General features: G+C 37.0%; 1 protein-coding gene across 1 annotated transcript; it reads right to left on the reverse strand.

The window, feature by feature from the left end:
• Nucleotides 1-10,838: 10,838 nt before the first annotated feature.
• On the reverse strand, nt 10,839-75,646 carry LOC149216289 (peroxidase 25-like). The gene is made up of 6 exons (XM_089389896.1): nt 75,633-75,646; nt 44,807-44,951; nt 12,859-13,059; nt 12,495-12,674; nt 12,234-12,396; nt 10,839-11,897 (listed from the first exon to the last, which is right to left on the reverse strand). Exons 1-6 carry the CDS (start codon nt 75,644-75,646, stop codon nt 11,563-11,565), a joined length of 1,038 nt encoding a protein of 345 aa, XP_089246022.1. The 3' UTR covers nt 10,839-11,562.
• Between the last annotated feature and the right edge of the window lie 68,533 nt (nt 75,647-144,179).

Here is a 144,179-nt window from a genome sequence, read left to right on the forward strand (position 1 = left end):
GTGAGTCTTTATATCTTTTTCAATATATGTATAATTCTTTTCAATATGCATGAATTTTATATCTAATTTGTTGTAAATGTTTTATATATAGTTATTGGTGTGCATATGGTCCGAAGTGCAACAACAGAATTATGAGTGCATCCTCAGATCAAAACAAAAAACACAATCAACATGGAAGTATTAAAGTTGGTTGCCAATGTCACTTCATTGTGCGGCGACTTCAACTTATACCAGATGATGCTGTAATAATATATACTGCATGTAGGCATATTGATAAATCCAATGTTGTTTGTCATGGAAAAGATGCAATCGGTAGGCCTATGAGATTCAGTCATGCACCACATTTAACAAGGGATATGCGATCTATTGTCCAACATTTAATCCAAAGAGGTTTTAATGTTACAATGATATGGGATAAGTTCATCTCTGATGTGAAGGATGGATTTGGTGAGTTATACACAGGGACATATTGAGATACATACAAGACAAGACAAGATATATTAAACATTTACAATGATACCATAAGGCTAGAGTATGTTAAAGATCAAAGTGATCCAATCAGTGTAGAATGTTGGTATAAGGAACACGCTGAGAGCTTCTTCTTCTACCAGAAACAAGATCTTGCTGAAAACATCCCTTTTATCATAGGCATACAGACAAAGTGGATGCGTTCAATGATGCTAAAATATTCTCACAACAATATAATCTCAATGGATTCAACATTTGGTACAAATAAGTACGGGGTGAGTACAAAATTACCCTAAATCTAATTCATTTATTCAACACCATTTTAATGCTTGTATCTTATATAAATATAATTATGTACTTTGTTTGTAATGTAGTATCAACTTTACACTTTAATGGTCTTCGACAAACATCACAATGGGGTTCCAGTAGCTTGGGTGATATCATCACGCAATACTATAGTTAATATTTGTAAATGGATGTCAACTCTCTTTGCCATTGGGAAGAAAGAGCAACTAGATTGGCATGTTAAAGCCTTCATTACAGATGATGCTACTGCTGAAATTGAAGCATTAAGGCGATGTGTTTATTCTTTTTATAAGAGACATAAAAATATTCTTAATGTATATTCTCTCTAAAATTATGTTATTCCAGGTCTTCAATCAACTGTACAATATTATTATGTGTGTGGCATGTTCGTTGTGCATGGTTGAAGAATGTTGGAAATAAAGTCCAAGGAAGGGAAAACCAAATCCGAATTTTCCGTGCTTTAGGAGAAATCATGCACACATGTGCAGATGATGAATCTGTAAAAAAGGCAGTTGAAAATTTATTTGAAGGATTCAGTGACCATACAAAGTTTTTGGAATATTTTAAAGCAACTTGGTTAGCCAACAACAAAATATGTAAGTTTCTTATAAGTGGCTTTAATGACTCTTTTTTGCATGTGATATGTATAGTTATTAATTCATAACCAATAAATTTCTTTCTACAGATATGTGGGCAAAAGCGTACAGAAATTTTCCACATTCCAATCAAAATACAAATAATGCAATTGAGTCTTACCATTGGTATATCAAGCAGAGGTACCTAAGTGAGAAAAACAATTCATGCCATAGGCGGGTTGATTGGTTGATTTATGTGTTGTTGACAAAGGTTGTATTATATTACAATCATATGCAACTTTTAAAAGAAGCTGGTTTTGTACGACCCAGAAAAATTGAGGAACAGTTGAATTCATCTAGGTGTAGAGCTAACCAAATCCCAAATGAAGATTGTGTGCCTAATGAAAAGAGTAACAACGATTATTGGGTTCGTAGCCAAAATAACAATACTCGTGATATTTGGTACAATGTCATATATAAAGATTCCACTCTACACTTTTGTAATTGCAAGTGGGCCTTAAATGGAAACATCTGTAAACATGTATTGAAAGTTGAGATGTTGGCAAGTAACATTAGCTTGGGTGAAAATGTATTCCCTAATGTCACTAATCCTACTACAGAAATTCCTAGAATTTTATTTGATTTGAATGAGTCACCTATATTGGGCCCAAAAATCCAAACAGAGCTTCTACCATGCTTTGATTCTCCTCCCATTCTAAATTATCATAATGAAACAAGCAATGATGATTTAGATAATTTCTCATATAATGTTGAAACGACCAATGTACGACCAGATAGTGCATTATTTGAAGATGATGAGATGAAACGTGTTAACTCATCAACTCATGAGAAATTGAGATCCATAATACCTACAAATTTGGAACAGGCATATGCATTAAACAACTTGGTAGACAAAGTATGTCAAGAATACAAAAAAATGTTTTTCAATACTATAACTCCATCCAAGATCACTACCAAGAGAAAACATAGTTTCTTGAGCCCAGTCAATAAGAAAAGGTGTTGTGGTCACAAGTCAAATGCAGGGAAAGATAAACTACAATTTGAAAGGGTTAGACGAGTTCGTGCAAAAAAAAAGAGCATGAATGAACAGCTGGAGTTGTCTTCTCAACGACAAAGAACTGTGGACCACATGCCTGAGTTAGTGCAACATTCTATTATACACAAAAATGGTAAATCTGATGTTATGCATTTTTTCATGTGAAATATGATATACTATCATTTGCAATGCATAGGCATAACTATATGAACTTTTTTTGTTGTTACAGTTGACGGGCCAACTTGTCGACTCCAATTATTTGATGAGCATGTCGATGAAAGAAACTATAGCATTGGGAGCACTTCTCCAATCAGTACTATCCCAATTCCCTCCCCGAGGGTGCTTCCCCCTATTGTACAACCAATGGGGATGTATTGTCGGCCACACCCACCACCTTTTTCCTTCATAAATTCTCCCATGCCTATAATTGACTCCCCAAACCCTTCCCAATTCCCACCCCTCCCCTTTAACCATCCGCCCTTCTCATTGTTCCAATCATCCACCCTTAACATTCCAATTTCCCCCCCTAGGGTGATCGCTCGCCCTAGGGTTATTCCCACTATCGTACAACCAATGGGGATGTATCATCGCCCAAACCCACTACATTTTTCCAATTTTTCTCCCACCATGCCTTTATCCATCACCCCTGAACCATGCCTATATCCATCACCAAGTGCTCCACCATCTACCCAGGAAGGGAAATCTTCTCCATTGCCTTAGATCTTCATGGTGAGAATGAGTAGTTGATCAAAAACTTATCATTAATTAACGAAATTGATTATATGCATTTTGGATTTTACAACTAATTGGTTATTGAATTTTTGCAGCAATATCACTTTGGAAATGCACTTGGGAGTGCCAAGAGTGGCGATGGTGACTTATACACCCAATTTCTAAATCAGTCGTGAGGCGGCATTTCCATAATGTCATTCATGGGCATGAACTTCCATTATCTATGTTGGGAATGAAGTTCCATTTTGTAGAAAAGAAAAATGTATAACTAGACAAATTTGGAATACAAATACATGAATTTGAACTTGTGTGTATGACAATGTCTTCATTGACTTTTAAATTCATGATGTGGATTTGATGTTATATTCTATCAATGTTACATTAGTTTTGAGGAATGTAGTTAGAATGGATTTATTTGTTTCATGTACAAGTTATCAAGTTTGCAAGTTAAGTTACTTTTATATTTATATCTTACTCAATGTTGCACGCATGAAAAAACATATCATTACCAAGGAACTTTGCTTAGTTATAATAATAGATGTATCATGTACATGAAGAGAGCATATATATGGATTTAGATTTATTTTAATTTTTTTTTTTTATGAAAAAGAAAACTAAAGTTGAATTTATGAAAAAGAAAAGTACACTATACATGCCATATAAGAAAATCTGCAAAAATAGATAATGATTTGAGCCTTTACCACTTAACTACTAACATTTAGAGATGAAAACTTTATTGATAAGTGGTGTAGTATTATTTAAGTTTTATTATATATATATATATATATATATATATATATATAGATATTAACAATTCCTTTATTTATCTTTGGAGCCCTGTAACATAATGTACACAACTCAATGCAACATAATGTCTTACGTAAATTCCATTAGGTAGATCAAAAGAATATTCTTGGCCAGACATTGCCTTTGAGTTTAAGTATGAGTGAAGCGTCTAGCAGATCCATTGAATCATGGTGCCTTAGTGTATGAAAATGACAGTTTGTGTGTAGGATCCTCCTAGCCAAGAGGCTTGTATAAAATATTCTTGAAAATGATAAGGATACTCAAATCTAACAATAAACCCTTTTGGAATTGTCTATGGGATATGGTTAATCTAAATATTGTAATTAAATATATGATTAATCTTACCAAACTTTGATCCATAATAATTTTTTTGGAGAGATTGGAATTTCACATATAATCTGAAAAGGCCTACTACTTTACATGGAACCATTTAACAATATAATTTGTCATATCATGCAAGGGTGAATGTCATGAAATCTCATTGTCTTTCTCACTGCTTCTGATTTATCTCCCTATTATTTTGTGGTAATTTTCTTCCACTCGACAACTTTGGTACTTTTTGGGAATTGGAATATCTAAGAGTTGCAGTGGAAGACTAGAGGAATATGAGGAATTGAGGAAATTCATTTTTGGAATTGCATGGGGAGGGATTTCAAAATTTGGAATAAGATTTCTGAACTTGAGTGCAGATTTTTATTTTGTTGTCAGTATTATTTTTATGTCATTATGCCTCATATGCTATTGCGAATTGGTTGCTTTTTATTATGTACTCTAATGACATGATAACTAAAACAACAGATTCAAATTTCCTACTGGGAAATAAAACAGTCTAGCAGATACCAAAAACAAGTCTTTACCAGATGGTGCATCAGTTGAACTTTATGCTGCTAGTAAGTAGGGCGAGGGTGTGAAATTTTGGCAAGTAAAAAAAAGAGACCTTTAGATCCCATTTCAAAAAAGTTGCATTGGGAATTGACTCTTTTCAATAACCACTTCTACTTATCAAAGTTGATAAGGAGGGGTGTTACAACATCAACTCTGTTGAAATATGCAAATTTTTTTTGTTTAAAATTCATCGTGTAGCTGCAATTTTTTTTAAATCAATGGCTATAAATGTAATTGTAACGATTGCCATAACTCTTCACATAATTCTTTAAAGTGTGCTAGCTCAATGGAAGAGCGTCTGCCTTACAAGCAAGAGGTTGGTGGTTCGATTGCATTGTATGCTAACATGAATTAATCAACGATTTTGTAGTTTATTTTTAATTAAATATTTTTTATATCAATTTATTTTAATGGTGAGATATTTCTAGATTCATTGTTTTATATTGTCTCTAAAGAGACAAATGTGATCTTTAAATAAAAAATTTATCATCTCTAGAGAGACAATAGCTAGTATTAAAGACATATTGTCTCTAATCCAAGTGTTGTCTTTAGAGAGACAAAAATAAAATTTTCTCCAAAGAGACAAAAAAGAAATTGTCTCCTAAGAGACGATAATTCTTGTGTTATATATTGTCTTTATAGAGACAATATTTTTTAAGACAATAATCTTTATGACAATATTTTTTAAGACAATAATCTTTAAGACACTAGCTTAAAGACAATATTTAAGGCAATACACAAGTTTTATTTTGTCTTAAGTTAAGACAATTTACCCAAAAAGTGTCTCAAATATTTTCTTAAAACCCTCCTTTATGTAGTATTGAACTATGGGACAAAGGAATGATGGTATGTAAATTTGATGGAGGATAATAAACTATGCGAAAAAGGAGTGATGGTATGTATACATTCAAATAACAATAGGGGTAAATATTAAGCCCCCCTCAATTTTTTATATATGTGGAACTTGAGAGGAGATAGATAACAACAATTCCATGGAGGATAATAAACTATGGGACAAAGGAGTGATGATATGTAAACATCAAGATAAGAATAGGGGTAAATATTAAGCATCAGGTAGTAAGCCAATCATTAGCTTATTTTCTTTTCATATAGATATGATGCAATCCTTAGTATTCTTGAACTTGAGGAGGTAAGATTTGGTTACTAGAGGAATGCTTGAAAAATTAATTGTGAGGGTTTTCAAAGATTGAGAGAGTAGGGAATAGTGACATTAAGTAGGATGGGAAATAATAAGTGGGAAGAAAAGCAAGTATGAATGGAGGAAACATGTAGGAAGAAAGGAAAGATGGGAGAAGAAGAGGATGGAAGTATACATGGTTGACTATGCCTACTCCTGTGGGTGATAAAGAGTAGTAAGGATATAAACTATTGTTACCAAGATACAACTAAAAATAATAGCAATAATTAAATTATATCACTAATGTTTTATTAGAACAAGCAAAGGAAAAGTTGACAAAATTTAAAATTAAATTAGAAATAAAATGCAACTATTCACACTTGAGGAGATGACGCCTCACCTTATGAGATAAATATTAGATATAAGGAGATGAAGAAGTAGTGAAACAAAATGATAACAAAGTTATATTATAACAAAATCAACATAAATTACAGTGTTGATATTTTGGAAAAAAAGTATTACCATAAAAAAATAATAAATTAAATGGATGGAAAGTATAAAATACTAAACAACATAATTGGGAAGCAATTAATTAAAAAGTGAAAATAAAGAAAAAGAAAAATAGACACAACCTATACAAAATGACTTGATATAAAGACATAATTATTATGTTATCTATGTGCTATTAACCAATTTAATATATGATTGGAAAAAAATCAATAAAAATGGAGAAAAATAACTTAACAAATTAAAATGAATGTGAAATACAAAACATAGTTATTAAATAAATTGACAATGTTAACCAAGAAAAAGATATGCCACATGTATACATCACTATTAGTGCATACACTAATTTTATAATGAACAAACCATATTTCAAATTAAATTATTAAATAAGATTTTTTTATTTTTATTATAAGAGTAATATTGTTAAAATCTCAAATCATATTTGGTGATTATCATTCTCATTTCTTTTAAAATATGCATTTAATATATTATTAAATTTTATCATATTTATTATATTCTTAATTTTAGTCTTAAAATTTATGCATTCAATTTTATATATATTTTAATTATGATATTTATAAAATTTAAATTGTATTTATTTCTTAATAAATTTTTAAAATAATAATTTAAATTGATTTAAAAAATGAATTTATTGTATAAATTACGATAACAATTAGATATACATAGAGAGAGAAATGATCATCAAATTTTAGAAGAAAAATAAAAATAAATTATTTCATTTTTATCTAAATATTGATATTTTATATTAATTAGCTTAGTCATATAAATTAAATGATAGATGAATTCCAATCCGCTTAAGATATTAATGCAACCAAAGAAAAAAGTTGTGGAAATAAGGTTGGCAAGGACCAAAATCTTAGGATTGGACGTTAATCAACTACGTGGAAAAAAAACTAACCTTTTAATAAGTAAATCATTAGAGATCCTAATTTATAAAACACAAGTAATTTAATAAAGTTAATCAGATACTTTCATTAAATTGTAAGGATAAAGATAATTATTTTTAATTAAATCTTAAATATACACTTAATATTTATATATATAAAAAAAAAAATCTCACACCCTTATTCAATATAAATACACTTATATCTAACAACTTTTTTTTCAATATTAATATACTTATAGACATAAATAAAATTATTAAAAATAAACTTACAACATTAAATGTAATCTAAAAATAGAAAACAAAACTCCACAATATTACCAATTATAATATTTTATTCCAATTATAATTTTACAATAATTACCTACCATATTTTTAAATTTTTATTTATTTTTCTTTTATAATAATCACAGTTTTTTCTTTTTAATTTTGATACTTTATTTAATATTTTAAAAAATTGTTTTAATTATTTTATGCAAATTGCAATATTACCCTAAACTTAAAATTTCATGTTCATATTAACATTTTCATTCATTTTATAATATTTATGGACATTATTTATATGTAAATCAAAATACTATACATATGTAAATCAAAATACTATACAGTATCGTTTTTTAGTACGAAAAAAACCAACCTTATATATTAGTAACTCAGAAATATGAATATAAATTTATTAAATATTTGTTTCAAAATAGGTATAATTTTTTTATAAGGTTAAATTTTATAAATAAAAATTTTTGGGAATTTTTTTTTATTATAAATTAATGAAAATATAAAGTAAATGTAAATATATAATCAATTTTTAGTTTCATATGGGAGATCGTGAAAACTTACCTAAAAAATTATAATGCTATCACACATGTATCCCATATTTATAAAACCAACCAAAAGATCTCATATTTATGAAACCAACCAAATTGTCAACTCCCTTATATAAATATATATTATTAAATAAAAAAATTCTAAAATCAATATCTTCTTGATATTTCCACCGGCAAAGAATCATGTCAAACCTATATTTATATGATGTCTTTTAACTTATTTATACAATCCCTTTTAACACATTATTATTAATTAAAAAAATCAATATTTTTTTATTTATTTTTTTTAGCCCGAATGTAATATTAAAAAAAATTGATTAGAATGTAAACAAATTATTATTAACCAATTTTTTTACAAGCGGAAAAGAAACTATATTTTTCTCTCAGGAGTATTTATATGAGAATATTTGATTACGGTCAAGTTTAGGTTATCGTAATAAAGATATTCTAAATAATTTTTATTACTTTTAAAGCAATAAAATAACTCATGTTCATTTACAAAACCTAGCGAAGCACCTTTTCAATTCGAAGAGATTTATCCGTGAAGTAAGTTGCTTGTTGGCCAAGATCGGCCTACTTGTAATTCGCGAATGCTTGCTAAATGATAGCTACGTTGCCAGTTCCATACCAACCCATGGCACGAAACCACTGATGTGCAGATGCCCTAACCATGGCATGAAATGGCTATGCTCATACATAAAAGGGCCTACTATAAGGCATTAAAATCCTTATAGCATGGGATTTATGGCTTGCCGGCTCTGGACAGGGATTCCGAATTCCAATTTGACGACGAATTCCTAGAAAACGTGAGGGAGGGTAACGGAGCGCCACAGTCTGATGCGAGCATGTACCAAGACAGTTCCACCCAGGCCTGTGATGCGAGCATGTACCAAGACAGTTCCACCCAGGCCTGGAATTTGACGTCCCACGGGACGTATTTTTTATTTCAAAACGTATTTGACGACGGGAAAAAATCTTCCACTTCAGGATAGAAGTGTGTACACCTTTCCAACCCGTCGTTTTGACGTCTAATTTCATAGAGAAAACGTAAAAAACTATAATATCTTATTTCATAAGTCACGACTTGAATCCTGTACATAACACACTTTAAAATTAAAAGTGTAATCTGAGTTCTGGACATGCTACTTTGTCCTCCTTGACGGATTGAAGATTTCTGATTGGAACTTGCGAGCAAACCTGGATTTGAGTCATCGACTCCTTTAAAGTAATCTGGTACTTTCCACATACACTTGTTTGATTTCTTCACAACACAGATACTTTCAACCCTGCTCTTCATCTTTGACGTAAACTGGAAACCACATTTTTTCTTTATCTTTGACAACATGCGCGTTTATGACTCTTATTTAAATTTTTATTTTTTCATGTAAAGTTCGCCGAATAAATCTTTGTCATGACTTGCATATTTTGACCAGACTTAATACTCATGAGTAACTCATGAAGAAACATACGGCTATCGAAACTCAGTCTTGGGATTGGATGTGAATTGAAAAATTTTAGATCGTGAATAAGAATTCTAAATAAAATTCCATGAGCATGTGAGGTGAGCATGGAAAGACATTTTCATGTAACTGAAATATGCAGATGAGTGTGGCATAGATTTCGTTTTTGTTTGGTGAGAATTTGCCAAAAAAATTAAGAAGAAAGAAGAGTTTGCAGTGGTGTGGCCTTGGCAAGGGGTGGGTTTTTTTTGGTTGTTAGTGTCTAGTCTTTCTAGATGGTCATGTGACCTGGAATATGGAATATGGAATACTTGATGGAATATTAGATGGTTGTAGTGGTTGTATTAGAGCGTTTGAATACACAGGTAAATATTTCAAAACACTAGATGAATTGATTGAGGCTGCCCCAATGCTTGGTGACTTGGGATTGTCTTTAAACCATGTACGGGGCATTCTGGCATATGGCACACCTCTGTCTTTAGTGATATTTGTAATTTTTGCGAGGTGAAAAGTTTAGATGCGATTGAGATAAATGCTTTGAAAAAGGCGGTAAAATAGAGGGGTAACATTAAGTAATGAGAAGGAAGAACTTTAAATGTAAGGGAGGGAATCTAATGAAGGGGGATTAAAATTCTAATTTGCCAAGGGATTGGTGAAAGGGTAGTGGTTAAATTGAAGTGTAGTGGCTTTTTCGTGGTATTTTCACCCCTGGTACTATCAGAATTCAAATAAAGAAATGTTTTGAATGAGTGTGGAACTGTGATGCGGTCCATGTTGGCTTACTTTGAGGAACTGTGATGCAGTCAAGCCATTGGATGCTTCGACTAGTATTAAGTAACAATGTTAGGAAACAAAACAACATGGTTCGACTAGTATTAAGTAACAATGTTAGGAAACAAAACAACAGTCTTCCATTATCGCTTATTCCACACGACTCTTCTTTAACTCTAACCAACTCTCAGCCTGCCACTTTGTATAACAAGATAATATGACGAAGGAAATCATCAATCTAGAGAAGTATGACTTTTTTTTAGACTTTTGTATTTTTGTAAATAGAAGATATATGACTTTTTTTCTTTTAAGATTTTTGTAAATAGAAGATTAAAAAAAGACATAATATTCTATATGAGCCATCACCACAAAGATCATTTGAATGTAATTATGGGATTTTTATTGAATTGAAAAATAATTGATTATAAAATATTATTACCGCCAACTCTATAACAAGTTCATAGCAACTCAAGATTTAAACAATTTTAATATACCAGAATGTTCTTGCAGTGGTTTTTGTGTACATCTCAAGCCGTTCAAACTGCAAACATGGCAAAGCACCCAATATGCTACACCCAACGCCATTCCTGCAAAGATCGGAACTAGTAGCTCCCAATTTTCCACCATATAGTTTCGCTGCAAATGATCCGTATCCATATGCCCCAACTGCAATAATAACACCAAACAAAGTAATTACGCCATGGAAAGGATAGTTTTATTACCATTGTTGGCTGTTGAGTAAGTGTAACAGGCGAGTTTATATTGAGGGATGCAACTGCATCCACTTAACACTGGGCTCAGGACAGAAATGATGAGAATGAAACACAAACTGCTAAAAAATAAGAAATTTGGTGTTCTGGTAGCCATGAGACACACTGTAAAACAAGAAGAAATTTGGTGTTCTGGTGGCCATGATGGAAGATTTCTTCACAAGTAGAATGTCAAACATCTGACAGCAAGAACTTGTGCTAATTTTTTAATATGTAACACACAAAAAACCAGTCATAAATTTACTGAAAACGTAAATTGATGGGCATGGAAAATAAACAACCGTCTCCAAAGTTTCATTTGACAGTAAAAAAATATTTGAAATTCCAGACCTGGTTCCACCCGCGGATACATCGACTCTTATTTTGGGCTCCCCGGTGGCCCCAGAAGGCCACCGAGGAGCCCAAAATAGGAGTCGATGTATCCGCGGGTGGAACTGTCTTGGTACATGCTCGCATCAGACGGTAGCGCTCCGTTGCCCTCCCTCACGTTTTCTAGGAATTCGTCGTCAAATTGGAATTCGGAACCCCTGTCCAGAGCCACCCTCGCATTAACATCACCGCCCTGCGGGCAAATTGATCTCAGTTCCGTCAAGTATCCGGGATTCATAGAGGGGTCTGCGTCGCCAACGCCTGCGAAGTTGTACAGACGGTCCTCGATGAAGAAACATGCAGTTGTTCCGATTGTGTGTGCTCCTGCCAGGAATAAAACACTACAGTCTGTTCATATTTGTAATCCGTTAGCCGGTTAAGATTCCGGTAAAATAATAAGAAACCTTCATATTTGTAATCCATTAGCCGGTTAAGATTCCGGTAAAATAATAATAAACCTTCATATTTGTAATCCATTAGCCGGTTAAGGTTTCGGTAAAATAATAATAAACCTTCAGAGCACGTAGATTTTTTTTTTTTTTTTACTGTATAAGCGATTATGCTAACAATCTAAAGCACATTTTAGGAAATGTATAACAGATCTGGCGGCTGTTTAGCCATTAATCTATTTAGCTGAATGGCATGATGATATCGACCTACCATTGAGAACAACAAGATCTGATGCAGATAAACCCTTTGCAGCAAATTTGCGTTTGAGTACATCGACTGAATCCGTAGGGTCTGTCATGTTCGAAGCATCCCCTGCAGAGGATCTCATTCCATCTCTTCGTCCAGTGGGTACATCATAATTGGGTCCATTACTCTAACAATTTTTTCACCAGATAATTACTCAGTGTTAAATGCAATGTGCCTGCCAAAGGTACAGAAATATGATGAGAGAGATTCAGGGCTTTAAAGTACCAGTGCCACGGCATCTCTGGCTGCCAATGCAACGATGTCAGCACAGGAAACGACTCTGGGACAGATTCTTTCGAGCTGTTTCTTGGCATTTTCTATGACATCAAAGCCCCGCAATCCGGAATGGCCTGGCGCCGTCTGTTCAGCGTTAGGCCCGGTAATAAGGATTGATCCATCGCAACCCTGAAATGTCCAAATAAAACACCCAAACACATTAAGCCCAGTAGTACCATTTAAGGCATAAATTGTCACAATAGGTAGCGTGATCGATTCCGGGGAAGTGCGATTTTTTTTTGGGAAATGCCCCAAAATGTTGTCTTTCACAAGACAAGTATAAGTATATATAATTAACAGCAAATGGGGATACCTGGACGAAACAGTCATGATAGTGTAAACGCAGAAGCCCTGCTGCAAGCGTTGGATCGGCTTGGACGCTCTGTTGCACGGTCGAGCGCACCACGGACTCTGCTGTGGGACAACTCGAAGAGTAAAATCCCGTTTGTAAGTTACTATCACTGAGATTCGAACCCAAGACCAAGCCAATACTAATCACTCTATAATCCCAAAACTACTTGTTCCCATTGCGCTTCCTTATATCAAACAAACTATAATATCTTCCGATAAACCCACTCTCTAGTTAAATAGCGCGCATTGGCCGAAGCTCTGCCTTCTGATTACAAAAAGCAATAAAATCCGTGCATCGACAGTGAGTGAGTCAGGGCTTATTTGATTTCTTTATTTAGTCATTTTTTGAGTAAGTTTACAATGACCGTTATCAGTTTATCAATAATTTTGTCACTGAATGAATTATATTAAGGCTATATCAGTTCCTCAATAATTTTTTCACTGAACGAATTATATTAAGAGCTAGCTCTTAGAGTATTAAAGTAATTATTCTCTTAAAAGTTTTATATTCTATAATTTTTTCACTAAGAGTTAGTTCTGAAATTATTTTTTAAAAATTTTATTCTCTAAAATGAATTTTAGAAATGTTTATCTGTCTTCATTGTTCGGATAAACAATATAATTATTTTTCTCAAATTTTTCTCATTTTCCTATTCATATTTTACAAAGAAAGAAAGAAAAAAACAAAGTGGATAAAAATTAATCCTTAGCTCAGATAAAGAAATGTAGTTGGAAGATAATAAAGACAGAAAGTAAGGATATATGCTGGTGCATTGCATCCATGTTTTGGACAGAACACTGCATAAAGAAATGTAGTTGGAAGATAATAAAGACAGAAAGTAAGGATATATGCTGGTGCATTGCATCCATGTTTTGGACAGAACACTGCATAAAGAAATGTAGTTGGAAGATAATAAAGACAGAAAGTAAGGATATATGCTGGTGCATTGCATCCATGTTTTGGACAGAACACTGCATAAAGAAATGTAGTTGGAAGATAATAAAGACAGAAAGTAAGGATATATGCTGGTGCATTGCATCCATGTTTTGGACAGAACACTGCATAAAGAAATGTAGTTGGAAGATAATAAAGACAGAAAGTAAGGATATATGCTGGTGCATTGCATCCATGTTTTGGACAGAACACTGCATAAAGAAATGTAGTTGGAAGATAATAAAGACAGAAAGTAAGGATATATGCTGGTGCATTGCATCCATGTTTTGGACAGAACACTGCATAAAGAAATGTAGTTGGAAGATAATAAAGACAGAAAGTAAGGATATATGCTGGTGCATTGCATCCATGTTTTGGACAGAACACTGCATCCAATTTTGCACTTGTGTAAGTGCTGGAGGTGGGTCAACCGTCACCATTTGAGTTCGAATCTGATCCTTCGAAAGCTCCGTTTCAGTAAAGTCAGTACGCGTAATTTTGATCGCCCACGAGGAGAGCACCAAATCTAGAAGTATTATGCAATACAATTTGATCTCTTCTTTAATGAGACCGCGGACAAATTGAGATACAGCCCGTGTGAGGACCCGCAGCTGTGTACTCGTCACCGCAGACAAACTGAGATAACACAACGTGCGAGGCGGGATAGTTTATTTCATGTTTATTAGGATTTCTATGAGACGGCGCTGTGCAGTACCTCAAATCATTACGAAATCATTACGAGAAGAGATAAATATTAAATTCTATAGTAAATTAATTATTGATTTATTGGTTTTAATACGATAGGAAAAGAGAAGGTGACGAACAGAGCTATTAATTAATTAATTAAAATATGATATTTAATATTTATATTATTATAATTATTATTTTATATGTTTAAAGTTTGTAGAGATTTTTTAGAATCATAATTTTGAGTTGTGAATTCTTCATAATGTAAAGGTTTTTCGAAGTGTTAAATCTATACATACACTTAAAAACACATTTTAAATAACAAAAAAATCATAATCTGACCAAAAATTACTTAGCTTTATTCCCTTTATTCCCTTTAAGACATGTCTATGTTAGAATAGGTTTTCATAATTTTAATTTAATTATTAATAATTATTAGGTATGACAGATATTTATCGTCCATAAAATATTCTATAATATTTTTAATAGTATACACAAATCAAAGGTTGAGATTTATCTCTAAAGTAGTTATGCTTTTTTTGTTTTTTTAATTAGATTGATTAATTAAAAAAAAATTCATATGAATATAAGTGCTACATGAAGTGACTTAACATTCTTTATGCGTGTGGTATTGATGTGCATACAAATTGAGATAACACAACATGCCAGGTGTGATAGTTTATTTCATGTTTATTAGGGTTTCTATGTGACGACACTGTGCAGTCGGTAAAATCATTAGGAGAAGAGATAAATATTAAACTTTGTAGTAACTTAATTATTGATTTATTGGTTTCAAATAATATGATATTTAATACTAAATGAAAAGAGAAGATGAAGACAAGAGCCAATAATTAATTTAAGCATGATATTTATTATTCCAATTCTTCGGAGTAATAGAATTTATTTAAAATTTAATCTTGATAGGTTAGAATATTAAGTTTGAGTTGTGAATTTTTCATTATGTAAAGGCTTTTCAGGGTATTGAAATCCATATACATAGTCAAAAATATATTTTAAAGAACAAAAAAACCATAATTTGACCAAAAATTGTTTCGCTCTATTCTTTTTAAGACATGTCCATGTTAGAATAAGTTTTCATAATTTTAATTTAATTATTAATAATTATTATATTTAAGGTCCATAAAATATTTTATAATATTTTTAATAATATACACAAATCGAAGGTTGAAATTTATCTTCAAAATAGTTATGCTTTTTTTTGTTTTTTTAATTAGATTGATTAATTAAAAAAAATATCATATGAACATAAGTGCCAGATGAAGTGACTTATGATTTTTTATGTATGTGGTATTGATAAGCCCATGGTATTGGCTCATGGTATTGTAACAAACCCTATTTAAGATTAATAATCTCCATGATAAAGTAAGTGTGAATCTTCATGGTTAAGAATCTTGCCAGTGTTTTTTAAATGTATAAATAATTTTAATTTACATATTAATTTGTTATAATTAATAATAATAAGAATAATACTTTAAATAAAGTTATAAATTAGTTAATTTTTATGATTTTTCAAATTTTAGCAATTTGAGATGTATTATAGTGTTTTGATACTCAATTCAATTGATCTCTATCAATGTTTATCAACCATTTAATTTACATGGACACACAGGCATATATATATATATATATATATATATATATATATATATATATATATATATATATATATATATATATATATATATATATATAGATATATAATACCAAACTTGTTTTAAAAAATTCATTCAACATAGATACATTTTTTTTTGGATAATAGTTAATGGTTAAAGAGTATCATTCCTTGATGGATCATAGATATTTGTGTCATCTACATTTGGATAATGATTCTTTTATTTATTTATTAATGTGGTGATAATGATTTTTTGATATTGATAATGGGGTGATATTGCAAATTTGTCTTATTTAAATTATATTTTAGAATGTAAAAATGGTTTAATGTCTTGTAAAATTTATGGCTATTTAAATGATTTAAATTCAACAATTTAAAATTAAGATTTTCCTAAATTTTAATTAATTTTTTAATGAAATTATAAGATCATAAAGAAAATTACATGGAAAATGAGTATTTACATCAAATTTGGACCATCAATTATTAAAAAATATATACAAACATTACATTATTTACCTTCAACTTTAGTCATTTTATTTTTATTTTCTTGGGCCTAGAGGTGTTCTATAGCTCAGTATGGGGAAGATGTTGTCAAGTAATGATACATTTTAAAATAATAAAGTGATACTTACCTTAACAAATTAGATAATGGTAACAAAAAAAATAGTAATGTCAGATATAAATAAAATACTTCAATTTTCACCTTAATTTTACATCAACTTTATATAGAGAGATAAAGTAAAAACAAATTATAAGCTTGGTAGGACTACATCTTTATCATGTCCAATATATCACCACAATCGTACCGGTGACTTCACATCAAGGAGTGCCTTAACAAGGCACCTGATCACCCTCTATCCAAGACCCATGGATAGAGAAATAAATAAATAAATAACTTTTTAGTATAAGGGAGATATGTTATTTCTTCACCACTTAATATGGAGTTGACAGATAACATGTAAAAATAATATTAATGATATTATATGATGTGTAATTCATTATATGTTCAGTTGATATGTATTTTTTTTAAATGTATTAATAACACAATAGTGCAACCATATAAAATCCATAATAAGTATCAAAACATTTACAACACTTACTTCATCATATGTCTAAGGTGGCTAAAATTTAAAAAAATAATAAAAATTAACTAAATTATAACTTTTTAAAATTATTATTATTATTATTATTAATTATAACAAGAATTAATATAAGTTAAACATATAAAAAACATAGAACAAGATTCTTAACCATGATGATTTAACCCTACTTTACTGGAGATTTTTTATTTGTAAATAAGCTTTGTTACAATACCATGGGCCAAAATCATGACTTCTCAATATTACATGCCCAAAAAACCATAGATTATTTCAATGACACTTCATATGATTTTTTTTAATTACTCAATTTAATTAAAAAGAAAAAAATAGCATAACTACTTTGGCGATAAATATCAACCTTTGATTTGTGTACAATACTATGAATATTCTAGAATATTTCATGGAGGTTAAATCCCTACTATTCACTTCATAGTTATTGATAACTAAATTAAAATTAAATAAGCCCTATTCCAAACTTAGAAATATTTTAGTCTTAGTTGTAAATAAAATATTTATCCATATTAATTAACATAATTTTATATCAAAATAAAATAATTTAAAAATAAAAAATAAAAAATTGTTACATTTTTGCTTTCCATTGGTAAAGAAATGTGTAATTTATTACATTCTTAATCTTATCTCTTGATTTATTAAAAGCGGTCAAGAATCATATATTTCGACGTAGGTGTAAACTTTTTCTCAAATTTACACTCAACCAAAAGTTTACATATTAAGAGATTTGATTACTCTTAATACTTAATAGATCAAAAATTAAAATATATCTATATTAACCATAAAAATTTATTAATATAATTTATACCTTCCACTTCAATGGGTTTTAAAATTATTTTATTATAATTCATTTTAACTTTTAGAAATTATAATTTTATATTACTTAAATTGTATTTTTATATAAAAATAGTTTATATTTAATGTAGAACGTATTTTACAAAACTTATGACTAATTAAACTTAACCATTTAAAATTAAAAGTTTTCCAATTTCTAGCCCATTATAACAAAATTACACTAAAATTCTAATAAGAAAAAAACACAAATAAAAAACTAACTAAGCCTTGGCATCATAATTTGAACCCCCCGTCATTAAAAATAAAATACAAGCCTAAAATTCTTTACCCTTCAACCGGGCAAAGCGGAAATGAACACCTTTACTTTTCCAATTTCTAGCCAATTATAACAAAATTACATTAAAATCCTAATAAGAAAAAACACAAATAAAAAACTAAGCCGTTGGGATCATAATTTGAACCCCAAGTCATTAAAAAAGAATACAAGCCTGAAATTCTTTACCCTTCAGCCGGCCAAAGCGGAAATGAACACCTTTACCTTCAACCGAGCACAGGCGGAAATGAACACCTTTGCTTGACCCAAAAGATGAGGCTTTTCTCAGTAATTCACAAAAAACTAAGCACCATGTACCGTGATACTATGTACCTTGGAAATGATCATAAAACCTAGGCATAGAACACGGGGCAAAGGTAATAATAAACCTGACCATTGAAAAACTATGACAAATCAGTGTTGAAAATAAAATAATTTTCTAATAAAATATTTCTTTTATATTGATTTTTTTCATATATTTAAAAAAAAATTAATATAAAAATTGATAGAGATATAATCGGAGGGAGTATTATATTTTAAAATATATTATTTTATGATAAATATATATATATATATATATATATATATTTATATTTATATATTTATATACGTTTATATTTATATTTATATTTATATATTTATTCAAAAGTACCCTTTAATAATTTTAATGGTATTAGGTGAATTTTAATAGTTCATTTAGAATTTTGTATTCTTATATATTTCTTCCAAATAAGTGAAATAAGTGTATATGAGGGGTTTACATTACTATAAATATATTTGTTTTTAGTTAATTATAATTATTTTTAATTTTATAATTGCATATAAGTTTTTTAATGTTTTAATTTTTATATCTATTAATATTAAATATCAAAATTTAGTAATCTTGACATTATATCTAGTCATATTAAGAATTTTCATATCTTACTTTAGGTAGATATCATATTATTTAGTTTTGTGGGAGTTTTTTTTTTTAAATACTTTTATTAGCTTTCATGTCATTTGGTTTGATAAAGGTTTTTAAGTTTATTTTTTAAAGTTAAGTATTTGGAGTAATCAATGCATTTGCTCATTTTGGTATGAGAATTACCTTACTCTTGGTGCTTTTCTTCAACATAACACCACATCCACTTATTAGGTACTTTCTTAGCTTTCTTCGCTAACTCTCTCATTATTGTAGGATCCTTATACAATTTGCACTAGTAAGAAACAATTAATGCATCATAACATTTGGCATGACCATTACGGTCAAAAGGGTCATAGAACTTTTACAACCTTTCTATGTCATTGTAGGGTGGGTCAAAGGCACGCTTCTTGTAAGAACAAGGGGTAGTGCCTCTTATCCTTAACAATGCTAAGACCATGTTTACTACTTAATTTTCTTCCTCTTCCCAAAAGATTCCCTATATAATTTGAAAGTAAAAATATCATAAACATGTCATTGTTTGTTGTTATACCCAATCCAAAAGGGTTCCAAGATGTGGTGGATGAGAGAGATCAACACAAGATTTAAACAATAATAATTACATGGAGCATATGAACTAAGTGATACAAGTGATGGTGAGAACCTTTTAAAAGGTTCTCTGAAAAAATTATCTTTAAGAAAACCAAATACTATTGATTTTTTCTAGCTAGGAGCCATGGTATTTATCCTAAAGTTTTATGGTAGTTGCAATGGTGAGAAGCTTCACTTGTGGTTCCTGTTAGCTCTGCTACATACTCCAACGTTTGGAGGACCAAATACCAGCTTAGCCGTGTGTTTACTCTCAGAAGGGCAGATCGCAACAGTCTTTTCCTCCCTTCTCCTTCATTTTCCTTATACTCCATAGCCCCGCTATCTCTATTTTTTCCTCCTAAAACCTCTCCGTTCCCCGTTTGAACCCTCTGAAACCCAACAAAGCCCCTATTTTAGCCCCCAGTCCTTAAGCACGAAGCACAAGCCTTCCATAATACCCTACCATATAACCTCGACGCTTTCATTCCTCATCATCATTGGAGCTTTCAGCGGGTCTTTTATAATCCATGTCTTTGACAATCGCCGATGGCTGATTGCCGATTGCCCCTCGGTTGCGATATTGCGATAATTCATTTTACAGTGGTGTATCGGGTCCGAGCCTTAAATCGCTATCGGCGATCGGATACGTATAAGGGCTCTTCTCCCCTGACTTTTGCCGATGCGATATCGTGATCGCTCCTCCACCGTTGGATCAGTTCCTCCAAGATCCAACGGCCCACACCCAATTCACTCTCATATCCCAACGCAAACAGATCTCCGTCATCCATCCATTCAATCCAACGGTGATCGCTCCTTCCACTCTCGCAAGCCGCCCGCGCGATAACTTGCAATAAAGCGGTTTTCCCCTGTCACGTCCGCCACGTGTCATCACCTAAATGGAATCGTTGGCCATTGTATGTTTACCACTCTCCTCCCAAAAGCGATGCGATCAACTCCGCTTACCACTTCTGCCCGATTTCTCCCGCCAAGAGATATCTTCCATCCGTTCACTTGATCCAACGGCTGATGTGTAATCCCTGGCCTGCTCATGCGTCCGCCATACAGTCCTTATGCCTTTGACCTGTATCATACACCCGAAGGCGGAGCAATCAGTTACGAATTGCGACATGTGACAACGACCCAAGGGCGGACCCGATGGAGGAATTAACCATTTTTCAGGACTGTTAAAGCCCGAAAGAACAGAGAAGGGCGGGATTTCTCATGGCCGCATCATTTCTCTGTTATATCATAAAACAATTCCCGTATTGAATTTAAAGGATAACAGAGGCCTGAAAGATCCATTCTATCACATAATCAAAGGCCAGGAAATAACTGCCGGGAGACAAAGGACGAGAAGCAATCATGGAGATCGACAGCACAGCCCAACAAACAAACAGAATGATTGTGGGGCGTTTCTGGCATGGTAGAGCTCCTAGATAGCACAGCCACTACCCAAAATATTTGGATGCAGTTATTCCCTTGTTAGAAGAGGAAAACCACCAAGCCATGCTTGCCGGTAGGGGGAATCAAATAGTTACAGAACATATTAGGAAGACTAAGACTCAGAGCCTTCTAGAGAGCTCAGGAGCATTGTAGACATGCTATAAATGGCTGTTAGTAAGATGTAATAAGGGTTCAACTTCTGGAGACTCATGAGACTTTGCTACTCAAGCTTCTCATCTTCATTTTTAGTCATACAAGCTTCTTTTGTTGTTACATGTTTAATGTCCATTTCTCTCTTGTTATATGCTTGCACTTGAACAATTTGTTCAGGTTTTCTGTGTGTTTAAGGCCAGATAACTATCATCTTATCTCTGCTTTGATACATTAGATTTGCAAGCTTCTATGTTGCCTATGGCTAGCCATTTATATGTGTGATTATATATGCATCTGCCAATATAGTCAGTAAGTTCATTTGCTGCCTGTAGTTAGCCATTCATATAGGTTCATGTATGCAATCTGCTGGCATAGTCAATGTTCTCCATCTATCCATTAAATCTGCAAACTATTGAGCATTAGCAGTCTAAAGCCTTGTGTTATTGGGGGTGTTCATGCATGTCTTGGGTAAAAACATAGTTGAAATGGTTATCTGGCTTGATCCATACCATCATTTATTCCAATAGTTCAGAGAACAATATTAAAGATCATATGTTACCAGGCATCTCTGATTTACAACCTAGGAGAGTTTCCTGGAGTGATAACATAATTGGCACCATTGCCGGGGACTGGAAACTGAAGCTCAGCTTCCCTGGGAAACGACATAGACCCAAATTTGATGATAGACAAAGTCTGGGCACATTTTTGGTTGTAATCATCTATCTGGCGACTCTACTGGAGATCGAACCTCTTGGCGACTCCACTTCATAACTCCGGCTCAGTTTGTGAGGCATACTCGGAGAAATCCTCAGAAATCGCAAGCTAACCTAGTACCTGACCCGGAAAATACCATCAAGGAGAAGAAAATATCGCAGAAAGGAGCATCGGCTTCAGGTAAACCTAAACAATATTCTATATCTGTTATGAAACCAGCTCAAGAAAAGATAGAAAAGATATATCAATGCCTTAGAATTCAGCCTCTTCGAGGGGGCAACCTCCTTTACATTACATAAATGAACAATTCTTGGATGATACAAATGAAAAGACCTCCTTTCTATATATAGGAGTCTAAGGGGTCATAACATAATCAGAGCCGACATAACAATAATAATGTAAGGGCACAATAATAACAATAATGGGCTTCTATGGGGCACAATAGTAACAATATGGGCACTACATGGGTACATCAATATAATAAGTGGGTTGTACTAATAACAATAAGGGGTTACATTAGTAGTATAGGGGCCTAACAATATCTCTTCAAGAAGATCCTTCAATAGAAAAAATACATGTTGAGAGTATAGATTCTAATACTAGCAGTGAAGAAAAGCCCTCAGAAATTCATAAAGCTCCTTATTCTTTAGTTTCTCCTTTAGTTGTTAGCCCAAAGGGAACCTCGCCTCCTATTCACCATACTCGTTTGGTCTCGTCAATCACTCCTTCGCCTTCTGTCATTCAGACTTCTAGTACTCTTTTAGTCACCACAGTTATGGCAGGTCCACAAGCACCCACCAAACTGGAAAGAATCATAGCCGCTAGGTATGGACCTCTAATACTACCCACTCCTTTAAATACTATGCCCACTAGAGAATATCAGAAGTATATGCCTAAGTTCACTGGGACTGAAGGTGTCACTGCTGAAGAACACCTTGAGTCATTTTATAGCTATGCTGATAATCTGGATATTAGTGAAGATGATGTGTGGATGAGAGTCTTTGTCCAAAGCCTAGATGGGGAGGCTAGGAAATGGTTCAGAGAACAAGCCCCAAGATCTATAGCGGATATTGAAGCTTTAGATGATACATTCCTAAAACATTGGGGAGATAAAAAGAACCTGCTATACTATCATACGGAGTTTGGGAACCTGAAGAGGGAAAATGGGGAATCCTTGCCCGATTTTAATAAAAGATTCAATCATATGTATAGTAAGATACCAGCTGAGGTAAAGCCTACCCCCACCTCTGCCAAACTTGCCTACGCCAATGCCTTTGACTCTGATTTCTGTTTGCTGCTGAGAGAAAGAAGATGCGCTACCCTAGCTGAAATGCAGGATGCAGGACTAGAGGTAGAATCTAACATTATGGCTACAGAAAAGCTCAAAAGTCACGCTGATAGAAGGAGGCAGAGAGGTGAGGCTTCTTCTACCTCTGCTTCATCTTCAGATACCAAAATTGATAAAATGACTAGAATGATTGAGTCATTGGCTGCTAAAATATCTAAGCTGGAGGTTGAGCAGAACTCTGGGAAGGCGAGGCTCCCAAATACATTTGCACTAAGAAATTCAAATCAATTCATAAGAACAAATGAGCAAATGCAGATCATTCAGAAGGGTAAAGAAAATAACGAGGATCAAAGAGTTAAAGCTCCTTTCCAAAATGTAGTCATGGAGGAGGAACAGATTGAAGATGAGGATGAAATTCACTATATGGAAGGTAAAGGCAGTGATGCCTTTTTGACATTGGCTGCATACGAAGAGTTTTTGCTGCAGGAGCAAGACAGTCAAAGGTGGGATAGAGAGGCTATTCTACAAACTGAGGAGCAACAAAGATATAATTTGAGGTCAAATGCAAATAATGTCAAGGAGAATCCTGCCCAAAAAGCTGCCGTCCAAACAGAGACCCAGAATAGCAGACAGAGAAGACCAGCAGCTGATCCAGTCATCCTCAAAGCACCAGTTCAAGAGGTAAGAGGTTCTGACAAGTTACCTCTCTCGTTCAGCTTTGACTTAGAAGTTCATAAGTTAAAAATATCAGTGCCTCTGATAGAACTGGTGAAGAGTGAAGTGTTTAGAAAGCCTATCATTGAAGCTCTTGAGCTGAAAACCACACAAACCTCCACTGACTTTGTCAATTTGTAAGACAATAGGCCCGTAGTTGTGCTAAGCCCAATGACTGAACCTGCCAATGATAATTCTCCATCTTTTTATGTCTCCTTGACCATTCATGACAAAATTCTCCACAACTGCCTGCTAGCTACAGGTGCCAGTCACAATTTGATGCCTAAAACTGTCATGGAAGAGTTAGGCCTTGACATCACCAGACCATATCATGACCTATTTTTATTTGATTCAAGAAAGGTGAAATGTCTGGGATTGATTAAATATTTAGCCATTACCCTAACCCAGCTGCCCATGAAGAGCATAATCATGGATATTGTGGTGGCAGATGTCCCTCCTAAGTTTGGCATGCTGTTGTCGAGAGGGTGGATTAAGAGACTAGGTGGGACATTGCAGAATGACCTATCTTATGCCACTGTCCCAGTTTTTGGAGGAGAAAGCAGGAGATTGTATAGAGAAGCACAACTGGCATATATCATTAGTGATGAACAGAATCCTTCTAATCATCCCATTTATGTGGTGGACACTGATTTTGGAGCATGTATCCTCCAAATTGAAAAATCTCATAAGGCCTCGTTGCAGCTCAAGTAACCAATTGTTCAGGCTGAGGGGGAGCAAGCAAATCAGGTTTGGGAGATGTTCTTTGATGGAGCATGTTCCAGGGAGACTGTAGGAGCAGGGGTGGTGCTGATATCTCCAAAACAAGAAAGCACACAGCTATCTTTTAAGCTGGCCTTCCAATTCACCAATAATATAGCAGAGTATGAAGCTCTGATACTGGGCCATAATGTAGCAAAAGACAGAGGAATCCAGAATCTGAAGGTATTTGGGGATGCTGATTTGATCATTCAGCAAGTAAATAAAACATTTCAAGCAAAGCACCCAAGGCTGAAAGCATACAGAGATGAGGTATGGAGGATCAGAGATTCTTTTGATTATTTCTGTATTTCATATATTCCTAGAGCCAAAAATCAGCTTGCTGATTCCCTTGCTGTGTCTGCTAGTCTATTTATCCCTCCCATGCCTCCCAGACTAGTTTATGAAGTCCAAATGAAATACAGACCATCCTTGCCTGATAATGTCTAGCATTGGAAAGTTTAAGATGATGATGATGAGATAAATAGGTTTCTGCAAGTCATTGATGAATTTTCCGAAATGAAAATTGACCAAGAAAATGAAGCCTTGCAAGAGACCCCCCAATCCCAGCTTAGAAACAAAATTGGCAAAGATAGCATTGTCCAACTTCCCAACAATCATATTCCTAAGGGTCTAATTCCTCTAGAAAGACTGTTTGACCAAAATGATGTACCTTATAAGGCTGCCCCAAAAGAAGATCCATCTGCAGTTTGTCAGCGTGATATAGGGAGTCCAGGTCAGCCTAGGTACATAAATCTGTCTTCTCATCTATCTGTTGACCAAAGTTCTGAATACTGCAAATTAATGAAGCAATTTGCTGATGTCTTCGCTTGGGAATATAGTGACTTGAAAACATATGATAAGAATATCATCCAGCATAAAATCCCTTTAGAGAAAGACACCATACATTTCAAACAGAAGTTGAGATCAATAAATCCTATGCTCCTCCCTCTGATTGAAAAAGAAATAAAAAAGTTGTTGGCTTCCAAAATCATAATCCCTCTCAGATATTCCAAGTGGGTAGCCAACCTAGTAGTGGTGAGGAAGAAAAGTGGAGAAATCAGACTTTGTGTTGATTTCAGAAACTTAAATAAATGCTCCAAGAAAGACAATTATCCTCTACCCAAGATGGAGCACTTGCTGTAGAAGGTCTCAGGAGCCAAAGTGATGTCTTTCCTGGATGGATTTTTAGGGTATAATAAGGTTGCTATGCATCCAGATGATCAAGAGAAGATTGTATTTACCACTCCTTGGGGCACCTTTATGTATTCCAAGATGCCTTTTGGGTTGATGAATGTTGGAGCCACATTTCAGAGAGCTATGGATATAGCATTTGTGGGAGAGAAGGATAAATTTGTCCTTAACTACCTTGACGATATAACAGTATACTCCAGCAGCCATCAAGACCAAGTGAAACATTTGAAGAAAGTGTTTTTGAAGTGCAGAAGGTTTGGGATTTCAGTAAATCCTAAGAAGTCACAGTTTGCTTTAGAAGAAGGCAAGTTGTTGGGACATATTGTTTCTATTACAGGTGTCCGAATTGACCCAGAAAGAGTAAAAGCGATACAGACCTTGTTTGTCCTGAGATCGAAGAAGGACATCCAATCCTTTCTGGGCAAGATTAATTTTGTAAGGAGGTTTATCCCAAATTTTGCAGAACTTGTGAAGCATATTACCTCTATGTTGAAGAAGGGGTCAGAGATCAAATGGATTGGTGTAGCAAGAAAATCATTTGAGTCCATTAAAAAGGAAATTATGGAGGCTCCCACTTTAATCAGTCTAGATTACAGCAAGGAGTTCCACATATTTTCTTTTGCCTCTGACGACACCCTTGCAACAGTCTTATTGCAAGCAGATGAAGAAGGCTTAGAGCATCCACTGGCATTTTTCAGTAAAACCTTAAGGGATGTTGCGCTGAGGTATGATATTATTGAGAAACAAGCATACGCTATTATCAGGTCTTTAAAAGCTTTCAGAGTTTATATTCTGCATTCCAAAATAGTTGCATATGTAACCTCTGCTGCAATAAAAGATGTCTTAACACAACCTGATGCTGATGGAAGAATGGCTAAATGGATCGTGAAGTTAATTGAATTTAATATTGAACTGAAGCCCACTAAGCTTGTCAGAGGTCAGAGTCTTGCCAGACTATTAGCTGAAGAAAATTGCAGAACATTGGACATGAACCTCATGTGTTCAAATTCAGAGAATGATCAAACAGAAGAAGAGGAAGCAACTGAGCTAGGAGAAAAGTAGTCATTGACAGAGAATCTAGCTTCTTGTGATTGGTATTCCACAATAGCTAATTTCTTGCTGAAGCTAGAAATCCCTCCAGGCCTTACTTAAAGTCAGGCAAGAACTGTTAAACTCAGGGCACCAAAATATTGCATCCATGAAAATATGCTCTATTGGAGGGACCCATTTGGAATGCTTTTGAGGTGTCTGGACAAAGAACAGTCAATGGAAGTTATGCAGCAGTTTCATTCCAGCATGTGTGGAGGACATCATTACTGGAAAACTACAGCCCACAAGATCCTCAGAGCTAGGTACTATTGGCCCACCTTAATTTCTAATGTCTTTTCATTTGTTAAATCTTGTGACAGGTGCCAAAGATTCGAAGGGAAACAACAATTGAAGTCCCTGCCCTTAAAACCAGTACATGCAAAAGGACCTTTTCAGCAGTGGGGCTTGGATTTCATCGGAGAAATCAATCCACATTCCAGTGGCCAACACAGATGGATATTAGTAGCCACTGATTATTTTACTGTGGATTGAAGAAATCCCTACTAGAAAGGCTGATCATAATGTGGTCATGAAGTTTTTGATTGAGCATATCTTCACCAGATTTGGTTGTCCACATAAATTAGTCACAGATAATGCAACAGCCTTCAGAGCAAAAGAATGGGTGGAAATGTGTAACTCAGTGGGCATTAAACTCGTTCATTCCACCTCATACTACCCTCAAGGCAATAGTCTAGCAGAATCTTCCAACAAAAGTCTGATAAGGATAATTAAGAAGCTATTGGAGGACAACAAAAAGAATTGGGATTCTAAGCTCAAATATGCACTTTGGGCTGACAGAGTGACCATTAAAAGATCCATAGGAAATTCTCCATTCAAGCTGGTGTATGGCACCGAAGTCGTGTTCCCAATTCAGTTAACTCTCCCTGTGGCAAAGTTCCTGCAACAAGAACAAGATGAGGAAGAAGGTATGGCAAAAAGAATCACTGATTTAGCAGAGGTACATTAGATTAGATAGAAGCTAGTTGAAAAGTCTGCAGCACATCAGAAAAAGATCAAGGAAGCCTTTGACAAAGGGAAAAAACAGATAATGTTCAAGTTGGAGACATGGTCCTTAAATGGGATGCACTAAAAGAAAAGAAAGGAAACCATGGGAAGTTTGATGCTTTCTGGACATGGCCTTTTATCATTTCTCAGGTCCAAGGGAACAATACCTTCATGCTGAAGAGCATGGAAGGGGAAGCAGTTTTTGATGGCCCAGTCAATGGGCGTTTTCTGAAAATTTATGTGATTTAAGGTCTTTGGGCCTTAAAACTGTAAATATTTTATTTTATCAGTTTAGTATAAGCAAAGTAGACTCCATGCCCAATGGAACACTAGGAAATTTTGGCTAATTTGTTTTCTACAGGAAAGGCATTGCTCTGTAAGTTCTTGAGACCTCACAGGGAGGCTCTCATCCCCAGAAGGAGCCAGTGTTAGCTCTGCTACATACTCCAGCGTTTGGAGGACCAAATACCAGCTTGGCCATGTGTTTACGCTCAGAAGGGCAGATCGCAACAGTCTTTTCCTCCCTTCTCCTTCATTTTCATTATACTCCATAGCCTTGCTATCTCTGTTTTTTCCTCCTAAAACATCTCCGTTCCCCGTTTGAACCCTCCGAAACCCAACAAAGCCCCTGTTTTAGCCCCCAGTCCTTAAGCACGAAGCGCAAGCCTTCCATAAGACCCTACCATATAACCTCGGTGCTTTCATTCCTCATCGCCATCGGAGCTTTCAGCGGGTATTTTATAATCCATGTCTTTGACAATCGCCGGTGGTAGATTACTGATTGCCCCTCGGATGCGATATTGCGATAATTCATTTTACAGTGGTGTATCGGGTCCGGGCCTTAAATCGCTATCGACGATCGGATACGTATAAGGGCTCTTCTCCCCTGACTTCCGCTGATGCGATATCGCGATCACTCCTCCACCGTTAGATCAGTTCCGCCAAGATCCAACGACCCACGCCCATTTCGCTCTCACATCCCACCGCAAACAGAACTCCGCCATCCATCCATTCAATCCAACGGTGATTGCTCCTCCCACTCTCACAAGCCGCCCGCGCGATAACTTGCGATAAAGCGGTTTTCCCCTGTCCCGTCCGCCACGTGTCATCACCTAAATGGAATCGCTGGCCATTGTGTGTTTACCGCTCTCCTCCCAAAAGCAGTGCGATCAACTCCGCTTACCACTTCTGCCCGATTTCTCCTACCAAGAGATCTCTGTCATCCGTTCACTTGATCCAACGGTTGATGTGTAATCCCCGACCTACTCATCCATCTGCCATACAGTCCTTATGCCTTTGACCTGTATCATACACTCGAAGGGCGGAGCAATCAGTTACTAATTGCAGCATGTGACAACGACCCAAGGGCAGACCCGATGGAGGAATTAACCATTTTTCAGGACTGTTAAAGCTCGAAAGAACAGAGAAGGGCGGGATTTATCACGGTCGCATCATTTCTCTGTTATACCAGAAAAAAGTTCCTGTATTGCATTTAAAGGATAACAGAGGCCCGAAAGACCCAGTCTATCACATAATCAAAGGCCGGGAAATAACTGTCGGGAGACAAAGGCATAGAAGCAATCATGGAGACTGATAGCATAGCCCAACAAACAAACATAATGATTGTGGGGCGTTGCTGGCATGGTAGAGCCCCAAGACAATGCAACCACTACCCAAAATATCTGGATGCAGTTATTCCCTTGTCAGAAGAGGAAAACCACCGAGTCATGCTTGCCGGTAGGGGGAATCAAATAGTTAGAGAACAGATCAGGAAGACTAAGACTTTGAGACTTCTAGAGAGCTCAGGAGAATTGTAGACAGGCTATAAATGGCTGTCAGTAAGATGTAATAAGGGTTAAACTTCTGGAGACTCATGAGACTTTGCTACTCAAGCTTCTCATCTTCATTTTTAGTAATACAAGCTTCTTTTGTTGTTACATGTTTAATGTCCATTTCTCTCCTGTTCTATGCTTGCACTTTAACAATTTGTTCAGGTTTTTTGTGTTTAAGGCCAGATAACTGTCATCTTATCTCTGCTTTGATACATTAGAGTTGCAAGCTTCTTTGCTGCCTATGGCTAGCCATTTATATGTGTGATTATATATGCATATGCTAGTATAGTCAGTAAGTTCATTTGCTGCATGTAGCTAGCCATTCATATAGGTTCATGTATGCAATCTGTTGGCATAGTCAGTGTTCTCCATCTATCCATTAAATCTACAAACTATTGAGCATTAGAAGTCTAAATCCTTGTGTTATTGGGGGTGTTCATGCATGTCTTGGGTAAAAGCATAGTTGAAATGGTTATCTGGCTTGATCCAAACCATCATTTATTCCAATAGTTCAAAGAACAATATTAAAGATCATATGTTACTAGGCATCTCCGATTTACAACCTCGGAGAGTTTCTTGGAGTGATAACAATTCCATAATCCAAAAAGAGCATACTTTAAGACTCGGCCTAAGATTATTGATGTAAAATCAAAATCCAAACTATTAATATCCATATCATAAATATTGTCGTAGATAAGTGGCGATATCATTTGTTGGTTATATAAGAAAGATGGATCTTTCACTAAGATAATTTTAAATATGTCATGCAAAGAAGGTTATATGCTCATGGGTATCGTGTGAACCTAGACTTAAACTTAATAAATGTCTAAGCCAATCAATACAATAATACACCGTGTTCTTCAACAGGGAATTTTAGATTCATAAAATTTATTCATGATCTAGATTATTTTAGGCTCACTTCCTCATCTTAGAACTAAATTAGCTATGTTTGAGGTAGATTATTTGGTTGAACCATATAAAATAGCCATTTTTTTGTTAAAACCAAGATTGGATTCATGCAAAAACCAACCTCCATGGCATTATCGACTCCAATTTATGTCTTGGTTTCTTTCAATCAAATGCAATTACTACTTTTGTCCTCTGAATCATCAACATGTTGGTGCTCAAATCCTTGGCTTTGGCAATAATTTGTAATCAAAATCATGCACTATGCTCAAGGCTAATCATGCTGAGAATTGTTGAAGTTATTCTTTTATACATCAACTGCTCCTCACTAGTCTCCATCAAAGCACTCATACTTGGCCTCTTCATGGACATTTCTCTGCTTCTAGTAACAAATCTTTGTTCGACTCTATTTTTTATCCATATTTTTTCACTCATGTTTTCTCATTTGTGGGTTTATTGGTTTCTAGGTTCATATTTCTTTCTTGGGCTTTATGGCAAGGATCCATCTCTAGTGCCCTACCTTGTTCTATTGACCCTCACTCTTTTCCAATACATGCTTTCTTCATGTGATCTTTGTTCTTTTCTTCATTCATTGTCTCTCCCTCTCCACCTCAGATTATCTTTCCATCTAGTATACCATTATCAGATTATCAGATTGTCTCTCCCCTTTTCGCATTGCCAATTTACTCTCCTACTGACTCTTCCACCACCTCTCCCTGTTTGTCCCTATCCTACCTTAGCCCCTCTCCCTCCTGGCCATCTTTTCTTGCCACCCTTGACTCTTGTTCTCCATTCCATCATCCTCCTACCTTCACCTGGTCCCTTCGCACAACCATGCCTCATGGTAGACCATCCACTGGAAACATAGTGGGTAGGTGGGGGAACTCCTCCATCTCTACCCATATGGATTGTCACGTTGCCTCTACCTCCTAGCTCCGCACTCAAGCCTAAGCTTGTGATTCAATGAATGGATATTAGGAAATCATTCCTGAATTGGTATGACAGGAAATTGAACGAGTGCAAACTAAATTGTACCATGAATGATATTTTATTCTTAACCCCCATGTTGATGTAACTAATCATGACTAGATCTGTAATATAGGGACTGCTACTCGATCATGATTTTCCTAATACATGCAAGCAGGCAATGTCTACCAACACACTAATATTCTTAAGGGATGAGTACTCATTGAATGTGTAAACACTCAACAAGAGAATTCTATCAAATTGGTAGAGCTGGAGGAAAAAATTGATAGTATAGATCCCAAGCTAACCATTCTTGCTAGGAGATCAACCAACATTTCCTTCTCCTCAGATGAGGATGATGGTCATCCAACACGAATGCCTAGAGGTTCTACCCACTAGCTCTTATGATTCACTACTCTTTTGTTTACAGTTCCAGTTATCCTTTTTGTTTATCCATGTTGATGTATGTCAAGTTCTGGCACAACCAACCTATTTATATGACTATTCATTTACAAAATGCTTTAGTAGATGAGGTCTTAACAATATCAAACCTTTGAACTTATTCTACTGTTTTTTTCCCATCACGCAGACTAGTAGTAGAAAAATATGGTTTATGTAATCCTCTTTTGACGTAATGTAAAGGGCCTAATTAAAAAAAAAAATTAAAAAATCGAGTCAAAGTTTGCAAAAATAAATAAATCTAGGAATACCAATACTCTTTCCTCAACCCCTCCAACTTCCAAGGCATTTTCCAACCCTAATGGAGGGTTTATGCCAACCCTTTTCATTTGTTGGTAAAGGGAAGCATTATACCTATCTTAAGAGGATTGGTCATTCCACCTATGAATGCAAAGATATTTAATTCAAATGGTAATCTAAGACTTTCCTCACTAGTAGAAAAGCCAAAATTAGTGACTACAAAACTACTAAAAATAACATATAAATGACTATGTTTGGTCACATGACCATCAGTGGCTAATTTATAGTATCATATCTTTGCAACCAAATTAGTCGTATTTAACTTAGTCGTTAATTGGATGTCTCAATTTTATCGTCTAGTAGTATATTTAATCATGAATTTCGTCATTGAATTAGTCACTGATTTAGTCATGAATTGCCACATTTAATTACCAAATATACTACAATGTGATCACGAGGGGAAACCAATTAATGACCAAAATGTTAGTCGCGATATAAGATATTGTAAATCGACCACTAATAGTCGTTTATATGCAAAATTTAGTCGTCATTCGTAGTCACAAATTTGTCATTTCCAATAGTCATTTATCTATTTTTTGTAGTTTCATATTCATTATATAAATGAGTAATTTAGTAGTGTATATTCATTTAATTTACTTTCATTAATAATCATTATAAATGACTAATTTAGTCATTTTATATTCATTTTATTTGTGTTCATTATTAATTAATATAAACTATTAATTTAGTAGTTTTATATTCATTTTATTTTTGTTCGTTATTAATCAACCTAAATGAATTAGTATGATTTTGTTGGAATTATGACACAGGTGTTGTCCTTGATGGAAACTCTCTCAGATGACAGATCACAATACAGTAGGTTAACAACTCAAAGTTACAGATCAGACTTCACAGAATGAAGAGAGGTATATGCAGGTTCACCATTGGCCAAGCTGCGTATACATGCAGGTTCACTATATACAAGTCGCGTATACGTACACACGCACTTTCACAAAAGTAAAAGCACATATACCTTGGAAAACTAAGTTTTTGGTCCGAAGTATTTGGTCCATGGTATTTTGATCCATGGTATTGGTCCAAGGTATCAGGTCCGAGGTATTAACCCTAGGTATTTGATCCAAGGTATTGGTCCTAAGTGGTTTTGGTCCATGGTATTGAGAAAGGCCTAAAACCATAAAAGGAGGAGAAGATCATTAGGCCAAGGTACTCAAGAATTGAATATCTGATGAAGAGTGAGACCTAGTATGCAGGTTATTGGGTTATGGTGCATTGCTGGATCTGAACCAAGGACGAACCTTGGTGGTTGATGGACGATAAGATCTAATGATGGATTGGGATTTTAAGGCGTAAAGTGAAGTATCATTATGTGTTTTTGCTCATGAATATTCAAGATCTGAATACCGACGCATATATTATTCTGTAAATGATATGATCTGGGTATAACTAAAGTTTGGTATAGCTGTAGAATTATGAATTAATATTTGCAGATGTATACGCTAGTTGGCTTTGAGGAAAGCGTGTATACACACAGGTTCAGCACAAGAAAGTAGTGTATATTAATCTATGTTTTAGTTGCTATTGTTTGTTGTTGTAGTATTCTGGGTTTTGGCTTGGGTTCTGGTTACTGTATTCTGGTGACAACATTCAGAATGATCAGATTGATGGAGTGATTGATTGATTCGATTATGGTTGGCTCAAAAGGAGATTGGTTGATGCAGATGATTGAATGATGTTGTTGATGGAACCAGTCTGAAAATTTATGAAATGTGGTCCCTGGAAGAAAAGAGAAGGTTGTAGCTTTCTGTAGGTCGGCACTTGCGTACTAGTAAACATATTAGCTAGTACGAGAGCTAGGGGGTTGTAGCTCCCTTCCAGTAGAAGCTGGAGAATTAGAGAAGGTTGTAGCCTTCTATAGGTAGAAGCCTACGTACTGGTATAAGACTGCACCAGTACAAAAATTGTAAACAGAATTCTCTTATTATTAAAAGATGACAGAGACAATTGCAGCAGATGGTTTTCACCCACATTGGGTTTCCACCTTATATCTTGGTGTTCATGTGTGTTTAATGTGTGATGATCTGTTATGTTTTTATTGCACTTGGTCACTGTTTATATATGGTTTTGATGCACTAATTAAAGATCAATATATGATGAATTAACTGAATCATAAGTTTGCTAGATATACGCTAGTTGCTCTAAACATAGTTGCATGTACACGCGAGTTCCCTTAACTGAAGTAGCATATATGAATCTGATTATGGAAATGAAAATTTATTAGTTTGATAATACTGATTCACCCCCCCTCTCAGTATTATTTCCAACAATTGGTATCAGAGCAGGTCCTTCAGAAGAAGCTTGATCGCTTGAAGGAAGATCCATCATCATGAGTAATCAAGAAAGCGGGGGATTCATCAAACCGCCAATCTTTGATGGGAGCAACTTTGTTTATTGGAAGGTAAGAACCACAACCTATCTTCAATACCTTGGAACAGATGTTTGGGAAATCGTGGAAGGAGGATATACATTTCCATCAACAATTCCTACAGATGCAGCAGGTAAAAATCAATATGAAACCAATGCCAAGGCTGTCAATACAGTATTGGGAAGTCCGTCACAATAATAGTTTGTCAAAGTTATGCAGCTCAAATTATCCAAAGAAATATGGGACAAAATCGTTTTAAGCTACGAAGGAGACACGTAAAACAAACTCTCAAAATTCAATATGAAACTCTCAAGATGCACAATGATGAAAGTGTAGCTAGTTACTTCTTAAGTATGGATGAGATTGTTAATTGCATGAAAAATTTGGGTGAAGAGATAAAGTAAGTTACCGTAGTTGAAAAAGTTTTAAGATCCTTATCTGCTAAATTTGAATCAAAAGTATCTGCCATAGAAGAAAAGCAGGATCTACAGACTATTACTATGACACAGCTTCACAGAATCTTAACTGCCTTGGAGATGAGAAAAGGAGGTCCTTCAGATATGAGAGAAGCTGTATTTTAAGCTTCAACAAAAGGAAAAGAAGAACTCAATGAATCAGGACATATTTCAGAAGAAGAAGAGGAAGCAAACTTTGTCAAGAATCTTCAACGGGGTTCCGGTAGATTCGGAGGTAAACTACCTTTAAAATGTTTTGCCTGTGGTAGATTCGGTCATTATGCTGCCAAATGTCCTCATAAAGATAAATATGATAAAGGGAAGGAAACTGCAAAATGGAATAGAAAACAAAGTGTAAGTAAAAAGAGCTATTATACTCATGAAGATAGTGATGGTTTATCAAATAGTGATGAAGATGAAAATAGTAATGACTATAGACTTCTGATGGCTTATGAAGATGATGATTTTTTGGATGTTGTAGATGAAGATGATATTTATGAAGAAATCTCTAAACTCAAAATCTGTTTAGAAGAAAAGAATATGATTATAGATACCTTGACATACCAACTGGCTGAAAGAGAAAAACACAATGAAAAGCTAGAATGTGAAATTGTGGGTCTAAGAAAGGATCTTGAGAAAACAAAAGCTCTCAATCTTAGATTTGCTAAAGGATCAGAAACATTAAATGAAATTATCAAAGTGCAGTGCTCTCCTATGATAAAGACAGGTCTTGGATATACTAAAGAAACATCTCAATCACAGAAGTTGTCAACCTCCACTAAAAGCTATCGAGATGCAACAAAGAACAGTGAACAGTTCGACAATCATCAGCAAAGGCATAAAGAAGATCACTAGGTGAATCAGGCTCAATTTACTTCAAGGATGAACAGAAGCCACAATCAACCTCAGGTAAATTGTACTCAATTTTCTTCAAATAATATCAATCAATAGGTCAGTAGGAGGAACTTCAACTACAATCAATAGGTCATTAGATTTGATAATTGCAGGGACTTCTTTAATGGTCAATGTTTCTCATGTCATAATTTTGGACACAAAGCTACTCAATGTGTTTCTTACAAAACTATCATGACTAGAGAATTATGAAATCAAAGGAATGTGACAGGGATCAAGAAAAGTTACTATAATAACTTTTCTCTTCTTGAAAATGAAATAGAATGCTCAATCTGTAACAACTTTGGCCATGAAGAATCTAAATGCAGGAGTAATTTCGGCAAATAGCTCAAAAAGAGCAAACTCTATTAAACCCAAAATATGAAGAAAGAAAGAACCGCAAACAGAAAGATGTGGTATAGCCTTGTATGCAGAAGGACAAGAAAACCAGTGGTACATTGATAGTGGATGCTCAAAACACATGACATGTGACAAAGAAAAACTACACTCATATAATGCCTTAGAAAAGGAAAAGAGTGTCTCATTTGGAAATGACACTCCTACTGTCATAAAACGTAAAGGCTCTGTTTTCTTGAAAGAAAAAGTTAAAGCTGGGAATGTTATGTATGTTGATGGTTTAAAGCATAATCTGTTGAGTGTGAATCAAATGTGTGATCAAGGAAATGAAGTAGTGTTTTGATCAAATGGAGTTGTTGTTCGTGAGCTTGATGCAAGAGAAACCATGATTAAAGGGACAAGAACTCAAAACAACCTATACATAGTCAAGGGAGGACAAAAACAGTGCTATCTAAGAAAAAATGATGAAAACTGGTTGTGGCACAGAAGATTGGGACATCTAAGCTTTTCTCAAATAAGAAAAGCATGCAAATTTTAGACTATTCGTGATCTTCCAAATATCAACATTCCTGAAAATACTATATGCAAATCATGTCAATTCGGTAAGAAAACCATATCTCAATTCATCGAAAAGGAAGGGTAAGCCAGTAAGCCTCTTGAACTTGTTCATACTAATTTATGTGGTCCATAAAGGAAAAAGTCACCTCGTGGAGAAGAATACTTTATATTGTTCATTGATGGTTTTTCCAGAATGTGTTGGATAGGTCTTCTAAAGAATAAAGATGAAGCATTTGAGAAGTTCAAAACCTTCAAAGCTTTGGTTGAAAATGAATCAGATCGCAAAATCAAATGCCTCATATCTGATCGAGGAGGGGAATTTACCTCAGATGAATTCTTTGACTTCTGTGAACAACATGGAATAAAAAGGCAGTTCTCCACCACAAGGACTCCTCAACAAAATGGAGCGGTAGAAAGGATGAACAAAATTGTTCAACAAATGGCTCATGCTATGCTAGATGAATCTAGAACACCTGCAACCTTCTAGGGTGAAGCTGCATTCGCCGTCATCACTATTCTCAACCAGCAAATGTTCGGGTAAACAACACTCAAACTCCTCATGAACTTTGGTATGGTAAGACTCCTACTGTAAAATGCTTCAAAGTTTTTGGAAGCAAATGTTAAATCAAAAGGACTGATGAAAAACTTGGTAAGTTTGAACCCAGAGCAGATGAAGGTATTCTACTTGGCTACTCTTCCCAAAGTAAAGGATATAAATGTTACAATAAAAGGCTTGGGAAAATTATTGAAAGTATTGATGTTGTGGTTGATGAAGCATGCAAAAATCCAAAACAGATACAAACTGAAGATTATGAAGAAGATGAGGATCATTTTCCCACATCAAATCACACTAATTCTGAAGAAGAAACCAATGAAGCACCATAAGAAGAGATAACGATAGAAGAAAAAACTCCGTCCAGGTATGTTTAGAAAAATCATCTAGAAACTCAAATTTTAGGAGAAAAAGGAGCAGGTGTGCAGAAGAGAAGAACCATTGCCGAAGCTTCAAGATATCTAGTATTACTATCTTCCAATGAACCTCAAAATGTAAATGAAGCATGCAGAGATGAATATTGGGTCAAGGACATGAATGAATAACTTGAGCAAATTTAAAAGAATAATACTTGGGAATTAGTTCCTAGACCTCATGATAAGAATATCATAGGAACTAAATGGATATTCAAAAACAAGTTGAAAGAACATGGAGAAGTTATTAGAAACAAGGCCATACTTGTTTGTAAAGTATATGCTCAACAAGAAGGTATAGATTTTGAAGAAACTTTTGCCCCAGTTGCTAGACTTGAAGCCATCAGAATGTTTCTTTCTCTTTCTAGTTTTTAGAAATTCAAAGTATACCAAATGGATGTAAAATCTAACTTTCTTAATGGGGACTTAGAAGAAGAAGTCTATATTGAACAACCAGAAGGATTCATTCTTAGAAATGATGCAAAACTTGTATGAAAACTCAAAAAAGCTCTCTATGGTTTAAAATAGGCTCTAAGGGCATGGTATTACCGTCTTGACAAATATCTCCATCAACAAGGTTTTTCAAAGGGGTCAGCAGATAGAAATCTATATACAAAGATGGACACTGATAAATTGATAATAATTGTTGTGTACGTTGATGATGTCATTTTTGGTAGCAATGAAGAATCCATGAGTCATAATTTTGCTTCAGTAATGCAACAAGAATTTGAAATGTCCTTGCTTGGTGAGATTACCTACTTTCTTGGTCTACAAGTGCAACAGAATAAAGATGGTATTTTTCTCTCACAAACCAAATATCTCAAACAGATCCTAAAAAAGTATGTCATGGAAGATTCTAAACCAGTATGTACTCCAATGGTAACAGGATGTAGTCTCAGCTCCAATGATGAATCAGCAGCAGTACATCAACCAACTTACATATCCATGATTGGCAGTCTACTTTATCTAACAGGTACCTAGCCGGACATCGTGCATGCAGTGGGAATAGTTGGAAGATTCCAAGCAAATCCAAAGGAATCACATCTTCAGGTAGTCAAAAGAATTTTCAAATATCTTCAAGGAACACAGAACTTTGGCTTATGGTATCCTAGAGATACAGATCTTACACTTCATGCATATACAGATGCAGATTGGGTAGGAAGTGTTGATGACAGGAAAAGCACTAGTGATGGTGCATTATATATGGGTTCCAGGTTAGTGTCTTGGTTCAACAAGAAACAAAGTTCAATTGCATTATCTACAACTGAAGTAGAATACGTGGCTGTTGCATCTTGCTGCACACAACTACTTTGGATGATGCAAACCTTGCAATACATTCATCTCACATATACTCCACCCATCCCCATTCTATGTGATAATACAAGTGCCATAAGTGTTTCAAAGAATCTATTCATGCACTCCAAGACCAAGCACATACCCATCAAATATCATTTTCTATGTGAACAAGTGCTTGAACAAAAGGTCAAATTGGAGTATGTTCCCTCCAAAGAACAGGTTGCTGATATATTCACTAAACCACTGCCCAGAGAGACATTTGAATATCTCAGACAAAAGCTGGGAGTAGTTGCTATATCATCTTGTTGTTAAATCCTCTCTTCTTCAAAGAAAGGTGGTTATACACAAGTTTCATGAAGCGTAGTCATATATATACGTTGGTTTCTGTGGGTTCAGTTGCGTATATGTTGGTTTGAGGAAAAGCAGTGGGCCAGACTCAGGAGAAAGGGGTTTGATATGGTTCAATGAATTATCTACTCGGCTTGATGATGGTTACAATCTGTTGATGACATGTGGAAATATGTTGGTTCTCATAAGTTGTGATTGATGATGATGCCTTGATAACTCTTCTGATATATGAAATGATCAAATTTGACAGTGAAAATTTGACACAGGTTCAGGGGGAGGATATGCTTCGAATAATGCATTGTTGGCATTATCTTAGAAGATCTCGGTGCAGATTTTGTTTCAGGTGGAACAGGTTCAGGGGGAGAACATGATTGCTGGTCTGGATGCGGATAGATAGATGTTGCTGATGATAGTTGTTGATGACTATCATGGTCTTGTTTAAAATATTTGGTCTCCGTTATACATGTCATATATATCCTTTAATGTAATGGTCATGAAAAAGACCTAATCTGTAACCCCAATATGCATGGGATGGATGATGTAATGTTTCTTGTTTTGACATGTATAAACATTTGATTGGGTGGATGAGTCAAAGTTGGTATATCCCCACTTGGTTGGGAGAAGGATGTATGTATGAGTCATTGGTGATAGGAAGGTCATTTGTGATACATGTATAGAGTCATGTCCTTCTTTTAGAACATCTTTTTGTAGACCCTACTTGTGCTCAGGGGGAGCATGGACTCGATCATGGGAGCTCAATCAACACACTTTAGCATATCAGAGAATTCAACATGCACTCAGGGGGAGCATGACCCTTTGTCCTTGATGTCAAAGGGGGAGAGTGACTTGGTGTGGTTGTTGCCATTAAGTCCAAAGGGGGAGATTGTTGGCATTATGACGCAAGTGTTGTCCTTGATGGCAACTCTCTCATATGACAGATCACAATACAACAGGTTAACAACTTAGAGTTACAGATTAGACTTCACAGAATGAGGAGAGGTATACACAGGGTCACCATTGGCCAAGCCGCGTATACACGCGGGTTCACTATATACAAGTTTTGTATATGTACACATGCACTTTCACAAAAGGAAAAGCGCGTATACCTTGGAAAACTAAGTTTTTGGTCCGAAGTATTTGGTCCATGGTATCAGGTCCGAGGTATTGACCCTAGGTATTTGATCCAAGGTATTGGTCCTAAGTGGTTTTTGTCCATGGTATTGAGAAAGGCCTAAAACTGTAAAACAAGGAGAAGATTATTAGGCCAAGGTACTCAAAAATTGAATATCTAATGAAGAGTGAGATCTAGTATGCAGGTTATTGGGTTATGGTGTATTGCTAGATCTGAACCAAGGAGGAACCTTAGCGGTTGATGGAGGATAATATCTAATGATGGATCCGGATCTTAAGGCATAAGTGACCTATCATTATGTGTTTTTTCTCATGAATATTCTAGATCTGAATACTGACGCATATATTATTCTGTAAATGATATGATCTGGGATAACTGAAGTCTGGTATAGTTGTAGAATTATGAATTAATATTTGCATATGTATACACTGGTTGGCTTTGAGGAAAGCGTGTATACACGCAGGTTCGGCACAAGAAAGTAGCGTATACCTTATAATCTATGTTTTAGTTGTTGTTGTAGTATTTTGGGTTCTGGCTTGGGTTCTGGTTACTGTATTCTAGTGAAAGCATTGAGAATGATCAGATTAATGGAGTGATTGATTGATTCGGTTATGGTTGGCTCAAAAGGAGATTAGTTGATGCAGATGATTGAATGATGTTGTTGATGGATCTAGTCTGAAAATTTATGAAACGTGGTCCCTGGAAGAAAAGAGAAGGTTGTAGCCTTCTGTAGGTCGGCACTTGCGTACTAGTAAACATATTAGCTAGTACAAGAGCTAGGGGGTTGTAGATCCCTTCCAGTAGAAGTTGGAGAATGAGAGAAGGTTGTAGCCTTCTGCAGGTAGAAGCCTGCGTACTGGTATAAGACTGCACTAGTACAAAAATTGTAAACATAATTCTCTTATTATTAAAGGAAGTCATAAACGATTGTAGCAGGTGGTTTTCACCCACATTGGGTTTCGACCTTATATCTTGGTGTTCATGTGTGTTTTATGTGTGATGATCTGTTCTATTTTTACCGCACTTGGTCACTGTTTATATATGCTTCTGATGCACCGACTAAAGATCAATATATGATGAATTAACTGAATCATAAGTTTGTTGGATATATGCTAGTTGCTCTAAACACTGTTACGTGTTCACGCAAGTTCCCTTAACTGAAGTAGCGTATATGAATTTGATTATGGAAATGAAAAATTATTAGTTTGATAATACTAATTCACCCCCCCTCTCAGTATTATTGCCAACATATTTTGCAACCATATTAAAAAATATCATACAATATTCATGCTCATCTAATATGAAAACACATGCAAATCATGCAATGTCTCATAAGTTGATTACAACACTAAAAAATATCAAGTGTAATCATAAACAATTTCAACCAAAACATTTGTTATATGAAATGTCAAGTATGATAATATGAGTTTACAATTGAATATTGACTAGGCTACAATTTTCACACGAAATAATGTTTAATCACTTCAAAACATTTCCACCATGTTGCCAATGCATTGCACATATGTCTCTCCACCTTTCAAATCATTCAATGGTTTTCCTCTAAAAACTATATAACTGATTGCATCCACTATTCAAGAGTGATGAGGACTAGAAGCTCCATTGTTTGGATAGTCCAAGGTTGGAAGATGAATCCAAGCCCTTCGATTTGAAACCAATAGATATTCATTTCACTATTAATAATGTAATCTCATCTTCTTTTTTAATTAAAATACCTACTAAAACTATTATCACTATTTGCAATATAATGAGACTATAGAACTTCCTTTACAACACATGGAAAATTCCACAAGAACACTGAATACAAACAAAGCATGCATACCCAAGTAGGTCACGTTCCACAAGACCTTTTGGCACAAAAATCTCTTCACAAACTAACAAGAAGATAAAATCAACCATTTCAGCACAAAATGTCTCCTTTAATAATTAATACATTGAAACAATACAAGCCATTTAAAAGAAAAAAAAAGAGGTTTCTTAAAGCAACTTCCACGAGAAAAAAATTCCTATTAGCTAAGGCACTAAACCATAAGGCCACATCATGTGAAAACAAAGTAGCGATGAGGCAAGTACCATCTATTATAGAAATAATGAAATAGAAAGGCCAATTGGTCTACACAAACAAAGAAGAATTTCAAGCCATAGTCAGGGTCATAACAGAACCCAGTAGTGAGTATCTTCATATTTGAGACTTGGCAACATAAAGAAAAAAAAGATCATTATCTTGTAGAAAGTTACCATAAACAAACAAATTGACTTCCTACAATATAATCAATCCATCAAATTGCAATAACATTAGGCACAATGGCTAAAACAATTCACAATACATGTTCCTGTTGGGTGGGTTGTTGTTGATAGTATGAAGTATTATGAGGATATTGTAGAAAGTCAAAAGATAAATATAATCATGGCCCTTTTCAGTAGTTTAATGTTCATATACCACATAATCTTTTATTCAGACAAATATCTTTTTAAAATAATAAAATGGGGCTTAACTTGGCCCTATTGTGGTTGTTGTTGAGATTGTACATAATTTTGTGTTGGCTATGCATAATATTGTCCATATGGTTGTTGAGAATGTTTTCCAACCACATATTTGATTAAAAGAACTAGACACTATTCCATATGCCTGCATGTGATCTTTAATTCATAAATTGTTCAAGATACAACCATAAATTAGGGCGCTTCATATTACTTTGGATCTCAACCTTTAGGCATTTCTTAGAGCATTGATAATACACCAATATATATGTTACCAGTAAAATATCTTAATAAATAAGTCTACAAAATAATTTTAGGGTGAAAAGAAGACCAAGTGCTTAATCAACAAATGCCCATACACCAAAATTGTGTTCATTCAAGATATAATAATGCAGTTAAGTCTTCAGTAGGATTTCTAGAGTGATTATCCTATCATAAAGTAGGTAAGGTTAAACTAACTAATCAAATTAAATATACGTTGCTCAACAAAAATAGTTTTTGTCTCCAACTCAGATATGTTCAAAATTTTCCAGACATCCTTCCGAGGGAGGAAGAAACGAGATCAACCCCTTTTTGAGATCAACCCCTTTTTGAAATGGCCAAACCACATTTATGATGACACTACAATCATGTCAGTTGCAACCAAACCCGTCATCGATGAAAGTGGGCCCACTATAAATGAATCATCAACAAAATCTAATCAGTGAATAGATGTAATGAGTAGCAAGGATGAAATGAAAAACCACGAAGCAAGGAAAGTATATACATAGAGGTTAACAATTGGTTCAATCATAGGTTAGCACAATTAACACTTACTATATGTAGACGTATCTATTTGTGCCAGGAGAACCTTTATGTCAACTTCAAAACATTCATGAACCTCAAAAATAATGAAATATATATTTCATGTTAACTTTAGAGAAAATTCCGAATCTATGAAAAACATGATATGAATGATGCATAATAACAAAAGGTGTCATTAGTTCACTATTCAGTGCAATGAAAAGAATTAATAGCTCTTGAATAAACCATTCAATAAGGCACATGACTGGTTGAGCACATCGAGTCAAAAGTAGTGGAAACAAACGTAATTGAAAGACCCTTCATACCAAATCTGTCAGCCCTTCCAACTTGCATCAAAACAAAACTCTTAGTTCTATATCTTAAAATTAGAATAAAATATTATAAATATTTGAATATGAAGTACAAACATTTGTTGACGCAATATGTGTAGGCATACCATGTGCAAGAAAGTATCCGTAGAATTTGGCATGTTATATTTAACAACAATATTTACACTCTTAATGTTTATTCCTCTTCCAACCAAATAAATTGCAACTAATATCCTCTTATGACCCTCCTTGAAACCTTTGTATCTTGTCAATCTGCACACAAAGAGTTATCATGAATTACTGATCACTTAATATATCACAACAAATTAATGAGTAATAATTATAATCAACAACCTAAAAAAGAGGAAACTTTATCAAAAGCAAGAAATAAGATAGGTTCAGCCAAAAGGATGAAAGCTCAAATTTTCAATTCTCGGATATCAAAATATGGTGTAGCAAATTAATGATTTCTTAATATAATAAACCTAATGTATCAATAGGGATAGCTACTAAATAGATGATTGTTATAATGACATTCAAATGCTTTGTTAATTAAGTCTAGCTTTGTTGGTTAATAGAAGTTGATTTCCCCCCATCCAAGTTCAATTCACACTTGTGACATGTTTGGAAAACTGGGCACTGACAGGGTACCTGCAACATGTTGGGGAGAATAACATGGATCTTCCTAAATACCAAAAGGTAAAAGGGAAACTAGAGGTAGAGAGTAATACAAGGCAATACTACAAAGAAAAGCACTTCTCATCACAAAAGTAGAGGTAGTGGTTTAGATGTAGTGTAGCCAAGCTAACCCTGCCATTGTCAATCCTTGTGTACCAATTCAAAAACTATGATTTTGAAATGGTAGGCTACGTTGGAATTGAAATTATTTACAACAATTCCACAGTTTCCAGTATGGAATAATAACTTAAAGAAGCCCAACACAAGCTACTCTAGAGCAATGTAGATACAAACAAGAGTTTGATATGCTATTAGTCGAAGTTTTGAGAATAAAACAATTTAAAAACATACTAAAGAATTTAAGGAAATGCAAAATCAACACACCTTAGTATAACCATATATAGTAATAGTTTACAAATAATGAGCATCATAAAACATAATTAACAATCATCAAACCCAAACAAATTGCTTTGGTTGGTTTGACCCTTCTAGGCTTAATCATAATGTCCAGGGAAGTAACAGGATCCATTTCCATTGAGTCCTACAGAGCTAACATCCACATTGTGGCCTTCAGTTAACACCATCAGACATCCAGAAATCATGGATGAGGAGTGAATATGGCACTAGCTAAGAAACAAGCTTCCTTGCTCTAAAGACTCAAATGCATGAAATAAAGTGGTGTTGAACCAAAATAAAATGGTAACTATTATGAAAATACGTGAAAATATACACACCTTTATTCCTGTGTCATCCTAGAATGAACGAATATGGAAGGAAAGTTACACTCCAAAAGTAGTGTGTTTAGCTCTGCAACTCAGGAGAAATAACCCCTGGAATCTATGGAGCCCCAAAAATCCATAAGAATGGTGTTCCTTTAAGACCCATAGTGAACACTATTGGCTCTCCAACCTACTAGTTATCGAAATTTTTTGTTAATCCCGTAGTCCATTAGTTGGCCATACAGACTCATACATCAAGGATTCTGATGTTTTTTTTCAACTTATTAAGGAAGAAGAGGTCAGCCTAGATGATATTATAATTAACTTTGATGTTGTATCTCTATTTACCAAAATACCTCTTGATGAGGCTATACAATTTGTCAAAGAAGCGCCTAACCCAGTAATAGCAAGGTTTGCTGAGGTATGTCTTAGGTCCACATTTTTTAGCTTTAGAGGTGAATTTTATGAACAAACAAGTGGGGTAGCAATGGGATCTTCACTTTTAGATGTAGTAGCCAATATTTATATGGAGAAGTTTGAAAGTAAGGCTCTTAACACTTATTATCTAAAACCAAAAAATTGGAAGATATTTTTTAATACCAGAAATGTTATATGGCCACGTCGTAAGGAGGAACTATTAAAATTTCTATAACACCTCAATAACATCTCTACAGACATCCAATTAACTATGGAAACCAAAGGAAATGGATGTATTCCCTTCTTGGTTGTCCTTATCATGAGGAGACCTGATGGAAAACTTGACCATATGGTTTATCGAAAGAAAACACACACTGAAAACTACCTACATGCAAACTCTCACCATCATCCTTCCCAGAATATTGTTGTCATAAAAACCTTAGCTTGTAGAGCCTTCAAAATATATGGTATAGACCATCAGGATAAAGAAAGAGAACATCTAAGTAAGGTCTTCAGTAATCTTGGACACAATAAAAAGGATATTAACGAAGCTCTAAAAAAGGCTCTTTCTAACAAAAGTCCTCACATTGCAAGTGACAAAGGTCCTCTCAACTCAAGCATCCAAAACTTAAGAAAAAATTCCTATTTACCTTACCTTAAGGGTACCACTGAAAAAATTTCCAAAGTTATAAAAAGAAAAGAGATCAAAACTTGCTTTAGACCTCATACTACTTGTTGTCGCTCCTAGAGACAACCTCTGGGTTGAGAGAGGTCAATGCCTGGGACATATTAGAGTGTTTGAATTATTTATCATTAACATCTATCTTTTAAAAAAATTGATGAATTAAGATTGGTTCAGATATCTCTTCCAAAGGTAGATTCAATCATAAGCACACATTGAATGCTCTCTTAGAAGACTTAACATTTGGATCTAGTGGGCTACTTGCAAAAACATGCAGTTATTTTAGTTGTTGTAGCTGTATAGCTGAAAGAGGAACGTAAAGAAAAGAAACTTAATGCAGAGGGTTGATACCTGGATCCTGTGCACCAACTTCAACATAAAACATGGAATAGATTGTGTAAATGAAAATTTAGAGGACACAAAGTGCATATTAATAACATCTGACCTCACACATCACATGCATCGTTTATCACATAATGACACTGATGAATCTATGAATTAGAGGTTAAGTTAAACGACTATAATTATGCACCATATGAGAGGAAAGAAACACATATAGAAACAAACAAGGGAAATATTACATACTACACATTTCATGCATTTGGAATCACCATTACTTCTTTATTAATCCCCCCCAAAAAACATACATCTATAGATCTTCGAACACTTGCAAAAATTCACAGTTCAGAGTTGCATCTAGAACAAAAATTAGGAACCCCTTTCATGAATCTCTTTAGCAGTTTTATAGGGTCTCATAAACTAGCACCCCTTACACAACATTCCTTCTTGATCTTCACATAACTGCCTATCATCTAAATTGTTCGAGTGTGCTACTAGCATAGTTATCCTAATAATCATATAAAAATTTTGGTTCGATTCTTGAACAAAATAACTAAAAAACATGAAAGTAACATGAAGTGTCATGATTGACACAGTCGAAATATCTTCGTTTCTGGTGAGTCGGTTCTATTGGGAGGGACCTGAGATCAATGATTTGTACTTGAGGTGGATTAACCAGTTGATCACACTTCTGCCACAAATTTGGGTTCGATAAAGGAGATCGAAAGTAGTATTGATATGCTACCTACAAGTTGCTCAGCTCAATGTAAGTTGGGTTGTCAACGAACAAAGTTTTCACCATCCAAAGCAGCTGTAAATCCCTCCTCAAAAAATTAACTATATTTTTCCCTTTGAGGGTGGGATTCTTCTCATGAGAAGAGTCAATTTTTCTCTTTGTCTCTACTAATGATTGTTGATACCGCTCCCATGGGACTAAGTTCTCTAAGGCATCCCAACAACTGGGAAACCCAACTCTCATCCTTCTATCAAAATTCAAATCAAAGGAAGCCACAAATTTTAATAAACCACCTAAGCACTCCTCAACCTTGGTTCTCGTTGGTTCTTTCTAAACCATCTTGGAAATTTCCATGATTTCCCCCGTCTTGTTAACAACATCCAATGTTCTCAACTCTCTTGTAGTATTTTTGTTGAGGTACTTGATAATGTTTTGTAACAATGCCTCCTGTCATATCTACCCACTTTCATTGGCTTACCCATGATAAACATGAGATGAGGGGCTACTATGATATGTCTCGACCTCCTAGATGACCTTAAGGAAATGGAGTCGACACAACAAGACCTTACTGACTTCCCTCAAGTGCCACCAGACCTCCAATAGTAACCCAACCCCTATAGATGTCCAACCCTCGAGACAACTCACTTTTTCCTTGTCCTATAGTCCCAATCACTCCCTTGCCAAGGCCTCCATGTGACTATTGGTTCCCAGTCACTCCCATAGGCTTGCATCAGTGCGACTGTGGCCTTTTTCTACCAGTGTTGTGTCAACAACTACGAGAATTAAGGCTATTTTCCAGGGCTGGGGCTTACCCTCTGCCCAGAAAGCTATGAAACTTCCAAAACTCATAAAAGTCATGAAGACAATGCTTTTAAACCAAAAAATGGAACAAAGATTTGACCTAACCATCCCCAAATAAGACCGATATTCTGTCAAACACTTGGTAGATATGAAACCTACAGGTCATGAATGTAAGTATGAACATAAGGAAGTGAAAACTTATCTGAGGTTTAACAAGAAGGGCCACTACCTTCTCTCATTAGTTTTCTTAACACCAATTAGGTCTTGCATTCATTATTTATTCATTTATGAGTGAAAACATGAAAAGAGCCATGACTAAGATCTGCCATAAAACCATGCTTATAACCAGATAAATAACCATAAGAGAACAAACATTAAATTCATATAACAACTAATACATTTCCTTACCAAAAGTAAGTAAAACTTAGCTTTTATTAACCATAGGAAAATATCATCTGGGTTCGGGAGTTCCACGTTCCACCCGACCATAGATTGGTTGATCCAGATCTCTCTTCAGTCAATCACCCCCATGCCATATTCCAAGCATGAATGTGAGATCTCATGGGATAAACCAATCCATAAATAACAAAGCGAATCCAGAGGTTAAACCACCTCCAGCCTCTCCATACCACGATCACACCTAAACCAGTGTCGAAATCACAAAACTGAATGGAGCTTGGATGCCTCATAATTTATTCATCATCCTCAAGGAATTTTCCTGTCTCCACCCTTAGGATTTACTATGTATCTCGCCATTACCATTCAAGGGATTCTTATTCTTTTGGGAATTTTCTTGAGACCACCTCACCCTAGATTCTGAAACCATCTGGCAACCCAAAGATCAAACTGAGAACAATCCCATCACACCATGGCTATCCGAAAATGGCAAGGCTAGGCTGAAATCCACTTTCAAAACCCGGTAAAATCCATGCTAATGACAAAAAATAACCATATACCAACGTGCACATACCATGCATGTCAAAACCATCTAGGAAATCACACATGAACTTTGTTACCTACAAGTATTCCCTCTAAATCTACTTAATCCTTGTCTTCCTTTGCTTTCATTATCGCTCTTTTCTTTCCCTTTCCTTTCCTTGCTTGCTTACTTTCTTTTTCCTCTTGGTGCTTTCTCCTCTCTGTGACAAATTCCAACACTAAACTAACAAAAGGCTATCAACTGATGCTCTAAGGTATTTTTATTGATGAGGCCTCTAATTTCTTCAATTTTCAATTATTTTCCTTCATTTGACTCCTCACATGCAACCTGTGACCTTTCACCTTCCTTTTCTCCTAATTTCCATTATTTTCATAAATAATGTGCCAAAAATACCATTTTTCCTTTCTAAAGCCTTAGCCACTGCCTTCGCCAATTTCCCTTAGCCATAAAACACAACAACCGATGCCCACTAGGATTTTTTTCCCAACGCCGAGCTTGGAATAAGTGTCCCTTTCCCGTAGTCTTATTTTACCTTTATTAACTTTTATTACATGAACTTTTAACCTAGGGCTATTACAAACCCCTCCCCCTTAGGGGAACACTTTCCTTGGTGTTAAACCACACCTAGGTCCAGCAAAAGCGCTGAAGAGAAAAAAACATACTGCCTATGGAGCTTTATAACCTAGCGCGTTGCAGTGGTTACAATAACATGATGCTCAAAAGGAAAACCATCATGTAAAACATGACAACATGGCAACCATACTACTTATTGGAGCTTTATAACTCAGCTCATTGCAGTATTTACAATAGCAACCATACATAAATATGTACAAATACCAAGACTCATTTACCTTCACTGGAAAACAATGAAGGATACATAGCCCGCATCTGATCAGCCATCTCCTGTGTAGCTTTATGGGGCCAAAAGTGATTCCACTGCACTTTAACCTGCTCAAGTGCTCTGTTCCAAAGCATGAGATGTTTCCACTACAATATGCATTGGGGTTATGGCTGGAATTCTCCTTCTTGCTCCACCTGCAATACAAACCAATCAATAACATGATCAACATCCTTTACATATATTTTTAGCAATGAAACATGAAAAACATCATGGACTTTCATTGTTGGAGGCAGTGCAAGTCTATAGGCCACTGGTCCAATCCTCTCAAGGATCTCAAAAGGTCTTGAATATTGTGGTGCCAACTTGGCACATAATCCGATGGCCTGAGGCCAAGTAGGATAACTTTACTTGAAGTAGAACTGAGATAGTTTACCCAGGTGGTGTTGAGTAATCCTCCTTCAGACACAGGAATTATCCCAAGCTATGAGGAGACAAATAAGGGGAGAAACAACGATGATACATTGAGAGAAGAAGCCCTTCATAGAGCAGGATCCAAATGTAAAAAACCGAAGGGAATCAAAAGAAAGGAGGAAGAGAATAATATAGTTATGGGGGAGGAAATTCAATTTGACAAGGCTATGGAAGCGGTAGAACACATCTTGGTAGGAAGGGAAAAAGGGAAATTCTTCTCGGTGGAGGATATCATGACTTGGATGAAACAAAAATAGGTGGAGACTTCGGTGGGAGACGCAAAATTTAACATTCTAGCCAAACGGTGGTTTATGCTTCGCTTCAAGTCAGTTACAGATCTTCTATGGGTGAAAAAGAAAAATTAGTGCCTTTCAAAGTCGCTAATTTTGTTCAAAAGATGGTCTCCTCTGTTTGACGCTCAAAGAGAGTGACTAGAAGTTGTGTTGGTGTGGGTTAGACTTCCTGCGCTACCTCCCCAGATGTGGACGGAAGACGTTTTTAAGGTGATTGGTAACAAGCTTGGCGAATACTTGGAAGTAGACATGTCTTTCCAAACAACCTAAACCAGAAGGGTGGCATGTATTCTGGTTAAATTTGACCTAAGGGAGGCTTTATTTGAAAACTTGAATCTCTCGTATGAGAATGGATCACACCTTCACCAATTAGACTATGAGGAGTTGTTGTTTGGTTGCAACATGTGCCATAAGATAGGTCATTTGGTCATATAATGTACTCTAAAAGGCAGAACTTTCAGGAGGATTAGAGTGGATTTGGGGGACATTAGAGGGGAAGGCATAGACACATGAAGAGAGGGTGAAATGGAGGTAGCAGAGGAGCGGGTTTCCCAATTTCCAGCAGAGACAGTGGTTCCGTTAGAACATGGGTTAGAGAATGAGGGGATAGAGACAACACTGATGGTGACACAAGGAGAGTAGGGTAAAGGGGAGGAGGGGATAGAGATTGATGCGACAACACCACAAGTTCCTCAGGAAGAAATAATAACACAAGGAAATCATTTAGAAGCCCAAGCCTCATGATGTAGGAGCATTCAACCCAAGGAAAATCATTGTATTTTAGTAAGCATAGGGGGGTCATGTGTTTTAGGGAAATTAGTTTCCTAAGTGTTAAGTTAATGTAATATTTAGGCTTTTAAGTGAGTAGTATAGGAATTAATTATATGTGTGAGGATGTTTGTAAATGCTCTCGAATAAAGGAGAACATGAGTGGTTAATAATGAAAAAAGAGTTAGAAGTCAATTATAATTCTTAAAGGTAGTTTCATGATTCGAGGGACTAGAGAGAGTTATTAGGGATTAAATGAAGTTAGAAGTGGACATAGAGGACATTTAGGAGTCAGTTTAGTAGATCTAGGATTTCAACCAAAACTAGTTCAACAAAACCTTTCTGGTATAAGTGTAAGCCTATGGGCAGAGTGAAGAGAGGGGGCAACTGATACTGAAGATCAGGTCTGAGAGACAAAGAGTCTCGGATATGTAATCAATTGTTCATATTTATATATATAGATGTTTATTCCTAACTATGTAATTGTGTGAATGAGTATTTAATGAATGAATTACATATAAGTTGTGAATTCATAGGTTATGTAATAGGGGTTGCAGGCAGAGTTCTGAAGAACACGCAGAGGAGCAGAATGATTCAGAGGAATCATAAAGGGATCCTTGAATCTAGTTGAAGATTAGAGTGAAGCTCTGGAGAAGTAGCGAAGTGAGAATTCGCAGAGGAGTTAAGCTTAGAGAAGTTGAGCAATGGAAGCAGAAGAATGAAATCCTTTGAAGAAACCTGAATCACAGAGGAAACGTTGAAGAAAAAACAAAAACCATAAAGGAAAGGACGAAGGAATAAGCGAGTCGTCGAAGCATAAGTAGCGTTGGATCTTATAGATTAACGGTGCAGGCGACAAGGAACGAGAACCATCAGTCTCATAGATTGACAGTCATCAAATGTTGAAGGTACGCGGAGGATAATCGACGAAGAGCAGTTTGCAAAGGTAGGAAAGTGGATTTCGGGCAGAAGAAAGACCACAAGCGGTATTCTTCTGTTTGGCTCTGATCCCATACATATCACAACACGTAGCAGTAAAGTGGAAAGGGGAAACCTCTTTATCGGGTGGTTAAACCCCATGCTCGTTGTCTATCTGAAATAAATAACAATCATCGGATACGATGGAGGAAGATCTACAATGGAAGTTCATCATTCCGTTCTATTGATCAGGTGGAAATCCTACTGTCGAATCGAGTTTAGATCGACGGTCATAATTTTATCGGGGATTGGTGAATGGAAAGCGACACGCGATAATGCAAAGAGGCGATGAGCGGACCCAATGACAATTATGAACGCTGGTTTATAATGTTTGAAGTCCGGCCTATGTGTTTTGGTCAGGTTATTCCTGTGTTTTCCGATAAAGCGAAGTTCTAGTTTAAAAAGGTAAGATTATGTATATTTCTATTAAAAGGGGGTGTAATAGAAATAATGTGTGGAAAATGTTTTTGGGTTAAGGTTTATGCATAACCAAAGTTAAGGAAGGGATTGTGGTTAGGTCCGATATTAACATTAATGAAGGTTATGAGGGGTTTTAAAGTCCAAATAGGAAGAACTTAATGAAAGGCTTTAAGAAAGTCTTATGTGAAGGTTTGAGGGTTGATTGAGGTCCCGATAAGTGGATATTTCCTAAGGGTTAGACTATGTTGGTTAGTATATAAATTATTACCATTGATGGTTGAAGATTTGACTCCTTAGTGAGTTAAATACCTGGGACAAATGTGCTTATGCATTTTACATGCATACTATGGGTATAAGCGGGGGTAACCCTGCATCATTTGGTATCGGAGCACAATTGTGATTGAAACAGTTGGTGTTAGAATAGAACAAAGAAATTTTGTGTGAACATTTCTTTGAAAGAATTGAGAATAGAGTTATGTGTTAAGATGTTATGAAGGCCAGGAGGGATCAGATTCTAATCTGACAGACAGTGAACACAGAGAGGTGATGTGTAGCAGAACTTGCAGGTGCAAGAGATAGAGGAAATCCATTCAAGGTACATGTGGAATGGTGAAACAAGATCATGCTGAGATCTTGAAGGTGAGATGACATGTTTTTTTTAATTTGATTGAATATTGGAGAATGTGTGTTTTTACATTAATGCACAGGTAGAAGCATAAGGAAAACATCGTGATGTTGTTTCTTGAGGAAAGTGGAGATTCACTCAAATGTGAACCTGAAGAATCCAATTGAAGGTTGGACAAAGAGGATAAGAGTATTCTCAAAAGGAAATTGAGAAGCAAGCTTTTGAAAGCTTGAGAGTGATATTTGGATTGAGTAATATTGATACGCAGGTGACAGCATAAGGAGGTGAGAAGATTGCAACAATCTAGAGCGAGGAGTGCTGAATTGGTTCTAGAGGAAAGAACCAGAGAGATGCTAAAAGAATGAGCTCAAAGGAGAGAAGCTTAGAGAGGCATATGTAGCAAGAAGGAGACTTGTTACTATAGAAGTATTTTTTGTAGATCAAGGAAGCTCGTAAGACTTTCTAAGTGAAAGAAGAGGTGGTCGGAACCAAGTATTTCACTGTGATTGAAATACAAGAGGACAGTTGTGTTCTTGAGAAGTGCAGATGAGTTGAAGCTTAGAAGGAGTAGAGAGAAGTGCTCAAAAGGAGGTTCCAGAGATAGAGAACCAAGTGCTTGCCAAAAGACCAAGTACTGAGAAAAGCTTGGTGAGGTAAGTTGCAACAAGGAGGACTTGTTGTTGCAAAGGATTTAATGCAACTCATAGTGAGTGAGTGAGGATCTCATGAAGAGAGAGGAGAATAAGATGGCTATTGATAGTCCTAGCAGAGGTTCTGAGGAAGACCACAACAAAAGAAAGATGAAGAAAGAGAATGCCAAGGCAAATGGCAAGAGGACGAGTCAAGAGGAGATTGACAAAGAGATTGCAGAGTTAAAAGAACAACTCGATGCATTAAGGAGAATACTTGAGGAAAGCTAGAGACTAGGTTGGGTCTTGAGGAAGAAGCCAGTGAAGTGGCATAGGTTGCAGAGAAGGCTACAACAGAGGCAAGTAAGGTGGCTGATGGAAAAAATCAAAGAAGTTGAGTTGGAAATGAAAATGTAAGTGTCCATTTGTGAAGCAGAACAGGGTGAAGTTATGAGAGAAGATGAAGACTTGAAGACTGAAACTTCAAGTGAGGCCAAAGGGTCACATGGTTTTAAATCTGACAATTTGTGTATGTTTGCAAGTGCAACATGTGGAGGACAATTTGTTGATATTGTCATAAAGGAGGAAGATGACAAGTAGAATCTAAATTCTGTTCTGGAAGAAGATGAGATAGATAGGTCTCATATACAGCTAGGGAAAGATATCAAGAAACCAAGTGAAGGGCTTGAGGAGATTGAAGAGGAGACCATCGAAGAATTTCTTAGTCATAAAGAGAACTTGGAACAACAAGGAGATATGATGACTGAAACATCAAGTGAGACCACAAGGTCTTATGTTTTTAAAACTGATAGTTTGTGTATGATGGCAGGTATTGTAGGAGAAAAGCAACCTTTTGAAGATATCTTCAGAGTAGATGAAGATCTAGAAGTAAAAGGTGACAAAGAAAACTTCTTAGAAGAAGAAGAATTTGACTGCATATAGAAGAAAAAGGTCTATGGATGAGTCTATAGAAGCTGTCATAGAGATGAGGAATCAGGATCTTACTCTAATGAAGAATGAAGGAATATTGTCTCAGAAAGGTAATCAAATGAGTTTGATTAATGATTTTGATGAAGAACAAATGCAGGAGAATATTAATGCAGATGGTGAGACAAGGATAACTCTGGGAGAAGAGTTATAGAGGGGCAGCAAGGAAAAATGTACTAAAGAAGAAGGACATCTACTGAAAGATGTCAAGGAAGAAGAAGTCTATGCAAAAAACTTAGCATAGGGAAAAATGACATCTGATGATTTATCAATAACAAAGGAAGGTATGGAAAATTGTGTGAAATTTCCAAATTGTACTCCAATTGAAATTATTGAGTTATATAGAAAATTAGACTTTCAAAGAAGAGAGTTGGAAAAACAAAGGATGGATGTTCAAGATAGATTGCTGAAAAAGGAAGACAAAAAAATTGTTATGAATGACAATCATAAGAAAAAGGAGATGGTAATGAAAGTTCAACAAATTGACACGGCAAAAGGAGGAGTTCACTACAGTGGACAAGAATAGGAAAACATCATTAGAGGAGATGATGTGAAGGAGACAATATCATGAATTATTTTGAGAGTTCAAAACAACATACTGATGTGCTGACAGAGGAGAAAGAAATAGAGCAACAAACTGAATTGTTGCCAAAGGAAGATAAGGCACAAAATCCTTATGTTTTTTTATTTTAACAAGTGTTTTGTGAGTGCAGGTTTTTTTGCAAATGCTGGAGGAGATTTGGAACAGATGAAAAACCAAATAAAAATGAAAGAAGAAGATTCTTTGGAAGAATTTAATCCATGGAATAGAGATGCTTAATTGCTAGAGAGAATGCTGGAAAGTCATGATTCAATACAGACATAAATAATCATGAAAGAGGGTAAGGATGAAAGGGAGGCAGTAAGCATAGGAGACAAAGCAAAAGTTGGAACAAGAGCAAAAGTAGAAGAAAAAGTAAACCAGAAACTACAAAGTAAAAGTAACCAACAACAGTTTGAAGAGTTAGTGGACATCAGCAAAAACCTGAAACAAAGAGAAAGAGGCATAAGTAAGAGGCAGAGTATGGACCAGTCCAAAGATATGCTGGAAAAAGAAATTGAGGAATTGTGGCAGCTGATGATGAAACAGGCCACAGAGAGAAAGTTGATGACAACAGGAAGGATGATCAATCTGAACTTGAACCTGATTGACAAGGAGAAAAAGATGGAGTAGAAGACAACAAAAGTACAACAGTAGCAAAAGAAAAAAGCATTTGGTCAGCTACAAACTAAAGTTTGGGACCCTGGAGGTTTTTTCAATCAAGTTATGAAGAAACATGATCAAGAGATCATGAATATTTTCTACTTTGGGAGTCTGATGCAGGAACATTCAACCCAAGGAAAATCATTGTATTTTAGTAGACATGGGGGGTCATGTGTTTTAGGGAAATTGGTTTCCTAAGTGTTAAGTTAATGTAATATTGAGGCTTTTAAGTGAGTAGAATAGGAATTAATTAGATGTGTGAGGATGTTTGTAAATGCTCTCGAATAAAGGAGAACATGAGTGGTTAATAATGACAAAAGATTTAGAAGTCAATTATAACTCTTAAAGGTAGTTTCATGATTCGAGGGACTAGAGAGAGTTCTTAGGGATTAAATGAAGTTCGAAGTGGACATAGAGGAAATTTAGGAGTCAGTTCAGTAGATCTAGGATTTGAACCAGAATTAGTTCAATAGAACCATTCTGGTATAAATGTAAGCCTACGGGCAAAGTGAAGAGAGGAGGCCACTGATACTGAAGATCAGGCCTGAGAGACAGAGAGTCTCGGATATGCAATCAATTGTTCATATTTATATATATAGAGGTTTATTATTAACTGTGTAATTATGTGAATGAGTATTTAATGAATGAATTACATATAAGTTGTGAATTCGTAGGTTATGTAATAGGGGTTGCAGGCAGAGTTCTGAAGAACACGTAGAGGAGAAAAATGATTCAGAGGAATCATAAAGGGATCCTTGAATCTAGTTGAAGATTAGAGTGAAGCTCTGGAGAAGTAGCGAAGTGAGAATTCGTAGAGGAGTTAAGCTTAGAGAAGTTGAGCAATGGAAGCAGAAGAATGAAATCCTTTGAAGAAACCTGAACCACAGAGGAAACGTTGAAGAAAAAACAAAAACCATAAAGGAAAGGACAAAGGAAGAAGCGAGTCATCGAAGCGTACCAAGGAACGAGAACCATTGATCTCATAGATCAATGGTCATTGAATGCTGAAGGAGGGAGGAGGATAATCGGCAAAGAGCAGTTTGCACGGTAGGAAAGTGGATTTCGGGCGGAAGAAAACCGCAAGCGGTATTCTTCCGTTTGGCTCCGATCCCATACATATCACGACACGAAGCAGTAAAGTGTAAAGGGGAAACCGCTTTATCGGGCGGTTAAACCCCATGCTCGTTGTCTATCCGAAATAAATAACAATCATTGGATACAATGGAGGAAGATCTACGGAGGAAGGTCATCGTTCCATTCTGTTGATCGGGTGGAAGTCCTACCATCGGATCGAGTCTAGATCGGTGGTCATCATTTGATTGGGGATCAGTGAATGGAAAGTGACACGCAATAATGCAAAGAGGCGATGAGCGGAGCCAACAACAATTATGAACGTGGGTTTATAATGTTCGAAGTCCGGCCTATGTGTTTTGGTTGGGTTATTCTTGTGTTTTCCGATAAAGCGAAGTTCCGGTTTAAAAAGGTAAGATTATGTATATTTCTATTAAAAAGGGGGTGTAATAGAAATAATGTGTGGAAAAGGTTTTTGGGTTAAGGTTTATGCATAACCAAAGTTAAGGAAGGGTTTGTGGTTAGGTCCCATATTAACATTAATGAAGGTTATGAGGGATTTTAAAGTCTCAATAGGAAGAACTTAATGAAAGGCTTTAAGAAAGTCTTATGTGAAGGTTCGAGGGTTGATTGAGGTTCCAATAAGTGGATATTGCCTAAGGGTTAGACTATGGTGGTTAGTATATAATTATTACCATTGATGGTTGAAGATTTGACTCCTTGGTGAGTTAAATACCTATGACAAATGTGCTTATGCATTTTACATGCATACTGTCGGTGTAAGCGGGGGTATCCATGGCATCACCTCGCCTCCTAGGAACTCGAGTATCCCACCTTCCTGTTTTCTGTATTGTTTATCATTCTAGTGTTGTGGGGTTTTCTGTTTCAAGGCATGGTCCCTCCATGCCTTTGCATGGAAAATTTTAGGGGCTAATGTTCGGCCAGTGGGCTAATTTTCCATGATTTTTCCACAAAAAAGATTCACCAATTTTCAATTTTATAAAAGACAATTTGCCCAAATTTTAGAATATAAAATTATTTTACCTTAAAAATCGCCAACATTATATTGAGACCATATATAAAAGCGTTATAAATTTGAATAGTTTTACAAATATATCAATAAACATTTTATAGTTTGCATATTAGGGATTAGTGATATTCGCCAATGTTTTTGAACTTCAAGAAAATTTTCCATCCTTAAAATTTTCCTTGTGCCTTTGCCTCCTATTGTTGTTTTGTTGGATAATACATGTGACCCACTAGATAACATAGTGACCTCCATTCCCCCTCTTATGTCGGATTTGTGCCACCAATCATGTCATCTCTCTTCCATGAAGGATTGTAGTCAAACTTGTAATCCATATAACATGCGTCCTAGATTCTCCAAAGAGTCGGGGACTCCGCTGTTGGGAGGTCTAGGGGAGATTCCAAGGTCATCAAGTTCCCTAAAAACCAGGGGTAGGAAATTGAACTTTTCAAAGGATCTGTTAAAAGCTTAGATGGATATTTTAGATAGAAAGCAAAGAACTTTAGTACGGGTTCTTAGAGCAGTGCAGACCCTAGTTGAAGGTTCTCAATGATAGTTATATCCCTCAATTGTAGGGGTCTATATAGCACCTCTAAAAAGATTGCACTAAAGAGGCTGATGTTCGTTTCTTCACCTAATATAATAATTCTACAAGAAACTTTGGGTCTGGGGGACAAGGTTGTTGAGATTTTGTCAAGAATGTTCCTAGGATGGTTTTCCGTCTCGTTGGATGCGAGAGGTACATCAGGTGGATTGGAGACTAGTTTTAAACTGTCAAAATTCTGGATATCCAATCTCTGGAGCTTGACCTCGGTCCTGGCTGTGCAAGTCTATTCAGTTGACCTAGACATAGAGCTAACCTTCATCAATGTCTATGGGCCCTGCTTGGACATGGAGGATTTTGGAATTCTTTCTTTGTGAAATGTTTTCTGAAGGAGGAAAACTTAGTGATCGAGGGTGACTGGAACTTTTCTTTAGGGGCTTCAGAGGTTTGGGGCCCCTGAGCACACTCAGATCCCTTGTCAGAGTTCTTCAATAGGAAATTAATGGATAACAAACTCATTGATATCAACCCTATTAGATTAAAACCCACCTAGTGGAACAGAAGAGGTGGGAATGCATTGATGGTAAAAGGGCTAGATCAATTTTTTCTAAAGGAGGAGCTACTAAAAAAAATATAATCCTTTTGGCAGTGGATTAGAAGAGGAGGTGATTCAGATCACAATCCTGTCTTCCTTGAACTCAGAAATGGAAACTCGAAACTCGGTAGCCCGTTTAAATTCAATTATGCTTAGCTCAAGGAGGTTAGTTATGTATAGCTAATTAAAGACCATTCAGTGTCATACCTATTGGAGGATCCCTAGCAAAACAAAATATCATCCAGTGGGAAAAATAAAAGAAAGTGAGAGATGAAGAGGACCTGCAATTTATTAAAGAGGAGTTGGGAAACTTACAGGCACGAGGTCCAGAGGGTTCGGTGTCGGAGGAAGCTAAAAGACAATTGATCGAGCTGGAACAAAGGAAACTCATAATCTTTTTAGATCAGGAAGAATAATGGTGACTAAAGAGAAGGGCAGTATGGCTGAAGAATGGGGATGAAAACTCCAAATTCGTTCAAAATTATGAAAAAGGAAGGAAAAATATTAATACCATATGGGAGATGTAGAAAGGTGATGGAAACATGGAAACATCCTTTGAAGAGATAGTAGCCTTAGGGAAAGATTATTTCAAGAACTTTTTCAAGGCTCCAGAGGGAGAATCAATTGCAAAACTCATCAGAATTGCACAATTTTTTCCTCTTTTTGTGGAGGAGGAGAACAACCAGATGTTGATGGCTCTGATCAGTAAGGGAGAATTGGAATCAACTCTAAATTCTATACAGAAGGACAATAATCTAGGGCCTAATAGGTGGAAAATGGAATTCTACCAGGGTTTCTTTGACCCTCTTGGAGATGATCTAGCAAGAGTTGCAAAGGAGTCGCACCTGAAAGGTAGCATCTTTGATCCCTTTAACTCTACCTTTACAGCTCTCATCCCTAAGGTAGACAACCCTTAATTGGATATATTTGCACATGATACTTACTCATTTGGGCTATGAGATTCCTTTTATAAATTGGATTATGGGATGCATTACTAATGTCTCCTTTACAGTCCTTATCAATGGATTTACTTCACCCTTTTTCCATACTCAGCGAGGGCTGAGACAAGGTTTCCCTCTCTCTCCCTTGTTATTCTTACTTGCAGCTGAAAGTCTGAGTCGGTATCTATTAGCAGCAAAAAGAAGAGGGGAGCTTCATGGTATTGAAGTGGCTCCAAATTTTTTCATTACTCACCTCCTCTTCGTAGATGACATTCTTCTCTTCAACAATGGATCTAGGTAGGACTCAGAATGCATTAAGTTTGCACTAGATCTCTTTCAAAAAGCAGCAGGAATGTCCATTAATGAAATGAAGTCCTCCCTCTCATGTGAAGGTTTCTCTATAAGAGAAATTTGATGCTTTCAGCAAGTACTATTGTTGAAGTCAAGACATTTAGGGAGATTTTTAAGTATTTGGGCTTCCACCTCAAAGCAAACAATTATAAGGAGGAGGATTCGCGATGGCTAGTGGCCAAGGTGGAAAAGAGAGTTAAACATTGGAGTTTTAAATGGGTTACAAGAGCGGGGAGACTAGTGCTAATTAAAGTTGTAATTGAAGCAATCTCGATTTATTGGGCGACACTCACTTGGGTTCCAAAAGGTATACTTCAGGATATTAGGAAAACTTGCAGGAAAATTTTATGGTCAGGCAGCAAGGAGGAAAATACCCTTCCTTGGGTGGCTTGGGATGCGATCTCACTACCCAAAGCATGAGGGGGATGGGGCCTTAAAAATCTCTATACCTTTGCATCATCCCTCACAGCTAAATCTAGCTGGAGGCTAATCGCTATGGACAATTTGTGGACAACACATCTTTCCCCTTTCCATTGAGGACTAGATTTAGAGCCCTAATAAAAAGGTTTGAAATTCATCATCCACATGGAGGGAAACCATGGCATATTTTGAGGTTATTAGATTAGGTTTAGCATGGAAAGTAGGAAACGGGAAAAACCTTAGAGTAGGACCGGATCCTTGGGTGGTAGGGGAAGATAACTATCATTTTCCCCTGTCTATGGTGGACAGGCTAAACGAGTAGTGGACTGCATTCCTACATCAAGCATCAGACCCGCGTGGAACTACTTTCTAGTCTCAAGGGTGGCAGAGCGCAGATCAACTTCAACTTCAGGGTGACTTGACAACCTTATGGCATGAGTATACATTAGCTCTGAGAATCCAATATCAGATTAAGGGATAGGAAGGATGAATTAAGATGGATTTTTCGCTAACAGGAATCTACCAGCCAAAGTTAGGATACAAAGTACTAATTGAAGGTCAGATACAAGGATCCCTAAAAAGGAACTAGAAAAAATTATGGAAATTGGAATGCTTAGCCAAGGCAAGGCTCTTCCTCTAGTGTGTTACGAATAACAAAGTCCCAACTTGGGATAATCTTCAAAAGAGATTAAAAGAGGGGTCGGGGTGGTATGTATTATGCAAAAACTCAACAAAACTAGTGGATCATTTATTCCTTATTCCCTTTCACACTAAACATCTTAGCTAAAATCAAACAATCAATGGGATTGAATATATAATGGAGGGGACAAAACTACAGGGAAGCTTTGGAGCAATAGTGGGTGTCATTCACTGATCACTAGCAAAGGGACATTCCTCCTCTTCTATTTTGGGGGGTATGGTTAACCAGAAACAAGGAAATTTTTAGGGATTTTCTTCAGCACCCGTCAACATCGCCCTTGAAATTATGGCCATCTATTCCCTAATGCCCTCAAAAGAGCCACATGCACCCCATCAGATAGTGGTTGATGAGGAGGTTGATTACGACAAGCCATGGGCCTGTTTCGATGGGGCAAGAGACGAACAAGGAAAATGTGGTGGAGGGATCGTGCTCCATCTGAATCAGGTGCATACTCTAAGATCAACTATGCTGAACTTTTAACACTAAAAATCCTCATTTTGGTCTTTAGAAAACTATTGCCATTCCATTCATATTTTTGGGGAGTCTCTTAAAGTGATCAATTGGTTCAATGTTGTCTAGTGTGTCACAATCAATGTATGTTGCCTATATTAGAAGAGATTCTATAGTTAAGGGTTGCTTTTAATCATATTACTACTTGTCATATATACAGGGAACCCAACTCAGATGCATATTTCTAAAGAGGGTGCTGAGAAGATTCAGGGTATTCATAGATTAGTGAATCAGTTAATGGATCAATTCACTAGTACTAACATGAATCTTTTTTGGATATATGAGGGCTACCTCTGCATATCTAGATTAGTTTGATCACATGGCTTTTTGCTGCTACATTACTTTATATGGTCTTATGGACTGGTTTTTATTTATTTATTTATTTTATATGTTGCTCTTACAAACTTTTCATCTATATATTGATATAAACAATCAGCAAATGGAAAAGCAAAACACTATATTACTTTTTAGCTTTATTGATAAAATGACAAACAGATCAGTATTCCTCTTTTGGACTGGTTGCAGCTGAAAGTTCCTATTTTACCCATATTTTTTACCTTTTGTATTATAATGCTATATGTTTAGAAATACTTTAATATATGTATTTATGTAACTTTTTATATACTTAATAAAAAAAAATACTATTTAAAATATATATATATTAATTTCTTAAATATAATACTCCACTATCTTTTTATTACCGTTAAACAACATAGAAGCAGCCAATGCATCGTTAATGGAGGACGTCCTCGTTTGTGCCTTGATAAATCATTATATCTCCGTCTACCAAGTTAATTACATGAACTGGAAAAACAAACCGATTTATTCAAGAGACAGGGCTAAACAACACAATGAACACTTTGGTCCAGTGTCACACCAAAGTAAATGGCTATTAAAAGTTAAACTCTATAATGCTAACCAAAAAACGCGTACTCTTTAGTAGGGCGACACAACCCCTGCACTCACTCAGATATAGCTAATATCAGGCAGCGATTATTCATTGAACAATTTTCAGCGAAAACACAGTGCTGAAGCAAACAATCCATGGTAAAACAATGTGCGCTTTAATATACTTTTAGAGAGACTGGCAAAATAATATACAAAACAAGATTACAAAAATGAATGGTCAAGTATAAACAACGGCATAATAATAAATTTCAGACCATTACAAATTATGCCCATAATGCCCATGGTTAAGAATGAATATAATGTATCCGTTGAATATGATTTAGATGCTGTTATATATGATTTTAAATGAAATCTTCTGGAATTGGGAAAAGGAACTAATAACAAAGCAGAGGCAATGGCGCTAACAAGACTTTTTATTTTCAGAGCATTTCTAAATATTCAGTCCTTACAGATTTTCGGTGATTCCAAAATAATTATAAATCATGTCACAGGGAAGAATCATATTAAACAACAACATCTATCTGGTTGGATGAGCAGAATTGATACACTTTGGGGGAGGAGGAATGATTATTCTATTCAACATGTCAACAGAGCAAAAATTCCCAAGCATGGAATATGGATATAAAAACATAAGCTGAAACTTTTTCGATTCAGAAATTTTATCTTCCCGTACATAAATATTACTTTTTCATCTCAAAATTCCCAGGTATGTTTTCAGAATACTGTTTATATTGCACTTTTTTGTATATTTTGTATATCATCTCCCCGCTGGTAGAAGATGCCCCTTATCGGGGTTTTGACTCATCTAGACTACCTATCTGTTTCCAAGATTTGTCTCCCTTTATGGTTGATAGCTTATTGGCAGAATATATTCCTTTTCTTCACTAGTTATGGTGGATATAGGCTATTAGACATATCAGCATTACTTTTGTTTCCTCTACAGTGTTGTACAGGTTTGGGGTTATCTCTCGGATCAGACTATATCAGATGTATTTGGACTTTATATGATTTTTCAAAGCATAATACAATGAAGCTTTTTTGGTACTCAAGAAAAAAAAAAGAAAAGAAGAAGAAAAGAAAAGAAAAGGAAAGAAGAAAAGCTATATAAAAATGAGATTTTAATTCATTAATTAATTAATTAGATATACATAGCAATAACACAATCGTTTGGATTTTATTATTAAAATATAATTATTCAATGATATTGTAATATGCAAGATGATGGGTATAGTGAAATCACAATGCTTCATATTTTCATAATACAAAAAATATAGATTAAATATTATGTATTTATTTAATAAAAAATGAAAAATCTTTAAGTTTGGTTTTGAAATAGATATAAGAAATCTGTAAACTCTATTCTCAAAATGTAAGATTAATATTAAACCAGCATAGATCCATCTTAAATGCGGATCTAGCACGGGCTTAGAGGGATTCAATTGCTTCAAGTGCAATTTTTTTTATGAATGGACATTATTTAAATATTTTGTATATTTAATTTATTTATTTTTTAATTTTTTATTTGAATTAATATGAGTAAAATTTCAACTTTGATGACGAATTGATAGAGTACACAACCTACTAGGTTATAAAATGAGCCTCTAGACTCAATAAATAACATTGTTAAAATTTCTTAATAAAATATGTTATAAATAACATTTTCCAAATATTAACATAAAATATTTGAAAATACAATTCTGCGGATTTTGAAAAAAATAAAATACTTAAATTAAATTTTATAAATTACACAGTTTATAAATTAATAAATTACACAATTTAAAATTGAAGATATATTTTTAAATTAAATTTTATAAATTACACAGTTTAAAATTGAAGATATATTTATTATAAATTAAATAATTTATTTATATTATACAAATTAAATAATATTAAGCTTAATAATTGACTTTGTTCATAACTATATAATGAATTTCGAAAAATATTTTAAAATCTACCATTATCATTTAAATCAGATTAGTGGATTGAATCAGCATGTGAGACGGAACTTCTATGGGTGGATTGGATCTCCATGTGAGCTAGAACAATAAACTTTATTTAAGTTCTAATGGCTCATTTGATCTTAGATTAATAGATTTTTTTTTTTTTTTTTTTTTTTTTAAATTTGGCCAGCAATTTGGATTTGCATGCTAGTTAGAAAAAAAATAGATTCTCCAAATTCCGTCGGCAGCTTGGATTGGCATGTTAATTTGAAATTTTTTTTTGTTAAACTAGTATTTTTGGGTTAATTTTTTTTAAATGTATATGATAAATTAGTTGAAGGAATTTAATATGAATCTTGAATCTTTTATACAAGGAAATAGCACGGATTTGTTAAATTAATTATTAAAAACAATTTCCAAAAGAAGAGTTGAGAATAAAAATCACTTATAAAAAAAAATCAAATTACTCAGATAAAAGTAGTCACTTTAGGGAATTAAACCTTCCAGAAAAAGCATAAAATTACTCATCATAGGCTACTATCATATGTACTATCCTTTTTTATTTAATAGAAAAGAGTGGTGTATTTTTAGCTGGAAAAAAAATAATGTGTCTGTCTTGACGCCTGCGATTCCTCCGTTCATCAAAGGATCCAAAATTAAATATTGAGGTCGATAATAACTCAAGCCCCATGTGAATATGGTTGGCTTTGGTCCCTCTATGTAGGTAGTAGTTGTTAGATGTGAAGCAATTCAAGAGAAAGCTCTCTACTTCCCCTAAGGGTTGAATGAAGAGAAGATGTGTCCTTTTTTTTCAGAAATATTTGTTTGATATTCTCAAGTTGATAAGCAACTTCACTTCTTGCTCTTAAGGTTGATAAGCATCTTCACTTCATTACTTTTTATGAAGGTTGAACTATAGAGGTCTTTTACTGAGAAGATTATGAGAATGGCCTCTTTTTTATTCTTCAGTTATTTTTACATCTTGCACATTGTCAATATGTTTCTTTACAACATTATATTACATGATTTGATTAGAAATTTTTCTATTATCCTAAAAGAGCTTAACAGATTCATGAAGATATTTAAATGCTAGTGAAGAAGATAGAGATTTTTTTTTGGGTAAAATTGTTGTTATATGTCAATTCGTCTTTTTGACTTCTTTGAATTATAATAAAATATAGAGTTTTCTATTGGACCTATAACATATTGTGTTTTAAAATCAAAGTATTTGATCCTATAGGATGAAGATGTTAATCCCTTGGATTATAATAAAATATAGAGTGTTTATTGGTCCTTTAATATATTGTGTTCTAAAATCAAAGTATTGATGGGAGATATGGTGAAGAAGTTAGACATTTTTAGGTAAAATTGTTGTTAAATGTCAATTTATCCTTTCATATCTTTGACTTCCTTGGATTATAATAAAATATAGAGTTTTCTATTGGTCTCATAACATATTGTGTTCTAAAATCAAAGTATTGAGTCTAGGGGTGCATTCTATAGTCTAGTATGAGAGTGATGTGAATGTGGAGTTGACAGACATATCTTTAAAATAAAAGTAAAATATTCTCTAAATAGAAAAACAATGTTGACTATAATAAAAAACAAAAATGAATGTGCATGTTTAGTTAGTTACAGTATTTGGTCTCATAACATATTATGTTCTAAAATCAAATTATTGAGCCCAAAGGTGCAAAAATGAGTGTGCATGTTTAGTTAGTTATAGATTTTTCCAACCTTTGGTCCCATAACATATTGTGTTGCAAAATCAAAGTATTGAGTTCAGAGGTGCTTTCTACGGTCTAGTAAGAGAGCGATGTGTGATTCCATTCATGTAGGTGCATTCTATAGCCTAGTATGAGAGCGATGGGTGATCTTTTTCATGCTCAATGTGGAGTTGACACACATCCCTTTAAAATAAACGTAATATAAATAGAAAAACAAAGTTGACCATAATGAAAAACAAAAATGAATGTTCATGTTTAGTTAGTTATAGAGTTTTCTAGTCTTTGGTCCCACAAGATATTGTGTTCTAAAATCAAAGTATTGATCCTATAGGTGCATTCTATAGTCTAATATGAGAGAGATGTGTGATTATGTTAGTGCTCAATGTTTATCCCTCTTAAAATAAAAGTAAAATTTCCTCTAAATAGAAAAACAATGTGACTATAATAAAAAACAAAAATGAATGCATGCTTAGTTAATTATAGAGTTTTCCAGTCTTTGGTACTATAACATATTGTGCTCAAAAATCAAATTATTGAGCCAAGAAGTGCATTCTAAAGTCATTATGAGAATGATGTTTGATTTCATCCATGCTCAATGTGGAGTTGACACACATCTCTCTTAAAATAAAAGAAAAATATTCTCTAAATAGAAAAATAATGTCGAATATAATAAAAAAACTAACATGAATGTGCATGTTTAGTTAAAACATCAATAATCTCAACCTCACTATGGTCACTCGATTTGTCGTTTTTATTACAAACTAGCCTAGATCTATCTTAATTCTGATCTACCAAGTGTGGAGAGGGATCAAATGTTTTTGCACCTCAAGATATTAAAGAGATTTGATCCCTTTCAGCACTTGGTGGAGTTGAAATTAATATGGATCTAGGTTGGTTTTTTAAACAAATAAGACTATTAGTGATGAGGCTCATCAATAGGTATATTATATGGGTCACAATTCCATCCTCCAGCTTATTAAATTATTTTTTTCTCACTTTTATCTACAAATTTTGTTATATTATGCTTAGTGTGAGAGTAAAATATGTGTTGATATGTCTTATGGCCTAATGTGTGTTAAATGTAGGAACTGGAGCAATTTTGAGTTGATTTGAGTGCAAGAACTCAGAGTAGACAAGCAAGAGAGATTCTAAGAGGTGGTCCACCTCCTTAACTCCTCCAATCAATCGAATATCCCCCACTCTATCTCATCAACTCAGTGTCATTGGCAGCCAAGCAGGCCGAGTTCGTTGATAGCCGAGCTAGTGCAAGTCAAATAAGAGTTAGAATCACCTATTCTCGAGTTAGGGAGTCAAATATCCCTATTTTCTAGGTAGCTATTGGCGGCTCCACGTTTGTATAAATAAACAAGCTAAGGGACTGATTAGGATTCGAAGTTTTATTGTAGCCAAGATGCCATTGAGCTGAAGCACATTTTACTATTATTTTGATGATGTATTTGACACTTTTTGAATGATAATGAGAAGTTATGTTTTGATCCAGCACTGAGTTGACTCAGAGGGTTGAAGCTCTTGGGTTAGGGCCCAACCCTAGTAGCAGAAGTTCCTCTCTTGTATCTATATTCTTAATCTAGAATGTTGATTAATTGCTTAAGCTTATTCATGTTTCGTTTAGCTTAGAAGGTTGATTAAGTTGTTTCTTATTCATGTTTCTTTTAGCTTAGAGGGTAAATTAGTTGTTGCAGTTCAGTAGAGTAAAATCCATCAAAAAGCTTGTGACAGTGACCCCTATTTCATTTCCCTCATGGGATCATGATTAGAGGACCTCACTATCACAACCCAAAAATAGAGTGTGATTTCCTGTTCATTGCATAGATCAAGTTTTAGCATTAGTTAGATAGTTGTTTATGATTTCTTGGAAAAATTTACATTTGTTATTTTTCTTCTCATGACTGATGTAGCTTAGGAGGTGTTTCATTTAATAGATCAAGTTCTTCACATTAATTAGATAAGCTTTTCCAAATTTAACTCATTTTTTCCACATTGACTTGTAATAATTTGCAAATGAAAAGAGAAACATGTGCATGTGTTACTGCAGGGTTCTTGAATCTGTAGGCAAGAACCCCTTTCACTAACTCCATTTAGGTATTCTCCACCTACTTTTGATGCATGCTAACCCATGTTATAAATCTGTGTTTTTCGGTCACCGTGAGCAACTATCTTAGCCCAAATCCGACCTTATTGAAGTACTGGGGTTGGCTAAGGGTGTTGATCACCTTCCCTACATATCCCACAACCATAATAAAACCTTCCAACACTTCATCTCACCATTCTTACCCTCCAGACTCTCTCATCCAACTTCTTGTAGCATTTCAGGACATCCTGTAGCAGTATAGAAATCATGTAACAACATCCTGTAGCACACCTGTAGCAGCCTGTTTTGACCCTTTTTTGACTTGCAATGATAGCCTAGCTTAGTTTAGGAATAGTTTGACCCCTCAACTTGGATTCCATGACCAGAAGTGCCACCTAGACCAGTCCTTTTACTCCTTTTCCTTTCCTGCAAGATCAGATAGCATTAGCTCTTTCATTTCTAGATTTAGCAATTAGAACTTTATTTACTCTGCAAGTGTGAATTGGATAGTCAGTGCATACATTCTTGAATTATGAAATGGTAGAATAATATCCAATTAGCATAATATTTGTGTACTTCATAGCATTTACAAGTTGACAGCTTTCATTTTCTGAGTTGAAAAGCATTTACTTTCTCTGCACTAGGACTAGCCTTTACATTCTTCTTTCAGTAGTTAGACTCCTTTCAGTTCAGTAGAGGAATGGTATGGAACCCTAATGATCAAGTGGCCTAATTGAGGGTGGCATGAGTAGGATGATGCATCTACTGTGTATCTAGCAATGTCACCTCTAAGGTTGTACGAAACCCCATGTTGATAAAGTAAAGTTGAAGAGACTCTGGAAGTTGCAGGACTCTTGCTGCAATACTAGGGCTCACCATCTTTTTGGCGTCGTTGTCGGGAAGGTGTCTAGGTTGATATAATTTCTTCTTTTCTTTATATATTTCATTTAGTAGATAGATGTTATTCTTGCTTTCCTTTCTATTTTTCATTTGGCTTGAAAAAAACACATACAAATAAATTTTCTTTCATGCCTCGTAGGAGTAGAGACACTTTAGGGAAACTCTTGCCAAATACCCCCACGCCATCAAACAATCAATTTTCACTCTTCTTCAGTGATTGTCAACTTCCCTCTCTGACTGCAGGGGAGTTAGAGAACCCCTTAGGTGAACAAACTGAGATCTTTGAAGAGCTTATTGAGGAGGAAGAAGAAGAAACCATTCCACATACCCACACCATGGCTGAAAACAGAAATGAGGGTGATTTTCCCATTAGAGAGACTAATGGAGATGACAGGATGAAAATATAAGCCCTTCTTCCCTTCCTCACTTCCATGGTTTAACCTTAGAGGACCCTGATACTTTTTTTTTTAGTTTGTTGTTGTCTGTAGAACTTATGATTATACCTTTGATGACCAGAAGTTGAAGTTGTTCCCATCCACCCTTAAGGATGCAACATTGCGTTGGTTCATGGGTCTACCTGGGGATAACATCACTATCTGGGCTCAAATGAAACAATCCTTTAACAATAAGTACAAGGACTATTGTAGGTCCAAAGACACCAAAGAAGAAATCTTTAGAATGACTCTTGGACCAGATGAATCCCTAGAAGACTATGAGGAAAGGTTCCAACTCAGTTGTAAAAGGGATATGTGCACCCTTGATCTTGAATCACTCAAGTTAGTCGTTCTTAGAGGAATCATGAGGACATAATAGAAACCATAAACATGTTATTTGGAGGAGACATTTATCAGCTACCCTATGACAACATCAAGACAATATTCAAAAACCATTCTAGGGTTGTTAGGAAGAAGGGTAGGTCTAGTCAAGCTTTGGCTAGTTCCTCTTCCTCCACCACATCTATCAAGAATGGAATTGGAAACATGTTGGAGGAATTTAAAAGTGAAAATTTGCACACCTTTTCTCTGCGAATGGACACCATGTATATCAAGAGGAGACAAGAGGAAGAAGAGAAAGCCTTAGCTATATTTTTCCCTAAATGCACTAGAAGGCACCCCGGGAATGAATGTCCATTAAATGTTATAGAGGTTTTCTTGATCTGTGAGGAAAAAAATTCCACATATAAGATTCCTTATTTGTGTGGATTGAAATTTGTATACCAAGGGGAAGAAGCTGGGGTTGAACAACTCTGTTACATCAATCAAAGGAGGCCTCAAGGACCTCGTCCATACCAGCAGGGCATGCAAGGTGAATCCTATTCCTATTACCATCCCAACCAGAATGCACCCCTGCCCCATTGGTATTCTCCTACTCATCCTTCATGGTCCACACCTTCTCCTTGGCCTTATGCTCTCAGTATCCTCCCCAAACTTCCAAGCAAACATTTCAGCCATATGCTTCTACACATCCTCAGTGGAATCACCCATCACAAGGGTGGAGGCCCCAATTCAACCAACCTCCTGATTTACTGCCTCCACCTCCATCTCAACCACAACTCATTCATCCTGCTCCACCCAAGCAACCTCAGATTCCTTCTCAACCAAATTTGAAATCAAACAACAAGCATGCACAACATGCCTATAGTGGAGATACATCTTACCCTTCCTATGCTGTGGAGATTCAAGAAATCAACCTCAGGTCTGGAAGAGTGCTTCCAAATAACCAACCTCCATCTCCACCCGAGGAGCTTGAGGAGGAAAAGGAAGAGAGTGTCCCTCAAGAAAATCCACCTCATTTTCCTGAAATATTGATCCATCCTAACCAGCACACCCCAGAAGAGACTGAAATTCAAGGAGAATTGAAAAACTTGTGTGTTAAAATACCACTCCTCCAAGCTATCAAGGATGTTCCCATCTACAACAAGCTTATAAAAGAGAAATTCTTCAAACATCCTAGGAGGAGAAAGAAATACACCCCTACCATCAATGGCATTGGTTAATTGTCTGATCTAATGTTGGGAAGAGTGATTTTCCAAAAGTATCTAGACCCTGGAAGTCCAATGGTAGATGTGCACATTGATGGCATCATTTTCCCTCACACCTTGATTGATCTTAGGGTTGCCATCAATGTGATGAATAAGGAAACCATTCTCAAACTAAAACTCTAAGGATCTTTGAGAAAGACCACCACAGTGTTGTAACTTGCAGATATGTCCACAGAGGCTCCTGAGGGACTTGTTGAGGATGTAATGGTCTCTATTGATTCTTGGGAGTATCATGCTCACTTCCTAGTTCTTCAGCCCAAAACCAAATTCAATGGCTATCTTCTCATCCTTGGAAGACAATGGCTAGCCAGTTTTGATGCTTACATAAGTTCTAGAGCTAGGAACATGACCATTAAGAACGGGAACTTTTCCAAACAATTAGTATTGTACCCTCCTGCTCAACCATCCCTGGAGCATGACTTACCCCTATGGTTGGAAGAGAAGGAGGAAGATGAAGTGTATCATATCACATCCCATCCAATCTATACCCTAGATGCTATTATAGGAGGGGGGAAACCTGATGAAGATGACCCCATTGATCAAATCCTCCAGAACCAACCCCCCAACACCATGCCTCTTGATGAGCTTGTGAAGGAATCTGAGGATAATCCTTGGAATGAGTTATGCCTAGTGGACCAAAGTCCTGCACATGTCAAAATGGTAGAATTTGGTCCATCTAAAACCTTGAATATCAACCCCTCTCTCTCAGTCAACCATGAAGAGAAGTTTTGCAACATGCTGAGAGAACACTTAGATGCCTTTGTTTGGAGCTATAAATAAATGAAGGGAGCGCATCCCTTTGTGTGTACTCATCACATATACATCAAGGAAGGATGCAAACCTATGTGCCAACCTCAGAGGAGAATGAATCTAGCCCTCAAAGACATAGTTAAGGAAGAGTTGCAGAAGTTGTTAGATGCAGGGTTCATCTACCCCATCTCAGATAGTGAGTGGGTGTCCCCTTTAGTTTTGGTCCCAAAGAAGAATGGAAAGTGGAGGATCTGTGTGGATTACAAAGAGCTGAACAAAGCCACTAAAAAAAACCATTTCCCTTTACCTTTCATTGATCAAGTCTTGGATGGTCTTATAGGGAAGAAGTTCTTCTCTTTCCTGGATGGATTCAATGGTTACAATCAAATCTAGATTGGCCCAAATGACCAAGATAAAACTACATCCACTTGTCCTTGGGGTACCTTTGCTTATAGGGTCCTTCCTTTCAGATTATGTAATGCCCCTGCAACTTTTCAAAGGGCAGTTTTGAGCATATTTGCTGAGCTAGTCCATGACTCTATAGATATCTACATGGATGATTTCACTCCATATGGGTGTGATTTCCTGGAGGATCTCTCTAACTTGGGGAAATTCCTAAATAAGTGCATTGAAATGAACATCTCACTTAGTCCTGAGAAGTTTCAATTCTTGATGAATGCAGAGACTGTCCTTGGCCATTCAATAGCTCAGGAGGGAATACAAGTGGACCCAAACAATATTTCCATTATAGAAAGGGTCCCTACTCCTCAAAACTAGAGGGATGTTAGGAGCTTCTTGGGCTTAGTTGGCTATTATAGTAGGTCTATCAAAGACTTCAGCAAAGTAGTCTGACCATTGTTTGGATTGCTGGCCAAGGACTCTCAATTTTGTTGGTCATATAGTTGCCAAGAGGCCTCAGAGATCTTGAAAGACAAATTAAATACTGCACCCATACTTAGAGGCCCAAATTGGGCTCTTCCTTTTCACATCCATGCTGATGCATCTGAAAAAGTTGTAGGAGTAGCTCTAGGTCAGATATATGACAAGTTACGTTATGCCATTTACTTCATTAGCAAAAATTTGTCTAAGGCTAAATTGAATTAAATTGTAATTGAGAAGGAACTCCTAGTTATTGTCCACTCTCTGAACAAGTTTAGACACTACATCATTAGATATCAAACTTTTGTGATACTTACCATGCAACTATCAAGTACTTAACGAACAAGCTTGATGTGAATGCTAGAATTATTAGATGGTTGCTTCTATTCCAGCAGTTTGATTTAACTATCATTGATAAGCTAGGGAAAGAATGTAACACCCTTCTCCCACATCCACCCAATTTACCATGCCAACCAGGGTAAACATGAGACAATATGCCATTATGATCAAATTCGACCTCCTAGGTGACCTTAAGGAAGTGGAATCGATGGAAAACCACACACAGTCATCCAACACCATCAACAGAACCCTCAAGAGACAAGTCAGCCACTTAGACATCATGTCCTTGGTTCCCACTGTTGTTCTGGACCTTTGAGGTTGTAGTCACTCTCATTATATGGGCAAGAGGGTGACCAGAGACCTAAATTTGCTCTCATAGGCCTGCCTGCCAATGACTGTGGACCAAAATTTCTAGTTTTGTGCTAGCAACCTAAGCCACTTTTTCAGGCCGAGAGCCCATGCCACTACCCAGAATGGAATGAAAGCTTAGAATCAAGTAAATTACAGGGAAACAATGATGCAAAAGTAAATAGTTGATCAATACCTTAACCAGAGCCCTACTAGCAATGACAAGCATTTAATCAAACATATGATAGACATGTAATCTACAGGTGTAAATAATAGAATTACGTGTAGGGATCACATACTTACCTGAGAATCGCCATGAACCATTGTTTCCTCATGTCATTTTCTGCCTTATTATTTCATAGATACAATATCCATTCAAGTACAAGTAAAAATATGTTGAGAGCCAAACATAGCTGCTATCATAAAATGCACATATACCTAGCATAATAGGAACAAAAATACAATAAACACATCAACCATCAAAATCCGTATATACACCAATACATTTACACATGAAAATCAATGGAATTAATTTCTCATTAATCAATGCAATGAACTAACTGGAGATGGGACTACCACGTTCTAGCCGACCATAGATTGGCTAAGCCAAGTCTCTCTTTAGCTAATCACCCCCATGCCATATTCCAAGCATGAATGTGGGACTCATAGAACACATCAAAAACACCAATCAATGTGGATGCCACTGGAGTTCTCTGCCTACACCATGAGGAATTTGAGTGACTCCTAGTCTCTCAAGCTTTACCGTGCATTTGCAGTCCGATCCACATATCACTAGGCCCTACACCGAGACATACTCTCCATGCTTTACCATGCACTCCAATCTGGAATCACTAGGCCCAACGGAGAGAGAAGCCACCTCTTAGCTTTACCGTATATCTCGCCATTCGGCAGCAAGGATTCATATAACCACCGAGGCACACAATTTGGTTTTACCGCAACCCACAATTCAGTTCACGAGTTATTAGGCCAATGGCTTCATGCATCTTCAGTCTAGTTCACAGACCACTACCACCATGTGTTTGTCAATTTGGAGATCCACCCCACTCGGCTTTGAATCTAATTCATCCATCCCACACAAGCCGTATGAGAGAACCCATCTCATCAAAGCTATTAGGAATGGCAAGGCTAGGCTGAAAATACTGTCACACCTGGAAAAACCCATGCCATGGTAGAAAAGAAACACATGAAATCCCATGTATGCTAAATCTAGCAAGGAAAATACACATGTAAGTCAATACCTGCAATGAAGCTTGTTGTAGTTGCTTGATCCTGCCTTTCTCTGCTTGATCTTTGCTTCCTCTTGCCTTCTTTTCCTTTCTTGCTCCAATGCCAAAGTGCTCCAAGAAAACTCTAAATGTCCAAGAGTATGAGAGAGAGAGAGAAAAATGAAAGAGATCCAAAGCTAAACTGACAAAAGTTTACCAATTGATCCTTAGAAGCCCTTTTATGAATGAGGCCTCTATTTTCTTCATTTTCCTTGTCACATGCAACTTGTGGCCTTTCACCTCCTTTTTCTCCTAATTTCCATTATTTTAATAAATTATTGTGCTAAAAATTCCATTTTTTCTTTTCAAATCCTTAGCCATTTCCTTTACCAATTTCCTTATCCATAAACAACCAAATGAACACACAATAGGATGTCCTTCCCAACATTCAACTTGGAATAAGTGTCCCATTAATCTGTGGTTATTGTTTTTATCTTTTACTACATGGAATTTTCACCAGGGTTGTTGCAGAACCCTCCCCCTTGGGGGACACTTCCCACAGTGTTCAATCACACATATACCTCAACAACCTGTTGAAGGAGGACATAATGCTTATGGAGCTTTATAGCAAAACTCGATGTAGTATTTACAATGAAAGATATGCTCAAGAGAAAAACATCATGACAACATGACAACATACCGCATAGTGGAGCTTTAAAACACAACTCATTACGGTATTTACAATGATCATCCTACTGAGTGTCAATCCACATGACATCATAACATCATGATAACATAAACACATGATAGCATAACATGGTAACATAACCATAATGACATGACACCCATACCACATAGTGGATCTTTATAACATAACTCGCTACGGTATTTACATCCATACACAGGTGTACATATAACAACATCATCAAAATATAGATACCAAAACATATGCCAAATAATATACTAAAATATATATCAAACATATACTTAACACCATGTCTAACCATATATCAAAACATCATATAGCATATATCAAACCATCATAAAGCATATGTCAACCACCATAAAGCATATACCAAACCACCATAAGCAAATACCAAACCACCATAAGAAAACACCAAACCACCATAAGAAAATACCAAACCACCATATCAAGCTGCTTTGCCTCAACCAGAAAACAAGGTAGGATACATGGCCTGCATCTCATCTGCCCTCTCCCATGTAGCTTCATCGAACCCAAAGTGCTTACATTTCACTTTAACTTGCTCAATTTCTCGGTTCCAGAGCATGAGCACCTTTTTCTGCAATATACAATGAGGCTTCAGCTAGAATTTTTCATCTGGTTCCACCTGTAATACAAATAAGTCAGTTACATGATCATCATCTTTAACATACTTCTTAAGTAATGATACAAGGAAAACATCATGGAATTTCACTGTTGGAGGCAGTGCAAGTTGATAGGCTACTGGCCCAATCCTCTCAATGATACTGAAGGGTCCATAAAACTGTGGTGCCAGCTTGGCACATGAGCCAATCCGCAAGGAGCTCTTCTTTGGTTTGATGTGCAAGTACAACTATTCCCCAACTTGGAACTCCTTAAACAACCTGTTCCTATCTACATAACTCTTTTTCCTATCCTATGTTGCCTTTAGATTCTTCTTGATCACCTGCATTTCATCTTTCATGTTTGCCAACATATATGGTCCAATCAATACTCTGTTAACTGGATCACTCCAACTGATAGGAGTGTTACAATTTCACCCATACAATGCCTCAAAAGGACTCATTCTCAGTGACTTCTGATAATCGTTGTTGTATGAAAGCTCGACCAAAGGGAGATACTCTTCCCAATTCCACTACTGATGCATCACATACATCGTAAACATGTCCTCTAATATCCTGTTGACCCTCTTTGTCTGTCCATCTGTCTGCGGATGATAAGTTGTGTTGAAGGCCAACTATATGCCAAAAACTGCAAATAACTCCTTCCAAAACTTGGAAGTGAACTTTGCATCCCTGTCTGAAACAATATTCTTTTGAACACCATGTATTCTAACCACATATTGGATGAATACCTATGCCACATTACTAGATGAGAACGTAGACTTCACCGGAATGAAGTGTGAAACCTTTGTTAACCCTGTCCACAATGACCATGATGGAATCATGTTGCATGCTATCTTCAACAACCTTGTGACGAAGTCCATGTAAATGACCTCCAATTTCCACTCCGGAAATCGTGATTGGCTATAGTAGTCCACCTGGATGTTTGCACTCTGCTTTCACTTGCTGACATTCGAAACATCTTGCCACAAACTCTGCTACATTCCTCTTTAGATTCGACCAATAGTAATATATTTTCATTGTTTTCAGTGTCTTCTGATAACCCGAGTGACCTGAATATTGTTTTGTATGAAACTCCCTCAAGATCACCTTCCTAAGTTCACTACTATCTGATACATATATCATGTCTCGAAACTTGACCAATCCATATGATGTAAGACGATAGTCCATGCCCTATGCACCTACACCTGTACCTGTACCTATACCACTACATGTACCTGTACCTCTACCTGTACTATCACTTTGTTGCAACTTGTGCACAATCTCCATATACCTGACATCCTCCTGTCGTGCCTGCAAGATCCTATCCTATAATTCTATCCCATAGGAGCAGCTGCCAAGTGATGTATCTGCATCCGTCTATTGAGAGCATATGCCACCCTGTTCTCTTTGCCCTTGATATACCTGATCTCAAAGTCAAACTCGATGATCATGGCCAACAATCTAGTTTGCTTGACATTCAGATTTAGCTGGTCAAATAAATACTCTCAACCCAATGTGATCACTCATAAGCACAAACCGCTTGCCAAGAAGATAGTGCCTCCACATCTTCAATGCATGTATAATATCTGCTAACTTAAGATCATGTGTTAGGTAGTTTTTCTTGTGCTCGTTTAGATTCTGGGACTCGTAAGATACCACCTATCCATCCTGCATAAGGACTCCACCAAGCCCTCTCTTTTAAGCATCTGTGCATACCGCAAACTCTTTGTCTGAATCTGTAATCTGTAGTATTGGTGCATGTGTCAGCAACTGCTTAAGCTGCTCAAAGCTAGCCCCACACTCCTCAGTCCATTTGAACTTCCTATCTTTCCTCTGCAAGGATGTAATGGGTTAAGAAATATGTGAGAAGTTCCAGATGAACATCCTATAATAGCCTGCCAGACCCATGAAAGATCTCAACTCATCCACATTCTTAGGAGCTACCCATTCCATGATGGCCCTTATCTTCTCTAGATCTAGTGCAGTGCCCTCCGTGGAGACCATATGCCCCAAGTAGTGTACCTTGGTTTGAAATAGATTGCACTTGTTGAGATTAGCATACAACTGATGCTCTCTCAACAATATCAACATTACTGCTAAGTGCTCAACGTGCTCTTCCTAATTTTTAGAATATACCAGTATATCATCAATGAAAACAATTACAAACTTATCCAAATATGGACACAACACACTATTCATCAAACACATGAATGTAGCTGGAGCATTAGTTAAGCCAAATGGAACAACAATAAACTCATAATGTTGATACCTGGTCTTGAATGCAGTCATGTAAATGTCCTCCTCTTTGATGCGTACCTGATGGTATTTAGATCTCAAGTCAATCTTCGAGAACACTTTTCCACACTTTAGCTGATCAAAAAAGTCATCAATCCTTGGAAAAGGGTACCTGTTCTTGATAATCACTTTGTTCAAGTGTCTGTAATCAATGCATAATTTGAGGGTATAATATTTCTCTCTCACAAACAAGACTGGTGCGCCCCAAGGTGATACACTTGGCCTAATGTATCCTGTTGGCATTATGATTCAGGTGTTGTCCTTGATGGCAAACCCATTCAGGTGATAGTGTTGTCCTTGATGGCAAACCCATTCAGGTGATAAATCAAGAAGGACGCTGGAAATATGTTCAGCCAGTGCGTCCCCGCAGGTATACCATACAGAACCCGCGTCCAGGGACGCAGGCTAGCCGTTCAGGAGGTGCGTCCGCCCAGTGCACACATTTCAAGGCAGAGAAAAGCACGTGGGGGTTTCTTGTGTGGTATCTAGCCGACGGTTTTGTGTTTCTATGGTGTCGGCTCGTGGTATTGTTCCATGTTTTGGGGAGAAGCTTGCCTATATAAAGCAAAGGAGTTCATTTGGATTAAAGTATCATCTTGGTTGAATATCTTTTGGTGAGATCTAGTCCAGATCTATGAAGGCGAATCTTCTAATGGACTATGATCTCTATGGCGCATGATCAGATCTGTGGATCTGAGTGTTTGTGTTGGTTCTGAAGTCCTCTTATCTTCTATATCTGAAGGGACGCAGATTCAGTGAAGGGAAAGTGCGCCGGGACGCAGTACAGTAAAGGCTCAGGTGCGTCTCTGAGGCAAAGGACGCGGCGCGACTGTGTTATTGGGTGCGTCTCTGAAGCAAAAGACGCGGCGCGACTGTGTTATTGGGTGCGTCTCTGAAGCAAAAGACGCGGCGCAACAGTGTCTTTGGGTGCGCCGGTCGCAGCTAAGCATAGAGGAACAGTGCGTCTGCACGCAGAGCAGCGGAAGGTAGACTGCGTCCAGTCGCAGGCCACAGAAATAAAATATGCGTCCCTGTCTTGAGATGATCTGTTGACTGTATATTTCTATTCGTAAGGTGTTCTGGGTTATTTCTGTAATTACTGATCTGATATCTGTAGTGGACTGTATCTGTTGTATACTTGTTGATCATTTGATTCTTCATGAAAAGAAGTAGGGGGTTGTAGCTCCCTTCCAGGAGAGACTGGAAAACGAGAGAGAGTTGTAGCTCTCTGCAGGTTGCAGCCTGCGTGCTGGTAAAGGACTGCACCAGCACAAAATCACTGTAAAAAGAATTTCTTGAAAGAAGATAGAGACATATTGCAGCAGGTGGTTTTCTCCCGCATTGGGTTTCCACCTTACATCTTGTGTTCTTTGGTGTGACTGTCTATTTTCTTTATTCATGCTCATTGTTTTATGGTACTAATATGCAAGAATAATTCAAAAGATCAAATAAGGAAGATTTGGTAAATTGCTAGATAATACTGATTCACCCCCCCTCTCAGTATTATTTCCAACAATTGGTATCAGAGCAGGTCCTTCAGAAAAGCTTGATCGCTTGAAGGTAGATCGTTCATCATGAGCAACTACGAGAGAGAAGCATCAATCAGGCCACCCGTCTTCGATGGGACAAACTTCAATTATTGGAAGGTAAGAATTACTGCATATCTTCAATCTCTTGGTACAGAAGTTTGGAACATTGTAGAAACAGGCTATGCCTTTCCTTCAGTTACTCCTACAGATCCAGCTGAGAAAAAGCAGTATGAAACAAATGCAAAAGTAGTCAGTACTCTATTAGGAAGTATATCCCAAAAAGAGTTCATGAAGGTCATGCACTTCAAATCAGCAAAAGAGATATGGGACAAAATGATCACTAGCTATGAAGGAGATGAACAGGTAAAAGAAGCTAAACTTCAAACTCTCAGGATTCAATATGAGACTCTCAAGATGTACAATGATGAAAGTGTGGCTAATTATTTTCTTCGGGTAGATGAGATTGTTAATTGTATGAAAAATTTGGGTGAAGAAATAAAAGAGACTATAGTAGTTCAAAAGATTCTAAGATCATTATCCCCCAAGTTTGAATCTAAAGTATCTGCAGTAGAAGAAAAGGAAAATCTCCGTGTTCTCACTATGTCTCAGCTGCATGGAATTCTAACTGCTTATGAAATGAGAAAGGGAGGTCCATCAGACAGAAGGGAAGCTGCTTTTAAAGCATCAGGCAAAGAAGATCACTATGAAGCAAGTCATGTTCCAGAAGAAGAGGAAGAAGAATCAAATTTTGTCAGAAATCTTCAAAGGGGTTCTGGAAGGTTCAGAGGTAAGCTACCTTTCAAATGCTTTGCTTGTGGAAGAGTAGGTCATTATGCTGCAAAATGATCTTATAAGGATAAAGGAAAGGAACCAGTTAGATGGAACAAGAAACAGAGTGCAAATAAGAAAAGCTACTACACCCATGAAGATAGTGATGGCTTATCAAACAGTGATGAAGATGAACAAGGTAATAAATATAGGTTGTTAATGGCATTTGAAGATGATGATTATGAGGATGCTGTAGATGTGGATAACCTTTATGATGAAATTAATAGACTCAAGAGATGCATAGAAGAAAAGAACATGATTATTGATACTCTACAATTCCAAATTGATGAAAAAGAAAAACATCTTGAAAAATTAGAAGGTGAAATTGTTGGTCTTAGAAAAGAAATTGAGAAAACAAAAACTATTAATCTCAAGTTTGTCAAAGGATCTGAAACTTTGGATGAGATTATCAGTGTGCAGCGGTCTCCACTAAATAAGACAGGTTTGGGCTATAATGGAGAAACTTCTCAAGCATCCACTTCAAAAAGTTATCTTGATGCAGCAAGAAGAAATGAGCAAGAGCACAAGGAAGATCATCAGGTAAAGCAGGGACAAATGTCAAACAGAAACTATCAAGGGCAATCCAGCTCAAGGGTGAACAAAAGCCACAACCAGCCACAGGTAAAATCTTCTCAATTTGGTTCAAGAATAGATGAAAATAGAAATTACAATCAGTTGGCTGGTAGATCCAATAATCGCAGAAGCTTCTTCAATGGACAATGCTTTTCTTGCCATAACTTTGGTCACAAAGCAGCTCAATGTGTTGCGTATAAAACAATCATGACTAGGGAAGCTCAAAAACAAAGAAGTATGACAGGGATTACAAAAAGGACCTATAACAACTTTTCAGCTCTTGAAAATGAAGTTGAATGTTCTATTTGCAATAATTTTGGACATAAAGACTTTGAATGCAGAAGCAGGTTTCCGGAAAGAAAGGTACAAGAGCAGAAAAAGGAACAAGCCTCAGGCGCCAAAACATGGAGAATAAAGGAACCTCAAACAGAAAGATGTGGGATAGCATTTTATGCAGAAGGACAAGAAAATCTATGGTACATTGACAGTGGATGTTCGAAGCATATGACAGGTGATAAAGAAAAACTTGAGTCTTATTCTAATTTAGAAAAGGGAAAGAAAGTCTCTTTTGGAAATGATACTCCTGCAACTATAAAAGGAAAAGGTATTGCTCCTTTAAAAGAAGATGTTAAGGCTGGAAATGTTTTATTTGTTGATGGATTGAAGCATAATCTACTAAGTGTCAGCCAGATGTGTGATCAAAGAACCGAGGTTATATTCAGATCAAATGGATGTCTTGTTCGTGATCTTGATACAGGGAAAACAGTTCTCAAAGGGAAAAGAACTCCAAATAATCTGTACATATTTGAAGAAGGACAACAACAATGCTATCTAAGCAAGGATGAAGAGCACTGGTTATGGCATCGAAGGTTGGGACATCTAAGCTTCTCACAAATAAGGAAAGCATGTAAATATCAGGCAGTTCGCGATCTTCCAGATATCAAAATTCCTGACAACACCATATGCAGATCATGTCAGTTTGGAAAACAAACCAGGACTAACTTTCCAGAGAAAGAAGGATCAGCTAGCATGCCTCTTGAGCTAGTACATACAGATGTATGTGGGCCATTCAGGAAAAGAACACCTAGAGGAGAGGAATACTTGATATTATTTATTGACGATTTCTCCAGGTTTGTTTGGTTAGGGCTTATGAAGCACAAAGATGAAGCATTCGAAAAATTCAAAACCTTCAAAGCCTTGGCTGAAAATGAATCAGGTCACAAAATTAAGTGCCTCAGATCTGACAGAGGTGGGGAATTTACTTCAAATGAATTTTTCGATTTCTGTGATGAACATGGGATAAGGAGAGAATTCTCTACAGCTAGAACGCCTCAGCAAAATGGAGTTGTTGAAAGAATGAACAGAACAATCCAACAAATGGCTCGTGCTATGCTTGATGAATCAGGAACCCCCGCAACCTTCTGGGGTGAGGCTGCACATACTGCGGTTATTATTCTCAACAAGACAAATGTCCGGGTGAACAGCACTCAAACCCCTCATGAGCTCTGGAGTGGTAAAACTCCTTCGGTAAAGCACTTCAAAATCTTTGGGAGCAAATGCTATATCAAGAATACTGAGGAGCAGCTTGGCAAACTTGATCCTAGAGCAGATGAAGGCATTCTTCTTGGCTATTCTCCACATAGCAAAGCATACAAATGCTACAATAAAAGACTTGGCAGAATTGTTGACAGCATTGATGTAGTGGTTGATGAGAAGGGATACATTCCTAGGCAAATACATCGTGAAGACATCGAAGAAGATGAAAGCTACCCTCAAAGACAGAATGATGAAGAAGAAGAACCGCAAGAAGAATCTCAAGAAGAACCTCACGAAGAAGCAGAAGAACGAACAAGAATAGAAGAAAAGACTCCATCCAGATATGTTCAAAAGAACCATCCAGAATCTCAGATCATGGGACAAAAAGAAGCAGGTATACAAACTAGAAGAACAGTTGCAGAAGCTTCAAGTTATTTGGCATTACTCTCCTCTACTGAACCACAAAATGTGAAAGAGGCATGCAAATATGAATGTTGGGTGAAAGCAATGGATGAAGAACTCGAGCAAATCGAAAAGAACAACACTTGGGAGCTGGTTCCTAGACCAAAGGATAAGAATGTTATCGGAACAAAATGGGTCTTCAAAAATAAATTGAATGAAAATGGAGAAGTAATTAGAAACAAAGCCAGACTTGTTTGTAAAGGGTATGCACAGCAAGAAGGAATAGACTTTGAAGAAACTTTTGCTCCTGTTGCAAGACTTGAGGCCATCCGAATGTTCCTTGCTCTCTCAAGTTCTCAGAACTTCAAAGTATTTCAAATGGACGTAAAATCAGCCTTTCTGAATGGAGACTTGGAAGAAGAAGTGTACATTGAACAGCCAGATGGGTTCATTCTTGGAAATGATCCAAATCTTGTATGCCGATTGAAAAAGGCTCTCTATGGTCTCAAACAAGCCCCAAGGGCTTGGTACTACCGGTTGGACAAATATCTTCATCAACAAGGTTTTTCAAAAGGTTCAGCAGATAGCAATCTATATATAAAAATTGAAAATGACAAATTGCTAATACTTGTTGTGTATGTAGATGACATTATTTTTGGCAGCAATGAAGAAGCTATGAGCCAAAGCTTTGCCTCAGTCATGCAGAAAGAATTTGAAATGTCCTTGCTAGGAGAACTGACATACTTCCTTGGTTTGCAAATCCAACAAAAGAAAGAAGGAATCCTTTTATCTCAAACCAAGTATCTCAAGCAGATTTTGAAGAAATATGGCATGGAAGATGCAAAACCAGTATGTACACCCATGGTCACAGGATGTAGTCTCAGTGCAAATGATGATTCTGCAGCAGTACATCAACCAACCTACAGATCTATGATTGGAAGTTTACTATATTTGACAGGTACCCGACCAGACATCATGCATGCAGTTGGAATAGTTGGAAGATTTCAGGCAAATCCGAAGGAGACTCATCTTCAAGCAGTGAAGAGAATTTTCAAATATCTTCAAGGGACTCAAAATTATGGCTTATGGTATCCTAGAGATACAGATCTTACTCTTCATGCCTATACAGATGCAGATTGGGCCGGAAGCGTGGATGACAGGAAAAGCACAAGTGGTGGTGCGTTCTTTATGGGTCCCAGACTGGTCTCTTGGTTCAGCAAGAAACAGAGTTCAATTGCCTTGTCTACAGCTGAAGCAGAATATGTTGCTGCTGCATCTTGTTGCACCCAACTCCTTTGGATGATGCAGAATTTGCAGGATTATCAAATCACTTGTACTCCTCCAATCCCTATCTTATGTGACAACACAAGTGCAATCAGCATCTCAAAGAATCCGGTTATGCATTCAAAAACCAAGCACATACCAATCAAGTACCATTTTCTCCGGGAACAAGTACTTGAACAGAAGGTCAAGTTGGAGTATGTTCCTTCTAAGGAACAAGTTGCTGATATTTTCACCAAACCGTTGCCCAGGGACACTTTTGAATACCTCAGGCAAAAGCTGGGGGTTGTTGATGCATCATCTTACTGTTGATCATCTTCCTATTGGTGGTATAGGCTCAGGGGGAGCACATAATGCATTGTTGGCATTATGGAGAAGGAGATCTTGGAAATAGCTGCAATATGTCTCTATCTCCTTCATGATGGATTTCTGGTTACAGATCTGGAGATGCATGAGCATAGGGGGAGCATACCCTTTGCCCTTGATGTCAAAGGGGGAGAATGAAGCTGAAGATTATGAGGTTGCCATCAAGTCCAAAGGGGGAGATTGTTGGCATTATGATTCAGGTGTTGTCCTTGATGGCAAACCCATTCAGGTGATAGTGTTGTCCTTGATGGCAAACCCATTCAGGTGATAAATCAAGAAGGACGCTGGAAATATGTTCAGCCAGTGCGTCCCCGCAGGTATACCATACAGAACCCGCGTCCAGGGACGCAGGCCAGCCGTTCAGGAGGTGCGTCCGCCCAGTGCACACATTTCAAGGCAGAGAAAAGCACGTGGGGGTTTCTTGTGTGGTATCTAGCCGACGGTTTTGTGTTTCTATGGTGTCGGCTCGTGGTATTGTTCCATGTTTTGGGGAGAAGCTTGCCTATATAAAGCAAAGGAGTTCATTTGGATTAAAGTATCATCTTGGTTGAATATCTTTTGGTGAGATCTAGTCCAGATCTATGAAGGCGAATCTTCTAATGGACTGTGATCTCTATGGCGCATGATCAGATCTGTGGATCTGAGTGTTTGGGTTGGTTCTGAAGTCCTCTTATCTTCTATATCTGAAGGGACGCAGATTCAGTGAAGGGAAAGTGCGCCGGGACGCAGTACAGTAAAGGCTCAGGTGCGTCTCTGAGGCAAAGGACGCGGCGCGACTGTGTTATTGGGTGCGTCTCTGAAGCAAAAGACGCGGCGCGACTGTGTTATTGGGTGCGTCTCTGAAGCAAAAGACGCGGCGCAACAGTGTCTTTGGGTGCGCCGGTCGCAGCTAAGCATAGAGGAACAGTGCGTCTGCACGCAGAGCAGCGGAAGGTAGACTGCGTCCAGTCGCAGGCCACAGAAATAAAACATGCGTCCCTGTCTTGAGATGATCTGTTGACTGTATATTTCTATTCGTAAGGTGTTCTGGGTTATTTCTGTAATTACTGATCTGATATCTGTAGTGGACTGTATCTGTTGTATACTTGTTGATCATTTGATTCTTCATGAAAAGAAGTAGGGGGTTGTAGCTCCCTTCCAGGAGAGACTGGAAAACGAGAGAGAGTTGTAGCTCTCTGCAGGTTGCAGCCTGCGTGCTGGTAAAGGACTGCACCAGCACAAAATCACTGTAAAAAGAATTTCTTGAAAGAAGATAGAGACATATTGCAGCAGGTGGTTTTCTCCCGCATTGGGTTTCCACCTTACATCTTGTGTTCTTTGGTGTGACTGTCTATTTTCTTTATTCATGCTCATTGTTTTATGGTACTAATATGCAAGAATAATTCAAAAGATCAAATAAGGAAGATTTGGTAATTTGCTAGATAATACTGATTCAGCCCCCCTCTCAGTATTATTTCCAACATATCCCTTGTCCAACATTTCCTTCAGCTGCAAATTTAACTCAAGCAACTCAGGTGTGCTCATCCTGTAAGGTGCTTTAGATTCTGGAGTTACCCCTGACACTAACTCAATAAAAAAAAGTCTACCTCCCTATGATGTGGAAACTCTGTAATGTCCTCATGAAATACATCTTGAAACTACTACAAAACTGGATATCTATTCAACACATTTGCATCCTCAATCTCCTTACCCTTATCACTATAACTGTGTATTGAAAATAGCTTGTACCCTTTCCTGTGGCTACGCTTTGCTTTCATAGTTGTCACCATCCTAAATGATGTGGCTTCCTTCTTACCTTGCAGGACTCTTGGTTCTCCATCGTCATCAACACGCTCAATAGCTTTGTCATAAAAATCAACCGTGGTTCTATGTAGATATAACCAATCCACGCCCAATAACATATTGTATGAACCCAACGGTAATACATTTAAATGTGTTGTTGTAGGCATACCATTTAAATCAAATTTGCAAGCTATTACCCAATGAAAAACTCATTTCTTTGTACCTATAGTGAACTGCACTAACCAAGACTCTGCATGCAACTCCCTATTCAAACCACACTTATCCACCAAGTCAGGACTAACATAGCTATAATTAGATCCAGGGTCAATAAAAATAGAAATAACTTGATCACAAAGCTTACCGTCCATCTCAATGATAGATGCCTGGTGTTCTACTTGCTCGTTGTCCATTGCTGCATAGATACATTGAATACTTTGACCAACATCCCCAACAACCTGTGCCTCTTATGCACTGTATATCTTAGGCCTTCCACCATGATGTTGTGTAAAATATCTCCTATGGTGTTCCTCACCACATGTCCAACACTCCAACCAACCAGTGCCGTCACCTCTCTGTTGTTGCTGCTGTGACCCATGTCCCTGTTTAGTTGCATTAAATCTCTTTTGCGGAGCCACTTTTTCTTTCTCATCTGCATGTTGAGGCCTTGTCTGTTGGAAATAATACTTGGGGGGGGGGGGGGGTGAATTAGTATTAACAAAGCAATAATATTTTCATTTCCATTATCAGATTCATATACGCTACTTCAGTTAAGGATACCCACGTGTATACACAACTGTGTTTAATGCAACTAGCGTATATCCAGTAAACTTATGATTCAGTTAGTTGAGCGTCAATGAGTGCATCAGAACATTATTAACCATATGAACAGTAAACAGGTGCAGTAAAATAGAACAGATCATCACACATAAGAAGCACACATGAACACCATGATATAAGGTGGAAACCCAATGTGGGTGAAAACCACCTGCTGCAATTCGTCTCTATCTTCTTTTAATAAGAAACTTCTTTTTACAATATTTCTGTACTGGTGCAGTCTTATACCAGTACGTAGGCTTCTACCTGCAGAAGGCTACAACCTTCTCTTGTTCTCTAGCTTCTCCTGGAAGGGAGCTACAACCCCCTTAGCTCTTGTACTAGCTGATGTACTAGTACGTATTTGCTGGCCTACAGAAGGCTACAACCTTCTCTTTTATTCCAGGGACCATGTTTCATAAATTTTCAGACTGGATCCATAAATACAAAACAATCACCACTGCAATACAATCATTAACTCTGAATCACCCAACAACTGAATCACTGAAACCCTGTCACCAAAACACAGTCACCAGAACACAGAGCAAAGCCCAAAACTCTGCAACAACCACTAGAATCAACAACAACCTCAAATATCAAATCTCATAATGTATACGCTACTTGATTGTGTTGAACCAACGTGTATACGCCCTTTCACTAGAGAGAACCCATGTACATATCTGAAAATAATTACTTATACTTTCGTTGCAATTTTCAACTTCAGATATACCTAGAACATAAGATATAAAGGATAAGACATGCGTCAGTATTCAGATCTATTCAAGATCATACCATATAATGATAATGCATTTTAGTCTTCACGATCTTGGTCCATCAACCTTTATCAACTGCATAGGTGCCTCCTTGGTTCAGATCGAGCAAAGCATCACAAACCCATAACCAACATACTAGATCTCACACTTCATCAGATATTCATCACTTGCACACTTACCCCCCTTGGCCTAATGATCTTCTCCTTATATAGGTTTAGGCCTCTCTCAACACCATGGTCCAAAACCATGTAGAACCAATACCTTGGACCCAATACCTGGGGTCAACACTTCAGACCAAATACCATGGACCAATACCAAAATACCATGGACCAAAACTTAGATTCCCAACATGTACGTGCCTTTCCTTCTGTAAACATGTGTGTGTACGTATATGCGACTTGGTATATGGTGAAACTGCGTGTATACACCTCTTTTTCACATTACACCTGCATATACCTCTCTAATCATTAATTCTTTGCTATTTATTAGTTGTACTATGATCTGTCATCTGAGTGAGTTGCCATCAAGGACAACACCTGTATCATACCTGTATCATAATGCAAACAATCTCCCCCTTTGGACTTGATGGCAACAACCACACCAAGTCACTCTTCCCCTTTGACATCAAGGGCAAAGGGCAGACCAAGATGTTCTCTTCCTTGATATACATTCTGCTGTCCATACTCCCCCTGAGTACCTGCTGAAATCTCTGATTGAGCTACCCCTTTGTACATGCCAAGATGTACCAATCCGTCCATGCTCCCCCTGAGCACATGCAAGGTCTGCAAAAGCATACCATGACCCTATACATACATCAATCTCATAATCAAGTGAGAATACACCATTTTTGACTCATCCACCCAACCAAGTGGGGATATACCATTGACTCAAAAACAAGAAACATTACATCATCCGTCCCATGCATAGTGGGGTAACAATCTCTCATATATGACGGTCCTTGTTTCCTCATCTCAAAATCAGTTAAGATTCCGTGAAGCTGCTTCATAGTGATTTTCTGTAGATCCTCCTTTTCTTCTATGGCAGACACTTTGGATTCAAATTTAGTAGACAAGGATCTCAAAGCTTTCTCAACTAAGACAACTTCCTTAATTTCTTCACCCAAATTCTTCATACAATTGAGAATCTCATTTATATGTAGGAAGTAATTAGCTATGCTTTCATTACTATGCATCTTAAGAGTTTCATACCGTATTCTAAGAGTTTGAAGCTTAGCACCTTTTACCTGATCATCTCCTTCGTAGCTTAGAATGCTTTTGTCCCATATTTCTTTGGCTGATTTGAACTGCATGATCTTGACAAATTCTAATTATGTCAAACTTCCCAATAAGACAGTAACAACTTTGGCATTGAGTTCATATTGCTTTCTATCTGCTGTATCTGTAGGAATTGTTGATGGATATGTATATCCTCCTTCCATGATTCCCCAAACATCCGTTCCAAGCGATTGTAGATATGTTGTGGTTCTTATCTTCCAGTAGAAAAAATTGCTCCCATCAAAGATTGGTGGTCTGATGGATCCCTCTCTTTTGTGATTACTCATCCTGATGGATCTTCCTTCAAGAGATCAAGCTTCTTCTGAAGAACCTGCTCTGATACCAATTGTTGGAAATAATACTGGGGGGGGGTGAATCAGTATTAGCAAAACAATAATCTTTTCATTTCCATTATCAGATTCATATACACTACTTCAGTTAAGGATACCTGCGTGTATACACAACTGTGTTTAATGCAACTAACGTATATCCAGTAAACTTATGATTCAATTATTTGATCTTCAATGAATGCGTAAGAACATTATTAACCATATGAATAGTAAACAGGTGCAGTAAAACAGAACAGATCATCACACATAAGAAGCACACATGAACACCATGATATAAGGTGGAAACCCAATGTGGGTGAAAACCACCTGCTGCAATTCGTCTTTATCTTCTTTTAACAAGAAACTTCTTTTTACAATATTTCTGTACTGGTGCAGTTTTATACCAGTACGCAGGCTTCTACTTGCATAAGGCTACAACCTTCTCTCATTCTCTAGCTTCTCCTGGAAGGGAGCTACAACCCCCTTAGTTCTTTTACTAGTTGATGTACTAGTACGTAGGTGCTGGCCTACAGAAGGCTACAACCTTCTCTTTTCTTCCAGGGGCCAAGTTTCATAAATTTTTAGACTGTATCCATAAATACAAAACAATCACCACTGCAATACAATCATCAACTCTGAATCACCCAACAACTGAATCACTGAAACCCTATCACTAAAACACAATCACCAGAACACAGAGCAGAGCCCAGAACTCTGCAACAACCACTAGAATCAACAACAACCTCAAATATCAAATCTCATAATGTATACGCTACTTGACTGTGTCGAACCAACGTGTATACGCCCTTTCACCAGAGAGAACCCGCGTATAGATCTGAAAATAATTACTTATACCTTCGCTGCAATTTTCAACTTCAGATATACCAGAACATAAGATATAAAGGATAATACATGTGTCAGTATTCAGATCTATTCAAGATCATAGCATATAATGATAATGCATTTCAGTCTTCACGATCTTGGTCCATCAAACTTTATCAACCACATAGGTGCCTCCTTGGTTCAGATCGAGCAAAGCATCACAAACCCATAACCAGCATACTAGATCTCACACTTCATCGATATTCATCACTTGCACACTTACCCCCCTTGGCCTAATGATCTTCTCCTTATATAGGTTTAGGCCTCTCTAAATAACATGGTCCAAAACCACGTAGAACCAATACCTTGGACCCAATACCTAGGGTCAACAATTCGGACGAAATACCATAGACCAATACCAAAATACCATGGACCAAATACCACGGACCAAAACTTAGATTCCTAACATGTACATGCCTTTCCTTCTGTAAACATGCGTGTGTACGTATACGCGACTTGGTATATGGTGAACCTGCGTGTATACGCCTCTTTGTCACATCACACCTGCGTATACCTCTCTGATCATTAATTATTTGCTATTTATTAGTTGTACTATGATCTGTCATCTGAGTGAGTTGCCATCAAGGACAACACCTGTATCATACCTGTATCATAATGCCAACATTGTCCTCTTAGGCTTCCATTTACCTCTAGATTTGTCCTTACCCTTCCATCCATGCTGAGATTCATTCTTACGCTTTGATTTCTCATAGAAATGCTTCAGTTTCCCAACAAGTTCCTCAAGTGGGAAAGGCTCATCATACTCAATCTGATCTCTAAATGCTAATGGAAAACCACTAACAAATATTTGAACTTTAGCCTTGTCATCAGCAATATACAATACATACCTCAATAGTTCTAGAAACTTGGTCATGTACTCTTTGTTTGTCATTGATCCCATCTTTAACTCATAGAATTCTTTAGCCTTACTGTCGTAGTACCTTTCCAAAAAATATTTTTTCCTGAAAATCCTCTTGAATTCCCGCCAACTCAATTCATATGTCCTGATGTCTCTAACCCGCTTAACATCTTCCCATCAGATGTTTACTTTACCTTTCAAGTTGAAGATAACTATCTAGGCCTTCATGTTATCTGTCTACTCATGCAACTCAAATATTTTGTTCATCCCAAGTATCCAAGCCTCTGCATCTTCTGGCTTCTTCACATATCCATCAAAAGTAGGCGGTTTTTCTTTCTTGAATTCATCCGGTAAGTATCCCCTATCATTCCTCTTATAAGGATGATAGTGACGACGATCATGATGTCTATCAAAACCAGAACTAGAATAATACATGTACTCATCGCCCCTCCTTTCTGGAGTGTCCAACAGCTTGCCATCTCTCATTGTATTAGATCTATCCAACTTGTGTCTACCAGGAGATCTACTTCCGTATGCTCCATTAGTCCCATCCTCATGTGTATGGATGATCCGAAGCAGTCGTTTTCACTACAGTTCTGACAAACTCTAAAGAAGTATAGCATTGACCTCTTCTTGCATCTCTTGTGCTTGTATGATCCAATCATTATCTGCCTTACAAATCCTTATCTCTTCCTTCAAGCTTCTCAATGTATTGGCCAAATCAGAAGTATGCCCCACACCACGCTGCTCATATGATGCATATTGAGATTCTACATAGTCTACTACCTTGCTAGCCATTTGATCTCTTTCTTCCTGCAATGCATAATATTTTAGATAAAACAAATCAAAATAAAACAACGTACCTTAGTTTAGCTTGGGGAGGATGCCTTTCTGCAAGATCACCAAATCAATGTGATACATGTATAACATAATCATAACAACGTATAGACATACAAAAATAAATGTATCAACACATAAACATCACTCTAACTAGGGTCTAGTCATAAATTCAAGGCCATATCAACAATGCATGCTATGACCTCATGCATTACAACAACCATTTCTCCATTATACACATTGCTACATGCAACTGACAATATGCATAAGCAATGCCTAGCCAACTAAAAATACACATAAATGCATGTAGTCAAACATAATCTATTAGTTCTTACAATCAACCTACAAGACTGATACATGTAATCAAAATATTCAAAATGTAACCTAACATACAAGGATGTAAGTAGGTGACATAAAATCAACATGTAAGTGACATATAATCCATATGAAACTAGTCACCTGCTCATGCCAAATGCTCTTCACAAAATCAACATAAAAATATCCATGATAATCTTACTACAACCCTAATCAATTATCAAGAAAATGCAACAAGCACATAAGTGTAAGAGACACACAGGAAACTAACATGCATGCATGACTAACACATTCTTTTCATCCAGTCCGAGAGTCGAACCTGGCTCTCATACCACTATGTAACACCCTCCTCCCACATCCACCCAAGTAACCATGCCAACTAGGGTAAACATGAGATGAGAGGCTACTATGATCATATTCAACCTCCTAGGTGACCTTAAGGAAGTGGAATCAATGGAAAATCACACACAATCATCCAACACCATCAACAGAACCCTTAGGAGACAAGTCAGCCATTCAGACAACCTGTCCATGGGTCCCACTATTGTTCTAGACCTCTGAGGCCATAGTCGCTCTCATGCTATGGGCAAGAGGGAGATCAAAGACCTAAAGTTGCTTGAATAGGCATGCCTCCCAGCGACTGTGGACCAAACTTTCCAGTTCTGTGCTAGTGACCCTGAGAATTAAGCCACTTTTTCAAGCCCAGAGTCCAAGCAATTGCCCAGAATGGAATGAAAACTTAGAATCAAGTAAAATATAGGGAAACAATGATGCAAAAGTAAATAGTTGATCAAGACCTTAACCAGACCCCTACTAGCCATGATAGGCATTTTAGCAAACGTATCATAGACATGTAATCTACAGGTGTAAACAATAGAATTAAGCGTAGGGATCTCATACTTATCTGAGAATCACCATGAACCATTGTTTCCTCATGTCATTTGTTGCCTTATCACTTATTAGATCATAGATACAATATCCATTCAAGTATAAGTAAAAACATGCTGAGAGCCAGACATAACTAGTTCCATAAAATGTACATATAAGCAACATAATAGGAACAAAAATATAATAAACATATCAACCATCAAAATCCATATATACACCAGTACATTTACACCTGAAAATCAATGGAATGAGTTTCTCATTAATCAATGGAATGAACCAACTAGAGATGGGACTACCACGTTCCAGCCGACCATAGATTGGCTAAGCCAAGTCTTTCTTTAGCCAATCACCCCCGTGCCATATTCCAAGCTTGAACGCAGGACTCATAGAACACATCAAAAAGACCAATCAATGTGGATTCCACCGGAGTTCTTTGCCTACACCATGAGGAATTTGAGTGCCTCCTAGTCTCTCAGGCATTACCGTGCATTCGAAGTTCGATCCAGGATCACTAGGCCCTACACCGAGACATACTCTCCAGGCTTTACCGTGGATACCATCCCGGAATCACTAGGCCAAAAAGAGAGCAAATCCACCTCTTGGCTTTACCATATATCCCACCATTTGGCAGCAAGGATTCTTAGGCACACAATATGTATTTACCGCAACCCATAGTCTGGTTCAAGGTTACTAGGCCAATGGCTTCGTGCATCATCAGTCCGGTTCAGGGACCACTACCACCATGTGTTTTTCAATTTGGAGATCCACCCCACTCAGCTTCGAATCCAATCCGTCCATCCCACACAAATTGTATGAGAGAAGCTATCAGGAAATGGCAAGCCTAGGTTGAAAATACTATCACACCTGGAAAAACCCATGCCATGGTAGAAAAGAAACACATGTAATCCCATGCATTCCAAATCTAGCAAGGAAATTACACATGCAAGTTGATACCTACAATGAAGCCTATTGTAGCTGCTTGATATTGCCTTTCCCTACTTGATCTTTTCTTCCTCTTGCCTTCTTTTCCTTTCTTGCTCCAAAGCCAAAGTGCTCCAAGAAAACTCTTAGTTTCCAAGAGTATGAGAGAGAGAGAGAATAATGAAGCTCCAAAGCTAAACTGACAAAAGGTTACCAACTGATTCTTAGAAGCCTTTTTATGAACGAGGCCTCTATTTTCTTCATTTTCCTCCTCACATGCACCCTGTGACCTTTCACCTCCTTTTTCTCCTAATTTCCATTATTTTAATAAATAATTGTGCCAAAAATGTCATCATTAGGGGAATTTTGAGGTCGAAAATGGGACTCCTAAGAAAAATGCACAACCAAAATAAATTTTATAAGAACCAATAGGATTCAAGATAGTGATGTCAACCATGGAGGATGATTCACTGTTTTTGGAGTAAAAAGGTAAAAAGTTAAAAAAATTATAAAATAATAAAACTATTTTTTCAACTCGTATTTTCAACTTATCTCCCTAAGGTTTTACTCACATTTCGGGCGGGAGTACTCGTTGGATGAAAAATTTGATTCCTCATCGAATGAGTACCCATGTCGCATACTTTCGATGGACCCCGCTAGACGAAAAATGAGAAATACATGAAAAAACATGATTGCAATAAAGTTTTTCATGTATTTCTCATTTTTCATGTAGCAACGTTCATTGAAAGTATGCAACATGGGTACTCCTTGGATGAGGAATAAAATTTTGCATCCAACAAGTTTTGCTACTCAAAATTTGAGTAAAACCATCAGGAGATAAGTTGAAAATACAATATTTTTTCTTTTTTCCCTCTAAAATTTGATGATGTAATCTAATCTTATTTTATTATTTCCACTATTATTTTATAATTTCCTTAGGAGGCCCATTTTAGACCTCGAAATTCCCCTAATTTTTGTCTCTCCAAAGCCTTAGACATTAGCTTTGCCAATTTCGTTAGCCATAAGCAACCAAATGAGCACACAATAGGATGTCCTACCCAACATTCAGCTTGGAATAAGTCTGCCATTCATCCGTGGTTATTGTTTTTATCTTTTATTACATGGAATTTTCACCATGGTTGTTACAAATAAAATGTAGTTGCATATTGTTTGTCTAGACTTGCTTTGCCTGCAGGTGATGAAGAGATGGTTGATGATCAACTGCCAGATGAGCACTTATTTACTATTTTAGTTCTATCTCCATAGTTTGTTGATATAGCGAACTACCTAGTTGTTGCAGAATTCCCTCCAAATATGTCATCCAGGGAGAAGGGCATAATTGTAAGGAAGAGTTCCCCTTTCACTTAGATTGGTGGCAATCTCTTCAAGTCGGGACCAAATCGAATCTTGAGGAGATGTGGCATGGAAGAGGAAGTCTTTGACATCCTCTTAGCCTGTCATGATGGGCTTTGTGGAAGTCACTTTGATGCCAAGTGGACAAATTTCAAGGTTCTACAAGTTGGCTACTATTGGCCCACTCTCCACCAAGATGAAAGAAGATACACCAATCGATGTGATCAATTCCAAAGGATGGGGAAACCTACTCCCAAGGATAAAATTCCCTTGCAACCTCAGGTGGCTTTAGAGTCATTTGACAAGTGGGGCATGGATTTCATTGGGCCAATTGATCCACCATCAGGGCAGAAAAAGTACATCATTGTATGCACTAATTATTTGACAAAGTGGGCTAAGACAAAGGCTGTCAAGATAGCAACAAAGGAGAAAGTGGTTGAGTTCTTAAGGGAGAATCAGGGAGCTCAATTCACATTTCATCTGATCAAGAATTTGTTAAGGCAACATCATATCAAGAACAGAAAATCTACTGCATAACATCCTTAGGCCAGTGGACAAGTATAGGTCACCAATAGGGCATTAGAAGGCACCCTCACCAAGGTTGTACGTGGTAGAAGAAAGGATTGGGCAGATAGATTAATGGAGGCCACTTGGGCCTATAATACTACTTGGAAGACAATTATTTGTTTCACCCCTTATGACTTGGTCTATGGAAAAAAGGCTCTTCTCTCCATTGAGTTTTAGTACAATACTTTAAGAATGTTAGCACCATTGTATTTAGATGTTATAAAGGCACAACAGGAGAGGTTACTCCAGTTAAATGGCTTGGATGAATTTAGAATGCACACCCTCCTACACATTGAAGTTATCCAATTGTAGAGGAAGGTTTGGCATGATAAGAACATCAAGGACAAGGTTTTTCAAGAAGGGGATTGGGCCCTGCTATATGACTGTAGGTTCAAAGACTTCAAAGGAAAATTGATGACAAGGTGGTTATGACAATACCTGATAGAGAAATACCATGAAAATGGAGCTCTTCAAATCAGGACCATTGATGAGGAAGGGATTCCCTTGCTTTTCAATGGCTACAGATTGAAGGTTTACCTAAATCCTATGTCCAATGAAGAGTTCATCAACACCATCAGTAAAGAGGTGAATGTGATTGGAAGTGTACTAGATTCCAAGTCACAACATTCCTAGATACTTTTTTTTTTTGGTGAAAAAAAAAGAAAAAGAAAAAAATAATAAGAGGCTTGGATGGAAACCTCCATGAGGTATCTCAAGCCAACTCTTGGGTTGAAAACCTGCTTGAGGCAACCCAGGAGTGAAAAAAGAAAATAAAAATAAAAGATCCTTGGGTGAAAACCCCCCTTGAGGTGCTTAGAGTAGATATGTAGGCTGAAAACCTCTCTAGAGGCAGCTTGTGTGTCCTTAAAAAAAAAACAAAGGAGAATGCCATGACATGGATCTACAACCTCTCCATTAATAATTTATGTCATTTTGCAGGTTTTTGGGGATAATAAAAAATTGCAAAGCTACAGGAACATCATGCTCAAGTTCCATTCAAATTTTCCCTCCATCCACTCCATACCCTCTATGAAAACCATGTCCTCACCACTCTCACCCATCCTCGGGGCTCAAAAACCCATTTTTAGGCCCTCTCTGGACTGCTACAGGAAGCTTATAACTTCTACAGGAAGAATGTAGCACTAGAGGAAAGTTCTGAAATTCTATAGGAAAAGGATCTAATTGGGAAAATCATCATGCATGACCTATCCAAGGTTAATTAGGGTCCTCACACCTTGATCCACCACTAACCCATCCTCCATGCATCCCTGATTCACAAAAATCACTATCTTTCAAAACTAACCCTAAGCTCTGTCTCATCCTAAAAAAAGATCTAAAAAACATAATTGAGGACATTCCCTCTATTTACATAGCCCCTCACTACTCAATCAAGGCCCTAACATCATCGTCAAACCCCCTGCACTCTTTCTCATTACTCCCCTAAAGTTGAAATCCCTTGAAAAATAAAAAAATGGCTGCTACAAGATTTCCTGTAGCAGCGTGTGCCACTATTGCAATAAGATTGAAACCTAGTTTTTTCTTTTCATAAAGTTGAGGGGATGATACCATCATTCTAAAGCACCTGGCCACTCCAAGTAGGACTCTACAACAACAACAACAACACCTAGGATATCAGCAAAGCACCTGCACACATGAACAACACCAACAATCAAATACACTAGAGAAAAGAAAGCATAAACAGGAGCAAGAACCACAACAAGGTAACTCCCTGAGTAACAGCACAAAGAACCAACACTCCAGCATGCATTGATCGAGCACAAGGTAGGCACAGGTATGGTAACCTCTAAGCTCCTCCCTAGGTGTAAAATAATGAAAAATGTATGAATGTCGAAGTAGGGTATTTTTATAAGCTAGAGGTGGCCAATCAACTTGGCCACCCTCGGTCAGTAATTGAAAAGTGATTTATTAGTCATCATGCAATGTGGGAGTGACAAATCAGTCAAGATCAATTAAAAGCGAGTGGGTGTTGATTACGTGGGACAAGAGAATCATAACTCTAGGTGGGCCAACGATTCAAATGAGGAAAACTTGTACTTTTTCCAAGTCATCACAATGCTCTGAGCCTTAGCCAAACATAGCATATAATGTACCAAGGCCCAAATTATCTTGCATATTCGCTCATTTCGAAATCAGTCAAGGTAAAGACATGCTTGGGAAGCTATCGAGAGGATTCGAAACCTACTCTGCCATTCCTACAGGAGGAAGCTACAGGAAGCTATATGAAACACAGAAAATTGCTACAGGAAGCCTCCAAGGGTGCAAGAACACTGCCAAGAGTTGATTTGGTCTCCAATTATCATTATACCAAGCCTTATGGTGAAAAGTGAGTGGCCCCTCTCATTCTTCTATCCATGATTTACATGTTGGTGCACCTTGAACACTCTTAGTAATAACAATCATCTTGTGCATTAAAAGAGTTTTTCTAGCTATAAAGTAGAGGGGACATACATAATTTTCATCAAATAGAGATTCCAACCCTCTATTCCCCTTGAATTCATATCAGAGCTATCATAGGAAGAAAGCCTCCTACACCTAGTTGAAAATAGAGAAGAGGATGGGAGGGGGATTTAATAGGAGACAACCTACAGACAGTAAGAGAATCCACCTTCATCCTCCTATAGTAGATATTTTCAGAAGGCATCAATCGTTAGGTTTCTTTGAGTTGCCAAAGGGATATGATGATTATATCACTTATGAATTTTCCATGGCCCTAAAATCTCAGACAAGAACCAGTGCCACCACCGTGGTGAGGGGATTATCCATTACCATCAATCCTGAGATGATTAGAAAGGTGAAAACCCTTCCCTTAGGGGTCCAATGGTGAAAAATTGCTAAGAAAAATTTATTCACTACTGATGAGAAGCTTATAGAAGATAAAAATGGAGTCATAAGGGAGACCCTAACCTATCCCTAGGATGAGGTGGCCTACCATATCCTTAAGTTCATCTCTTGTGAAGGCAGACTGATTCTATGTCTACCAGTTCAGATTGCTCCATGAACTAAGATTTCTAGCAAGATTTTCCATAGCCCAAAGACTCAATGTGCCTTATTTACTCCTACAGTCCATCATGGACATGAGCCAGAAGGTGAAAGAGGGAAAGAAACTACACTTATGCCACCATGGCCTCATCAAAATAATAGTGGAAGATGCTTTGAATAAATTAAGGGTTCCTTTCCTCTCATCCACATTCAAGGACATGGACACAGAAGACTTCCTTGACACTCAATTCCTTGCACTTGGTGAGACCCCAGCTTCTAGTGCTAAAGGAGAAGAGGCAGAGGTGGAAGAGGCAGAAGCAGAGGAGGAAGAAGAGGTGGAAGCAGAGGAGGAAGAAGAGGCGGAGAAAATAGAGGAGGAACCAGAGAAAAAGGAAGTTGAGAAAGGGAAAAATGAAGAAGAAGAGGAGGAGAAGCAAGAAGAACCAAGCCGTGATAAAACCATTGCACCTAGAGAAGAAGAGGTATCCCCAGAGTAGAAAATTTTGTCTCCTGGACCCACTAAAAAGGAGGCAGTTGCAGCCCTAGCTTCCTTGAGAACACCAATCAAACTTAAGAATAAAAGGCATAGGAAAACTCCCCTCTACTTCAAAACAATGAAACACACTAGGATTAAATAGGGGAAGCCTCAAACTCCCACAAATACCCTTATTACAATTGAAGAATCACCAAGTAAAAGAGAGGAGATAGAACCCATTGGAAAGAAAGTTGAGGAAGTTATCTCCTGAAGCCATATCAAAGACTCCCATAACCTACGTAAGAAGGCATGTCACTAGATAAACCTCCTCTAAGCAACCCAAGGCACCAACTACACTAAAAAAAAAAGGAAAAGGGAAGCTACAGGAAAAATAGAGCCTGCTACAGGAAACACAGGAAGAGAAAAAGGGGCAGAAAGAAGGGAAAGAAGAAACACAACAACTACAGGAGGGAGAAGATTCTCCAAGAACATTTGAAAAGGATCTTTCAAAGCTACAGGAGCCTAACCCACAACCCAATTTGAGCTCCTATTACAAATTCATTGAAGGAGGCAAAGTGATCCCACAGAAATTTGTAGGTCCTCTCTTCTTTGAACTTGAGGAAAAAAGAGGAAGGACACACAGAAGGATGCAAATTTCCAAATACAAGAAGGTGGAAGATGTGGGCCTTATGGAAGAAAATATTCTATAACTGGGTAAGGAGTTGAGTGAGTTAAGGGATAGAGAGTATACAATGAGAACACAACTGCATGTAGAAAATATATGGTGGAGGAAGAAGTTGCAAGAGAAGGAAACCTAATTGGCCACAATGACAAGCCTTTCCATGGAGACACTACAATGCAGACTGCCATCCAGATCTTATGCACTTTTCCTCAAATACCAATGGATGTATTTCTAGATCAAGACATTAGCACAACATTGGTCCATGCCATTCCAGGGCTACATGCAGTTTATTGAGTTGTGTGATAAGAGAAGCAATGAATACAAAGCCAAATTAGTTGAATTCTACCTGCACAACCTCACCTTAACTGATCTGAATGTTTGGGATCCTAATGAAAAATTGGGAAAGTTGCAGCTGATGGCCCTTGCATATTGGATGACACAAGCGGATGCTAGAGTTGAGGAGGTGAGGAAAGTGTTGGCCAAAGAAGAAAAAGAACCCCTCTACATAAGGGAAGATCAGATAAGTTCCATGGGTGTAATCAACACTCACAACATCATTTCGAATGATGCTAAGCTAGCGCCTAGATATGTTGCCACCCAAGAATAGGCCATCTCCCACTTTGATGACACTCTCGGGCTGTTAGGGATGGAAAGCTAACAAGAATGTCAAAGAAGATGGATTACCCTGCCACACAGTCTCCAGATCAGGGAGTATCACTCTCCTAAAAGGTTGAGGAATGCATTGGATATAACACATATGTATAAAAGTGCCATGCAAATATTGAAGATCAATTTGATTAGACTTAAGCTCATTCCACCTTTTTTGTTGGTTTTACAGGAAGGAAGGAATGAAGAAGAGGAAAGGAAGCAGTGGATAGGCATAGAGGAAAATGCAGGCTTCTATCCTCAAGAAGGCACACCATCTGTAGAACCTTGGCATGTTAGAGAGGCCACTAGGGCCATGAAGGACATGGACATAGATGACTAGGTTGCTTAGAGGATGAGAAACAATTTCAATAGGGGGATGATGATGAGGCTCATCAATAGGTATATTATATGGGTCACAATGCCATCCTCTAGCTTATCAAATTTTTTATTTTTATTTTCACATTTATCTACAAATTTCGTTATATTATGCTTAGTGTGAGAGTAAAATATGTTTTGTTATGTCTTATGGCCTAATGTGTGTTAAATCTAGGAATTGGAGCAATTTTGGGTTGATTTGAGTGTAGGAACACAAAGTAGACAAGAAATATAGATTCTATGAGGTGGTCCACCTCCTTAACTCCTCCAATCAGTCGAATATCCCCCACTTTATCTCATCAACTCGGTGTCATTGACAGCCAAGCAGGCTGAGTTCATTGATAGGCGAGCTAGTGCAAGTCAAAGAAGAGTTAGATTCACCTATTCTTTAGTTAGGGGGTCAAATATCCCTATTTTCTAAGGAGTTGTTGGTGGTTCAACTTTTGTATAAATAAAAATGTTAAGGGACTCATTAGGATTATAAGTTTTATTGTAGCCAAGACTCCATTGAGTTGAAGCACTGTTTACTATTATTTTGATGATGTCTTTGACACTTTTTGAATGATAATGAGAAGTTATGTTTGGATCGAGAACTGAGTTGACTCAGAGGGTTGAAGCTCTTGGGTTAGGGTCCAATGCTAGCAGCAAAAGTTCCCCTCTTGTATCTATATTCTTAATCTAGAATGTTGATTAATTGTTGAAGCTTATTCATGTTTCTTTTAGCTTAGAATATTGATTAAGTTGTTGCTTATACATGATTCTTTTAGCTTAGAGGGAAAATTAGTTGTTGTAGTTTAGTAGAGTAAAATCCATCAAAAATCTAGTGATAGTGACCCCTATCTCATTTCCTCATGGGATCATGATTAGAGGACCCCACTATCACAACCCAAAAACATAGTGCTATTTCTTGTTCATTACATAGATCAAGTTTTAGCATTAGTTAGGTAGTTGTTTATGATTTCTTGGAAAGATTTACATTTGTTTTTTTTCTTCTCATGATCTATGTAGCTTAGGAGGTAGTTCATTTCATAGATCAAGTTCTCATGATTAGTTAGATAAGATTTTCCAAATTCAACTCATGTTTTCCACATTGACTTGTAATAATCTACAAATGAAAAGAGAAACAGGTGCATGCGTTATTGCAGGGTTGTTGGATATGCAGGCAAGAACCCCTTTCACCAACTCCATTTAGGTCTTCTCCACCTTCTTTTGATGCATGCCAACCCATGTTCTAGATATTTGTTTTTTGGTTAGTGTGAGGAGCCATCCTAGCCCAAATCCATCCTTCTTGAAGTACTGGGCTTGGCTAAGGGTGTTGATCACCTTCCCTACATTTCCCACAACCTTCATACAACCTTCCAACACTTTATCTCACCATTATTACCCTACAAACCCTCCAACCAACTTCCTGCAACATTTCAGAATATCCTATAGCAATATAGGAATCCTGTAACATCCTGTAGCACACGTGTAGCAACCTGTTTTGACCCTGTTTTGACTTGCAATGATAACCTAGCTAAGTTTAGGAGTAGTTTGACCCTCATCTTGGATTCCATGACTAGAAGTTCCACCTAGACCAGTCCTTTCACTCCTTTTCCTTTTGTACAAGATCAGATAGCATTATATCTTTCATTTTTTAATTTAACAATTAGAACTTTATTTACTTTACAAGTGTGAATTGGATAGTCAATGCATGCATTCTTGAATTATGAAATGGTAGAATAATCTTCTATTTTCAAGTAACCCTGATAGCTAGGTGATTGAGTGCAAGTTAGCATAGTTTCCTTTTTTCAAATTAGCATAACATTTGTGTCCTCTCATAGCATTTACAAGTTCACAACTTTCAATTTTTGAGTTGAAAAGCATTTACTTTCTTTGCACTAGGACTAGCATTTACATTCTCCTTTCATTAGTTAGACTCCTTTCAATTTAGTAGAGGAATGGTCTGGAACCCTAATGATTAGGTGACCTAATTAAGGGTGGCATGACTAGGATGATGCATCTATTGTGTATATAGCACTGTCACCTCTAAGTTTGTATGAAACCTTGGGTTGATAAAGTAAAGTTGAAGAGACTCTGGAAGTTGCAGCACTCTTGGTGCAATACCAAGGCTCACCAGTTAGTTTTTAGTTTTACCATAAATACATAAACACATTAAAAAAAGATAACCAAGTTAAATGTTATTTGTTCCAACTTTTAAGTTGCTTATAATTTTCCACTAAACTATTCATCATATAAACTATTGTGCACTCCCCACATCATTTCCTAGCATCATAACCCTAATTTTCCACATGCGTATCCTCTATACATGTGTGTGAACATTAGGATGTGTACATGTAGTCTCTCTACAACTCTTGTCAATTGTAGTCATGTGGCTTCACTTGAGGCTTGGATTTCTGAAGGCTCAATTAAATTTTATTCTTTACATCTAAAGGTAACCTCTCTCTCTTCCCTCATTCTCTCCTCTTTCCCTCACGGTCCTCTCTCTCAAGTCATCTCTCTCTTCTTTCCTCTCCCTCCCTTTCTATCCCACCTCCCTATGTCTGTGCGACGCGCCCCCGCGCACCCCCCCCAACACCAGTTCTCTCTTTTTCCCCCTTGTTACTCCCCCTCTCTCTCCACCTTTATCTCTCTATGTCTTTGTTCTTCCCTCTTTCTCTCCCCCTTAACTCTAGCTCTCTCTCCTCTCTCTCTGGAATATCTATGAAATAGTTTTAGTAGTGGTGAGGATAGAGGTTTCAAATATATCTCAAAAGTAATTATAAATTTTTTTTCTTTTAGATTCAATTAAAAAAATGTTATAAAATTAAATTATTTTGATTGTAAAATGGATTATGGTTTTTGGGCATGTGTTATTGATAAACCATAGTTTTAGCCCATGGTATTGTAACAAATCATATTTACAAGTTAATAATATCCATGGTAAAGTGGGAATGAATATCCATGGTTAAAAAACTTGTTATATTGTAAGTTTATTGTAAGTATTAAGTTTTTATGTGTTTATTAATTAAATTTAAATATTTTTTTTGGGCATTAAGCCATGGTATTGGCCCATGGTATTACAACAAAGCCTATTTACAAGTTAATAATGGTCATGGTAAACTAAGGGTGAATATACATGGGTAACTATTAAGTTTTTATGTGCTTATTAATTAAAATTAAATATGGTTACCAAATCATTATTTTAATTTATATGGATTTTATGTTTTACATTTTCCATTATATTTTACATTTTGCATTTTAGCTTTTACATTACATTTTACATTTATATATGTTTTAATTTGAATATGAACACTTAATTAATTAATTTATTTTTATTTTTTATCGTTTTAAACTTATATATGTTTTTTCTTGACAAACTTAATTACATTACACACATCTCCCATGGTAAAAATATTTCACTCACTAACCGCACAACCAATATAATTTCACATCAACTTTAAAAATAGATAAAATAATGGTCTGTCCATGAGGTTTGTTAAGTTACTCCTTGATATGAAAGAAATCAATGTGGATCATCAATAAAATATTTTAATATGAAGGATTAGCTAATATAGATGCATACTTACATAAATATTGATAGCAAAAAACATTTTAATGTGCACAATGTAGTCCATACATAAAATATTCCAATTTAAATGTTAGGTAAAATATTTTAATGCAAACTATGTATATGTTATATCATATTGTTTAAAAGAAATTATGTATATGTCATATAAATCAGTTGAAAAAAAAAAGTTTTTATGGTTAAAAGGTTTGAAGTAGTCTCAATATTTTACATTTGGTCATTTTTTAGGCATATTTGTTTTTGTCAATTTTCAGTGAAATCCAACACAAATTTTTTGGACTTACCAGTTTAAGTTATGTACTTTATATAGTATTCCAAAATACAATTTAAACATTGAAAAATTACACATTGTATATATAGAAAGAGTGAGAACCACTCCGAATTCAATAGGATCTATCAAAGGATGAGAGGGATGCATTTTTTTTTGCACTCTAAAAGAGGTTTGCACATGAAGATATTTGATCCCTATGGGTGCATGCTAGATTTGTGCTTAATATGGATCTATAATAGTGGTTAAAATTAATTTATGGTTATCTTCCATGGGGACATTATTTTGGAGTGTGACTTCAATGGTTGTAATATTACCCACATCAAGGATTGGCTTAAAACATAATTTTGATTTGGTAAAATTACATGTTCCAACATAGATTCATATTTATTAGGTGTTGTTGATAGGAATTCCAAAGCCTATAGGTTTCTTGTCAAAATCTTGATATGAGATCTCAAACACTTCCCTAAATAACATGTGTGTGTGTGTGTGTTCTAACGAAGTGTTTGAAATCTCGGATCAAACTTTGGACAAGGAGCGCACGCACATAAACAAACACACACACACATACATGCATGAAAGCATCCACAGTAGAAAAATATTCTCCAGCCTAGTTGATATATCTCCAATGAAACCCTGATGCATGAGTGCTTTAGTACCACCCATTCCTATAATGCCAAAAGATAAGAAGAAATGTACAAAAATTCATGTAGTATAAAAGAATGGATCTACATTACTTTGTAAACTAATACTCACCTCTCTATGGCCATTTAATAAATGCATCGGGTGTCTAGTTATTTTAAGAATGCATCAGACCTAAACCCTACCTAAGTTTTATGGAAAGGATGCTTACTATGTTGAGTAGCATTGGTTCTTTGTGAGTGTATTTAGAGTGTTAAAATTCCTCCCCTCCTAAGCTTTCCTCCCTTTTGTATTTGTGCATATTTCCTAGTTATATGTACTCCCTATCTTGTCTACTTAGATGTATTCTCTAATATTGTTCTAATTGAAGTAAGGAAAATAAATTGTAGTTGGTTGAGCACTAGTCTTCCTCTTCAGCTCAACCAGCTATAAGACTCTTTGTTATTTTCTTTCTTTGATCGTGGTTTGGAGATGACCTAGGTATGCATTGAGGGAGGGGAAGTGTGGTTGTTTTTCTTACCTAATCCCATTCGAAGTTAGAAGCCACTTTGGTGTTTGGATAACTGCCTTGAAGATTGTTGTTCGGAAGCTCCATTTGGATGGTACATCAATATTCGTGATGTAGATAAAGAAAATTACATCTACCCAATGTCGATTTAGGATAGTATGCTGACCTAATCTTAGTATGCCACTTAGCTCCAAGTTCATGGTAATTTATGAGTATGATAGAAACTAAAAATATATAAGTTCATAGAAAAAAAAAGTATGAACCCAAGACTACTACAAACCTAAATAAAATCTTCTTATGAGTTTTTTGCAACATAGTAGTTGTGTTGGATTAACCATTATATTGAGACAGGGAGGATGAATCAATATAACCTAATTTCACCATTTAAAACATTCAATCACAATATAATACACCAGCCACATGGGAGCATTAAACATAGGATATATAGGAAAGTCCATCCAGGAAAAAATCACAAAATTTCTTTTAATTGTTTGTTTGAAGTGGGCATCATCCTATTGTTACAATATTTGTAGGCACCAACTTACTGGAGACACCAATCCCCTCAACTTTGCAAGAACCAACTTGCAGGAGACATTAATCCCTTCATATTTGAAAGCATCAACTTGCAGGACACACCATTCCCCTCAAATTTGCAAGCACCAACTTGCAGGACACACCATTCCCCTCAAATTTGCAGGAACCAATTTGTAGGACACACCATTCCCCTTTGGATTTGTTGATCCAATCTCAATTTCCTTCCAAGTATTTACTTCATTACATTTTCAGACTGGATGTAGAGGCACTTTCTTCAATTCATATGCTTCAACAACCTTGCATTTTGATCTCCTTCCTTTTTTTTTTATTTCTCAATAGCAATATTCTTTTTCTAGTTCACTGCTAGTCTTCTTAGGAAAAAATATCAAAAGCTGATGTCTCACATTGATCTTGTTGTTATAGAGATTGATGAAAAAATTTCTATGAAGATTAGGAAATATTAGTTGTGTTATGTCACAGTGAGAGTACATATTTTCCCTTGCTCTAAATCAATTGAGTGGATTATAGGCCAAACTAATAAAAGAAAAGTATCATTGTGGATATGAAAGACAATTTTGTAGACTCATTATTTACCAAAACGTGAGCTCTTACTGATTTTGTGAATGAATTTTATAACAGACGTGACATAGGCAAGAATTTGGAAACCAGGTGGAAAGACAATAAAGAGTTCTTCAAAAAAACCAACAATTGGTATGTTATGACTGGTATGAGAGAGCCACATATGTATTGATGGAATTGTTATCTAAATTATATCGTGAAAATGATTGTTCAAGGTTTACAGATGCATGGGTTCCTTTGACCTACATAGTAGCTATAATAGGAGCATCTTTTAGTTGGGTATCTATCTTATATAACCAATTTAATGTTATGATTAAGAAAGTTCATAGGTAAAAGGAAAAGATTGGCGTTGTTCCTATTTTTATATATATTCTTATTTATTAGATGTAATGTGTGCCACAAATATATTTATGTTCCTCAACTTTAGTTTGCATGTATGTTACAACCCCAAGGGAGGCCTATATTGGATTAAATTTATATGATATGATCCCAATGTGGAGCATATATGGGGTTAACCATACATGTAATATGTAAATGTATATGTAATAGGGCTAGCCTAATAACTAAGGCACCACCTATGCAATTTGTAGATAAGTATATATAAAGATCATGTATTTGTTATGGAGGATATGTGATTTGGATATATGAATGTATTTGGTTATCTAGAGGATTTTCTCCTCTTATTATCTATATTGGAGTTGTGATTCACACTCATATTGTTATACATGGTGTGTGCTTCTGGATTTTTATGTCTTTGGAGCATCACAATATCCTAGAATCCCATATACATATTTTTTCATTTTTTATGTGACAAGAGGTCCTATACATCTATTTGTGAATATTTCTTGGTTTGGTTATATTACATCATTTCTATGAAGAGATTCCCAGATTAACTAATGATGAAGATAATCTCATAGGTTGTATCGATAATTGGTATTTGCAAGAAGAACTAACTTACAAAGGATTGATGGTGAAACTATGGCATCACTTATTTTTCCCATATATGTGTCAAATAGGCTTTGTTGAAGCTGAAATATCTTATCATGAAATTAAGCAAGATCATTATTTCATCAAGAATCCAACATGCAAGGCAAGAAGTAGCCAAGCTTCTAGATTATAGGTTCCCTTTTGGGAAATTCAAGAAGCATAATCCCAAGGTCTTTGTGGCTAAACATCATGATCTAGATCTAGTGTTTGTAGCTTGGCCTTATAGTCATAAGAGGTGGAAAGATGAAGTTTTATTTGAATACACTCATGATTATGATGAAGTATTATAAATACAAATAAATCCTCATATAATGGTTTTTATTTGTGTTTAATGAAAAAATGGTGGAAATTCAAAGAGGATTACTTGCTAAGAGGGCTAAAAGAGAAGCTAAAGAAGCCCAAATGTTGGAAGAAATCATATTAAAAGAGGAAGTAGAGATAAAGGAAACTTGAGATGAGAAATTGGTGTTATCATAAGAGAGAAACTCCAAAGAAAATAGAAGGATGAATTTAAAAGAAAACAGGAAGAAGATGTTGCTCAAGAAGAGTTAGAAAAGAGAAGAATGACAACAAACACAAAATAGAGAAACAAAGAGATGTAGGAATCCAAGTAGAGGCAGTGGGAGAAATATGATTTAGAGAGAAAGTTGGTAAAAGAGAGGGCTCAAAAATAAGAATAAATTAAGAAATAAGAAGGATAAAAAAAACATCATATTTATGAGGAAAACAAAATGAAGCTTAAGGAGGAAAAATAGATATTAGCTAAGTAAAAGATAAATAAGATGAAACAAAGGAAGAACATGATGAAAAGTTGTAGCAAGGGATAGATGCAAATGAGCATAGCATAGTGGAGTAGACACTAGAAACTAGGTTATTTATCTACATTTCCACCTAGTGAAGTCATTATTTTGACTAAGGATGAATAGGATGTTTCCAAACCAAGTGTTTATCCTGATAATGCAACTCATGAAAACCAAAATATATAGGAGAAGCAAGCAATTGACAAGGGAAAATAATTAGAAATGGATAAGTTTATTACATCAGGAAGCCTTGAGAATATTTTTCCACAAGGTGACCAACCAATTCTAGATGCCTTGGAGGAGGTTTCTAATTATAATTTATTGCATATAAACATCGAAGGCAAGCCATTGTCAAGACGATGCAAAAGAGGAGGATGATAATGTGGATAGTGTTCCAATGTTTATTATTGAAGAATTTCTAATAAATGTTAAAAGATCAAATCTGAGTGAATTACTCTCTACTAGAATAAAAATTTCACATGTTACTATTGACAAGGCCAAATATTAGGAGTGAAAGGTAGAGAACGTGAGTAGGGAAACTGTATCCCTAATGAATTAGGTAATTTTTTATAAGGGATCTCAATATATGGTCACTAAGCTTGTGGAAGATATTCTAGAGGTATATATGAAGTATGAGCATGTTAAGAGGGATTTCATAACCAAGGTGGTGGAGCTACAAGAGTAACTCTACAATTATTATTAGTACAAAAATATGTTAGAATAATGATCACAATAAGAAGGGGGGGGTGAACCATTGTAACAACCAATTATACCAAATTAAACAATTAAACAATATGATCATAATTGAAAAAATGATAGAGAATCAACAAACATCATCATCACCTGAAAACACTAGATGTACATGGAAACTCTTGCAAGAGGAAACCAAAAATATTTTTATTTGCTTCAATCTTTGACTACATCAGTTTGCAATCACCAACTTACTGGAGGCACCAACCCCCAAAATATATATTCAATTGCCAACCCTCTAGAGGCACCAACCCCCAAAATATATTTGTAGGCACTGACTGGCAGTGGGCTCTAACCTAATTGAGTCACCCACCTCCTTCTTCAAATTATAGTGGAGCACTTTTCGCAATCTTTCAAATTGGATCCACGAGCATCAAGAACATTGCCCTATCAAAAATGTGTTCAAATCTATTCATACATGTGCAATCATGATATTTTCATCAATCTACAACCACAATAACTTCTTCAATTCATGTTTTAACTATCAAGACAAAATATTCTTATAAGCTCCAAAACATAACAACAATATAAATATGGTTTTTAATCTCTAAAATATGTCCTCATGACTCTTCATGTCACCCTGTTGAATCACAAAAATATTTTGTCAAATTTTCCTTTTTTTAGAAATTAGTTTGAACTCCAAAATGCCTCAAAAACATAATAAAAATTTAACAATGGAAAAACTGTAATTTTCAAGGCGCTTTCAACATAATGCACTGTTACGATTCTACAAAATGCACTTTTATAGATTTGAAAAATGAACCTTTCAGCGTGCCAATATCTCAGCATAATACAAAATTGTTGTCAATTCGGTAAGACTTGACCTCAAGACCTCTGTGATGCAAACCAAACCAAATCATCGACCCGCTTTTGTAATGTGTCATGCTAAATGATGCCCTGAAACAAACTTTTTTTGCAATCACACACATAAAAACCACAACCAATGCCCTCCATCAATTTTGAGCTAGAACTTGCACATAAATGAAAGCCAATAGTGTTTTTATAACACAAAAAGCAAGTCCTCCATAGGGTGTGAAATTGATAGACCAATAATGTTAACCATGGAGCGAGGTCATGTTGATAGTACTAAAATAATAATCCTTTAGACTTAATCGTCTACCTCATATGTCTTAGACCATACTCAAACTTGCAACAAAACCAATACACCAATGTGCCTTCGAGATTAAATGAGAACCAATACACTAATGCGCTTACAATCTTCACCATTCAAAACCAATATGCCAATGTGCCTTCAACATTTAATCGAAATAATACACCCATGTGACTTTCGGCTTCAACTAGTACACCATTGCGCCTATAGGCTTCATCAGTCAAACTAATGTGCCTTTGGGCTTCAACCAATACACCATTATGCCTACAAGCTTCACCATTTAAACCAATGTTCCTTCGGGTTTCAATTAGTATAGAATTGCACCTAGGGGCTTCACCCTTCAAACAACCAATGTGGCTTTAGGCTCTAACCATGATGCCACTGCACCTAGAGACATCACCATTGAAACCAATGTGGCTTCAGTATTTAATGAATATGCCACTACACCTATAGTCTTTACAATTCAAAATTAATATTCCTTTGGGCTTCAACCAAAACCAATACGTTAATGCACCTTTGGGATTCAAACAAAACTAATAAGTTAATGCACCTATGTGTTGCAACCAGAACCAATATGTTAAGTTCCTTTGGGCTTGAACCAAAACCAATATATTAATGCACCCGCATGATACAACCAGAACTAATACATTAACAAAATTTGGGTTTCATAAACAAATGGATTGATCGTTTGACACAATTTTTGGCATTGCACCAAACATATGTGTGTGTGTGTGTGTGTGGGTGGGTGGGTGGGTGGCCTTGGGTTAGGTTAAATTCTATGCAAATTTGAAACTTGAGCCAACGAAAGTTTGGTATTTGGTGCTTGTTTAGAATCCTCAATGTGACCAGACTATGTGACCTAATCCTAGGGGTCCATAGTAAAACATATGCTGACATTAGCATGACATTGTAACTATTGTGTAGCACTCTATGATTACTGCCACGTGTCACTAATTTTTTTCCCTATTATCCAACCAAAATCACCAAAACAACATGCCATGTGGCACCTCTTCATGTTGGCATGTGCCACTATGCTGCCACCAATACATCCATGTCAGAGTGCCATGTTTATGCTGAGAGGGTCCACTTGGCATCCAAATATTTGTTTGCCTACACTTGTCACATGTCACTTCATTATTTGTCCACATGTATATCAGCATGTCACATCAACACGGAGGGAGGGGATCAACCTCCATTATATTTCATGAAAAGAGACACATAATCCACCATTTTTCAAGCCATTGTTCATTGCTGATCAACGAATCTGCCCAAATATGCATGGACATTAACCTATTAAAATTCATGCAATTTTGGCACCAACCATTGTTGATTTCCCAATGAGACAAATATACACTCTAGAACTTGCTCGACCTTTAACAATTTTGGGGTTTTCCCCCTTTTTACCCTTTGTCTTCAATGTGGAATTTCAAACGAACATGTATTCTCATCTAGGAAGAGTTTGACCAAGTGTGATATATTATTGGAAAGGTCTCATAGAGGACTATCCAACTATACCATCTATAGATTCATTTGAAAATCATATCTTCAAAAAACACTCAATAAACTTTGAGCCACTTTGTCATCATTTGATGTGATCTTTCGAGTCATTGAATTACCATACTAAACAATAACCTTCCTTTGACTTACCCTTTGACATCAATGACACTTCTTATCATTAATTACAACATTATGTCCAACAATCTCCCCATTTTTCATTGATGGAAGCACCACGAGAAATTAATGGTTATTGATGGAAATAAAATGCACTCCCCCTATCAAGTTTCTAGTAACTCCCCCTGCAAAGATGCTAGTCCAAAATATACTTTTTCTTCCAAGGTTTTCTTTCTCTCCCCCTTTAACATCAATGGTAAAGGGACATACTGAATATGAGTGCTTATTGCTACATAAGTTTTCTTGTATCTTCCTGTGGACTTGTTCCCTTTATGAATGGACTCTCCCCCTATGAACAAACTCTTTTCTTGTGAAGTATTCCTACTATGTACCTGCTCCTCCTGTTAGAGGATAAGAGAAGCCCTATCCTCTTACATCTGTAGCACAACATTCCTAGATTATTCTTTCTAATCTCTTCTCCCCCTTCACATGGTCTGCTTTCAACATCTACACTGCATATTATTTCTTCTTTAAGTTGTGTTTCATCCATCCATATCCTTGAAGAAGATTTCACCAATGGATTAGATCTGAGTATGTAGATCTATCCTTGGTTCCTATTGATTCCTTCTCCTTGAGTTGGAGTTCATTCTTTTTTTAGAGAGATCTTCCTTCTTGAACCATCTCAAATTGATCATATAATCAGAGGCTATAAGTGCTTCATTGTGACACTTGTATCATTTCGTATTGGGTTTGAATGTTGATAGGAATGGTCCATATGACTTGTTGCTATATCTTCTAATTTGATTTCCCACAAATTTATTTTTGAATTCATGATAATATCTTTTATTTTTTATATAATTGTAGGTCTTGCAATACCTTTCTTTATGTCCAAATATTGTGTATGAGAAACAATGAGCAAAAAATGTATTTTCATACCTAGCTAGATGGCGTTCATGTCTTGATGAAGCATTTCTTCTGAAGTTGTTCCTTGGAAGAGATTAATCTATTTGTTAATATTTGACTCGTATTCCATTACCACTTATGGACCCCTTGAGAAAATTTATTGTCATAGTGGTCCTTATATCTTGGTTTCTTCCTTTGGTTGGGCTAGATGTAACTTATTGATCCTTGATCTCCTTTTGAATTTCACCTATGAAGTGAACATGCTTAGGTTTATCCTTTACATAACTAAAGCCTTCACTTATATTGTTTTTGCATCTTATGAAAGTATTTTTAAATGATTCTCTATATGATGTCCTTGAGGGTGCTTCATCTTTGGTTGTGTCACAATATTCCTAATAATATACCTATTTGGATGAGGGGAGATCTCTATAGGTTGAGTATACGATCTAATGATTCAAAACCTTTAAGGAGCTTCAAGTTTCAATTGAGTTGATCTAAATCCTTCTCTAGTTCTCATCTTAAAATCATTATTTCTCCTTCCAAGTTTTCACAAAGTTCTTCATTTTCTTTTAGCTACTTTGATAGAATCCCATCCATCCTCTTAGTTTCTTCCAGTTCAATTTTGAGAGAAACGATAGAATTTGTATCATGATCTCTATATTCATATTATTGTAGTTATTTTTGTAGTTTATCTGCATCTTTATTAGATATTTTAGTTCTTCCAACTCATTTATGAGTTCTCCTTTCATAATCTACTTCTGGTTCAATTTATTCTTTAGCTATGAACAATATCTCTCCTCTTTCACTCTTAGAAATGCTTCCATTGATTTCATAGTCATTGTCTTCCTTGGAGTACAAGCTTTTTATTTTTATTGTTTCATCTTCTTTTATAATCATTAGATTTGAATTTCGCTTCATCATCATTATCTTCAATTGTTGCATAAGGACATTTAGAAGCATATTTTCCTATTCTTTGACTTTCAAAACATTTAAATGGAAGCTTACCTTTGAAATTTTCAATTCCCTTCTTTAGTTTTTGGAAAAAATTGGATTCTTATTCATCTAATTCATGATTTTAGTCTTCTTAAGACATGTGATTTCTTCCCTCCTTGTCCATTTTAAATGTGACTTCTTTGGTTGCCATGTTGTCCTTTTTTCCCCTTTGTTCATAATCCATAAGACTTCCATGAAAGATATCCATATTTAACATTTTCATGTGAAATAGTTCTTCAAGGGTTGATACTTTAGGATTGAAAATCAAAGGAAGATATCTCACTATTTTTTGAACAATATCAATTTCTTTGACTTCTTCACCAATACCTATGATAGAGTTGACAATATAGTCTACTTGAAAGGAAATATGAAGCAATATTTTCATCTTCTTCCATTTTCAAACTTTTTAACTATCCTTTGTAAGTTTGTAGCTTAGCCTCTTTTACTTTATTATCCCATTCATAACAATTTTTGAACTTGTTCCATAGTTCTTAAGCTAAATTTCAACATATAACTTTGAAAAATTAAGTTTATGATAGGCCAATTAAGATAGAATTTTTTGTTATTACATTGGATGTATAGAGAGCTTTACTAGTTTCATCCTTGGGAGGAGTAGTGGGTACTTAGTAATCATTCTCAATATTTTCCCAAACATCAATATCCAAGGACATAATGGAGGTTTCCATTCATATCTTCCAAAGATCATAAGTTTTTCCATAAAACTGAGGAGGCTTGCCTAAAGATACGATAGTGGCCATCTTCCCTGTGATCAACCTTCCAGTGATTAATTGTTCCTGAAGGAACCTGCTCTGATACCAATTGTTAGAATAATGATCAAACTAGGGGGGGGGGGGGGGGGGGGGGAGGTTGAATTAGTGTAGCGGCCAATTATACCAAATTAAATAATTTAACAAATTGATCAAACTAAAAATATGATAGAGAATCACCAAACATCAACATCAAATCAACACATGAAAACACCAGATGTAGGTGGAAACCCTTATGGGAGAAAACCAAAAATATTTTTATCTACTTCAATCTTTGATTACATTAGTTTTCATGCACCAACTTGTTAGAGGCACCAACCCCCAAAATAGATTTTCCAAATATGAGAAGCACACACTTGATATAAGCTATAACATGATTCAGGAACCAACCACAAAAATATGCAAGCACCTACTTGCAGTAGGCTCCAACCTGATTGAGACACCAACCTTGATGGAGACACCCACCTCCTTCAAACTATAGTGGATCACTTTTGACAATATTTCAAACTAGATCCACAAGCATCAAGAACAATACATTGTCACAAATATATTCATATCTTTGCAATCACAATATGTTCATCAATCTACGAGCATAACAACTTCTTCGATTCTCATTATGATCATCAAGAAAAAATCTACTCATAAGTTGCAAAACATAACAATAAGTGAAATATAGCTTTTGATATCTAAAATATGTTCTCGTGACTCTTCATGTCACCCTGTTGGATCACAAAAATATTTCGTCCATTTTCCCTTTATCATAAATTAATTTGGACTCGAAAAACACCTCAAAAACATAATAAAATTAAATAGTTGAAAAATGTACTTTTTAGGGATCGTCGAGAAAATGCAGTGTTATGGTTCTATAGAATGCACTTTTATGAGTTTAACAAAATGAACCTTCCGGCATGCCAATATCCCCACATAAATAATGTTTTAGTCAGTCTAACAGGACTCAACCTCTGGACCTTCGCGGCACAAACAAAACAAAACGACCAATCTACCTATGTAATGTGTCATGTTAAAAACTTGTTTTGTTTGCATGATACATATAAATATCCCAACTAATGCCCTCTACCAATTTTAAATCAGAACCCACACACAAATGAAAACCAACAATGATTTTATAACACAAAAAAAACAAGTCCTCTATAGGGTTTGAAACCGATGTATATAATAATTCTAACCACGGATCGATTTCATGTTGATAGCACTAAAAGGATAATCCTTCAAGCTTAACGGTATACCTCATATGTCTCAAACCAAACTCAAAATTTCAATAGAACCAATATACCAATTTTCCTTCAAGCTTCAACCAGAACCAATACACCAATGTGCCTATGGGCTTTACCATTCAAAGAAAATATGCCAATTTGCCTTTGAGCTTTAACCAAAACCAATATACCTCCATTTTTTGTATGGGAAATTTTGATCATAAATTGGTAGTGGAGAAGCAAAGTCGAGATTTGCAAAAACAAGGATCAAATGGCATTATAGTTTTGAGGGAATCAAGCAAGCATGAATCACGTGAGCGTGAGTCAAGTGAGCATGGAGTGGATTGTCCTCCTCAAAGTGATTAAAGTTTATTTTATCAACTGAGCGTGATTTGAATTTGACAACATCAAAGGCGTTAAGCTTGATGAGATCAAAAGGATAAAATTATATAAGGAAATGCAAGGTGAGTTGTGTAGGGATGAAAAATAGAGAAAAGGGTCAATATGTTGTTGAAATTTCTATCCATGTTTGGATATCATATTTTGTATATGTAGTTGAGGCTTTAGGGGATTATCTCTATAGGATCTATCTATGATGTTGCAGATCTATTATTGTAATTTATGTTTGGTGCGATAATAATAAATGGAAGACTATTGACAGAGATATTCATTGTATTATGTGAATACATATGGGTATTTATGATTCCATTTAAAAAAAAAGTTTATTTTTTCAAAGTATGCATAATATCTATGTTATTTACTTTTCTGTTTATTAATTTGTAATATTCTTTGTAATACTTAATTATTGTTGTTGCATTTAACTGGTGAAGGCACCTATCCATCGCAAAAAACCCCATCCATGATACTGAAGTCTTAGGTACACTTCAGGTGAGACTTTCCTCCCTTGCAGAAGATCGAAAATGTTAATGTTAAGCTAGACTATGATGGAAACCTTTGTTGGTCGTAGAAGCAGAACAATGGTCTCTGAATTTTTCTTTTTCTTTCCAAAAAATGGTTTCATTGCTAGGACCTAAACATTAGTTGAGGTTTTTGATAATGGTGAGTAGGATTTTGAAGAGAAGTAGTCAGATGTGGTGGGAAGAAAAGTGTGATTATTTCATTTTTCAACAAGCACAATTAAGGCAAAAAGAATCTGGATTGGGTTTGTGACGAGATCATTTTTGCTAAAACGGCTTGTAACCAATACGAGATATTTTGGACTAAGTTCCCAAGAATTTTTATCAGTGGTTGAGAAGGTTGTGGGATTCCTTGAGAGATCATAGTGTTGGTCAAATATATTGAAATTGGACTACAACATATCTAGTTTCATTACATCGCTTGAATCATGGTCTTACTAGAGCAATCAATATCTAGGTGCAAGCTACCTTGGAAGGACACATTATTGATTTTTCCGTAGAGAACCACCAATCCTTTTCAAAAGTGGAAGTGGTATTTAGATTGTATTAAGAGGATGCATGTTAAAAGAAATCCCATTGGGGATCAAAGTTTTATTGGTGGAAGAAAGAATGCTACCATTTCCTCCACCTAATATGACAACTTAAAACTCTCATACTCTGGGGGGAACTTAGGGGAGTCAATGACTAGTTCTAGAAGCTAAGAGAGAGTTGTGATGGACAAGGAAGAGAAGTGGAATGAAAGATATTTTAAGGCAGTGAGAAGGGTGCAAATATCTGAGGAATGGAGGGAGTGAAAGTTGTGAGAGATTCGAAGGAGAAGAAGGGAGTTGAAGCTTATAGGATAAGTGTTGGCTAGCCCAAAGTTGCAGAAATGAGAGTTAAAAGGAGATGCAAGCTCTAGTAGAGGAAGATAATCTAGAGGAGGTGAATTAGGAAGGTGATAACATTTACCAGGAATTAGGTGAAACCCAAACTCCACACTACAAGATTGAGGTGACTAATCCGAGTACCCTTGCAGATGAAGAGATACATTTTTTGATGCACAAATTATTCTACAAGGACAGTCCTTCCCCCGAAGTCAACATTTTGTAAGGTAGGAACAAGTTTGGCTCTCCTCCATACCTTCACCTAGTGCTCCATCACAATCTGGTAAGTTTTCTTCCTAATCTCATTAAAAATTTGAAGTTTTGCAAGGTAGATACAAGTAGTAGTTCTTATAGTAGAAATCAATATAATTTGGGAAATATATCTCACCCTAGTATACAAGGATTTGTTTTGGTTTCATCTAGCATTATTCCAATGGTTGGTAATGTAGTAGGTTCCTTCACCTGGTATCTTGAGTTTCATGGCTAGGGTGATGAGGATGTGGAGCAACATTGGTATTTATGTGAGGCCATCTGGAGGTCTAGCAGGACTCCCTATGTGACTAAGTTAGTTGAGTTTCAAACAACATTAAGGTGAAGAACCCTTAAATAGTATATGAAAGTTACATCAAATATTCAAAAATGTACTGTGGATATGCAAAGGGAGGAATATTAAGGAGCTCAAATTTCCTTAGACAGAGCAGCAGGGTCTATCTTAGTTGGAAGATATTAAATAGAGAGAATGAGAAGCTACATGGGAATGTATGCAGAGGTTTAAATATGATATGGGAAAATTGAATCATACCATCCATCCAAATTATAAAAAAGAATGGCTTATTCAATCTCTACTGCCTTTAACACGGATACCTTTGACACACTAAAAGATCAATTCCTTACAAGAATATTTAGAACAAGCAATGAATATTGAAGCTATGGTAGGATAGCCATGTCACTTTAAACCAAGTTCCACTTCCACTGATCCTACTTTGAATGATCCAAAGACTCAAATTTGTTATTCTGGCTAAAAGATTGAAAGAGCTGAATACTACAAAACTTGCTCACCCCAAGTTTGGTGTACTAGCTGCTATATAGAAGGACATCATATTACAGGATGTCCAAGGTTGCAGGATGTGAGACCCTCGAATGTTCCCCTAGGACCCCCTCCTCCATAGATGGGGCATTTAGGAGGAATTGTGTAAGTATCATCAATTGTTCCCTTTAAAGGACATACCCAGTATCGTGCATTTTTGAACCAACAAGGTACACCCTCTAGTGGGTATTGTGAGATTTTTCATTCTTATGGTCATTCACCTAAATTTTGTCCTGTACTGTAGAATTATTCCAATGTACCTAACTCTATTTTATATGTTTTTTATGGATCTCCCATGTATAATATTGACCAGTTCATAGTCTTGGATGCTCTAGTTGATCGATTAAATCACTCTACTTTCCAAGTGAATGAGTCCACTAGGGAAGAGGAGGTGCAATTTATAGAGGAGGGTGAACTGGAAACTGAGGGCTAGTTAGATGCTATAACTACAATGAGTAGAGACATGTCACTAGAGACTGTCCATTGCCAAAACGACCATGGTGCTCACATTGTCATGTCAATACTCATGCAACTTAATACTATTCGGAATAGATTGTTTGATGGGAGGAGAATAATCGAACAAGAGGTGATAATTTGATTTGTATAAGCCGTGGAAACCAAAATCATCTCAACAGTCGAATATTAATATTATTACCTGAGGGGGAACTAACATTGGTGCTTAAAAGGATTCTCCTGAGAAGCCTGTTATCAGAAAAGTTTAGTCTTCACAAGCTAAATGTTATCTTGTTCAACAAAAGAGGTATTATAAGGATGTTGTGGATATATTCAAGGAGATAGAATCTTCTTCTCAAAGTCCTAGATTTGAAAAATAAAAAAAAGGGCAATCCTTGCTCTTTGATAATACACCACCAGCTAGTCCTCGGTTTACTTATGATTCCTCATAACTAGTTACTATGTGGTTCTAGCCATTTCTCGATATTTTGAGTGATGAACAACTTTCTCACTAGTTTAAAAAGAAGTTGAAGGGGTTTGTGAGAGATGAGGAGTTATCGTAGTGGCTTATCTTTGTAAATTTACTAGAGCATCATAGAAAAAGAGTCGGGTGCAACAAAAGTCGAACGGGGAGAGAGTTTTGGATTGATGCTCAAATTGTTGGATACAAATCAAGGACACTATGCTAGATTTGCGCTCTTATGTTAATATTTTACCTAAAAAGTCCTAGGAAGTGTTGGGAAGGCCTAAACTAGTATTCTCTCCTATTTAATTATAGATGGATAACTAGTAAATTATCTTTCCCATTGGTTATTTAGAAGATGTAGAAGTCGATGTTGTTGTGATAAAAACCTATGCATATTTCAAACTCATTGATATTATTAGAGATAAATATCCTTATCCAAACCTATTAGGAGTTTATTGGGATTTTGAGAACTATACCATTATTGATTTGAAAAGAGAAATTATGACTTTTGAAGTAGATGGTATTCAAGTTATCGAGCCTTTGGATCCTTACCAGGGTCCTAGATACACATAGCCCATTAACGACACAAAATACATTAATTCTCTTGACCAACTGTACCAACTAATTGTAGAGAAGAAGGAGGATTATATCAACCCTATAGCAGATGGGTTCCTTAGTTGGAAAAGTGTTAAGAACACTGAAGTTGGTTATGAGATTGTGCTCAAATAATGACAACAAGGAGATCATGAGCTATATTCTAGGAGATGTGCAACTGTCTGATCTATTCGGTGTATTGGAATAGAGGTAATACATTATCCTACCTTAGATAATCATGTTCCTTTGGATGATTTTATAAAATATATCAAGTTCACTATTGCGGAGGAGAAAACATTACCCCATAACGATGTTACACTACAAGCTACTCTTACTTGGTGGTGGGATTCTCATTGCAACCATCTTCCATCTTGGGAAATGGCCAAGTATACACTTTTTCTGCATATTTTTTGAGCTATAAAATGGGTTTCATTCTTTTTCTCTATATCAAGGTCATACCAATCCTGAGAAGCTTGTCCAGACATGTGTTACAACATGGAAGAAGAACAAAGTACGTATTGAGTTGTGGGTACTTCAATTTATTCATACCTTAAGAGTTGTTCCCAAGGATTGGTATCTGAAGGAAGAAATGAAAAGATAGACTCTAGGTGGGATGAGATGATTTCTCAGTTGTGTGTTCATTTCAATTTCTTAGACAAATACTATCAGATGGAAAAATCTTTGAAAGAAATTAAGCGAGTACTATTTCCTATTGGGAATCCCCTTGAAAAATTTCTTGATCACACAAGTTGCGAAACTATTCATGATTCAGGTTTCCAAATGTTAATTGCTTGTGGAAAAATGGATATGGAGCTCGATGATAAAGATTTAGAACGGTTTAGTCATATTTCCTTCAATGATTCTAATGGTGAGCAAGGCATTAAAGATGATCCACCTCATGATGCGCCTAATCGACAACCCTTGAAGTTGTGGAAGTTCAATATTGGATCTGATGAAAAACAAAATCTTGTATCTATAGGAGACTATTGGGGTGAGCAGACAACCAAGGAATTTTTTTACTTACTCAAGGAATATGAGGATAGTTTCCTACATTATTTTCAAAACTGAATGGTATCAAACAAGATCCTGGAGAAATGAAAATAGTCCTGAAGAAAAATGCATGTCCAATAAATCATCATCCATATTGCTTGAATATTAGGGTTAAGGAGAAAGTAATAAGGAAAATCGACAAGATGTTAGTAGCAGGAATCATTTTCCTAGTTGATGAAGCTGAGTAGATAAGCCCCATCTTCATTCAAGATAAGAAGGATTCCAAATATATTAGAGTTTGCAAATTATTATCGCAACTTAACAATGTGTGTGTCCATGACCCATTTCCTACTCCTTTTAGTGATGAGGTCTTGGATTTTGTAGGCAAGGAAACTTATTCATTTATAAATGGGTTCTCAAGTTATCATTAGGTTTGGATTGTAGAGGAGGATAAGAAAAAGACTACCTTTACCAAAAAATGGGGGTCATATGCATATCATGTAATGTTTTTTGGCCTTAATAATGCACTTGCAGTATTTTCCAGAATCGTTATTGCAACCTTCTGAAAGTACACTCACAAGTTTTTGAAAGTTTATATGTATGATTAGACTATTTACAATCTTTTAAAGAAGCATTCAAGTCTCTTAAGGGTGAGGTTTGATAGATATATGTAGTTGCATAACTCTCTCAATTTAAATAAATGTATCTTTGTAGTACCTTTTGGAAACATATTGGGGAACATTGTCTGTAATGTGTGTGTTTTAGTTGACCCAACCAAAGTTGTTGTGATCTTCGATATGCCACCTTCCACAAGTATTAAACGACTCAGATCTACTCTTGGACACATAGGGTATTATTGCAGGTTTATTCTCAATTATGCTTCTAACACTGCTTAATTGGAGAAGCTCCTGAAGAAGTATGAGCCTTTCATATGGACTTCTAAGTGCTATTTTGCATTCAAAACACTGAAGGAGAAATTACCAAGTGCTCCAATTCTAGTCTACTTTGACTAGAATAAAGAGTTTCATGTACATATTGACTCTTCTAGAACTTCTCTTGGCATCAATATGGCACAACCAAGAGAAGGAAATATGGACCATCCCATATATTTTTCCAATACAAAACTCTCTACTGCCAAATGCAATTACACTATGACTGAGTTTAAAGCATCGAAAATGGTATACTCTCTAGAAGTTCAGCCATTATCTACTTGGAGGTCATTATAGATTCTTTACAAGTCATTAAGCATTAATGTACTTAGTCAATAATCCCATGTTGGAGGGAAGAATTTGTCACCAGTTGTTGTTATTTTAGGATTTTTGTTTCGAATTTATTATAAGGTCTAGATGAACCAACATAGGAATGGATCACCTTTCCCACTTGGAGTCAGGATAATATGGAGGCTTTGTTGATGATCAACTTCCTGATGTAGACTTATTCCAAATTAAAGTTGTTATCAATTATCTAGAAGATATTTCCTTGTTCTTAACTACTAGAACCTATCCTAAAAATTACAATGCAACATAGAAGAGGCACTTTGTGGTTAGAGAAATAAAATACCAACTTATTACAGGGAAACTATATAAATTGGGATTTTGACAATATTTTTTACAAATTTGTTTTTAGCCACGAAAGAGATGACATTTTTTGGGAGTGTAATAATGGAGTTGTGCGAGGTCATGTCAGACGGATAACTACTTCTTGCAAGGTGTTGCAAGAAGGATTATGGTAGCCAACTTTATTTAAATATTCCAAGGTGTTTTCTAAGACTTATGTTGTCTATCAAATGGTTGGCAGACCCTCTCAGCGAGATGAACTTCCACTGCATCCATTATGGGCATTGCAATCTTTTGAAAAATGGGCAGTTGACTTTGTTGGACTATCAACCCCCCTGTGTGACATTCGTAGGCCATGTATATCATTACTACAATATATTATCTTACGATATGGGTAGAAGCAGCTATGGTGAAATATTGTACTGCTAGTATTGTAGCGAGGTTTATATTTGAAAATATTATTACTAAGTTTGGTTGTCCAAGAAGTTTAACTAGTGACCAATGCAGTCAATTCCTCAATGATACCATTGCACCTTTAACTCAAGAGTTCCTCATTCAGATTCATAAGAGTAGTCCTTACCATCCTGAGGCCAATGGTACAATAGAGGCTTTTAAATAAAAATTGGAGAAGGGTCTTACCAAATTTTGTTCCACAAAAAGATACAATCAAGATGAAAGAGTTCTTGTCATGCCTTGGGCATACATGACCACTACTAAGAGGTTGCATAAGTATACTCGATTCTAATAGGTGTATGGGAAATAATCTGTAGTCCCTACTAAGTTCCTCATTCCCAACTTATATATTGCACAAGCTACTAAGATGATCGATGATGATTTTGCTGCAGAAAGGCTTCAAGAGTTACGGGAATTGGACGAACATAGATTTCTAGCAGACTTCCATCAAAATGTGGAGAAGTAAAGGAAAATGGCATGTCATGACCATCACATTAAGAATAAATATTTTTCAGTAGGAGGTTAAGTCCCTCTACAGCAAAAACTACCTGAATCATCTAGGAAACCTTCAAATGCACTAACTAGGACCATTTATAGTTGCAAAAATAAGAGATTATGGAGTTGTTAAACTCAAGAAACTTAATGGAATTCTTTGGCCTAGTTGGGTGAATGACACTCACTTGAAGCCCTACTAGGGTCCTTAACTCTTTTTATTGTTAATTTCTCTTTGTCCAGGAGCATAGGTTAGGTTTTAGGTTAGATTTAGTATGTCTTTCCAATGTTTTTTTAGTTTCCTTTTTGCTCATTCCAGTTACGTCAATTGTCTATTATTTTTCAGTTGCATTATACCCAACCCATTGTGGTTGGGGAGTTAAAGTCTATGTGTCATATCATTGTCATTTTAAGTCTTTCTAATTTTTGTCTTTTGTGTCAAGTCATCCCTGCTTTAATGATCTGAATTTTTGAGTTCATCTTCGCATTTTGGTTGTTCCTAGCATACTATTCCCTTTTTAAGTGCATCTTGTCACCTTTTCCGATATTTGGCATAGTTCTTTAGGATGTGAGTCTATATTATAATTATTTTTCTAAATTGTGCTTGATTTTGTTAATCTTTCCCTCAGTGACCTCATTCAATGCTTAAATAGGAAACCAACTATCAAGATTTGATATGAAATTTTATAAGTATCGAACATTGTGTCACTTTCATTCATTTTCTTTTGAATCTTGTTTAAGTTTTCACCCTAGTGTCTGAGTCTCAATATTTACTTTCCCATTTCCACCATCACCCCACTGTTTTTCAATTTTATTCCCACATGTGTTTCAATATGGCTAGTTCCTTGAAGGCTGTCATTACATTTGAGTTTTTTGATCCTTGTGTCTAGCCCTTAAAGGATTTGTATGGTAAATATGAAAAGGTTATCCTAGTTGACGACAATTTCACTTATGGTGACATGTTTCTAGCTCTCAAGCCCAAGGTATATATGGATTTTATGCTGAGAATGCCTCAGGATATAATCTCTTATGTGAAATATACATTTAAATTGCCACAATATATACGCTACTTGTGTTGCAAGAATTGTCGGTCTTTAGGACTACATAAGAAGTTTCTTATTGATCAAAGTTTTTGATAAAAAAGATTCATAATGGTACACTCTGGCTCAACAAGGAGTACCCCATTCATGTGAAGAACATCCATAAATTGATAGGATTGTTGATGGAGGGCCAAGTTATCTCTACTTCATTCCAGGGAGGATCCAAACATAGCAAGAAGATAGGTACTACATTGATCCAGGTGGATGTTGGTGGCCACCCACCTATCCCATTTGGACCCCCACAACTGTCTCTTACATCTTTTTCAGTTTCCTAAATTGTAGCATAGTTTACTATTTTTAGCAGTTTTTCGGGTCCTGAACTTCTGCAGCCATTTTGAGGCCCTAAATGACGTTTTTTGGGAAATCTAGGGCAACATGGGTCCATGGACGGATGTAGCCTTCCAAAGTGGTAGTGCTCGGATAGATCTTTCTAACGAGCTATTGTACGCGTCAAACGGAGATCGTATGCCAAAGTTACGACCCCGGGAAATTGATGTACCAATTTACCCAAACAGGGCCCACAATTTGGCGTTTCATCTTCTAGGGTTAGGTTTTGGAATGTGAAGGGTTTTCCATTGTTTCTCAACAATAAATAGGCCTTCGCGCCTCATTGTAACATAGTTTAGAACAATTCAGAGGCATGTAGTCGCCACATCTCTTCTCAGAGATAAGCTACCATCGCCCTAGCTGGTTTATTTCCATTTCTATTTGTAAGCATATTTCAGTATTTTACAGTAATGAAATGAAGTATTATTTTCGCTGCATATCTATCTTTATGGTTATCTCTGTGTATTATTGCGTTCTTGTTTAAATCTGGATCAGTGGTATCAGAGCGGTCTGCTTTTTCTCTGTTTTTCTTTGCATGTCCCCAACGAGGTCGGGATATAAGGAGTTAGGGCTTCAACTGGTCAAACCTTTGCAAGACCAGCCTCGCAAATCCCAACGGACACCCATGGCGGATGAGAATAAAGATGAGGGGTAGGAGATCCTATCAAAATCTTGCTCGAAGAATCCCTCGAGCAACAACGGAACACGATGATGGACAGCTTTGCCCAGATCCTTTAGCGGCTACCCAGAAGCAACGCATCGGCTTCCAGCAACTACTCTGGAAACACCACGCCCTTTAAGGTACAAGTTAATTTTGAAATCCCCATATTCGAGGGTCAGATAGATGCAGATGCCATAGATAGATGGTTAAATCTACTAGAGGGTTATTTTTCTGTTCATGAATTTTCGAGTCGGGAAAAGATTGTTTTCGCTCTTCTCAAAGCAACCCCCCACGTCAAGGACTGGTGGGAAACCTATTGCGAGCAGAAGGATGAAAGTACAGGCTCAATATTTTCAGCCGCACCCACTTGGAATGACTTCAGGGATGCCATCAAGGAGCAATACTACCCTGTCAAAAGCTATGAGGAAAAATACATCAAATGGACCACACTACGGCAGGGACGAGACCAAGATGTGCCGGAGTTTACAAACATTTTTCACACCCTTCGCATATAATTGGGTATCAAAGATTCTGAGCTGCATCTGGTACTCAAATACCAGGCGGGCCTACATAGATACATCCGGGAAGAGATGGAGTTCTTGAACATCTCCTCACTCGGCACAGCATACCGATACGCTGTCAAAATCGAGCAAAAGTTCAAACAGAAGAAGCGATACTTTGGATCTACAAATCCGAAGCCCAAAGGACAAAGCCAAGGTAGGGTGACCCAAGATAACCCCTTGAAGCCGCAAGAAAAGAACACCACCACGAAGCTAAAGAAGGACACAGGAAAGTGGTGTGAGTTCCACAAGAGTCCCACTCATAACACAAGTGAGTGTCGGACCAAGCAGTCGCTGGTGGCCAAGTTGAAGGCTTCTGAATCAGATGCATGTTCCGACCCTGAGCCAGAATCCGATAAGGGGAATGGCAAAGGGAAGCAGATCATTGATGTGGATCCCAGTGCCGCTGTTGCCACTGCCAAGATCCAGAAAAATGAGCCCGAAGATCCAGAGGAGGGGGAACGTCTTTTCCACTCACAGATGTGGGTGAAGGGTTCGTTGTTGTAATTCATTGTCGACAGTGGCAGCCAAAAGAACCTCATTTCAGCAGAGGTCGTGAAGCGGTTGGGCCTACCAACTACACCACACCCACAACCATATAGTATCGGGTGGCTTCACGAAGGACGAGATCTCAAAGTTCGCCAGCAATGCCACCTTCCCTACAGCATCAATACCTTCACAGACGAGGTATTGTGTGATGTTACACCTCTAGATGTTTGTGATGTATTATTAGGCCATCCATACTTGTGGAGGTGACATGCTGTGTATGAGTCAAGGCCTCGCGCTGTCATTATTTCTTTGGGTGATTTCATTATACAGGATACCGAAGATAGCCCCACCTACCACCACCTCTTTGATCACTGCTAAGAAACACAACAAGCTCATCTCACACACTAGGAAATTTATTTTCTGTCTGGTTCGCTCCCAAAGTAAGGGGAAGATCGCTGCTACATCCATGACCCCCGTGAAGGGTTCCTCCATGCAGCGGCAGCAACAAAGGGATACAGTCATGACAGAACACAAGAACAACTTCTCCTTACCTAGAGGGGTACCACACAAGTTTCAGGTGGGCAACAAAGTTTGGTTACATCTGGAGAGAGAATGCCTTACCAGAACCCATTAGAAACTCATACCACTTCGACATGGTCCTTACACCAGTACCAAGGCTACGGGCAACAATGCTTTGAAGCACAACATTCCTCCATTCCTTGGCTTGCATCGAGTGTTCAATGTGGACCATCATCGACCATGCTTCCCACCATTTCTGGACACATTACAGATTGCAGAACAACTCACCAGAGACCCAACTCAGCAGAAGCTTCCTCATCTCAGGGAGGAACTCAATGCAATGGGGCCCATTGCTTCCTAAGGGGGGAGGAATGATCCAGGTGGATGTTGGTGGCCACCCACCTATCCCATTTGGACCCCCACAACTGTCTCTTACATCTTTTTCAGTTTCCTAAATTGTAGCACAGTTTACTATTTTTAGCAGTTTTTCAGGTCCTGAACTTCCGCAGCCATTTTGAGGCCCTAAATGACGTTTTTTGGGAAATATAGGGCAACATGGGTCCATGGACGGATGTAGCCTCCCAAAGTGGTAGTGCTCGGATAAATCTTTCTAACGAGCTATTGTACGCGTCAAACGGAGATCGTATGCCAAAGTTACGACCCCGGGAAATTGATGTACCAATTTACCCAAACAGGGCCCACAATTTGGCGTTTCATCTTCTAGGGTTAGGTTTTGGAATGTGAAGGGTTTTCCATTGTTTCTCAACAATAAATAGGCCTTCGAGCCTCATTGTAACACAGTGTAGAACAGTTCAGAGGCATGTAGCCGCCGCATCTCTTCTCAGAGATAAGCTACCATCGCCCTAGCTGGTTTATTTCCATTTCTGTTTGTAAGCATATTTCAGTATTTTACAGTTATGAAATGAAGTATTATTTCCGCTGCATATCTGTCTTTATGGTTATCTCTATGTTTTATTGCGTTCCTGTTTAAATCCGGATCATACATATTTGTATAAGAAATATGGCACGGAAAAAAAAGAGTAGCAAACAATTCCAACCTCCAATAGAAAATAGAGAATTCTAGGAATATCCTAAGGAAAGTGTAATACTAACCAAGTATTCTCACTAGATAGAATCAACCATTCTATAAGTTACAATAGGAATTCAAGAAATTGATGGAATATGCACTTTCTATCGTTGATCCCAGAGAGCAATAGAATGTTTCGAACAAACTTCAAAAAAGGATTCTCAGATCACTTCCTTGGAAGATGAATCACATCAAGAAAAATAAATAATTTGGGACCTTACGCCTAGTGTATAGGATCAATATTTACAACTACACCAACTTAAATTAGCTGTGAACAATAATGGATTATCTTACTTGTAGCTCGGCCATAGGCACCAAATGCTTAGACAACCTAGACTTTTGTTAATAAAAGCACTACATTAATGTGGAAGTGGATATACCACTTGGATATGTACAAGTGCTTTAGTTGGTCAATTCTTCAGACCATTCCTGAGTTGGTTCATTCATTGGAAGGAGAATCATTTGTGCAAGTGAAGGATTGACTTGAGAGTGATTCAATAGACTGTGGTCGGGGCCTATTGGGTCCTTCATTTATGTATGAGAAATTCTTATAAGAAATTCGTAATGGAGAAGAAAATTCGAGAGCTGGAAAAAGAAGGATTGAGTGGTTATATTTTTGAAGGAATCAAGCTGTTGTGAATCAAGTGAATTTAGAGTGGATTGATCTCGTAAAAGTGATTAAAGTTGATTTGGTCAAGAAAGCGTGTTGGCTTAAGGGGGCCTGACCCAGGTTCAAAATTGTTTGCGCCAACCAACAAAACCTTAACTGTTGGCCCTTTCAGAAACAACCTGCATAGCGCAGGCTACAGTCTCACCTGAACCAGTATTTGGAGATGCTAGAACCAGGTTTCTGCATCCAAAGACGGTGTGATAAGTGATCTTCAGCCTTTTTCGCTTAGATCTGCCTTCACGCAGATCTGTATCCTTCTATGGCCAGCTACTGCAACTCTAAGGAAATGGCTTCTAGACCTTCGTGAAGATATAATATTAGGCTTTATAGACCCTAAAGAAGCAAACTGTCCACTTTCACGCACTAATTAATAACCCTAGATCTGCCTTTGCGCAGATCTAGCCAATTCTTTAGAAATCATAACAGAATTAACCCCTATCTTCACAAAAGTAGATAATTACTTAGTTCATGCATAAATATTATAGATTCAATAGATTCACGCAACATTTACACATGATTTCACAGAAAGCATATCATTGAGTGACAAAACATAACATGAACAAAATTGAGAATAATACTCAAAGGCAAGGTATTTCTCCTAAATCAGTCTTTATTAAGCTTCAACGTTTAGTTTACAGACTTGCCTACCCTGCGGGGGTCCGCGCACTCAGCTGCAAACTTACCAAGGCCTCCTACACACTCATTTTTAGGAGCCTTCCCCTTTTGCCTAAGTATAGGAAGCAGAGCCTTCCTTCCTTAGCACTTTCCCAAATACAGTCTCTATCTCCACTTAGTTACTTGTATTCTCCTTTTTTTGACTCGCTATGACTCAACTATATATAGATTTTTCAATACAATACCATGGCCTATGGCTCATGGATGAGTCTCAAAACCAACCTATCACTTATCCAAACAAGGGGCTAAATCCACTTTGACTCCTATCTAGTTGCGAGCTCTGTATCCACATTTCACGGAGACTTTACATTCCTTACAAAACTTTTACAAAATTGGGTTAAACTAACCCCAAAACTGACCCTGGGGGCCCTATCCCAATATGCCCCCAACACAAATATGGTGACTTGCCCTCGAGTCACTTAGCTGGCACCTCGATCTTGTAGGTTTTAACCCCGTACATAAATTACCTACATAGGAATTCTAAAAAGTAGAAAATAAACAATGGCGAGAGAATAACCCATAAAACAAATATACATAGAGATTTTCCCTTGGATCCCAAAACTGGGACTACCAAATTGATTTTTCATTATGTTCCTTTCAATGTTACAATACATATATATACATGCCGAAGCATCCATAAATCCCAATCCATTAACCCTAGATTACAGCATAATCATAGATCCCTTGACCAGATCTACAAAATACCATGGACCGAAAACCATCACACCCAAAATCATGTGCAAGAACCATGCACAAAACCATAGGTAGTTTATCCCACCTAATATAACACAACCCAACAGATCTTACTGTAGAGGCAACCTAACTCGACCTGTAATGTTGCAATGTCAGCATAAATTTGTATCACGGCCTGCTGCATTTCTTCTACCGATTTATCTGTTGTCAGGCCTTCCACTGCTAGGTGCATTGTCCTCTGTGTCTGTTGTAGTATCCTTATATTTTCCTGAAGCGATAGAGTAAACTGATAGGCTTCCTCTATACATGGATGTAATCTAGCCTTGAGAAGGGCCTCTTTCTTGTGTAGCTCTTTTGTTTATGATTGCAGTTTCTTTCCTTCTTGCAATCACGTGAGGCATTGGGCTAGCGCCAAAGTGTGCACAATCACTTGAACTTCATCATACTTGCGTTGTGTCTCCTAGATATCTGTGTTAAGCCTTTGCAAGTTTGGCCATAGCTCCATGGCATGATCAAACATCATCGCGTAGTCTGTGACTATTTTATCCAATGTGCCCATATTTTCCCTGATCGTTGCTCCACGTTGCTTCAGAACCTCTGGCGGAGTGTTTGGTTGCAATTTTAACTAAATCTTTGAGGTCTTCATATGAAAATCAAAGGTAACTTTACCAATCTCATCTTTCGACATTCGGACCAGCAACCATTTTTCTGATTTTTGATATTGCTGCGGCATCCTCCGGGATGTTCAAATATGGAACTGACTTGCATGCCTGTTCTATTGTTGTCTCTAGGCTCTGACTTCGTGCTTGCAACTCCTCCTTTTCTATCAGTGCTTTAGCTTTCTCTGTGAACATTTTCTCATTATTTACCTTAAATTCACTTATGACGGCCATAACACTTCTCTCTGATCCTGACCTCGTCCGAAACTACTTGATGCAGTGCATGGAGGGTCTAAAGTAGCAACGCGGCCAATTTTACCCCCATATCTTTAACAGTGCTTAATACATCGCGGTCTTCATTTGATTCTGTGTGGACTGATCCTTCAGGTAAAGGTATGACTCTGACGTCCAGAGTCTGTTCCAGCTCGGCTACTATCCCACTCCCTTGCACCAGGCTCTCTTTCACCTCGTTCGCTTGCCCAATTCTTGCTTGAATCTTGTTGATTTGGATCTTCAGCTTACGCAGATCCTTCTGGATGCTCCCTAGCATCTGAATATATTGTTGCTCAAATTACTGCAACAACTTTGTTGTTGTGTCTCTGAAATTGTCACTGGTGTCATCCAGATCCCCTTTTATGAGGACCATCAGGTCAATGCATGTCTGCTTGTCTGATTTATGCTTCTTTTGTGGCCCAACAATCATATCCTTTCCATGCTTCTTTAATGTGAAGGGAGTGCTCTGCTCCTCTCCACTGCCTCTGCCGCATCCTGATAGTTCCTACTCATCTGTATGCTGGGAAGCCGATTCTTCGACTTCCTCTATGCCAGTACACTCTAACTCAGTATGCTCCTTCGCAACATGCTCTTTTTCCTCAGCTGCCTTAGCAGCAACTTCCTTCTTCTTCCTCTTAGCCAGAGCTCATGCTGCATTCTGTGCTACCTCTTCATGCTTCTGTGCAACAGAGATCTCGGCAGCTTTACTGGTACCTGCACCAAGGTCCATGGGTTCGTGCCATTCCACTGGAAAACTCCCCACAATCTCCTACTTGACAGTCTTTGATACTAAGTATGAAATCTTGTGCCAAATATGCTTAGGGTCCTTTCGCGCCCTGGTTGAGACATTATGGAAATCAACCTTGAACTCCACAAAGGCCCTTAATTTCTCGTACAAGGTTGGGACAACCTTGGTCACTGACTGATTACTATCTTAAGATCCATCTCCATCAATATCCAGAAAATCTTAGACTCCTTGATCCTATCCAGATCCTTTGTTTCCCACAACGAAGTGAACTTTGCTGCCTCTGGTAAGTCTTCTGCCTACAGATGAAACTGGCTGTCCTCCAACAATCTCCATGCGACTAAGACAATTGACAACAATAGCCATGCATAATGGAATGTTTTTCTGTCCTGCTGAGCTTCACGATAGTTCGCGAGGAACTCCTTACACAAATACTTTGCCTAGTTATATTGAACTCCTTTTGCGCACTGGGTAGCTAATGATATTACTGGTGCCAGAACTTCATTCGCATGACATTTCCTCATGATCTTTCCTGCAAGAATTTGGGCGGCGAACTACACCACCTGGTCCTGAATAGAGTGAATAGAATATCCACGCGACTTCTGTATAAGACCAAACTCTGCCTTCATATTATCTGCTAACTCCTTTTCTCCAGTTTTCCCTCCAAACTCCTTTGTATGGTCTGCCCCTTTATAGGACAACTTTGTGATCCGATGAATGAGAATATTAGTGATTAGGATGGGTTCCCCCAGCCATAGGCACCCTCATGCACCAGCGTGAGCAGCTAGCGCACACACACCATGTTGATGATTGATCTATGAAAATGTGGTATGTAGAGCATGTGCAACAACCCAACTTGCTCAACACCTTTGACCCACTTCCTGGGTTCCAACCGCGTAACTCCAGTCTCTTCATAGTAGATTTTATTCATATATTTGCTAGTGAAAAAATGAGGGAATCTATCGTGGTTTATGAGATCCCAATCCTCCATCTTTAGTATTGGAATGCACACTAATACTTTGCCTTCAAATTCAACCTGTTCTAGAAATAGGTGTCTGGAGACTGTAAACTTCCTGGAATCATGGTCTTTCATAACTTTGGCCTTCCCTATTCACGGAGGGATATACTTCGAGAGCCGTGTGATAGGCTCGCCCTCCTCAACATCCAATTCCTCCACACCTTGGAATTATTCTTCCTCCAGGTCCACCACTTTCTCCGACTGTTTATCATTTTTCTCCTTCTGCCGCACCTCGGGGTTCTTCCTTGGTGAATGTCTCACTCGCATAGGTTTCTTTTACTTCTCTTTTGTAGTTGATTGCTTCAGCCTAGGTGACCTTCGCGTCATAGGCACATCAGGCATAATTTCGATTCTTGTTATCTCACGGGCCACAATGCCGGGAACGACATCTTTAGAACTTACAGCTTCAACGGGATTTGTGGTAGTCATTTTCTCGAGAATAGTCCTCTGGTTAATTTCAGGAAATGTTGTGAATATTGGACTAGAATCGAGTCCTCCCAAACCTTAAAATTCATATAGTGACAAAAAGAGGGCTCAGACACAATTCTCAGAATGAAAAGTGTTCTTCGACAGACCAACATGCTCAATTTATATGAGGTTTTGAATTCAAATCTGACCGTTCCCTCCAATTTCAGATCATAAATGCATCTTTGTTGGTAGATCTTCTAATATTTTCGCCATAAATGGCGCCTACCCGCTCCTCTTAATGGAATTTTTGGCATCAAATCATGAATAGTAACTCCAATGACTACTTTTGGACCCATTTGCACGACACCATCCTCCATGGCGCAGCTCATCCAGCACAACTTCCCTTGTCGCACTCTTGTCTTCTGTCGTGCAACCTGGCTACCATGTTTTTCACCTCGTCGGGCAGCGTAGTTTATAGTCCCGCAATCCCTTGCAACTTCCTAGATTACTAAGACTGTCCTGCTATCATATAGTCATTACGCAGGGGCAAGATCCCCTGTGTACAACTTCAACCTACTTCCATTCACTTTTCCAGGGAATGGTTCCCCATTCATCTTTGCGAGTTGAACTGTGCTACCATCTGTGATCTCCTCAACAACATATGTCCCCAACCAGTGCATTTGAAGCTTTCCTGGAAATTTTGTGAACTTGTTGTCGTAGAGAAACACTAAATCATATATCTTAAAGATGCGCAGTTTAGTATGCCTATCGTGCCATCCTTTCTCGAGTTCCTTTTACACTTGCTAGTAAAATCCCACGAGAAAGCGGTCTTCTTCTAACTCCATGATCTATGCGATCCGTTCCTCCAAGGTCTTGAGATCTACCATTTCTGTTAAAGCTGCAATACGTAACTTGTCACAATATACTCCATGGGAATCACTGCTTCAATCCCATAGACCAACCTAAATGGTTTTTGACCTGTCAACTTCTTGCAGGTATTCCTATAAGCCCATAGAACTGCTGGTACGCGCATATCCCAGTCATTCCTCTATGTGTTGTAGACCTTCATTAGTGCATTCTCCAAAATTTTATTAAATGCTTCCACCATTCCATTCGCCTGTGGGTGATAGGGCATGCTCTTTTGATGATACAATTGAAATTCCTCAAGCATCTTGCTGATTGTTTCATTCAAGAAATGTGTACCCCTATCACTCATCAATATCTTAGGCCATCCAAACCATGTTAAGAAATATTCAAACAAAAACTTCATAGCGGTGGTAGTTGTCACACGGAATAAGTCGATCTTGCGGATAAGATAGACCTTCCTAGAATCTAAAGAAGACCTAATGACAAGCAAACCAACCAGACACTATCTTTCTCTAAATATGCTTTGATAAACAATAGCAAACAAGTGTTTTTAGGGCCTACCTTAGGTCCAACGCAAGCTTATGGATGCCCTCGCTCCTTTGATCCAAATGAGCTCCTTTTCGTGAATCTGCAAACACAAACAAGGCAAACAAATTAAATAGCACCTGAAAAGCCAATTGCATAAAACATATTTAACATGAAAGTCAAGGAGTCCATGAAACAAATAACATAAGATACTTGTTGAGAAAATTGATTTTGATTGTATTAATTCAAAAGAAGAAGAACTTTACAACCTTTGCCTTGACGCTGTACAAGCTCCTCCCAGGGTCCAGCAAGAAATGTCCTCTACTTTGACAAGTTTCAATCACTCTCCAATGAAACCAAAAAGTTATGTGATCTCTCCTCTTAGGCTTAACTAGGAAGTCTTGATTTCACCAGCATTTACCCTAAAAAATGTTCAGCTTCTAACCTCTCCAGCAACCAGTCCAATGCCTGTACTTATATTGCAATGGAGGGAGGTTACTAGGTCCTCCTTCAAAGGGATAAAGCCCTCCTTCAAAGGGATAGCTCCTCTCATCAAGGGATTAGCTCCTTCTCTTTTGGGATGCATGAACCACCTTAGAGCGAACAATCCATGTCAAAATTCCTTCTAGAAACCTCTAGAATTAACCCAAAGTGAGTTTTTTAAGATAAAACTTGCGCCTTTTGACTTTCACAGACGTCCACACCTACACCGTTAGGGACAGAGCGGGCAGGTCCGCAGTTTTTGTACACAGAAGGTGCGGGACCGCAGGTGACCATGAGAGAAAGTTCGGAACTAGAGTTACATTGATTTTTAATGTCTTTCTCTCATTTCCAAAGCTTGATTTGAAGAGCTGAGGTCTGAGACTTGCTTAGGAGGACAGTAAAAGTGATGATAGACCCATACTAATTGCAAATAATCATGGTGACGATATTTTTGTGTAACAGATTGCCCCCTAAAGTGCGAAGTTTGTAGTAGATGAGGATTTCTTATCATTTAGGAAGAGTGAAGTACTTTATCATTTCGAGGATCATCTTGTGGAGAGCCCGATTGGAACCTGTAAAAACATTCAATGTAAGATATATATATGAGATCATATCATCGCTGAGATAGGCATTCCCATACTCAGATCAAAACTGACTAGAAAAACTAAACTACTACTCTGATACAGGAATGATCTTGTAAAACATCACAAGTATAGACTCATGTGGACACAGTATGGACGCAGCCATCTGCTTATGAATATTCCATTATATAATGAATACAAAATTCCCTCGCAGCCTAGATTGTGGAAACTATATCCAGGGTCTTCATTTCTACTTCCCGAAATAGTACGATTCTATCCATGCGAATGAATGTGTTGATGTCGAACATGGTAGAAACCACTTGATTACCAGTCAATGATGTAAACTGTTAACAAGTGTGAGAGAAACCACCAGTGATGTCAATGGCTCTCAAAGTACCCAGTACAATCCATGAGATGTGAATACGTGTGTTGATGTCGAACATGTCACGAAATCCTTTGATCAAAAGTCAATGATGTAAACTGTCGTCAAAGGCGAGAAACCTGCCATTGAGGCATGCAGATCTCAAGGTACTGATGATTTCTAGATCATCTTTCTAGATAATGAGTTGATGTCGATAGAAAGCGATCCGTCGTAGGCAAGCCCACAACATGAAATCATAGATCAAGTTGAAGAAATTTAGTTGCAAGGACTGACTCAGGGATGGTCAAGATGGATGGCAGATATTTTGTAGATGAATGGCTTATTGGCAGTGACCTCTTGAACACATAACGACACGACAGATGGTTTGGTGACAATTGACCCAAAGTTAATACCCAGAAACCGGCTGAAGACTTTCAATGTGGTTTGATCAACTGTTAGGCAAAGGATTTCCCAACCCAGGCGAATGAAAGTGTCGTGTTCAAGAGTGGTTACAAAGTATGACAAACAGGCTCATTTTTCTCTCTTTTCCCCCACCATTTCTGGCAAGTACCTCTTTATTTTTGACAGGCTTGAGGAGGATAACATTTGCTTGATTATAAGCTCATCCTTCGGATGAGTCCAACTTAGTTTAAATATGAACCTTAAGAAGGAGTGGTTCGTTCCCTTTTGTAATTGAACAGGTCCTTTACTGTGAAATTTTAACGAGTCCAGTATAGGAGAAACTCGGCGTTTTTCAATTTTAGAGAGTCTGAAAAAACTTAAGAAGACTCCAGGGTTGACCTTTTTCGTAAATTTGTGTCTCCCAAGCCCGAAAAAATATAAAATAATACTTGAGAGAACCGCTTGATCTTTTACGACCAAGGATTACTTTTCGTTATTAGTGCCCTTGACCTGAAAAAGTAAAAAAAGTGATCAGTGACACGTCGTTTTATAACCAATATCGAATTTGAAACGACAAAAATCCGGCAATCTTTTCATGTTTTTACGGTCGGAAAAGAGCTGTAAGTGGACCGCCTTTTAATTCTATTTTAACGAGTTTAAAAGAAACACTCGACAATCTTTTCATGTTTTAGGAGTTAGAAAAGAGCTTAAAGATGACTCTACATGTTTTTTCGTTGAAAATGATAGATTTCGCCTGAATAATCCTTTATTCTGCACAAAAACACAAACATTACTCATACCTGTTTGAAATGGATAAAAACGTCGCAAAATACCTTTTCAAAGTGAAACATAAACAAATTTGCAATTTATTTACTCAAAAAACTTATAAAAAGTGCCTTTGTCAATTCATTTTTACCGTTTGAGTTTGGGTGAGAAAATTGTGCTTTTGCTCAGAAAACTTCCCGTGAAGATTGCGGAAAATCCAACCGTCGGAATTGAACGCCGTCTTCTCCAGGTAATCCACATCATCCCACTCTTCATTTTTAACCATTTAATTTTTTGTTTTAGTCCTTTATTTCATTTTTGGGAGGGTTTTTAGGCGCAAAACCCGTGCGCGGGGATCCGCAGGTTTACCATTGCGGGCCTGCGGACCCCGACTTTTTCTCCATTGGGAAAAAGCTCGGGGTCCGCACCTTCTGTGTAGACAAAGTGCGGTCCCACACACTGTGTCTAACCTGGAGGGTTCGGTCCCTACCACAAGGGTTTTTAACCCAAAAATTCTCAAAAATGGACCACACAAAATATTTTCTAGCATTTTAATTTGTCTTTATACTTGATGTAGAGAGTACATCATGCTAGATTGGCGTGAACGAGAGCATGAGGACGTGGATGCTGCCACATGGAATCATCAGCCTTCACTTGATGCTTTGAGGGCATGCGGATTGTACAAATTCTGGGCCATTCCTGGCATCAGGGCTCAGGTGGATTTCTTACAGTGGCTGGTTGACAGATGGAGCATACAGGACCAGTGCTTCTTCATTGGCAGCCACCAGCTCAAAATCGAGCCGTCAGACATTTATTTCTTTATTGGGTTGCCTAAGAGAGGCGAAGACTTGAATCTTCACGGGACTAGGCCAGGTGGCCAGTTTGTCGATAGCCTCCGGCTAGAGTACTGCAATAGCCAGGCTAGAGACAAAGGGATAGACATAAAGACCATATCCCGTCCTGAACTCATGGTGATTGCGTTTACTGCCACCAGACTTTGCGGAGCTGCCGCATTACATATTGCCATCGGATCCTAGATGCGTATGGCAGTTGATTGCTTTCGAGGCACCATCTTCAACTGGTGCGATGCTGTGCTGGCCAATGTGAAAGGCCAACTGACCAGGGCCAAGAATGGATGACTAAAGACCTTTGGTTATGGGGCTTTGGTCATGAGTTTTGGCCTGGAGAGGGCTCCTATGTTGATCCCACAGCACCTTACTGTTGGAGCTGGGCTTCCTCGAGAGCCCAAACTGATGCAATGGGTCGCAGTCATGGCCCATCACCCGGACGAGAGGACAAAGGTTGCTTGATTCAAACCTGAGTATTTCCAATGGCTGGAAAACTAGGTCTTTTCTATTCAGGACTTCCCTTACGCTGGGATAGATTTTCGTGGTGACCCAGACATGGTTCTTCCACCAGGAGAGCAGTGGGACGAGTCAGGTAAAATCCTTTTCAACATTTTTCCTAATTTAAATTTTTTTGTTATTTTTCCATCGTCTCAAAACTGATAGTAAAAAATTTCAAATGCAGATGTGGGTCCACAGCGACCATCCGCTCTCCGGCCTTTCGAGAGGAAACAACAAGTTACACCCGCGCCAGCCCCACATGACGAATCAACAGAGGTTTTGGCCGAGTTGGAGGGTCATCTTGAGCGCTTGACAGGAGATATTCCTGAGACCACTATAGACAACATTCCTCGTCGACTTCAGCACTATGTGATTGGGGTCCCGGGACCTTTCAGGAGGTTCCTTTGCAAGGTGGCCCGTGCAGTGGTTTCTTATAGAGATCATCACCAGTGATAGGATGATCGCCTATTGTGGGCAGATGTGACATTTTTGTTTTTTTTACTTATCATTTTTGCCGACCATAAGGTGTTTTTCAACCTATGATCGAGGACCTTATATTTTTTGACACACTCCTATATATATATCACTATTACTGGCTTATCTTGTAAATCATGTTATGGAATGGTTTTAAATTTAGATGTATGATTATTGCAAATGTCTATTTAACATTCGAGAAGCAATTGCATTTGCTAATGTATTTAAAGACCTTGGAATATGCTGATATTCAATATAATCAAATTCACGTTCCAAGAGACGCACTCTAAAAAATAATCTCAATAACACTGGATTTCTAATGGCATACACTCTATTAAGCTGTAATACAATGAGTTCAGAATCTAACCTCACTATCAAACTCTGAATCCCAAATGAAATAGATTCAGGTAATAACTCAATCACTGCACTATACTCGGTAATGTTGTTCGTTGTTTAATTGAGGCTTACCCCATGCATAGATACTAACTCGTCAGAGGGCGAATAGATAACCCAAGCTGCGGAAGAGATGTTCCGTGTATTACGACAAGCACCATCAGCGAAACCAATGTATGTTTGGAGAGGCATCAACATCTGCAATATCAAGAGTAAAACCAAGATAAGCAGGAATAATGACGAAAAACACTCTCTAAACTAAGCACACTGTTTAAACTAAAACACACCAGCTAGAAAGAAAAAACTATCCTAACTAAAAATCTCCATACCCATTCTTTTAAGCATAATACCTCTTCAAGTAAAGGCCATTTCTGGGTTTACCCAAAGAGTCCCTGTCAAAGTCTACCAATTCATAAGCCCCTTTGGCTAGCTTTCGCTTGACAACATAGGGACCATGCCCCATAGGAACGAATTTTCTAGCGCCGAATTTATCATTAGCTTGATCATAAACTAAGACTAGATCTCCTTCCGAAAAATTTCGAGGGGTCACATTTCGATCATACTGAGCTTTCATTCGTTTTGCGTGAGTCTCGATCGCCAATGCAGAATCACGTCGATTCTCATCTAATTGAGCCAATTATAACAAACACTTTTCCTCTTCGGAAGTGGCTGGAAGTAACTCGATGGCCATTTGCAGTGACGGGATTTCGCATTCAATGGGTAACACGGCTTCCAAACCATAGACTAGTTGGAAAGGAGTGAACTCTGTTGATGTTTTTACTGAAGTTCGGTACGCCCAAAGCGCTGAAAATAGCATGTTGTGCCAATTCGACCGATGAATCCCAATGATTCGTCGGATCATGATGACTAAAACTTTGTTGATGGATTCAACCAGACCATTCTCTTGTGGATAATAAGGGGTTGAACTATTGTGACGTAAACCAAGCTGGCCTGTAAGTTCGGTCATCATAACGTTTCGAAAATGGCGCCCATGATCAGTGATTATCACTTGGGGGAAACCAAACCTAGCAATTATATGATTGAACACAAAAATTGCAGCTGTCTTGCCGTCTACCTCAAATGTAGGCATCACCTCGGCCCACTTAGTAAAATAATCTACCGCAAGGATGATATACGCATGCCCCCCGACCGAGTGAGGGTTACATGTAATAAAATCGATACCCCATTTGGTAAAAGGACGAACGACAATTATAGGGTGGAGAGGAGTAGGTGGAGCGTGCATCTTATGATAAAAAAATCTGGCAGTTGTGGCATTTTTGGACCGTCGTAATACAATCTTTAAATAAAGACGGCCAGAAGTAGCCAGCGTGCAATATCTTTTGGGTTGTGGCAAACCCAGACATATGACCGCCACACGCTCCAGAGTGACAGTCATTTGGAACCCTTTCATCTTCCTCGTGTGTTAAGCAACGTCGAAAAATAGAATCCGCCCCACGGCGATAAAGAGTATCACCAATAATCCTGAATTGTTGGGACTGGAATCGAATATTTCGACGTTCTGACC

This window comes from Pinus tabuliformis, chromosome 1_1 (assembly GCF_031772625.1).
Source record: "Pinus tabuliformis cultivar Carrire ecotype Pingquan chromosome 1_1, CPIR1, whole genome shotgun sequence".
NCBI lineage: Eukaryota > Viridiplantae > Streptophyta > Pinopsida > Pinales > Pinaceae > Pinus > Pinus tabuliformis.

Excerpts from the sequence above, each read along its gene's own strand:
- LOC149216289 (XM_089389896.1), bottom strand. Across the intron at positions 13,060-44,806 it reads CGGATACTTTCTTGCACATG|TTTTGGGATTATAGAGTGAT; the intron begins GTATGCCTACAC and ends GGGAACAAGTAG. Across the intron at positions 12,397-12,494 it reads CCAGAGATGCCGTGGCACTG|AGTAATGGACCCAATTATGA; the intron begins GTACTTTAAAGC and ends AAAAATTGTTAG.